Raw genomic sequence first — 144,179 nt, 5'->3', positions numbered from 1 at the left:
CCTAACATAGACCTAACATGAATTATTCTCTAAAATATTGATCGAAACCAGGTTTAATTGACTGTTTCAGTGTGGTCCCACATTACTACGTGATCCAAACCGGAAATAACCCAGGATCCGTTCAACAAGTATGTGAAGAATGCGAAAGTATGAGTCTCATGAGTGAAAATCCCAGGCCTAACCTAGACCCAACATGCGTTATCCTCAAAAATATTGATCGAAACCTGGTTTAATCGACTGTTTCAGTGTGGTACCACATTACTATGTGATCCAAACCTGAAAATAACCCAGGATCTGTTCAACAAGTATGTGAAACACGCGAAAGTATGAGTCTGATGAGGTCAAATCCCAGACCTATCCCAGACTTAACTTGTGTTATCTCTCCACATTACTACGTGATACAATCCAGAAACAGCCCAGGATCTAGCCACGAAGTATGTGAAATATGCGAAAGTATGAGCCTGATGAGGGCAGTCCTAGACCTAACCCAAACCTAACATGCGTTATCCTCTAAAATATTTATCAAGACCAGGTTTAATGGACTGTTTCAGTGTGGTACCACACTACTACGTGATACAAACCAGAAAAAGCCCAGGATCTAGCCATCAAGTATGAGAAATATGCGAAAGAATGAGCCTGATGAGGGCAAATCCTAGACCTAACCCAAACCTAACATGCGTTATCCTCTAAAATATTTATCAAGACCAGTATTAATTGAATGTTTCAGTGTGGTACCACATTACTACGTGAACCAAGCCTGAAAAAACCCGGGATCCGTTCAACAAGTATGTGAAGAATGCGAAAGTATGAGCCTGATGAGGGCAAATCCTAGACCTAACCCAAACCTAACATGCGTTATCCTCTAAAATATTTATCAAGACCAGTATTAATTGAATGTTTCAGTGTGGTACCACATTACTACGTGAACCAAGCCTGAAAAAACCCGGGATCCGTTCAACAAGTATGTGAAGAATGCGAAAGTATGAGTCTGATGAGTGAATATCCCAGGCCTAACCTAGACCTAACATGCGTTATCCTCAAAAATATTGATCGAAACCTGGTTTAATCGTCTGTTTCAGTGTGGTGCCACATCACTATGTGATCCAAACCAGAAAATAACCCAGGATCTGTTCAACGAGTATGTGAAGTGTGCGAAAGTATGAGTCTGATGAGGTCAAATCCCAGACCAATCCCAGACTTAACATGCGTTATCCTCTAAAATATTGATCGAAACCTGGTTTAATCGACTGTTTCAGTGTGGTACCACATTACTACGTGATCCAAACCAGAAAAAACCCAGGATCTAGCCATCAAGAATGAGAAATATGCGAAAGAATGAGCCTGATGAGAGCAAATCCCAGACCTAACCTAGACCTTACATGCGTTATCCTCTAAAATATTGAGCGAAACCAGGTTTAATGGACTGTTTCAGTGTGATACCACACTGTTTCGTGATCCAAACCAGAAAAAACCCAGGATCTGTTCAACAAGTATGTGAAAAACGCTAAACTGTGAGCCTGATGAGGGCAAATCTTAGACCCAACCCAGACCTAAGATGCGTTATCCTCTAAAATATTTATCCAGACCAGGTTTCATTGAATGTTTCAGTGTGGTACCACTTTACTACGTGATCCAATCCAGAAAAAGCCCAGGATCTAGCCATCAAGTATGAGAAATATGCGAAAGTAGGAGCCTGATGAGGGCAAATCCTAGACCTATCCCAGACCTAACTTGCGTTATCCTCTAAAATATTGATCGAAACCAGGTTTAATTGACTGTTTCAGCGTGGTACCACATTACTACGTGATACAATCCAGAAACAGCCCAGGGTCTAGCCTTGAAGTATGAAAAATATGCGAAAGTATGAGCCTGATGAGGGCAAATCCTAGACCTAACCCAGACCTAACATGCGTTATCCTCTAAAATATTTATCAAGACCAGGTTTAATTGATTGTTTCAGTGTGGTCCCACATTACTACGTGATCCAAACCAGAAAAAACCCAGGATCTGTTCAACATGTATGAGAAATATGCGAAAGAATGAGCCTGATGAGAGCAAATCCCAGGCCTAACCTAGACCTAACATGAATTATTCTCGAAAATATTGATCGAAACCAGGTTTAATTGACTGTTTCAGTGTGGTCCCACATTACTACATGATCCAAACCAGAAATAACCCAGGATCCGTTCAACAAGTGTGTGAAGAATGCGAAAGTATGAGTCTGATGAGTGAAAATCCCAGACCTAACCTAGACCTAACATGCGTTATCCTCTAAAATATTGATCGAAACCTGGTTTAATCGACTGTTTCAGTGTGGTACTACATTACTACGTGATGCAATCCAGAAAAAGCCCAGGATCCAGCCATCAAGTATGAGAAATATGCGAAAGAATGAGCCTGATGAGAGCAAATCCCAGACCTAACCTAGACCTAACATGCGTTATCCTCTAAAATATTGAGCGAAACCAGGTTTAATGGACTGTTTCAGTGTGATACCACACTGTTTCGTGATCCAAACCAGAAAAAACCCAGGATCTGTTCAACAAGTATGTGAAAAACGCTAAACTGTGAGCCTGATGAGGGCAAATCTTAGACCTAACCCAGACCTAAGATGCGTTATCCTCTAAAATATTTATCCAGACCAGGTTGCATTGAATGTTTCGGTGTGGTCCCACATTACTACGTGATCCAAACCAGAAAAAACCCAGGATCCGTTCAACAAGTATGTGAAGAATGCGAAAGTATGAGTCTGATGAGTGAAAATCCCAGGCCTAACCTAGACCTAACATGCGTTATCCTCAAAAATATTGATCGAAACCTGGTTTAATCGTCTGTTTCAGTGTGGTGCCACATTACTATGTGATCCAAACCAGAAAATAACCCAGGATCTGTTCAACGAGTATGTGAAGTGTGCGAAAGTATGAGTCTGATGAGGTCAAATCCCAGACCAATCCCAGACTTAACATGCGTTATCCTCTAAAATATTGATCGAAACCAGGTTTAATCGACTGTTTCAGTGTGGTACCACATTACTACGTGATCCAAACCAGAAAAAACCCAGGATCTAGCCATCAAGTATGAGAAATATGCGAAAGAATGAGCCTGATGAGAGCAAATCCCAGACCTAACCTAGACCTTACATGCGTTATCCTCTAAAATATTGAGCGAAACCAGGTTTAATGGACTGTTTCAGTGTGATACCACACTGCTTCGTGATCCAAACCAGAAAAAACCCAGGATCTGTTCAACAAGTATGTGAAAAACGCTAAACTGTGAGCCTGATGAGGGCAAATCTTAGACCTAACCCAGACCTAAGATGCGTTATCCTCTAAAATAATTATCCAGACCAGGTTTCATTGAATGTTTCAGTGTGGTACCACTTTACTACGTGATCCAATCCAGAAAAAGCCCAGGATCTAGCCATCAAGTATGAGAAATATGCGAAAGTAGGAGCCTGATAAGGCCAAATCCTAGACCTATCCCAGACCTAACTTGCGTTATCCTCTAAAATATTGATCGAAACCAGGTTTAATTGACTGTTTCAGCGTGGTACCACATTACTACGTGATCCAATCCTGAAAAAGCCCAGGATCTAGCCATCAAGTATGAGAAATATGCGAAAGTAGGAGCCTGACAAGGCCAAATCCTAGACCTATCCCAGACCTAACTTGCGTTATCCTCTAAAATATTGATCGAAACCAGGTTTAATTGACTGTCTCAGCGTGGTACCACATTACTACGTGATACAATCCAGAAACAGCCCAGGGTCTAGCCTTGAAGTATGAGAAATATGCGAAAGTATGAGCCTGATGAGGGCAAATCCTAGACCTAACCCAGACCTAACATGCGTTATCCTCTAAAATATTTATCAAGACCAGGTTTAATTGATTGTTTCAGTGTGGTCCCACATTACTACGTGATCCAAACCAGAAAAACCCAGGATCTGTTCAACATGTATGAGAAATATGCGAAAGAATGAGCCTGATGTGAGCAAATCCCAGACCTAACCTAGACCTAACATGCGTTATCCTCTAAAATATTGATCGAAACCTGGTTTAATCGACTGTTTCAGTGTGGTACCACATTACTATGTGATCCAAACCAGAAAATAACCCGGGATCTGTTCAAGGAGGTTGTGAAGTGTGCGAAAGTATGAGTCTGATGAGGTCAAATCCCAGACCTATCCCAGACCTAACTTGCGTTATCCTCAAAAATATTGATCGAAACCAGGTTTAATCGACTGTTTCAGTGTGGTACCACATTACTACGTGATCCAAACCAGGAAAAACCCAGGATCCGTTCAACAAGTATGTGAAGAATGCGAAATTATGAGTCTGATGAGTGAAAATCCCAGACCTAACCTAGACCTAACATGCGTTATCCTCTAAAATATTGATCGAAACCTGGTTTAATCGACTGTTTCAGTGTGGTACCACATTACTATGTGATCCAAACCAGAAAATAAACCAGGATCTGTTCAACGAGTATGTGAAGTGTGCGAAAGTATGAGTCTGATGAGGTCAAATCCCAGACCAATCCCAGACTTAACATGCGTTATCCTCTAAAATATTGATCGAAACCAGGTTTAATCGACTGTTTCAGTGTGGTACCACATTACTACGTGATCCAAGCCAGAAAAAACCCAGGATCTAGCCATCAAGTATGAGAAATATGCGAAAGAATGAGCCTGATGAGAGCAAATCCCAGACCTAACCTAGACCTTACTTGCGTTATCCTCTAAAATATTGAGCGAAACCAGGTTTAATGGACTGCTTCAGTGTGGTACCACACTGCTTCGTGATCCAAACCAGAAAAAACCCAGGATCTGTTCAACAAGTATGTGAAGAATGCGAAAGTATGAGTCTGATGAGTGAAAATCCCAGACCCAACCTAGACCTTACATGCGTTATCCTCTAAAATATTGAGCGAAACCAGGTTTAATGGACTGTTTCAGCGTGGTACCACATTACTACGTGATACAATCCAGAAACAGCCCCGGGTCTAGCCTTGAAGTATGAGAAATATGCGAAAGTATGAGCCTGATGAGGGCAAATCCTAGACCTAACCAAGACCTAACATGCGTTATCCTCTAAAATATTTATCAAGACCAGGTTTAATTGATTGTTTCAGTGTGGTCCCACATTACTACGTGATCCAAACCAGAAAAAACCCAGGATCTGTTCAACATGTATGAGAAATATGCGAAAGAATGAGCCTGATGAGAGCAAATCCCAGACCTAACCTAGACCTAACATGAATTATTCTCTAAAATATTGATCGAAACCAGGTTTAATTGACTGTTTCAGTGTGGTCCCACATTACTACATGATCCAAACCAGAAATAACCCAGGATCCGTTCAACAAGTATGTGAAGAATGCGAAAGTATGAGTCTGATGAGGGCAAATCCTAGACCTATCCCAGACCTAACTTGCGTTATCCTCTAAAATATTTATCAAGACCAGGTTTAATTGAATGTTTCAGTGTGGTACCACATTACTGCGTGATCCAAACTAGAAAAAACCCAGGATCCGTTCAACAAGTATGTGAAGAATGCGAAAGTATGAGTCTGTTCAGTGAAAATCTCAGGCCTTACCTAGACCTAACTTGCGTCGTCCTGTAAAACATTGATGGAAACCAGGTTTCATTGACTGTTTCAGTGTGGTACTACATTACTACGTGATGCAATCCAGGAAAAGCCCAGGATCTAGCCATCAAGTATGAGAAATATGCGAAAGAATGAGCCTGATGAGAGCAAATCCCAGACCTAACCTAGACCTAACATGCGTTATCCTCCAAAATATTGATCGAAACCAGGTTTAATTGACTGTTTCAGCGTGGTACCACATTACTACGTGATACAATCCAGAAACAGCCCAGGATCTAGCCATGAAGTATGAGAAACATGCGAAAGTATGAGCCTGATGAGTGAAAATCCCAGGCCTAACCTAGACCTAACATGCGTTATCCTCTAAAATATTGATCGAAACCCGGTTTAATGGACTGTTTCAGTGTGGTACCACACTACTTCGTGAACCAAACCAGAAAAATCCCAGGATCTGTTCAACAAGTATGTGAAAAACGCTAAACTGTGAGCCTGATGAGGGCAAATCTTAGACCTAACCCAGACCTAAGATGCGTTAACCTCTAAAATGTTTATCCAGACCAGGTTTCATTGAATGTTTCAGTGTGGTCCCACATTACTACGTGATCCAAACCAGAAAAAACCCAGGATCCGTTCAACAAGTATGTGAAGAATGCGATAGTATGAGTCTGATGAGTGTAAATCCCAGGCCTAACCTAGACCTAACATGCGTTATCCTCTAAAATATTGATCGAAACCCGGTTTAATCGACTGTTTCAGTGTGTTACCACATTACTATGTGATCCAAACCAGAAAATAACCCAGGATCTGTTCAAGGGGTATGTGAAGTGTGCGAAAGTATGAGTCTGATGAGGTCAAATCCCAGACCAATCCCGGACTTAACTTGCGTTATCCTCTAAAATATTGTTCGAAACCAGGTTTAATCGACTGTTTCAGTGTGGTACCACATTACTACGTGATCCAAACCAGAAAAAGCCCAGGATCTAGCCATCAAGTATGAGAAATATGCGAAAGAATGAGCCTGGTGAGAGCAAATACCAGACCTAACCTAGACCTTACATGCGTTATCCTCTAAAATATTGAGCGAAACCAGGTTTAATGGACTGTTTCAGTGTGGTACCACACTACTTCGTGAACCAAACCAGAAAAATCCCAGGATCTGTTCAACAAGTATGTGAAAAACGCTAAACTGTGAGCCTGATGAGGGCAAATCTTAGACCTAACCCAGACCTAAGATGCGTTAACCTCTAAAATGTTTATCCAGACCAGGTTTCATTGAATGTTTCAGTGTGGTACCACTTTACTACGTGATCCAATCCAGAAATAGCACAGGATCTAGCCATGAAGTATGAGAAATATGCGAAACTGAGAGCCTGATGAGGGCAAATCCTAGACCTATCCCAGACCTAACTTGCGTTATCCTCTAAAATATTGATCGAAACCAGGTTTAATTGACTGTTTCAGCGTGGTACCACATTACTACGTAATACAATCCAGAAACAGCCCAGGATCTAGCCTTGAAGTATGAGAAATATGCGAAAGTATGAGCCTGATGAGGGCAAATCCTAGACCTAACCCAGACCTAACATGCGTTATCCTCTAAAATATTTATCAAGACCAGGTTTAATTGATTGTTTCAGTGTGGTCCCACATTACTACGTGATCCAAACCAGAAAACACCCAGGATCTGTTCAACATGTATGAGAAATATGCGAAAGAATGAGCCTGATGAGAGCAAATCCCAGACCTGACATAGACCTAACATGAATTATTCTCTAAAATATTGATCGAAACCAGGTTTAATTGACTGTTTCAGTGTGGTCCCACATCACTACGTGATCCAAACCAGAAATAACCCAGGATCCCTTCAACAAGTATGTGAAGAATGCGAAAGTATGAGTCTGATGAGTGAAAATCCCAGGCCTAACCTAGACCTAACATGCGTTATCCTCTAAAATATTGATCCAAACCAGGTTTAATGGACTGTTTCAGGGTGGTACCACACTACTACGTGATCCAAACCAGAAAAAACCCAGGATCTGTTCAACAAGTATGTGAAAAACGCGAAAGTATGAGCCTGATGAGGGCAAATCCCAGACATATCCCAGACCTAACTTGCGTTGTCCTGTAAGATATTGATGGAAACCAGGTTTCATTGACTGTCTCAGTGTTGTACTTCAATACTACGTGATGCGATCCAGAAAAAGCCCAGGATCTAGCCATCAAGTATGAGAAATATGCGAAAGAATGAGCCTGATGAGAGCAAATCCCAGACCTAACCTAGACCTAACATGAATTATTCTCTGAAATATTGATCGAAACCAGGTTTAATTGACTGTTTCAGTGTGGTCCCACATTACTACGTGATCCAAACCAGAAAAAAACCAGGATCCGTTCAACAAGTATGTGAAGAATGCGAAAGTATGAGTCCGATGAGTGAAAATCCCAGGCCTAACCTAGACCTAACATGCGCTATCCTCAAAAATATTGATCGAAACCTGGTTTAATCGACTGTTTCGGTGTGGTACCACATTACTATGTGATCCAAACCTGAAAAAACCCAGGATCTGTTCACCAAGTATGTGAAAAACGCGAAAGTATGAGTCTGATCAGTGAAAATCTCAGGCCTTACCTAGACCTAACTTGCGTTGTCCTCTAAAATATTGATGGAAACCAGGTTTCATTGACTGTTTCAGTGTGGTACTACATTACTACGTGATGCAATCCAGAAAAAGCCCAGGATCTAGCCATCAAGTATGAGAAATATGCGAAAGAATGAGCCTGATGAGAGCAAATCCCAGACCTAACCTAGACCTAACATGCGTTAACCTCTAAAATATTGAGCGAAACCAGGTTTAATGGACTGTTTCAGTGAGGTACCACACTACTTCGTGATCCAAACCAGAAAAAGCCCAGGATCTGTTCAACAAGTATGTGAAAAACGCTAAACTGTGAGCCTGATGAGGGCAAATCTTAGACCTAACCCAGACATAAAATGCGTTATCCTCTAAAATATTTATCCAGACCAGGTTTCATTGAATGTTTCAGTGTGGTACCACTTTGCTACGTGATCCAATCCAGAAATAGCCCAGGATCTAGCCATGAAGTATGAGAAATATGCGAAAGTAAGTGCCTGATGAGGTCAAATCCCAGACCTATCCCAGACTTAACTTGTGTTATCCTCTAAAATATTGATCGAAACCAGGTTTAATCGACTGTTTCAGCGTGGTACCACATTTCTACGTGATCCAATCCAGAAACAGCCCAGGATCTAGCCATGAAGTATGAGAAATATGCGAAAGTAAGAGCCTGATGAGGGCAAATCCTAGACCTATCCCAGACGTAACTTGCGTTATCCTCTAAAATATTGATCGAAACCAGGTTTAATCGACTGTTTCAGCGTGGTACCACATTACTACGTGATACAATCCAGAAACAGCCCAGGATATAGCCACGAAGTATATGAAATATGCGAAAGTATGAGCCTGATGAGGGCAAATCCTAGACCTAACCCAAACCTAACAAGCGTTATCCTCTAAAATATTTATCAAGACCAGGTTTAATTGACTGTTTCAGTGTTGTACTTCATTACTACGTGATCCAATCCAGAAACAGCCCAGGATCTAGCCATGCAGTATGAGAAATATGCGAAAGTATGAGCCTGATGAGGGCAAATCCCAGACCTCACCTAGACCTAGCATGTATTATTCTCTAAAATATTGATCGAAACCAGGTTTAATTGACTGTTTCAGTGTTGTACTTCGCTACTACGTGATGCAATCCAGAAAAAGCCCAGGATCTGTTCAACAAGTATGTGAAAAACGCTAAACTGTGAGCCTGATGAGGGCAAATCTTAGACCTAACCAAGACATAAGATGCGTTATCCTCTAAAATATTTATCCAGACCAGGTTTCATTGAATGTTTCAGTGTGGTACCACTTTGCTACGTGATCCAATCCAGAAATAGCCCAGGATCTAGCCATGAAGTATGAGAAATATGCGAAAGTAAGAGCCTGATGAGGGCAAATCCTAGACCTATCCCAGACCTAACTTGCGTTATCCTCTAAAATATTGATCGAAACCAGGTTTAATTGACTGTTTCAGCGTGGTACCACATTACTACGTGATCCAATCCAGAAACAGCCCAGGATCTAGCCATGCAGTATGAGAAATATGCGAAAGTATGAGCCTGATGAGGGCAAATCCCAGACCTAACCTAGACCTAGCATGTATTATTCTCTAAAATATTGATCGAAACCAGGTTTACTTGAATGTTTCAGTGTGGTACCACATTACTACGTGATCCAAACCAGAAAAAACCCAGGATCCGTTCAACAAGTATGTGAAGAATGCGAAAGTATGAGTCTGATGGGTGAAAATCCCAGGCCTACCCTAGACCTAACATGCGTTATCCTCTAAAATATTGATCGAAACCTGGTTTAATCGACTGTTTCAGTGTGGTACCACATTACTATGTGATCCAAACCAGAAAATAACCCAGGATCTGTTCAAGGAGTATGTGAAGTGTGCGAAAGTATGAGTCTGATGAGGTCTAATCCCAGACCTATCCCAGACCTAGCTTGCGTTATCCTCTAAAATATTGATCGAAACCAGGTTTAATCGACTGTTGCAGTGTGGTACCACATTACTACGTGATCCAAACCAGAAAAAGCCCAGGATCTAGCCATCAAGTATGAGAAATATGCGAAAGAATGAGCCTGATGACAGCAAATCCCAAACCTAACATAGACCTAACATGAATTATTCTCTAAAATATTGATCGAAACCAGGTTTAATTGACTGTTTCAGTGTGGTACCACATTACTATGTGATCCAAACCAGAAAATAACCCAGGATCTGTTCAACGAGTATGTGAAGTGTGCGAAAGAATGAGTCTGATGAGGTCAAATCCCAGACCATTCCGAGACTTAACTTGCGTTATCCTCTAAAATATTGATCGAAACCAGGTTTAATCGACTGTTCCACTGTGGTACCACATTACTACGTGATCCAAACCAGAAAAAACCCAGGATCTAGCCATCAAGTATGAGAAATATGCGAAAGAATGAGCCTGATGGGAGCAAATCCCAGACCTAACCTAGACCTTACATGCGTTATCCTCTAATATATTGAGCGAAACCAGGTTTAATGGACTGTTTCAGTGTGGTACCACACTACTTCGTGATCCAAACCAGAAATAACCCAGGATCCGTTCAACAAGTATGTGAAGAATGCGAAAGTATGAGTCTGATGAGTGAAAATCCCAGGCCTAACCTAGACCTAACATGCGTTATCCTCTAAAATATTGATGGAAAGCAGGTTTAATTACTGTCTCAGTGTTGTACTTCATTACTACGTGATGCAATCCAGAAAAAGCCCAGGATCTAGCCATCAAGTATGAGAAATATGTGAAAGAATGAGCCTGATGAGAGCAAATCCTAGACCTGACCTAGACCTAACATGAATTATTCTCTAAAATATTGATCGAAACCAGGTTTAATTGGCTGTTTCAGTGTGGTCCCACATTACTACGTGATCCAAACCAGAAAAAACCCAGGATCCGTTCAACAACTATGTGAAGAATGCGAAAGTATGAGTCTGATGAGTGAAAATCCCAGGCCTAACCTAGACCTAACATGCGTTATCCTCAAAAATATTGATCGAAACCTGGTTTAATCGTCTGTTTCAGTGTGGTACCACATTACTATGTGATCCAAACCTGAAAAAACCCAGGATCTGTTCACCAAGTATGTGAAAAACGCGAAAGTATGAGTCTGATCAGTGAAAATCTCAGGCCTTACCTAGACCTAACTTGCGTTGTCCTCTAAAATATTGATGGAAACCAGGTTTCATTGACTGTTTCAGTGTGGTACTACATTACTACGTGATGCAATCCAGAAAAAGCCCAGGATCTAGCCATCAAGTATGAGAAATATGCGAAAGAATGAGCCTGATGAGAGCAAATCCCAGACCTAACCTAGACCTAACATGCGTTAACCTCTAAAATATTGAGCGAAACCAGGTTTAATGGACTGTTTCAGTGAGGTACCACACTACTTCGTGATCCAAACCAGAAAAAGCCCAGGATCTGTTCAACAAGTATGTGAAAAACGCTAAACTGTGAGCCTGATGAGGGCAAATCTTAGACCTAACCCAGACATAAAATGCGTTATCCTCTAAAATATTTATCCAGACCAGGTTTCATTGAATGTTTCAGTGTGGTACCACTTTGCTACGTGATCCAATCCAGAAATAGCCCAGGATCTAGCCATGAAGTATGAGAAATATGCGAAAGTAAGTGCCTGATGAGGTCAAATCCCAGACCTATCCCAGACTTAACTTGTGTTATCCTCTAAAATATTGATCGAAACCAGGTTTAATCGACTGTTTCAGCGTGGTACCACATTTCTACGTGATCCAATCCAGAAACAGCCCAGGATCTAGCCATGAAGTATGAGAAATATGCGAAAGTAAGAGCCTGATGAGGGCAAATCCTAGACCTATCCCAGACGTAACTTGCGTTATCCTCTAAAATATTGATCGAAACCAGGTTTAATCGACTGTTTCAGCGTGGTACCACATTACTACGTGATACAATCCAGAAACAGCCCAGGATATAGCCACGAAGTATATGAAATATGCGAAAGTATGAGCCTGATGAGGGCAAATCCTAGACCTAACCCAAACCTAACAAGCGTTATCCTCTAAAATATTTATCAAGACCAGGTTTAATTGACTGTTTCAGTGTTGTACTTCATTACTACGTGATCCAATCCAGAAACAGCCCAGGATCTAGCCATGCAGTATGAGAAATATGCGAAAGTATGAGCCTGATGAGGGCAAATCCCAGACCTCACCTAGACCTAGCATGTATTATTCTCTAAAATATTGATCGAAACCAGGTTTAATTGACTGTTTCAGTGTTGTACTTCGCTACTACGTGATGCAATCCAGAAAAAGCCCAGGATCTGTTCAACAAGTATGTGAAAAACGCTAAACTGTGAGCCTGATGAGGGCAAATCTTAGACCTAACCAAGACATAAGATGCGTTATCCTCTAAAATATTTATCCAGACCAGGTTTCATTGAATGTTTCAGTGTGGTACCACTTTGCTACGTGATCCAATCCAGAAATAGCCCAGGATCTAGCCATGAAGTATGAGAAATATGCGAAAGTAAGAGCCTGATGAGGGCAAATCCTAGACCTATCCCAGACCTAACTTGCGTTATCCTCTAAAATATTGATCGAAACCAGGTTTAATTGACTGTTTCAGCGTGGTACCACATTACTACGTGATCCAATCCAGAAACAGCCCAGGATCTAGCCATGCAGTATGAGAAATATGCGAAAGTATGAGCCTGATGAGGGCAAATCCCAGACCTAACCTAGACCTAGCATGTATTATTCTCTAAAATATTGATCGAAACCAGGTTTAATTGACTGTTTCAGTGTTGTACTTCATTACTACGTGATGCAATCCAGGAAAAGCCCAGGATCTAGCCATCAAGTATGAGAAATATGCGAAAGAATGAGCCTGACGAGGGCAAATCCCAGACCTAACCTAGACCTAACATGAATTATTCTCTAAAATATTGATCGAAACCAGGTTTGCTTGACTGTTTCAGTGTGGCCCCACATTACTACGTGATCCAAACCAGAAAAAACCCAGGATCTGTTCAACAAGTATGTGAAAAACGCGAAAGTATGAGTCTGATGAGGTCAAATCCCAGACCTATCCCAGACTTAAATTGCGTTATCCTCTAAAATATTGATCGAAACCAGGTTTAATCGACTGTTTCAGCGTGGTGCCACATTACTACGTGATACAATCCAGAAACAGCCCAGGATCTAGCCATCAAGTATGAGAAATATGCGAAAGTATGAGCCTGATGAGGGCAAATCCTAGACCTAACCCAAACCTAACATGCGTTATCCTCTAAAATATTTATCAAGACCAGTATTAATTGAATGTTTCAGTGTGGTACCACATTACTACGTGAACCAAGCCTGAAAAAACCCGGGATCCGTTCAACAAGTATGTTAAAACTGCGACAGTATGACCCTGATGAGTGCAAATCCCAGACCTATCCTAGACCTAACATGAATTATTCTCTAAAATATTGATCGAAAACAGGTTTACTTGAATGTTTCAGTGTGGTACCACATTACTACGTGATCCAAACCAGAAAAAACCCAGGATCCGTTCAACAAGTATGTGAAGAATGCGAAAGTATGAGTCTGATGGGTGAAAATCCCAGGCCTACCCTAGACCTAACATGCGTTGTCCTCTAAAATATTGATCGAAACCTGGTTTAATCGACTGTTTCAGTGTGGTACCACATTACTATGTGATCCAAACCAGAAAATAACCCAGGATCTGTTCAAGGAGTATGTGAAGTGTGCGAAAGTATGAGTCTGATGAGGTCTAATCCCAGACCTATCCCAGACCTAGCTTGCGTTATCCTCTAAAATATTGATCGAAACCAGGTTTAATCGACTGTTGCAGTGTGGTACCACATTACTACGTGATCCAAACCAGAAAAAGCCCAGGATCTAGCCATCAAGTATGAGAAATATGCGAAAGAATGAGCCTGATGACAGCAAATCCCAAACCTAACATAGACCTAACATGAATTATTCTCTAAAATATTGATCGAAACCAGGTTTAATTGACTGTTTCAGTGTGGTACCACATTACTATGTGATCCAAACCAGAAAATAACCCAGGATCTGTTCAACGAGTATGTGAAGTGTGCGAAAGAATGAGTCTGATGAGGTCAAATCCCAGACCATTCCCAGACTTAACTTGCGTTATCCTCTAAAATATTGATCGAAACCAGGTTTAATCGACTGTTCCACTGTGGTACCACATTACTACGTGATCCAAACCAGAAAAAACCCAGGATCTAGCCATCAAGTATGAGAAATATGCGAAAGAATGAGCCTGATGGGAGCAAATCCCAGACCTAACCTAGACCTTACATGCGTTATCCTCTAATATATTGAGCGAAACCAGGTTTAATGGACTGTTTCAGTGTGGTACCACACTACTTCGTGATCCAAACCAGAAATAACCCAGGATCCGTTCAACAAGTATGTGAAGAATGCGAAAGTATGAGTCTGATGAGTGAAAATCCCAGGCCTAACCTAGACCTAACATGCGTTATCCTCTAAAATATTGATGGAAAGCAGGTTTAATTACTGTCTCAGTGTTGTACTTCATTACTACGTGATGCAATCCAGAAAAAGCCCAGGATCTAGCCATCAAGTATGAGAAATATGTGAAAGAATGAGCCTGATGAGAGCAAATCCTAGACCTGACCTAGACCTAACATGAATTATTCTCTAAAATATTGATCGAAACCAGGTTTAATTGGCTGTTTCAGTGTGGTCCCACATTACTACGTGATCCAAACCAGAAAAAACCCAGGATCCGTTCAACAACTATGTGAAGAATGCGAAAGTATGAGTCTGATGAGTGAAAATCCCAGGCCTAACCTAGACCTAACATGCGTTATCCTCAAAAATATTGATCGAAACCTGGTTTAATCGTCTGTTTCAGTGTGGTACCACATTACTATGTGATCCAAACCAGAAAATAACACAGGATCTGTTCAACGAGTATGTGAAGTGTGCGAAAGTATGAGTCTGATGAGGTCAAATCCCAGACCAATCCCAGACTTAACATGCGTTATCCTCTAAAATATTGATCGAAACCAGGTTGAATCGACTGTTTCAGTGTGGTACCACATTACTACGTGATCCAAACCTGAAAAAACCCAGGATCTAGCCATCAAGTATGAGAAATATGCGAAAGAATGAGCCTGATGAGAGCAAATCCCAGACCTAACCTAGACCTTACATGCGTTATCCTCTAAAATATTGAGCGAAACCAGGTTTAATGGACTGTTTCAGTGTGATACCACACTGCTTCGTGATCCAAACCAGAAAAAACCCAGGATCTGTTCAACAAGAATGTGAAAAACGCTAAACTGTGAGCCTGATGAGGGCAAATCTTAGACCTAACCCAGACCTAAGATGTGTTATCCTCTAAAATATTTATCCAGACCAGGTTTCATTGAATGTTTCAGTGTGGTACCACTTTACTACGTGATCCAATCCAGAAAAAGCCCAGGTTCTAGCCATCAAGTATGAGAAATATGCGAAAGTAGGAGCCTGATGAGGCCAAATCCTAGACCTATCCCAGACCTAACTTGCGTTATCCTCTAAAATATTGATCGAAACCAGGTTTAATTGACTGTTTCAGCGTGGTACCACATTACTACGTGATACAATCCAGAAACAGCCCAGGGTCTAGCCTTGAAGTATGAGAAATATGCGAAAGTATGAGCCTGATGAGGGCAAATCCTAGACCTAACCCAAACCTAACATGCGTTATCCTCTAAAATATTTATCAAGATCAGGTTTAATTGATTGTTTCAGTGTGGTCCCACATTACTACGTGATCCAAACCAGAAAAACCCAGGATCTGTTCAACATGTATGAGAAATATGCGAAAGAATGAGCCTGATGTGAGCAAATCCCAGACCTAACCTAGACCTAACATGAATTATTCTCTAAAATATTGATCGAAACCAGGTTTAATTGACTGTTTCAGTGTGGTCCCACATTACTACATGATCCAAACCAGAAATAACCCAGGATCCGTTCAACAAGTATGTGAAGAATGCGAAAGTATGAGTCTGATGAGGTCAAATCCCAGGCCTAACCCAGACCTAACATGCGTTATCCTCAAAAATATTGATCGAAACCTGGTTTAATCGACTGTTTCCGTGTGGTACCACATTACTATGTGATCCAAACCAGAAAATAACCCAGGATCTGTTCAACGAGTATGTGAAGTGTGCGAAAGAATGAGTCTGATGAGGTCAAATCCCAGACCATTCCCAGACTTAACTTGCGTTATCCTCTAAAATATTGATCGAAACCAGGTTTAATCGACTGTTTCAGTGTGGTACCACATTACTACGTGATCCAAACCAGAAAAAACCCAGGATCTAGCCATCAAGTATGAGAAATATGCGAAAGAATGAGCCTGATGGGAGCAAATCCCAGACCTAACCTAGACCTTACATGCGTTATCCTCTAATATATTGAGCGAAACCAGGTTTAATCGACTGTTTCAGTGTGGTACCACATTACTACGTGATCCAAACCAGAAAAAACCCAGGATCTAGCCATCAAGTATGAGAAATATGCGAAAGAATGAGCCTGATGGGAGCAAATCCCAGACCTAACCTAGACCTAACATGCGTTATCCTCTAAAATATTGATGGAAAGCAGGTTTAATTACTGTTTCAGTGTTGTACTTCATTACTACGTGATGCAATCCAAAAAACGCCCAGGATCTAGCAATCAAGTATGAGAAATATGCGAAAGAGTGAGCCTGATGAGAGCAAATCCCAGACCTGACCTAGACCTAACATGAATTATTCTCTAAAATATTGATCGAAACCAGGTTTAATTCGCTGTTTCAGTGTGGTCCCACATTACTACGTGATCCAAACCAGAAAAAACCCAGGATCCGTTCAACAAGTATGTGAAGAATGCGAAAGTATGAGTCTGATGAGTGAAAATCCCAGGCCTAACCTAGACCTAACATGCGTTATCCTCAAAAATATTGATCGAAACCTGGTTTAATCGTCTGTTTCAGTGTGGTGCCACATTACTATGTGATCCAAACCAGAAAATAACCCAGGATCTGTTCAACGAGTATGTGAAGTGTGCGAAAGTATGAGTCTGATGAGGTCAAATCCCAGACCAATCCCAGACTTAACATGCGTTATCCTCTAAAATATTGATCGAAACCAGGTTGAATCGACTGTTTCAGTGTGGTACCACATTACTACGTGATCCAAACCAGAAAAAACCCAGGATCTAGCCATCAAGTATGAGAAATATGCGAAAGAATGAGCCTGATGAGAGCAAATCCCAGACCTAACCTAGACCTTACATGCGTTATCCTCTAAAATATTGAGCGAAACCAGGTTTAATGGACTGTTTCAGTGTGGTACCACACTGCTTCGTGATCCAAACCAGAAAAAACCCAGGATCTGTTCAACAAGTATGTGAAGAATGCGAAAGTATGAGTCTGATGAGTGAAAATCCCAGGCCTAACCTAGACCTAACATGCGTTATCCTCAAAAATATTGATCGAAACCTGGTTTAATCGTCTGTTTCAGTGTGGTACCACATTACTGCGTGATCCAAACTAGAAAAAACCCAGGATCCGTTCAACAAGTATGTGAAGAATGCGAAAGTATGAGTCTGATCAGTGAAAATCTCAGGCCTTTCCTAGACCTAACATGCGTTATCCTCTAAAATATTGATCAAAACCAGGTTTAATTGACAGTTTCAGCGTGGTACCACATTACTACGTGATACAATCCAGAAACAGCCCAGGGTCTAGCCATGAAGTATGATAAACATGCGAAAGTATGAGCCTGATGAGGGCAAATCCCAGGCCTAACCCAGACCTAAGATGCGTTATCCTCTAAAATATTTATCCAGACCAGGTTTCATTGAATGTTTCAGTGAGGTACCACACTACTTCGTGATGCAAACCAGAAAAAACCCAGGATCTGTTCAACAAGTATGTGAAAAACGCTAAACTGTGAGCCTGATGAGGGCAAATCTTAGACCTAACCCAGACCTAAGATGCGTTATCCTCTAAAATATTTATCCAGACCAGGTTGCATTGAATGTTTCGGTGTGGTCCCACATTACTACGTGATCCAAACCAGGAAAAACCCAGGATCCGTTCAACAAGTATGTGAAGAATGCGAAATTATGAGTCTGATGAGTGAAAATCCCAGACCTAACCTAGACCTAACATGCGTTATCCTCTAAAATATTGATCGAAACCTGGTTTAATCGACTGTTTCAGTGTGGTACCACATTACTATGTGATCCAAACCAGAAAATAACCCAGGATCTGTTCAACGAGTATGTGAAGTGTGCGAAAGTATGAGTCTGATGAGGTCAAATCCCAGACCAATCCCAGACATAACATGCGTTATCCTCTAAAATATTGATCGAAACCAGGTTTAATCGACTGTTTCAGTGTGGTACCACATTACTACGTGATCCAAACCAGAAAAAACCCAGGATCAGTTCAACAAGTATGTGAAGAATGCGAAAGTATGAGTCTGATGAGTGAGAATCCCAGGGCTAACATAGACCTAACATGCGTTATACTCTAAAATATTGATCGAAACCAGGTTTAATCGACTGTTTCAGTGTGGTACCACATTGCTACGTGATCCAAACCAGAAAAAACCCAGGATCAGTTCAACAAGTATGTGAAGAATGCGAAAGTATGAGTCTGATGAGTGAAAATCCCAGACCTAACCTAGACCTTACATGCGTTATCCTCTAAAATATTGAGCGAAACCAGGTTTAATGGTCTGTTTCAGCGTGGTAGCACATTACTACGTGGTACAATCCAGAAACAGCCCAGGGTCTAGCCTTGAAGTATGAGAAATATGCGAAAGTATGAGCCTGATGAGAGCAAATCCCAGACCTAACCTAGACCTAACATGCGTTATCCTCTAAAATATTGATCGAAACCTGGTTTAATCGACTGTTTCAGTGTGGTACCACATTACTACGTGATCCAAACCAGAAAAAACCCAGGATCTGTTCAACAAGTATGTGAAAAACGCTAAACTGTGAGCCTGATGAGGGCAAATCTTAGACCTAACCTAGACCTTACATGCGTTATCCTCTAAAATATTGAGCGAAACCAGGTTTAATGGTCTGTTTCAGCGTGGTAGCACATTACTACGTGGTACAATCCAGAAACAGCCCAGGGTCTAGCCTTGAAGTATGAGAAATATGCGAAAGTATGAGCCTGATGAGAGCAAATCCCAGACCTAACCGAGACCTAACATGCGTTATCCTCTAAAATATTGATCGAAACCTGGTTTAATCGACTGTTTCAGTGTGGTACCACATTACTATGTGATTCAAACCAGAAAATAACCCAGGATCTGTTCAACGAGTATGTGAAGTGTGCGAAAGTATGAGTCTGATGAGGTCAAATCCCAGACCAATCCCAGACATAACATGCGTTATCCTCTAAAATATTGATCGAAACCAGGTTTAATCGACTGTTTCAGTGTGGCACCACATTACTACGTGATCCAAACCAGAAAAAACCCAGGATCTAGCCATCAAGTATGAGAAATATGCGAAAGAATGAGCCTGATGAGAGCAAATCCCAGACCTAACCTAGACCTAACATGCGTTATCCTCTAAAATATTGATCGAAACCTGGTTTAATCGACTGTTTCAGTGTGGTACCACATTACTATGTGATCCAAACCAGAAAATAACCCAGGATCTGTTCAACGAGTATGTGAAGTGTGCGAAAGTATGAGTCTGATGAGGTCAAATCCCAGACCAATCCCAGACATAACATGCGTTATCCTCTAAAATATTGATCGAAACCAGGTTTAATCGACTGTTTCAGTGTGGTACCACATTACTACGTGATCCAAACCAGAAAAAACCCAGGATCTAGCCATCAAGTATGAGAAATATGCGAAAGAATGAGCCTGATGAGAGCAAATCCCAGACCTAACCTAGACCTTACATGCGTTATCCTCTAAAATATTGAGCGAAACCAGGTTTAATGGACTGTTTCAGTGTGGTACCACACTGCTTCGTGATCCAAACCAGAACAAACCCAGGATCTGTTCAACAAGTATGTGAAGAATGCGAAAGTATGAGTCTGATGAGTGAAAATCCCAGACCTAACCTAGACCTTACATGCGTTATCCTCTAAAATATTGAGCGAAACCAGGTTTAATTGACTGTTTCAGTGTGGTCCCACATTACAACATGATCCAAACCAGAAATAACCCAGGATCCGTTCAACAAGTATGTGAAGAATGCGAAAGTATGAGTCTGATGAGGGCAAATCCTAGACCTATCCCAGACCTAACTTGCGTTATCCTCTAAAATATTTATCAAGACCAGGTTTAATTGACTGTTTCAGCGTGGTACCACATTACTACGTGATACAATCCAGAAACAGCCCAGGATCTAGCCATGAAGTATGAGAAACATGCGAAAGTGTGAGCCTGATGAGGGCAAATCCCAGGCCTAACCCAGACCCAATATGCGTTATCCTCTAAAATATTTATCCAGACCAGGTTTCATTGAATGTTTCAGTGTGGTACCACATTACTACGTGACCCAAACCAGAAAAAACCCAGGATCTGTTCAACAAGTATGTGAAAAACGCGAAAGTATGAGCCTGATGATGGCAAATCCCAGACCTATCCCAGACGTAACTTGCGTTATCCTCTAAAATATTGATCGAAACCAGGTTTAATGGACTGTTTCAGTGTGGTACCACATTACTATGTGATCCAAACCAGAAAATAACCCAGGATCTGTTCAAGGAGTATGTGAAGTGTGCGAAAGTATGAGTCTGATGAGGTCAAATCCCAGACCTATCCCAGACCTGACTTGCGTTATCCTCTAAAATATTGATCGAAACCAGGGTTAATCGACTGTTTCAGTGCGGTACCACATTACTACGTGATCCAAACCAGAAAAAACCCAGGATCAGTTCAACAAGTATGTGAAGAATGCGAAAGTATGAGTCTGATGAGTGAGAATCCCAGGGCTAACATAGACCTAACATGCGTTATACTCTAAAATATTGATCGAAACCAGGTTTAATCGACTGTTTCAGTGTGGTACCACATTGCTACGTGATCCAAACCAGAAAAAACCCAGGATCAGTTCAACAAGTATGTGAAGAATGCGAAAGTATGAGTCTGATGAGTGAAATTCCCAGGGCTAACCTAGACCTGACATGCGTTATCCTCTAAAATATTGATGGAAACCAGGTTTAATCGACTGTTTCAGTGTGGTACCACATTACTATGTGATCCAAACCAGAAAATAACCCAGGATCTGTTCAACGAGTATGTGAAGTGTGCGCAAGTATGAGTCTGATGAGGTCAAATCCCAGACCTATCCCAGACCTAACTTGCGTTATCCTCTAAAATATTGATCGAAACCAGGTTTAATTGACCGTTTCAGTGTGGTACCACATTACTACGTGATTCAAACCAGAAAAAACCCAGGATCAGTTCAACAAGTATGTGAAGAATGCGAATGTATGAGCCTGATGAGGGCAAATCCCAGACCTATCCCAGACCTAACTTGCGTTATCCTCTAAAATATTGATCGAAACCAGGTTTAATTGACCGTTTCAGTGTGGTGCCACATTACTACGTGATCCAAACCAGAAAAAACCCAGGATCTGTTCAACGAGTATGTGAAGTGTGCGAAAGAATGAGCCTGATGAGAGCAAATCCCAGACCTAACCTAGACCTTATATGCGTTATCCTCTAAAATATAGATGGAAACCAGGTTTCATTGACTGTTTCAGTGTGGTACCACATTGTTACGTGATCCAAACCGGAAAAAACCCAGGATCTGTTCAACAAGTATGTGAAAAACGCGAAACTGTGAGCCTGATGAGGGCAAATCTTAGACCTAACCCAGACCTAAGATGCGTTATCCTCTAAAATATTTATCCAGACCAGGTTTCATTGAATGTTTCAGTATGGTACCACTTTACTACGTGATCCAAACCAGAAATAGCCCAGGATCTAGCCATGAAGTATGAGAAATATGCGATAGTAAGAGCCTGATGAGGGCAAATCCTAGACCTATACCAGACCTTACTTGCGTTATCCTCTAAAATATTGATCGAAACCAGGTTTAATTGACTGTTTCAGCGTGGTACCACATTACTACGTGATACAATGCAGAAACAGCCCAGGATCTAGCCATGAAGTATGAGAAATATGCGAAAATATGAGCCTGATGAGGGCAAATCCTAGACGTAACCCAGACCTAACATGCGTTATCCCCTAAAATATTTATGAAGACCAGGTTTAATTGAATGTTTCAGTGTGGTGCCACATTACTACGTGATCCAAACCAGAAAAAACCCAGGATCCGTTCAACAAGTATGTGAAAAACGCGAAAGTATGAGCCTGATGAGGGCGAATCCCAGAACTATGCCAGACCTAACTTGCGTTGTCCTCTAAAATATTGATGGAAACCAGGCTTAATTGACTGTTTCAGTGTTGTACTTCATTACTACGTGATACAAACCAGAAAAAACCCAGGATCTGTTCAACAAATATGTGAAAAACGCGAAAGTATGAGCCTGATGAGGGCGAATCCCAGTCCTATGCCAGACCTAACTTGCGTTGTCCTCTAAGATATTGATGGAAACCAGGTTTAATTGACTATTTCAGTGTTGTACTTCATTACTACGTGATGCAGTCCAGAAAAAGCCCAGGATATAGCCATCAAGTATGAGAAATATGCGAAAGAATGAGTCTGATGAGGGCAAATCCCAGACCTATCCCAGACCTAACATGCGTCATCCTCTAAAATATTTATCAAGACCAGGTTTAATTGATTGTTTCAGTGTGGACCCACATTACTACGTGATCCAAACCAGAAAAAACCCAGGATCCGTTCAACAAGTATGTGAAGAATGCGAAAGTATGAGTCTGATGAGTGAAAATCCCAGGCCTAACCTAGACCTAACATGCGTTATCCTCAAAAATATTGATCGAAACCTGGTTAAATCGACTGTTTCAGTGTGGTACCACATTACTGTGTAATCCAAACCAGAAAATAACCCAGGATCTGTTCAACGAGTATGTGAAGTGTGCGAAAGTATGAGTCTGATGAGGGCAAATCCCAGACCTATCCCAGACCTAACTTGCGTTATCCTCTAAAATATTGATCGAAACCAGGTTTAATTGACCGTTTCAGTGTGGTACCACATTACTACGTGATTCAAACCAGAAAAAACCCAGGATCAGTTCAACAAGTATGTGAAGAATGCGAATGTATGAGCCTGATGAGGGCAAATCCCAGACCTATCCCAGACCTAACTTGCGTTATCCTCCAAAATATTGATCGAAACCAGGTTTAATTGACTGTTCTAGTGTGGTACCACATTACTACGTGATCCAAACCAGAAAAAACCCAGGATCTGTTCAACAAGTATGTGAAAAACGCGAAACTGTGAGCCTGATGAGGGCAAATCTTAGACCTAACCCAGACCAAAGATGAGTTATCCTCTAAAATATTTCTCCAGACCAGGTTTCATTGAATGATTCAGTGTGGTACCACTTTACTACGTGATCCAATCCAGAAATAGCCCAGGATCTAGCCATGGGGTATGAGAAATATGCGAAAGTATGAGCCTGATGAGGGCAAATCCTAGACCTAACCCAGACCTAACATGCGTTATCCTCTAAAATATTTATCAAGACCAGGTTTAATTGAATGTTTCAGTGTGGTACCACATTACTACGTGATCCAAACCAGAAAAAACCCAGGATCCGTTCAACAAGTATGTGAAGAATGCGAAAGTATGAGTCTGATGAGTGAAAATCCCAGGCCTGGCCTAGACCTAACATGCGTTATCATCTAAAATATTGAGCGAAACCAGGTTTAATCGACTGTTTCAGTCTGGTACCACATTACTATGTGATCCAATCCAGAAAATGCCCAGGATCTAGCCATCAAGTATGAGAAATACGCGACAGAATGAGCCTGATGAGAGCAAATCCCAGACCTAACCTAGACCTAACATGAATTATTCTCTAAAATATTGGTCGAAACCAGGTTTAATTGACTGTTTCAGTGTGGTCCCACTTTACTACGTGATCCAAACCAGAAAAAACGCAGGATCCGTTCAACAAGTATGTGAAGAATGCGAAAGTATGAGTCTGATGAGTGATAGTCCCAGGCCTAACCTAGACCAAACATGCGTTATCCTCAAAAGTATTGATCGAAACCTGGTTTAATCGACTGTTTCAGTTTGGTACCACATTACTATGTGATCCAAAGCAGAAAATAACCCAGGATCTGTTCAACGAGTATGTGAAGTGTGCGTAAGTATGAGTCTGATGAGGGCAAATCCCAGACCTATCCCATACCTAACTTGCGTTATCCTCTAAAATATTTATCAAGACCAGGTTTAATTGAATGTTTCAGCGTGGTACCACATTACTACGTGATACAATCCAGAAATAGCCCAGGATCTAGCCATGAAGTATGAGAAATATGCGAAAGTATGAGCCTGATGAGGGCAAATCCTAGACCTAACCCAGACCTAACATGCGTTATCCTCTAAAATATTTATCAAGACCAGGTTTAAATGAATGTTTCAGTGTGGTACCACATTACTACGTGATGCAATCCAGAAAAAGCCTAGGATCTAGCCATCAAGTATAAGAAATATGCGAAAGAATGAGCCTGATGAGGGCAAATCCTAGACCTAACCCAGACCTAACATGCGTTATCCTCTAAAATATTGATCGCAACCAGGTTTAATGGACTGTTTCTGTGTGGTACCACACTACTACGTGATCCAAACCAGAAAAAAACCCAGGATCTGATCAACGAGTATGTGAAGTGTGCGAAAGTATGAGTCTGATGAGGGCAAATCACAGACCTATCCCAGACCTCACTTGCGATATCCTGTAAAATATTGATCGACACCAGGTTTAATTGACAGTTTTAGTGTGGTACCACTTTACTACGTGATCCAAAGCAGAAAAACCCTCGATCAGGTCAGCATGCATGTTAAAACTGTGAAAGTAAGAGCCTGATGATGGCAAATCCCACACCTATCCCAGACCTAACATGCGTTATCCTCTAAAATATTTATCAAGACCAGGTTTAATTGAATGTTTCAGTGTGGTACCGCATTACTACGTGATGCAATCCAGAAAAAGCCTAGGATCTAGCCATCAAGTATAAGAAATATGCGAAAGAATGAGCCTGATGAGGGCAAATCCTAGACCTAACCCAGACCTAACTTGCGTTATCCTCTAAAATATTGATCGAAACCAGGTTTAATTGACTGTTTTAGTGTGGTACCACATTACTACGTGATCCAAACCAGAAAAAACCCAGGATCTGTTCAACAAGTATGTGAAAAACGCGAAACTGTGAGCCTGATGAGGGCAAATCTTAGACCTAACCCAGACCTAAGATGCGTTATCCTCTAAAATATTTATCCAGACCAGGTTTCATTGAATGTTTCAGTGTGGTACCACTTTACTACGTGATCCAATCCAGAAATAGCCCTGGATCTAGCCATGACGTATGAGAAATATGCGATAGTAAGAGCCTGATGAGGGCAAATCCTAGACCTATCCCAGACCTAACTTGCGTTATCCTCTAAAATATTGATCGAATCCAGGTTTAATTGACTGTTTCAGCGTGGTACCACATTACTACGTGATCCAATTCAGAAATAGCCCAGGATCTAGCCTTGATGTATGAGAAATATGCGAAAGTATGAGCCTGATGAGGGCAAATCCTAGACGTAACCCAGACCTAACATGCGTCATCCTGTAAAATATTTATCAAGACAAGGTTTAATTGAATGTTTCAGTGTAGTACCACATTACTATGTGATCCAAACCAGAAAATAACGCAGGATCTGTTCAACGAGTATGTGAAGTGTGCGAAAGTATGAGCCTGATGAGGGCAAATCCCAGACCTATCCCAGACCTAACATGCGTTATCCTCTAAAATATTTATCAAGACCTCGTTTAATTGATTGTTTCAGTGTGGACCCACATTACTACGCGATCCAAACCAGAAAAAACCCAGGATCCGTTCAGCAAGTATGTGAAGAATGCGAAAGTATGAGTCTGATGAGTGAAAATCCCAGGCCTGACCTAGACCTAACATGCGTTATCGTCTAAAATATTGAGCGAAACCAGGGTTAATGGACTGTTTCAGTGTGGTACCACACTACTACGTGATCCAAACCAGAAAAAACCCAGGATCCGTTCAACAAGTATGTGAAGTGTGCGAAAGTATGCGCCTGATGAGAGCAAATCCCAGACCTAACCTAGACCTAACATGAATTATTCTCTAAAATATTGGTCGAAACCAGGTTTAGTTGACTGTTTCAGTGTGGTCCCACATTACTACGTGATCCAAACCAGAAAAAACCCAGGATCCGTTCAACAAGTATGTGAAGAATGCGAAAGTATGAGTCCGATGAGTGAAAATCCCAGGCCTGACCTAGACCTAACATGCGTTATCCTCTAAAATATTGAGCCAAACCAGGTTTAATGGACTGTTTCAGTGTGGTACCACACTACTACGGGATCCCAACCAGAAAAAACCCAGGATCTGTTCAACAAGTATGTGAAAAACGCGAAAGTATGAGCCTGATGAGGGCAAATCCCAGACCTATCCCAGACCTAACTTGCGTTGTCCTCTAAAATATTGATGGAAACCAGGTTTAATTGACTGTTTCAGTGTGGTCCCACATTACTACGTGATGCAAACCAGAAAAAACCCAGGATGCGTTCAACAAGTATGTGAAGAATGCGAAAGTATGAGTTTGATGAGTGAAAATCCCAGGCCTAACCTAGACCTAACTTGCGTTATCATCTAAAATATTGAGCGAAACCAGGTTTAATCGACTGTTTCAGTGTGGTACCACATTACTATGTGATCCAATCCAGAAAAAGCCCAGGACCTAGCCATCAAGTATGAGAAATATGCGACAGAATGAGCCTGATGAGAGCAAATCCCAGACCTAACCTAGACCTAACATGAATTATTCTCTAAAATATTGGTCGAAACCAGGTTTAATTGACTGTTTCAGTGTGGTCCCACTTTACTACGTGATCCAAACCAGAAAAAACGCAGGATCCGTTCAACAAGTATGTGAAGAATGCGAAAGTATGAGTCTGATGAGTGATAATCCCAGGCCTAACCTAGACCAAACATGCGTTATCCTCAAAAGTATTGATCGAAACCTGGTTTAATCGACTGTTTCAGTTTGGTACCACATCACTATGTGATCCAAAGCAGAAAATAACCCAAGATCTGTTCAACGAGTATGTGAAGTGTGAGTAAGTATGAGTCTGATGAGGGCAAATCCCAGACCTATCCCAGACCTAACTTGCGTTATCCTCTAAAATATTTATCAAGACCAGGTTTAATTGAATGTTTTAGCGTGGTACCACATTACTACGTGATACAATCCAGAAATAGCCCAGGATCTAGCCATGAAGTATGAGAAATATGCGAAAGTATGAGCCTGATGAGGGCAAATCCTAGACCTAACCCAGACCTAACATGCGTTATCCTCTAAAATATTTATCAAGACCAGGTTTAAATGAATGTTTCAGTGTGGTACCACATTACTACGTGATGCAATCCACAAAAAGCCTAGGATCTAGCCAACAAGTATAAGAAATATGCGAAAGAATGAGCCTGATGAGGGCAAATCCTAGACCTAACCCAGACCTAACATGCGTTATCCTCTAAAATATTGATCGAAACCAGGTTTAATTGACTGTTTTAGTGTGGTACCACATTACTACGTGATCCAAACCAGAAAAAACCCAGGATCTGTTCAACAAGTATGTGAAAAACGCGAAACTGTGAGCCTGATGAGGGCAAATCTTAGACCTAACCCAGACCTAAGATGCGTTATCCTCTAAAATATTTATCCAGACCAGGTTTCATTGAATGTTTCAGTGTGGTACCACTTTACTACGTGATCCAATCCAGAAATAGCCCTGGATCTAGCCATGACGTATGAGAAATATGCGATAGTAAGAGCCTGATGAGGGCAAATCCTAGACCTATCCCAGACCTAACTTGCGTTATCCTCTAAAATATTGATCGAATCCAGGTTTAATTGACTGTTTCAGCGTGGTACCACATTACTACGTGATCCAATTCAGAAATAGCCCAGGATCTAGCCTTGATGTATGAGAAATATGCGAAAGTATGAGCCTGATGAGGGCAAATCCTAGACGTAACCCAGACCTAACATGCGTCATCCTGTAAAATATTTATCAAGACAAGGTTTAATTGAATGTTTCAGTGTAGTACCACATTACTATGTGATCCAAACCAGAAAATAACGCAGGATCTGTTCAACGAGTATGTGAAGTGTGCGAAAGTATGAGCCTGATGAGGGCAAATCCCAGACCTATCCCAGACCTAACATGCGTTATCCTCTAAAATATTTATCAAGACCTCGTTTAATTGATTGTTTCAGTGTGGACCCACATTACTACGCGATCCAAACCAGAAAAAACCCAGGATCCGTTCAGCAAGTATGTGAAGAATGCGAAAGTATGAGTCTGATGAGTGAAAATCCCAGGCCTGACCTAGACCTAACATGCGTTATCGTCTAAAATATTGAGCGAAACCAGGGTTAATGGACTGTTTCAGTGTGGTACCACACTACTACGTGATCCAAACCAGAAAAAACCCAGGATCCGTTCAACAAGTATGTGAAGTGTGCGAAAGTATGCGCCTGATGAGAGCAAATCCCAGACCTAACCTAGACCTAACATGAATTATTCTCTAAAATATTGGTCGAAACCAGGTTTAGTTGACTGTTTCAGTGTGGTCCCACATTACTACGTGATCCAAACCAGAAAAAACCCAGGATCCGTTCAACAAGTATGTGAAGAATGCGAAAGTATGAGTCCGATGAGTGAAAATCCCAGGCCTGACCTAGACCTAACATGCGTTATCCTCTAAAATATTGAGCCAAACCAGGTTTAATGGACTGTTTCAGTGTGGTACCACACTACTACGGGATCCCAACCAGAAAAAACCCAGGATCTGTTCAACAAGTATGTGAAAAACGCGAAAGTATGAGCCTGATGAGGGCAAATCCCAGACCTATCCCAGACCTAACTTGCGTTGTCCTCTAAAATATTGATGGAAACCAGGTTTAATTGACTGTTTCAGTGTGGTCCCACATTACTACGTGATGCAAACCAGAAAAAACCCAGGATGCGTTCAACAAGTATGTGAAGAATGCGAAAGTATGAGTTTGATGAGTGAAAATCCCAGGCCTAACCTAGACCTAACTTGCGTTATCATCTAAAATATTGAGCGAAACCAGGTTTAATCGACTGTTTCAGTGTGGTACCACATTACTATGTGATCCAATCCAGAAAAAGCCCAGGACCTAGCCATCAAGTATGAGAAATATGCGACAGAATGAGCCTGATGAGAGCAAATCCCAGACCTAACCTAGACCTAACATGAATTATTCTCTAAAATATTGGTCGAAACCAGGTTTAATTGACTGTTTCAGTGTGGTCCCACTTTACTACGTGATCCAAACCAGAAAAAACGCAGGATCCGTTCAACAAGTATGTGAAGAATGCGAAAGTATGAGTCTGATGAGTGATAATCCCAGGCCTAACCTAGACCAAACATGCGTTATCCTCAAAAGTATTGATCGAAACCTGGTTTAATCGACTGTTTCAGTTTGGTACCACATCACTATGTGATCCAAAGCAGAAAATAACCCAAGATCTGTTCAACGAGTATGTGAAGTGTGAGTAAGTATGAGTCTGATGAGGGCAAATCCCAGACCTATCCCAGACCTAACTTGCGTTATCCTCTAAAATATTTATCAAGACCAGGTTTAATTGAATGTTTTAGCGTGGTACCACATTACTACGTGATACAATCCAGAAATAGCCCAGGATCTAGCCATGAAGTATGAGAAATATGCGAAAGTATGAGCCTGATGAGGGCAAATCCTAGACCTAACCCAGACCTAACATGCGTTATCCTCTAAAATATTTATCAAGACCAGGTTTAAATGAATGTTTCAGTGTGGTACCACATTACTACGTGATGCAATCCACAAAAAGCCTAGGATCTAGCCATCAAGTATAAGAAATATGCGAAAGAATGAGCCTGATGAGGGCAAATCCTAGACCTAACCCAGACCTAACATGCGTTATCCTCTAAAATATTGATCGCAACCAGGTTTAATGGACTGTTTCTGTGTGGTACCACACTACTACGTGATCCAAACCAGAAAAAAACCCAGGATCTGATCAACGAGTATGTGAAGTGTGCGAAAGTATGAGTCTGATGAGGGCAAATCACAGACCTATCCCAGACCTCACTTGCGATATCCTGTAAAATATTGATCGAAACCAGGTTTAATAGACAGTTTTAGTGTGGTACCACTTTACTACGTGATCCAAAGCAGAAAAAACCCTCGATCAGGTCAGCATGCATGTTAAAACTGTGAAAGTAAGAGCCTGATGATGGCAAATCCCACACCTATCCCAGACCTAACATGCGTTATCCTCTAAAATATTTATCAAGACCAGGTTTAATTGAATGTTTCAGTGTGGTACCACATTACTACGTGATGCAATCCAGAAAAAGCCTAGGATCTAGCCATCAAGTATAAGAAATATGCGAAAGTATGAGCCTGATGAGGGCAAATCCTAGACCTAACCCAGACCTAACATGCGTCATCCTCTAAAATATTTATCAAGACCAGGTTTAATTGAATGTTTCAGCGTGGTACCATATTACTACGTGATACAATCCAGAAATAGCCCAGGATCTAGCCATGAAGTATGAGAAATATGCGAAAGTATGAGCCTGATGAGGGCAAATCCTAGACCTAACCCAGACCTAACATGCGTCATCCTCTAAAATATTTATCAAGACCAGGTTTAATTGAATGTTTCAGTCTGGTACCACATTACTACGTGAACTAAACCAGAAAAAAACCCAGGATCTGATCAACGAGTATGTGAAGTGTGCGAAAGTATGAGTCTGATGAGGGCAAATCACAAACCTATCCCAGACCTAACTTGCGATATCCTCTAAAATATTGATCGAAACTAGGTTTAATTGACAGTTTTAGTGTGGTACCACTTTACTACATGATCCAAAGCAGAAAAAACCCTCGATCAGGTCAGCATGCATGTTAAAACTGCGAAAGTATGAGCCTGATGATGGCAAATCCCACACCTATCCCAGACCTAACATGCGTTATCCTCTAAAATATTTATCAAGACCAGGTTTAATTGAATGTTTCAGTGTGGTACCGCATTACTACGTGATGCAATCCAGAAAAAGCCTAGGATCTAGCCATCAAGTATAAGAAATATGCGAAAGAATGAGCCTGATGAGGGCAAATCCTAGACCTATCCCAGACCTAACATGCGTTATCCTCTAAAATATTGATCGCAACCAGGTTTAATGGACTGTTTCTGTGTGGTACCACACTACTACGTGATCCAAACCAGAAAAAACCCAGGATCTGTTCAACAAGTATGTGAAGAATGCGAAAGTATGAGTTTGATGAGTGAAAATCCCAGGCCTAACCTAGACCTAACATGCGTTATCCTCAAAAATATTGATCGAAACCTGGTTTAATCGACTGTTTCAGTGTGGTACCACATTACTATGTGATCCAAACCAGAAAATAACCCAGGATCTGTTCAACGAGTATGTGAAGAATGCGAAAGTATGGGACTGATGAGTGAAAATGCCAGACCTAACCTAGACCTAACATGCGTTATCCTCTAAAATATTGATGCAAACCAGGTTTAATGGACTGTTTCAGTGTGGAACCATACTACTGCGTGATCCAAACCAGAAAAAACCCAGGATCTGTTCAACAAGGATGTGAAAAACGCGAAAGTATGAGCCTGATGAGGGCAAATCCCTGACCTATCCCAGACCTAACTTGCGTTGTCCTCTAAGATATTGATGGAAACCAGGTTTAATTGACTGTTTCAGTGTTGTACTTCATTACTACGTGATGCAATCCAGAAAAAGCCCAGGATCTAGCCATCAAGTTTGAGAAATATGCGAAAGAATGAGCCTGATGAGAGCAAATCCCAGACCTAAACTAGACCTAACATGAATTATTCTCTTAAATATTGATCGAAACCAGGTGTAATTGATTGTTTCAGTGTGGTCCCACATTACTACGTGATCCAAACCAGAAAAAACCTAGGATCCGTTCAACAAGTATGTGAAGAATGCGAAAGTATGAGTCTGATGAGGGCAAATCCCAGACCTATCCCAGACCTAACTTGCGTTATCCTCTAAAATATTGATCGAAACCAGGTTTAATTGACTGTTTTAGTGTGGTACCACATTACTACGTGATCCAAACCAGAAAAATCCCAGGATCTGTTCAACAAGTATGTGAAAAACGCGAAACTGTGAGCCTGATGAGGGCAAATCTTAGACCTAACCCAGACCTAAGATGCGTTATCCTCTAAAATATTTATCCAGACCAGGTTTCATTGAATGTTTCAGTGTGGTACCACTTTACTACGTGATCCAATCCAGAAATAGCCCTGGATCTAGCCATGACGTATGAGAAATATGCGATAGTAAGAGCCTGATGAGGGCAAATCCTAGACCTATCCCAGACCTAACTTGCGTTATCCTCTAAAATATTGATCGAAACCAGGTTTAATTGACTGTTTCAGCGTGGTACCACATTACTACGTGATCCAATTCAGAAATAGCCCAGGATCTAGCCTTGATGTATGAGAAATATGCGATAGTATGAGCCTGATGAGGGCAAATCCTAGACGTAACCCAGACCTAACATGCGTCATCCTGTAAAATATTTATCAAGACAAGGTTTAATTGAATGTTTCAGTGTGGTACCACATTACTATGTGATCCAAACCAGAAAATAACGCAGGATCTGTTCAACGAGTATGTGAAGTGTGCGAAAGTATGAGCCTGATGAGGGCAAATCCCAGACCTATCCCAGACCTAACATGCGTTATCCTCTAAAATATTTATCAAGACCTCGTTTAATTGATTGTTTCAGTGTGGACCCACATTACTACGCGATCCAAACCAGAAAAAACCCAGGATCCGTTCAGCAAGTATGTGAAGAATGCGAAAGTATGAGTCTGATGAGTGAAAATCCCAGGCCTGACCTAGACCTAACATGCGTTATCGTCTAAAATATTGAGTGAAACCAGGGTTAATGGACTGTTTCAGTGTGGTACCACACTACTACGTGATCCAAACCAGAAAAAACCCAGGATCCGTTCAACAAGTATGTGAAGTGTGCGAAAGTATGCGCCTGATGAGAGCAAATCCCAGACCTAACCTAGACCTAACATGAATTATTCTCTAAAATATTGGTCGAAACCAGGTTTAATTGACTGTTTCAGTGTGGTCCCACATTACTACGTGATCCAAACCAGAAAAAACCCAGGATCCGTTCAACAAGTATGTGAAGAATGCGAAAGTATGAGTCCGATGAGTGAAAATCCCAGGCCTGACCTAGACCTAACATGCGTTATCCTCTAAAATATTGAGCGAAACCAGGTTTAATGGACTGTTTCAGTGTGGTACCACACTACTACGGGATCCCAACCAGAAAAAACCCAGGATCTGTTCAACAAGTATGTGAAAAACGCGAAAGTATGAGCCTGATGAGGGCAAATCCCAGACCTATCCCAGACCTAACTTGCGTTGTCCTCTAAAATATTGATGGAAACCAGGTTTAATTGACTGTTTCAGTGTTGCACTTCATTACTACGTGATGCAATCCAGAAAAAGCCCAGGATCTAGCCATCAAGTATGAGAAATATGCGAAGGAATGAGCCTGATGAGAGCTAATCCCAGACCTAACCTAGACCTAACATGAATTATTCTCTAAAATATTGGTCGAAACCAGGTTTAATTGACTGTTTCAGTTTGGTCCCACATTACTACGTGATCCAAACCAGAAAAAACCCAGGATCCGTTCAACAAGTATGTGAAAAACGCGAAACTGTGAGCCTGATGAGGGCAAATCTTAGACCTAACCCAGACCAAAGATGAGTTATCCTCTAAAATATTTCTCCAGACCAGGTTTCATTGAATGATTCAGTGTGGTACCACTTTACTACGTGATCCAATCCAGAAATAGCCCAGGATCTAGCCATGAGGTATGAGAAATATGCGAAAGTATGAGCCTGATGAGGGCAAATCCTAGACCTAACCCAGACCTAACATGCGTTATCCTCTAAAATATTTATCAAGACCAGGTTTAATTGAATGTTTCAGTGTGGTACCACATTACTACGTGATCCAAACCAGAAAAAACCCAGGATCCGTTCAACAAGTATGTGAAGAATGCGAAAGTATGAGTCTGATGAGTGAAAATCCCAGGCCTGGCCTAGACCTAACATGCGTTATCATCTAAAATATTGAGCGAAACCAGGTTTAATCGACTGTTTCAGTCTGGTACCACATTACTATGTGATCCAATCCAGAAAATGCCCAGGATCTAGCCATCAAGTATGAGAAATACGCGACAGAATGAGCCTGATGAGAGCAAATCCCAGACCTAACCTAGACCTAACATGAATTATTCTCTAAAATATTGGTCGAAACCAGGTTTAATTGACTGTTTCAGTGTGGTCCCACTTTACTACGTGATCCAAACCAGAAAAAACGCAGGATCCGTTCAACAAGTATGTGAAGAATGCGAAAGTATGAGTCTGATGAGTGATAGTCCCAGGCCTAACCTAGACCAAACATGCGTTATCCTCAAAAGTATTGATCGAAACCTGGTTTAATCGACTGTTTCAGTTTGGTACCACATTACTATGTGATCCAAAGCAGAAAGTAACCCAGGATCTGTTCAACGAGTATGTGAAGTGTGCGTAAGTATGAGTCTGATGAGGGCAAATCCCAGACCTATCCCATACCTAACTTGCGTTATCCTCTAAAATATTTATCAAGACCAGGTTTAATTGAATGTTTCAGCGTGGTACCACATTACTACGTGATACAATCCAGAAATAGCTCAGGATCTAGCCATGAAGTATGAGAAATATGCGAAAGTATGAGCCTGATGAGGGCAAATCCTAGACCTAACCCAGACCTAACATGCGTTATCCTCTAAAATATTTATCAAGACCAGGTTTAAATGAATGTTTCAGTGTGGTACCACATTACTACGTGATGCAATCCAGAAAAAGCCTAGGATCTAGCCATCAAGTATAAGAAATATGCGAAAGAATGAGCCTGATGAGGGCATATCCTAGACCTAACCCAGACCTAACATGCGTTATCCTCTAAAATATTGATCGCAACCAGGTTTAATGGACTGTTTCTGTGTGGTACCACACTACTACGTGATCCAAACCAGAAAAAAACCCAGGATCTGATCAACGAGTATGTGAAGTGTGCGAAAGTATGAGTCTGATGAGGGCAAATCACAGACCTATCCCAGACCTCACTTGCGATATCCTGTAAAATATTGATCGACACCAGGTTTAATTGACAGTTTTAGTGTGGTACCACTTTACTACGTGATCCAAAGCAGAAAAAACCCTCGATCAGGTCAGCATGCATGTTAAAACTGCGAAAGTATGAGCCTGATGATGGCAAATCCCACACCTATCCCAGACCTAACATGCGTTATCCTCTAAAATATTTATCAAGACCAGGTTTAATTGAATGTTTCAGTGTGGTACCGCATTACTACGTGATGCAATCCAGAAAAAGCCTAGGATCTAGCCATCAAGTATAAGAAATATGCGAAAGAATGAGCCTGATGAGGGCAAATCCTAGACCTAACCCAGACCTAACATGCGTTATCCTCTAAAATATTGATCGCAACCAGGTTTAATGGACTGTTTCTGTGTGGTACCACACTACTACGTGATCCAAACCAGAAAAAACCCAAGATCTGTTCAACAAGTATGTGAAAAACGCGAAAGTATGAGCCTGATGAGGGCAAATCCCAGACCTATCCCAGACCTAACTTGCGTTATCCTCCAAAATATTGATCGAAACCAGGTTTAATTGACTGTTTCAGTGTGGTCCCACATTACTACGTGATGCAAACCAGAAAAAACCCAGGATGCGTTCAACAAGTATGTGAAGAATACGAAAGTATGAGTTTGATGAGTGAAAATCCCAGGCCTAACCTAGACCTAACATGCGTTATCCTCAAAAATATTGTTCGAAACCTGGTTTAATCGACTGTTTCAGTTTGGTACCACATTACTATGTGATCCAAACCAGAAAATAACCCAGGATCTGTTCAACGAGTATGTGAAGTGTGCGTAAGTATGAGTCTGATAAGGGCAAATCCCAGACCTATCCCAGACCTAACTTGCGTTATCCTCTAAAATATTTATCAAGACCAGGTTTAATTGAATGTTTCAGCGTGGTACCATATTACTACGTGATCCAATCCAGAAATAGCCCAGGATCTAGCCATGAAGTATGAGAAATATGCGAAAGTATGAGCCTGATGATGGCAAATCCTAGACCTAACCCAGACCTAACATGCGTTATCCTCTAAAATATTTATCAAGACCAGGTTTAATTGAATGTTTCAGTGTGGTACCACATTACTACGTGATCCAAACCAGAAAAAACCCAGGATCCGTTCAACAAGTATGTGAAGAATGCGAAAGTATGAGTCTGATGAGTGAACATCCCAGGCCTGGCCTAGACCTAACTTGCGTTATCATCTAAAATATTGAGCGAAACCAGGTTTAATCGACTGTTTCAGTGTGGTACCACATTACTATGTGATCCAATCCAGAAAAAGCCCAGGACCTAGCCATCAAGTATGAGAAATATGCGACAGAATGAGCCTGATGAGAGCAAATCCCAGACCTAACCTAGACCTAACATGAATTATTCTCTAAAATATTGGTCGAAACCAGGTTTAATTGACTGTTTCAGTGTGGTCCCACTTTACTACGTGATCCAAACCAGAAAAAACGCAGGATCCGTTCAACAAGTATGTGAAGAATGCGAAAGTATGAGTCTGATGAGTGATAATCCCAGGCCTAACCTAGACCAAACATGCGTTATCCTCAAAAGTATTGATCGAAACCTGGTTTAATCGACTGTTTCAGTTTGGTACCACATCACTATGTGATCCAAAGCAGAAAATAACCCAAGATCTGTTCAACGAGTATGTGAAGTGTGCGTAAGTATGAGTCTGATGAGGGCAAATCCCAGACCTATCCCAGACCTAACTTGCGTTATCCTCTAAAATATTTATCAAGACCAGGTTTAATTGAATGTTTCAGCGTGGTACCACATTACTACGTGATACAATCCAGAAATAGCCCAGGATCTAGCCATGAAGTATGAGAAATATGCGAAAGTATGAGCCTGATGAGGGCAAATCCTAGACCTAACCCAGACCTAACATGCGTTATCCTCTAAAATATTTATCAAGACCAGGTTTAAATGAATGTTTCAGTGTGGTACCACATTACTACGTGATGCAATCCACAAAAAGCCTAGGATCTAGCCATCAAGTATAAGAAATATGCGAAAGAATGAGCCTGATGAGGGCAAATCCTAGACCTATCCCAGACCTAACATGCGTTATCCTCTAAAATATTGATCGCAACCAGGTTTAATGGACTGTTTCTGTATGGTACCACACTACTACGTGATCCAAACCAGAAAAAAACCCAGGATCTGATCAACGAGTATGTGAAGTGTGCGAAAGTATGAGTCTGATGAGGGCAAATCACAGACCTATCCCAGACCTCACTTGCGATATCCTGTAAAATATTGATCGAAACCAGGTTTAATTGACAGTTTTAGTGTGGTACCACTTTACTACGTGATCCAAAGCAGAAAAAACCCTCCATCAGGTCAGCATGCATGTTAAAACTGTGAAAGTAAGAGCCTGATGATGGCAAATCCCACACCTATCCCAGACCTAACATGCGTTATCCTCTAAAATATTTATCAAGACCAGGTTTAATTGAATGTTTCAGTGTGGTACCACATTACTACGTGAGGCAATCCAGAAAAAGCCTAGGATCTAGCCATCAAGTATAAGAAATATGCGAAAGTATGAGCCTGATGAGGGCAAATCCTAGACCTAACCCAGACCTAACATGCGTCATCCTCTAAAATATTTATCAAGACCAGGTTTAATTGAATGTTTCAGCGTGGTACCATATTACTACGTGATACAATCCAGAAATAGCCCAGGATCTAGCCATGAAGTATGAGAAATATGCGAAAGTATGAGCCTGATGAGGGCAAATCCTAGACCTAACCCAGACCTAACATGCGTCATCCTCTAAAATATTTATCAAGACCAGGTTTAATTGAATGTTTCAGTCTGGTACCACATTACTACGTGAACTAAACCAGAAAAAAACCCAGGATCTGATCAACGAGTATGTGAAGTGTGCGAAAGTATGAGTCTGATGAGGGCAAATCACAGACCTATCCCAGACCTAACATGCGATATCCTCTAAAATATTGATCGAAACTAGGTTTAATTGACAGTTTTAGTGTGGTACCACTTTACTACATGATCCAAAGCAGAAAAAACCCTCGATCAGGTCAGCATGCATGTTAAAACTGCGAAAGTATGAGCCTGATGATGGCAAATCCCACACCTATCCCAGACCTAACATGCGTTATCCTCTAAAATATTTATCAAGACCAGGTTTAATTGAATGTTTCAGTGTGGTACCACATTACTACGTGATGCAATCCAGAAAAAGCCTAGGATCTAGCCATCAAGTATAAGAAATATGCGAAAGAATGAGCCTGATGAGGGCAAATCCTAGACCTAACCCAGACCTAACATGCGTTATCCTCTAAAATATTGATCGCAACCAGGTTTAATGGACTGTTTCTGTGTGGTACCACACTACTACGTGATCCAAACCAGAAAAAACCCAGGATCTGTTCAACAAGTATGTGAAGAATGCGAAAGTATGAGTTTGATGAGTGAAAATCCCAGGCCTAACCTAGACCTAACATGCGTTATCCTCAAAAATATTGATCGAAACCTGGTTTAATCGACTGTTTCAGTGTGGTACCACATTACTATGTGATCCAAACCAGAAAATAACCCAGGATCTGTTCAACGAGTATGTGAAGAATGCGAAAGTATGGGACTGATGAGTGAAAATGCCAGACCTAACCTAGACCTAACATGCGTTATCCTCTAAAATATTGATGCAAACCAGGTTTAATGGACTGTTTCAGTGTGGAACCACACTACTACGTGATCCAAACCAGAAAAAACCCAGGATCTGTTCAACAAGGATGTGAAAAACGCGAAAGTATGAGCCTGATGAGGGCAAATCCCTGACCTATCCCAGACCTAACTTGCGTTGTCCTCTAAGATATTGATGGAAACCAGGTTTAATTGACTGTTTCAGTGTTGTACTTCATTACTACGTGATGCAATCCAGAAAAAGCCCAGGATCTAGCCATCAAGTTTGAGAAATATGCGAAAGAATGAGCCTGATGAGAGCAAATCCCAGACCTAAACTAGACCTAACATGAATTATTCTCTTAAATATTGATCGAAACCAGGGGTAATTGATTGTTTCAGTGTGGTCCCACATTACTACGTGATCCAAACCAGAAAAAACCTAGGATCCGTTCAACAAGTATGTGAAGAATGCGAAAGTATGAGTCTGATGAGGGCAAATCCCAGACCTATCCCAGACCTAACTTGCGTTGTCCTCTAAAATATTGTTCGAAACCAGGTTTAATCGACTGTTTCAGTGTGGTACCACAGTACTACGTGATCCAAACCAGAAGAAACCCAGGATCAGTTCAACAAGTATGTGAAAAACGCGAATGTATGAGCCTGATGAGGGCCAATCCCAGACCTATCCCAGACCTAACTTTTTTTTTTTTTTTTTTTTTTTTTTTGTCGTGGGGAAAATCTTCGAAAGACTCCCTCCCACCTCTTTGGGGAGAGGCGGGAAGGTTGTGTGGGATTCCCAGCGCCCGTAGAATGACGGGCACGGTACCTACCCACTAAAAACCCCACGGTGACCCTTCCGCACGATTTGGGAGGATACCGGGAATCGCTCGAAGCATTCTTCCGGTATCCTCCCCGTGCCCGCGCTTTGCGCCCATCCCCGGGGGGGGGGGGACAAACGGTCCACCCGGTAGACACTCTGTCTCATAGCGGCAGGACGGGGCCACTCCATCCCACCGCGATCCGTCCCGGGGCCGCATTTAGTGGCGGGCTGCGAGCCCCAACTCGCAACCGCCTGCGACCCCGTTTCTACCCCTCGGCGGCCGGGAGCTCATGGCCGCTCCAGGCCACCGAGGGTGCCTCCCCGTGGGCCGAACCTACCCGGTCCGACCCATCGCCGCCTGGCGGGAGGAGGCTCCCCTCAGGACCCCCCTCCCAGCCAGGGTCATCCGCCGCGCAAAGGCCGCCGCCCGCGAAGCCTGGCGCCCGGGCGACGCCCTCGCGCCACCATACGAGCGCGAGCCTCAGCGCGCCGCTGAAGCTCGCGCTCCCTTCCCGCGGCCTCCTTCTGCACCATTACGGTCTCGCAGAAGGAGGGCCACGGCCCTCCACTTCCTCTCGCTGTCGAGCATGGCGCGCACCACACCCGGCAGCGAGACATCCCGCCCTATGACGCCGACCAGGACACGGCGCTCCCCCTCCCACGCTGGGCATACCTGGAGGGTATGATCAGCCGTGTCCTGCTCGGCGTCACAATGGCAGCAACGCGCCGTCGGCTCCTTCCCTATCCGGCACAGGTACCTTCCGAAGCTTCCATGCCCGGAAAATACCTGTGCCATCCGGTAAGTAAGCCCCGACTGTCCGGTGCCCCGCAGTTGGCAGGGCCAACCGCTCCTGCCACGCGAGCACCACGAACTGCCGGGCCTGGCGCTTCAAATCGCCCCAAGCAGGTTCCTGCTCTCCCGGGACCGCCCCCACTCCCACGCGACGGTCGACACGATGACGATACATCATCGCGTGCGACCGCGCGAGGAGATCCATGGGCGGCATCCCCGCAAGGGCCGTCGCCGCCTCATGCGACACGGTCCGGTAGCCGCGGACGACCCTCAGCGCCATCTGCCTCTGCACCCGACGCAGCATCGTCATGCTGCGCCGGGAGGCCGCCAGGTCGTCCGCCCAGACGGGGGCCCCGTATAGGGCCACCGACTGAACCATTGCCACATAGAGGCGGCGAACTCGTCCCGCCGGGCCCCCCAGGTTGGGGAGGATCCGGCCTAAAGCCGAGACCATCCTGTCCAACCGGGGAACTAGGCAGCGGAAATGCTCCTCGAAGCGCCAGTGGCTATCGAGGATCAACCCCAGATAACCTCATCCGGGGCTTCACCTCGATATCAGCCCCACCCACCCGGATCAGAGGGGGTGGCGGATCCTGCCGAGGTGAGTGGAACGCTATCACCTCGGTCTTATGGACCGCCACCGTCATCCCCATCCCCCTGATCCGGTCGACGACGCGTTGAGCCCCCTCCTCGGCGAGGCGCTTGGCCCTCCCCCACTGAGCCCCGACGGCCAGCACCAGTGTGTCATCTGCGTAACACACGGCACTGACGCCGTCGGGGAGGTCGGCCCGCAACACCGCGTCGTACGCGATGTTCCACAGGAGTGGCCCAAGGACCGACCCCTGCGGAACCCCGCAGTAGACCTCCCTTCGCATATCACCATTCCGGCCCGGATACTCGATCCACCTGCCGCGGAGATAATGCCCGACGACTGCCCTGAGATACGGGGGTACCCGATGATATTCGAGCCCCCTCCGTATCTCCCCCCAGGGAAGGGTGTTAAACGCGTTGGCAATATCCAGCGATACCGCCAACGCCACCCCTCCCCGGGAGACGGCCGACTCACGGCGTTGGGGGTCGCGAATCCAACATCCACGATAGACCCCCCATATCGCCGCACACACGTGTGCTCCGACCCCCGGTTTAGTAACCGAAGGTCGAGTCCGGCCGCCTAGTCGCCCAGGATCCCGCCGCGAACGGAAGTTCTGGGGGACCACCACGCCACCGACTTGGCGTTGAAGTCTCCCAGGACCAGCACCGGCCGGGCCGCGCAGCGCTGCACGCATGCCGCGACCTCGGCTAGGTACTGCCCGAAAGCGACGTGACCGCTGCGAGGCGATATGTAGCACCCTACCACGGCGACTCCCCCCCAGACCACGGCGACGAATCCTCGACCGCGTTCCAGCATGGAGAACGGCGGGGACCCGTCGCCACCTCCCCATACCGTCGCCACCAAGCCGTCCGCGTCGCCCACCCAATGAGGGTGATCAGGGACGCGGTACGGCTCGGCGGCGACAGCCAGGCCAAGGCCAGGCGGGGCGCCATTAATTACCGACCGCCCCAGCCTCCTCCCGGCTGTCCGTCCCCGTGGCACCGTCCACCTCTATGGTGGACGATGCCACCGCCCGCGGCGCCGGAGTCAGAACGGCCCGCCTCTTCCTCTCCTTCCGGGAGGGGGGAGAGCACTTCCTGCTCCCCACTCTGTGGTCGGCTGGCATCCCCCTGTCCGCACATAGCGGGCAGTGGAGGGCCGCCGAGCACTGGCTCGCGCGGTGGTCCTTTGCCCCGCAACGGTAACATTGACCGCTGCGGTCCACCGACGAGGTGCACCACTGCCTCACACGCCCCAATTCGAGGCAGCGGTGACACTGGAGCGGGCGCGGCGCGAGGATTTCCACTCGCGCCGAAACCCACCCCACCAAAACCCTCCCGGATTCCGCCAATTTATGGGCGACGGAGAGGGGGCAGCGGGCCCACACGGACCCCAGGCCGGAAGGAGATCTGCGGATCTCCCCGACCCGCAAATCCCCCTCAGGGCAATCCCCCGCCCTTGCTAGGGCACGCGCCACGTCCTCCGCGGTGGCCGAGCCGGCCAGCCCACACACGCGCATCTCCGTGCGCTTCGTGGGCCGGGCGACCCGGACACCCCGCTCGCCCAGCTGCTCCCGGAGCCTCTGGGCGAGTCGATCGGCCTTCACGCCGCCGTCTGGACCGGGGATCCCCAGCAGGAGACCCCCAGTCACGGCCCGCTTCGCCCTGACGGAAGCGATGCCAAGCACTTCAGGGACACATAGTCCCTGGCAAGCAGCATCGCCTCCGCGAGGGTCAGGTCGCCCCCCTGCGCAGCGGTCAGCGCTACCGTTGCTGTTTTAGGGGGGCGGCCTAGTCGCGCCTTCGCGGCCTTTCCTTTGGCCGCGGGTGGCGGGGGCGGAGGCAGCGCCTGCGAGGCCTTCCTCGACGCCCTCCTCGCCCTTCGCCCCACCACCTCGCTCCACGACACCCCCCCTTGGGGCGGTGCCGCGGAGGATGCGGGAACCGGGACCACGGGTACGCTTCCCCCCTTGGGGGTCACGATCCGAGGCCCCGCAGTCGCCACGGTGGACGGAGCCATCGCTCCCCCCACCTTCGCCTTCCCCGGCCGTGCTGGCACTGGTCGGGGTGGCACCACCCTCCCACCGACCGCTCTTCCGGGGAGGAGCTCCTCCCGGAAGGCGGCCAGCTTCTTCTCAATCATGTCCCCTATCTTCCTCAGGAGATCGTCCTCTGAGGAGGACGGGGATCTCTGCGCGGGCGGAGTGCGTGTGGAAGGGCCCGTGGAGGCCCGCACCACCTCCGCCGCACTCCGCTTTCTAACGGCCGCAGGAGGGCGCGGCGTAGGAGGAGGGAGGACAGGAGGGAGGGCCGCGCTGTTCCAGCGCGCCTCTGCCCTCATCCTCCCACGTCGCTCCTCCTCCAACAGGAGCTGCAGACGGGCGTTCCGCCCGCTTAGCTCCCGCGCCGCGTCCCTCATCATTTGGGCAGCCTCCCTCAGAGTCTCTGCCCCGCCGCACTTCTGCCCCTTAAAAGAACAGGCAGCGGCCACTTTCTCCACTCGTCTCAGGGACGAGGATATCCTCTCCGATATCTACTCGGTCACCTCGTCCCTGAGGCAGCTCATCCGGACAACCGGGCTAATCGCCCTGCCCACTTCAATGACGGCCTGCCCCGTCATCTTTCTCTTGGAGCCTATAAGGCTCCTGGTGGAGGAGAAGGACGAGACTGACGCAGTCTCGTCGTCTTCCACCACCCTCCACGAAGCCGTGCCAGGCGCTGGAGGCGGCGCGAGCGCCGTCACTCCAGTCCCAACACCGCTTTCCTCCTCCCCCTCTGACTTACCCCGTCCCATCCCCGTTTTAATTTTATACTCCATATTATTATCCCAGACCTAACTTGCGTTATCCTCTAAAATACTGATCGAAACCAGGTTTAATTGACTGTTTCAGTGTTGTACTTCATTACTACGTAATCCAATACAGAAATAGCCCAGGATCTAGCCATGAAGTATGAGAAATATGCGAAAGTATGAGCCTGATGAGGGCAAATCCTAGACCTAACCCAGACCTAACATGCGTTATCCTCTAAAATATTGAGCGAAACCAGGTTTAATGGACTGTTTCAGTGTGGTACCACATTACTACGTGATCCAAACCAGAAACAACCCAGGATCTGTTCAACAAGTATGTGAAGAATGCGAAAGTATGAGCCTGATGGGGGCAAATCCCAGACCTATCCCAGACCTAACTTGCGTTATCCTCTAAAATATTGATCGAAACCTGGTTTAATCGACTGTTTCAGTGTGGTACCACATTACTACGTGACCCAAACCAGAAAAAACCCAGGATCCGTTCAACAAGTATGTGAAGAATGCGAAAGTATGAGTCTGATGAGTGAAAATCCCAGGGCTAACCTAGACCTAACATGCGTTATCCTCTAAAATATCGATCCAAACCAGGTTTAATGGACTGTTTCAGGGTGGCACCACTTTACTACGTGATCCAAAGCAGAAAAAACCCTTGATCAGGTCAACATGAATGTTAAAACTGCGAAAGTATGACCCTGATGAGGGCAAATCCCAGGCCTAACCTAGACCTAACATGCGTTGTCCTCCAAAATATTGATGGAAACCAGGTTTAATTGACTGTTTCAGTGTTGTACTTCATTACTACGTTATGCAATCCAGAAAAAGCCCAGGATCTAGCCATCAAGTATGAGAAATATGCGAAAGAATGAGCCTGATAAGAGCAAATCCCAGACCTAACCTAGACCTAACATGAATTGTTCTCTAAAATATTGATCGAAACCAGGTTTAATTGACTGTTTCAGTATGGTCCCACATTACTACGTGATCCAAACCAGAAAAAACCCAGGATCCGTTCAACAAGTATGTGAAGAATGCGAAAGTATGAGTCTGATGAGTGAAAATCCCAGTCCTAACCTAGACCTAACATGCGTTATCCTCTAAAATATTGATCCAAACCAGGTTTAATGGACTGTTTCAGTGTGGTACCACACTAGTACGTGATCCAAACCAGGAAAAACCCAGGATCTGTTCAACAAGTATGTGAAAAACGCGAAACTGTGAGCCTGATGAGAGCAAATCCCAGACCTAACCTAGACGTAACATGAATTATTCTCTACAATATTGATCGAAACCAGGTTTAATTGACTGTTTCAGTGTGGTCCCACATTGCTACGTGATCCAAACCAGAAAAAACCCAGGATCCGTTCAACAAGTATGTGAAGAATGCGAAAGTATGAGTCTGATGAGTGAAAATCCCAGGCCTAACCTAGACCTAACATGCGTCATCCTCAAAAATATTGATCGAAACCTGGTTTAATCGACTGTTTCTCTGTGGTCCCACATTACTACGTGATGCAATCTAGAAAAAGCCCAGGATCTAGCCATCAAGTATGAGAAATATGCGAAAGAATGAGCCTGATGACAGCAAATCCCAGACCTAACCTAGACCTAACATGCGTTATCCTCTAAAATATTGAGCGAAACCAGGTTTAATGGACTGTTTCAGTGTGGTACCACATTACTACGTGATCCAAACCAGAAACAACCCAGGATCTGTTCAACAAGTATGTGAAAAACGCGAAACTGTGAGCCTGATGAGAGCAAATCCCAGACCTAACTTAGACGTAACATGAATTATTCTCTACAATATTGATCGAAACCAGGTTTAATTGACTGTTTCAGTGTGGTCCCACATTACTACGTGATCCAAACCAGAAAAAACCCAGGATCCGTTAAACAAGTATGTGAAGAATGCGAAAGTATGAGTCTGATGAGTGAAAATCCCAGGCCTAACCTAGACCTAACATGAATTATTCTCTAAAATATTGATCGAAACCAGGTTTAATCGACTGTTTCAGTGTGGTACCACATTACTACGTGATCCAAACCAGAAAAAAACCCAGGATCTGATCAACGAGTATGTCAAGTGTGCGACAGTATGACCCTGATGAGGGCTAACCCCAGACCTATCCCAGACCTAACATGCGTTATCCTCTAAAATATTGATCGAAACCAGGTTTAATTGACTGTTTCAGTGTGGTCCCACATTACTACGTGATCCAAACCAGAAAAAACCCAGGATCCGTTAAACAAGTATGTGAAGAATGCGAAAGTATGAGTCTGATGAGTGAAAATCCCAGGCCTAAACTAGACCTAACATGCGTTATCCTCAATAATATTCATCGAAACCAGGTTTAATTGACTGTTTCAGTGTGGTCCCACATTACTACGTGATCCAAACCAGAAAAAACCCAGGATCCGTTAAACAAGTATGTGAAGAATGCGAAAGTATGAGTCTGATGAGTGAAAATCCCAGGCCTAAACTAGACCTAACATGCGTTATCCTCAATAATATTGATCGAAACCAGGTTTAATCGACTGTTTCAGTTTGGTACCACATTACTACGTGATCCAAACCAGAAAAAAACCCAGGATCTGATCAACGAGTATGTCAAGTGTGCGACAGTATGACCCTGATGAGGGCTAACCCCAGACCTATCCCAGACCTAACATGCGTTATCCTCTAAAATATTGATCGAAACCAGGTTTAATTGACTGTTTCAGTGTGGTCCCACATTACTACGTGATCCAAACCAGAAAAAACCCAGGATCCGTTCAACAAGTATGTGAAGAATGCGAAAGTATGAGTCTGATGAGTGAAAATCCCAGGCCTAACCTAGACCTAACATGAATTATTCTGTAAAATATTGATCAAAACCAGATTTAATTGACTGTTTCAGTGTGGTCCCACATTACTACGTGATCCAAACCAGAAAAAACCCAGGGTCCGTTCAACAAGTATGTGAAGAATGCGAAAGTATGAGTCTGATGAGTGAAAATCCCAGGCCTAAACTAGACCTAACATGCGTTATCCTCAAAAATATTGATCGAAACCTGGTTTAATCGACTGGTTCACTGTGGTCCCACATTACTACGTGATGCAATCTAGAAAAAGCCCAGGATCTAGCCATCAAGTATGAGAAATATGCGAAAGAATGAGCCTGATGACAGCAAATCCCAGACCTAACCTAGACCTAACATGCGTTATCCTCTAAAATATTGAGCGAAACCAGGTTTAATGGACTGTTTCAGTGTGGTACCACATTACTACGTGATCCAAACCAGAAACAACCCAGGATCTGTTCAACAAGTATGTGAAGAATGCGAAAGTATGAGTCTGATGAGTGAAAATCCCAGGCCTAACCTAGACCTAACATGCGTTATCCTCAAAAATATTGATCGAAACCTGGTTTAATCGTCTGTTTCAGCGTGGTACCACATTACTACGTGATACAATCCAGAAACAGCCCAGGGTCTAGTCTTGAAGTATGGGAAATATGCGAAAGTATGAGCCTGATGAGGGCAAATCCTAGACCTAACCCAGACCTAACATGCGTTATCCTCTAAAATATTTATCAAGACCAGGTTTAATTGATTGTTTCAGTGTGGTCCCACATTACTACGTGATCCAAACCAGAAAAAACCCAGGATCTGTTCAACATGTATGAGAAATATGCGAAAGAATGAGCCTGATGAGAGCAAATCCCAGACCTAACCTAGACCTAACATGAATTATTCTCTAAAATATTGATCGAAACCAGGTTTAATTGACTGTTTCAGTGTGGCCCCACATTACTACATGATCCAAACCAGAAATAACCCAGGATCCGTTCAACAAGTATGTGAAGAATGCGAAAGTATGAGTCTGATGAGGGCAAATCCTAGACCTATCCCAGACCTAACTTGCGTTATCCTCTAAAATATTTATCAAGACCAGGTTTAATTGAATGTTTCAGTGTGGTACCACATTACTGCGTGATCCAAACTAGAAAAAACCCAGGATCCGTTCAACAAGTATGTGAAGAATGCGAAAGTATGAGTCTGATCAGTGAAAATCTCAGGCCTTACCTAGACCTAACTTGCGTCGTCCTCTAAAACATTGATGGAAACCAGGTTTCATTGACTGTTTCAGTGTGGCCCCACATTACTACATGATCCAAACCAGAAATAACCCAGGATCCGTTCAACAAGTATGTGAAGAATGCGAAAGTAAGGGCCTGATGAGGGCAAATCCTAGACCTATCCCAGACGTAACTTGCGTTATCCTCTAAAATATTGATCGAAACCAGGTTTAATTGACTGTTTCAGCGTGGTACCACATTACTACGTGATACAATCCAGAAACAGCCCAGGGTCTAGCCTTGAAGTATGAGAAATATGCGAAAGTATGAGCCTGATGAGGGCAAATCCCAGGCCTAACCCAGACCTAAGATGCGTTATCCTCTAAAATATTTATCCAGTCCAGGTTTAATTGACTGTTTCAGCGTGGTACTACATTACTACGTGATGCAATCCAGAAAAAGCCCAGGATCTAGCCATCAAGTATGAGAAATATGCGAAAGAATGAGCCTGATGAGAGCAAATCCCAGACCTAACCTAGACCTAACATGCGTTATCCTCTAAAATATTGAGCGAAACCAGGTTTAATGGACTGTTTCAGTGTGGTACCACACTACTTCGTGATGCAAACCAGAAAAAACCCAGGATCTGTTCAACAAGTATGTGAAAAACGCTAAACTGTGAGCCTGATGAGGGCAAATCTTAGACCTAACCCAGACCTAAGATGCATTATCCTCTAAAATATTTATCCAGACCAGGTTGCATTGAATGTTTCGGTGTGGTCCCACATTACTACGTGATCCAAACCAGAAAAAACCCAGGATCCGTTCAACAAGTATGTGAAGAATGCGAAAGTATGAGTCTGATGAGTGAAAATCCCAGGCCTAACCTAGACCTAACATGCGTTATCCTCTAAAATATTGATCGAAACCTGGTTTAATCGACTGTTTCAGTGTGGTACCACATTACTATGTGATCCAAACCACAAAATAACCCAGGATCTGTTCAACGAGTATGTGAAGTGTGCGAAAGTATGAGTCTGATGAGGTCAAATCCCAGACCAATCCCAGACTTAACATGCGTTATCCTCTAAAATATTGATCGAAACCAGGTTTAATCGACTGTTTCAGTGTGGTACCACATTACTACGTGATCCAAACCAGAAAAAACCCAGGATCTAGCCATCAAGTATGAGAAATATGCGAAAGAATGAGCCTGATGAGAGCAAATCCCAGACCTAACCTAGACCTTACATGCGTTATCCTCTAAAATATTGAGCGAAACCAGGTTTAATGGACTGTTTCAGTGTGGTACCACACTGCTTCGTGATCCAAACCAGAAAAAACCCAGGATCTGTTCAACAAGTATGTGAAAAACGCTAAACTGTGAGCCTGATGAGGGCAAATCTTAGACCTAACCCAGACCTAAGATGCATTATCCTCTAAAATATTTATCCAGACCAGGTTGCATTGAATGTTTCGGTGTGGTCCCACATTACTACGTGATCCAAACCAGAAAAAACCCAGGATCCGTTCAACAAGTATGTGAAGAATGCGAAAGTATGAGTCTGATGAGTGAAAGTCCCAGGCCTAACCTAGACCTAACATGCGTTATCCTCAAAAATATTGATCGAAACCTGGTTTAATCGTCTGTTTCAGCGTGGTACCACATTACTACGTGATCCAAACCAGAAATAACCCAGGATCCGTTCAACAAGTATGTGAAGAATGCGAAAGTATGAGTCTGATGAGGGCAAATCCTAGACCTATCCCAGACCTAACTTGCGTTATCCTCTAAAATATTTATCAAGACCAGGTTTAATTGAATGTTTCAGTGTGGTACCACATTACTGCGTGATCCAAACTAGAAAAAACCCAGGATCCGTTCAACAAGTATGTGAAGAATGCGAAAGCATGAGTCTGATGAGTGAAAATCCCAGGCCTAACCTAGACCTAACATGCGTTATCCTCAAAAATATTGATCGAAACCTGGTTTAATCGTCTGTTTCAGCGTGGTACCACATTACTACGTGATCCAAACCAGAAATAACCCAGGATCCGTTCAACAAGTATGTGAAGAATGCGAAAGCATGAGTCTGATGAGTGAAAATCCCAGACCTAACCTAGACCTAACATGCGTTATCCTCTAAAATATTGATCGAAACCTGGTTTAATCGACTGTTTCAGTGTGGTACTACATTACTACGTGATGCAATCCAGAAAAAGCCCAGGATCTAGCCATCAAGTATGAGAAATATGCGAAAGAATGAGCCTGATGAGAGCAAATCCCAGACCTAACCTAGACCTAACATGTGTTATCCTCTAAAATATTGAGCGAAACCAGGTTTAATGGACTGTTTCAGTGTGGTACCACACTACTTCGTGATGCAAACCAGAAAAAACCCAGGATCTGTTCAACAAGTATGTGAAAAACGCTAAACTGTGAGCCTGATGAGGGCAAATCTTAGACCTAACCCAGACCTAAGATGAGTTATCCTCTAAAATATTTATCCAGACCAGGTTGCATTGAATGTTTCGGTGTGGTCCCACATTACTACGTGATCCAAACCAGAAAAAACCCAGGATCCGTTCAACAAGTATGTGAAGAATGCGACAGTATGAGTCTGATGAGTGAAAATCCCAGGCCTAACCTAGACCTAACATGCGTTATCCTCTAAAATATTGATCGAAACCTGGTTTAATCGACTGTTTCAGTGTGGTACCACATTACTATGTGATCCAAACCAGAAAATAACCCAGGATCTGTTCAAGGAGGTTGTGAAGTGTGCGAAAGTATGAGTCTGATGAGGTCAAATCCCAGACCTATCCCAGACCTAACTTGCGTTATCCTCAAAAATATTGATCGAAACCAGGTTTAATCGACTGTTTCAGTGTGGTACCACATTACTACGTGATCCAAACCAGGAAAAACCCAGGATCCGTTCAACAAGTATGTGAAGAATGCGAAATTATGAGTCTGATGAGGTCATATCCCAGACCTATCCCAGACCTAACTTGCGTTATCCTCAAAAATATTGATCGAAACCAGGTTTAATCGACTGTTTCAGTGTGGTACCACATTACTACGTGATCCAAACCAGGAAAAACCCAGGATCCGTTCAACAAGTATGTGAAGAATGCGAAATTATGAGTCTGATGAGTGAAAATCCCAGACCTAACCTAGACGTAACATGCGTTATCCTCTAAAATATTGATCGAAACCTGGTTTAATCGACTGTTTCAGTGTGGTACCACATTACTATGTGATCCAAACCACAAAATAACCCACGATCTGTTCAACGAGTATGTGAAGTGTGCGAAAGTATGAGTCTGATGAGGTCAAATCCCAGACCAATCCCAGACTTAACATGCGTTATCCTCTAAAATATTGATCGAAACCAGGTTTAATCGACTGTTTTAGTGTGGTACCACATTACTACGTGATCCAAACCAGAAAAAACCCAGGATCTAGCCATCAAGTATGAGAAATATGCGAAAGAATGAGCCTGATGAGAGCAAATCCCAGACCTAACCTAGACCTTACATGCGTTATCCTCTAAAATATTGAGCGAAACCAGGTTTAATGGACTGTTTCAGTGTGGTACCACACTGCTTCGTGATCCAAACCAGAAAAAACCCAGGATCTGTTCAACAAGTATGTGAAGAATGCGAAAGTATGAGTCTGATGAGTGAAAATCCCAGGCCTAACCTAGACCTAACATGCGTTATCCTCAAATATATTGATCGAAACCTGGTTTAATCGTCTGTTTCAGCGTGGTACCACATTACTACGTGATCCAAACCAGGAAAAACCCAGGATCCGTTCAACAAGTATGTGAAGAATGCGAAATTATGAGTCTGATGAGGTCATATCCCAGACCTATCCCAGACCTAACTTGCGTTATCCTCAAAAATATTGATCGAAACCTGGTTTAATCGACTGTTTCAGTGTGGTACCACACTACTTCGTGATGCAAACCAGAAAAAACCCAGGATCTGTTCAACAAGTATGTGAAAAACGCTAAACTGTGAGCCTGATGAGGGCAAACCTTAGACCTAACCCAGACCTAAGATGAGTTATCCTCTAAAATATTTATCCAGACCAGGTTGCATTGAATGTTTCGGTGTGGTCCCACATTACTACGTGATCCAAACCAGAAAAAACCCAGGATCCGTTCAACAAGTATGTGAAGAATGCGACAGTATGAGTCTGATGAGTGAAAATCCCAGGCCTAACCTAGACCTAACATGCGTTATCCTCTAAAATATTGATCGAAACCTGGTTTAATCGACTGTTTCAGTGTGGTACCACATTACTATGTGATCCAAACCAGAAAATAACCCAGGATCTGTTCAAGGAGGTTGTGAAGTGTGCGAAAGTATGAGTCTGATGAGGTCAAATCCCAGACCTATCCCAGACCTAACTTGCGTTATCCTCAAAAATATTGATCGAAACCAGGTTTAATCGACTGTTTCAGTGTGGTACCACATTACTAGGTGATCCAAACCAGGAAAAACCCAGGATCCGTTCAACAAGTATGTGAAGAATGCGAAATTATGAGTCTGATGAGGTCATATCCCAGACCTATCCCAGACCTAACTTGCGTTATCCTCAAAAATATTGATCGAAACCAGGTTTAATCGACTGTTTCAGTGTGGTACCACATTACTACGTGATCCAAACCAGGAAAAACCCAGGATCTAGCCATCAAGTATGAGAAATATGCGAAAGAATGAGCCTGATGAGAGCAAATCCCAGACCTAACCTAGACCTTACATGCGTTATCCTCTAAAATATTGATCGAAACCTGGTTTAATCGACTGTTTCAGTGTGGTACCACATTACTACGTGATCCAAACCAGGAAAAACCCAGGATCCGTTCAACAAGTATGTGAAGAATGCGAAATTATGAGTCTGATGAGTGAAAATCCCAGACCTAACCTAGACGTAACATGCGTTATCCTCTAAAATATTGATCGAAACCTGGTTTAATCGACTGTTTCAGTGTGGTACCACATTACTACGTGATCCAAACCAGAAAAAACCCAGGATCTAGCCATCAAGTATGAGAAATATGCGAAAGAATGAGCCTGATGAGAGCAAATCCCAGACCTAACCTAGACCTTACATGCGTTATCCTCTAAAATATTGAGCGAAACCAGGTTTAATGGACTGTTTCAGTGTGGTACCACACTGCTTCGTGATCCAAACCAGAAAAAACCCAGGATCTGTTCAACAAGTATGTGAAGAATGCGAAAGTATGAGTCTGATGAGTGAAAATCCCAGGCCTAACCTAGACCTAACATGCGTTATCCTCAAAAATATTGATCGAAACCTGGTTTAATCGTCTGTTTCAGCGTGGTACCACATTACTATGTGATCCAAACCACAAAATAACCCAGGATCTGCTCAACGAGTATGTGAAGTGTGCGAAAGTATGAGTCTGATGAGGTCAAATCCCAGACCAATCCCAGACTTAACATGCGTTATCCTCTAAAATATTGATCGAAACCAGGTTTAATCGACTGTTTCAGTGTGGTACCACATTACTACGTGATCCAAACCAGAAAAAACCCAGGATCTAGCCATCAAGTATGGGAAATATGCGAAAGAATGAGCCTGATGAGAGCAAATCCCAGACCTAACCTAGACCTTACATGCGTTATCCTCTAAAATATTGATCGAAACCTGGTTTAATCGACTGTTTCAGTGTGGTACCACATTACTATGTGATCCAAACCTGAAAATAACCCAGGATCTGTTCAAGGAGGTTGTGAAGTGTGCGAAAGTATGAGTCTGATGAGGTCAAATCCCAGACCTATCCCAGACCTAACTTGCGTTATCCTCAAAAATATTGATCGAAACCAGGTTTAATCGACTGTTTCAGTGTGGTACCACATTACTACGTGATCCAAACCAGGAAAAACCCAGGATCCGTTCAACAAGTATGTGAAGAATGCGAAATTATGAGTCTGATGAGTGAAAATCCCAGACCTAACCTAGACGTAACATGCGTTATCCTCTAAAATATTGATCGAAACCTGGTTTAATCGACTGTTTCAGTGTGGTACCACATTACTACGTGATCCAAACCAGAAAAAACCCAGGCTCTAGCCATCAAGTATGAGAAATATGCGAAAGAATGAGCCTGATGAGAGCAAATCCCAGACCTAACCTAGACCTTACATGCGTTATCCTCTAAAATATTGAGCGAAACCAGGTTTAATGGACTGTTTCAGTGTGGTACCACACTGCTTCGTGATCCAAAGCAGAAAAAACCCAGGATCTGTTCAACATGTATGAGAAATATGCGAAAGAATGAGCCTGATGAGAGCAAATCCCAGACCTAACCTAGACCTAACATGAATTATTCTCTAAAATATTGATCGAAACCAGGTTTAATTGACTGTTTCAGTGTGGTCCCACATTACTACATGATCCAAACCTGAAATAACCCAGGATCCGTTCAACAAGTATGTGAAGAATGCGAAAGTATGAGTCTGATGAGGGCAAATCCTAGACCTATCCCAGACCTAACTTGCGTTATCCTCTAAAATATTTATCAAGACCAGGTTTAATTGAATGTTTCAGTGTGGTACCACATTACTGCGTGATCCAAACTAGAAAAAACCCAGGATCCGTTCAACAAGTATGTGAAGAATGCGAAAGTATGAGTCTGATGAGGTCAAATCCCAGACCTATCCCAGACCTAACTTGCGTTATACTCAAAAATATTGATCGAAACCAGGTTTAATCGACTGTTTCAGTGTGGTACCACATTACTACGTGATCCAAACCAGGAAAAACCCAGGATCCGTTCAACAAGTATGTGAAGAATGCGAAATTATGAGTCTGATGAGTGAAAATCCCAGACCTAACCTAGACGTAACATGCGTTATCCTCTAAAATATTGATCGAAACCTGGTTTAATCGACTGTTTCAGTGTGGTACCACATTACTACGTGATCCAAACCAGAAAAAACCCAGGATCTAGCCATCAAGTATGAGAAATATGCGAAAGAATGAGCCTGATGAGAGCAAATCCCAGACCTAGCCTAGACCTTAGTTGCGTTATCCTCTAAAATATTGAGCGAAACCAGGTTTAATGGACTGTTTCAGTGTGGTACCACACTGCTTCGTGATCCAAACCAGAAAAAACCCAGGATCTGTTCAACAAGTATGTGAAGAATGCGAAAGTATGAGTCTGATGAGTGAAAACCCCAGGCCTAACCTAGACCTAACATGCGTTATCCTCAAAAATATTGATCGAAACCTGGTTTAATCGTCTGTTTCAGCGTGGTACCACATTACTACGTGATACAATCTAGAAACAGCCCAGGGTCTAGCCTTGAAGTATGAGAAATATGCGAAAGTATGAGCCTGATGAGAGCAAATCCCAGACCTAACCTAGACCTTAGTTGCGTTATCCTCTCAAATATTGAGCGAAACCAGGTTTAATGGACTGTTTCAGTGTGGTACCACACTGCTTCGTGATCCAAACCAGAAAAAACCCAGGATCCGTTCAACAAGTATGTGAAGAATGCGAAAGTATGAGTCTGATGAGGTCAAATCCCAGACCTATCCCAGACCTAACTTGCGTTATCCTCAAAAATATTGATCGAAACCAGGTTTAATCGACTGTTTCAGTGTGGTCCCACATTACTACATGATCCAAACCTGAAATAACCCAGGATCCGTTCAACAAGTATGTGAAGAATGCGAAAGTATGAGTCTGATGAGGGCAAATCCTAGACCTATCCCAGACCTAACTTGCGTTATCCTCTAAAATATTTATCAAGACCAGGTTTAATTGAATGTTTCAGTGTGGTACCACATTACTGCGTGATCCAAACTAGAAAAAACCCAGGATCTAGCCATCAAGTATGAGAAATATGCGAAAGAATGAGCCTGATGAGAGCAAATCCCAGACCTAACCTAGACCTTAGTTGCGTTATCCTCTCAAATATTGAGCGAAACCAGGTTTAATGGACTGTTTCAGTGTGGTACCACACTGCTTCGTGATCCAAACCAGAAAAAACCCAGGATCTGTTCAACAAGTATGTGAACAATGCGAAAGTATGAGTCTGATGAGTGAAAATCCCAGGCCTAACCTAGACCTAACATGCGTTATCCTCTAAAATATTGATCGAAACCTGGTTTAATCGACTGTTTCAGTGTGGTACCACATTACTATGTGATCCAAACCAGAAATAACCCAGGATCCGTTCAACAAGTATGTGAAGAATGCGAAAGTATGAGTCTGATGAGTGAAAATCCCAGACCTAACCTAGACCTAACATGCGTTATCCTCTAAAATATTGATCGAAACCTGGTTTAATCGACTGTTTCAGTGTGGTACTACATTACTACGTGATGCAATCCAGAAAAAGCCCAGGATCTAGCCATCAAGTATGAGAAATATGCGAAAGAATGAGCCTGATGAGAGCAAATCCCAGACCTAACCTAGACCTAACATGCGTTATCCTCTAAAATATTGAGCGAAACCAGGTTTAATGGACTGTTTCAGTGTGGTACCACACTACTTCGTGATGCAAACCAGAAAAAACCCAGGATCTGTTCTACAAGTATGTGAAAAACGCTAAACTGTGAGCCTGATGAGGGCAAATCTAAGACCTAACCCAGACCTAAGATGAGTTATCCTTTAAAATATTTATCCAGACCAGGTTGCATTGAATGTTTCGGTGTGGTCCCACATTACTACGTGATCCAAACCAGAAAAAACCCAGGATCCGTTCAACAAGTATGTGAAGAATGCGAAAGTATGAGTCTGATGAGTGAAAATCCCAGGCCTAACCTAGACCTAACATGCGTTATCCTCTAAAATATTGATCGAAACCTGGTTTAATCGACTGTTTCAGTGTGGTACCACATTACTATGTGATCCAAACCAGAAAATAACCCAGGATCTGTTCAAGGAGGTTGTGAAGTGTGCGAAAGTATGAGTCTGATGAGGTCAAATCCCAGACCTATCCCAGACCTAACTTGCGTTATCCTCAAAAATATTGATCGAAACCAGGTTTAATCGACTGTTTCAGTGTGGTACCACATTACTACGTGATCCAAACCAGGAAAAACCCAGGGTCCGTTCAACAAGTATGTGAAGAATGCGAAATTATGAGTCTGATGAGTGAAAATCCCAGACCTAACCTAGACGTAACATGCGTTATCCTCTAAAATATTGATCGAAACCTGGTTTAATCGACTGTTTCAGTGTCGTACCACATTACTACGTGATCCAAACCAGAAAAAACCCAGGATCTAGCCATCAAGTATGAGAAATATGCGAAAGAATGAGCCTGATGAGAGCAAATCACAGACCTAACCTAGACCTTACATGCGTTATCCTCTAAAATATTGAGCGAAACCAGGTTTAATGGACTGTTTCAGTGTGGTACCACACTGCTTCGTGATCCAAACCAGAAAAAACCCAGGATCTGTTCAACAAGTATGTGAAGAATGCGAAAGTATGAGTCTGATGAGTGAAAATCCCAGGCCTAACCTAGACCTAACATGCGTTATCCTCAAAAATATTGATCGAAACCTGGTTTAATCGTCTGTTTCAGCGTGGTACCACATTACTACGTGATACAATCCAGAAACAGCCTAGGGTCTAGCCTTGAAGTATGAGAAATATGCGAAAGTATGAGCCTGATGAGGGCAAATCCTAGACCTAACCCAGGCCTAACATGCGTTATCCTCTAAAATATTTATCAAGACCAGGTTTAATTGATTGTTTCAGTGTGGTCCCACATTACTACGTGATCCAAACCAGAAAAAACCCAGGATCTGTTCAACATGTATGAGAAATATGCGAAAGAATGAGCCTGATGAGAGCAAATCCCAGACCTAACCTAGACCTAACATGAATTATTCTCTAAAATATTGATCGAAACCAGGTTTAATTGACTGTTTCAGTGTGGTCCTACATTACTACATGATCCAAACCTGAAATAACCCAGGATCCGTTCAACAAGTATGTGAAGAATGCGAAAGTATGAGTCTGATGAGGGCAAATCCTAGACCTATCCCAGACCTAACTTGCGTTATCTTCTAAAATATTTATCAAGACCAGGTTTAATTGAATGTTTCAGTGTGGTATCACATTACTGCGTGATCCAAACTAGAAAAAACCCAGGATCCGTTCAACAAGTATGTGAAGAATGCGAAAGTATGAGTCTGATGAGGTCAAATCCCAGACCTATCCCAGACCTAACTTGCGTTATCCTCAAAAATATTGATCGAAACCAGGTTTAATCGACTGTTTCAGTGTGGTACCACATTACTACGTGATCCAAACCAGGAAAAACCCAGGATCCGTTCAACAAGTATGTGAAGAATGCGAAATTATGAGTCTGATGAGTGAAAATCCCAGACCTAACCTAGACGTAACATGCGTTATCCTCTAAAATATTGATCGAAACCTGGTTTAATCGACTGTTTCAGTGTGGTACCACATTACTACGTGATCCAAACCAGAAAAAACCCAGGATCTAGCCATCAAGTATGAGAAATATGCGAAAGAATGAGCCTGATGAGAGCAAATCCCAGACCTAACCTAGACCTTAGTTGCGTTATCCTCTAAAATATTGAGCGAAACCAGGTTTAATGGACTGTTTCAGTGTGGTACCACACTGCTTCGTGATCCAAACCAGAAAAAACCCAGGATCTGTTCAACAAGTATGTGAAGAATGCGAAAGTATGAGTCTGATGAGAGAAAATCCCAGGCCTAACCTAGACCTAACATGCGTTATCCTCAAAAATATTGATCGAAACCTGGTTTAATCGTCTGTTTCAGCGTGGTACCACATTACTACGTGATACAATCTAGAAACAGCCCAGGGTCTAGCCTTGAAGTATGAGAAATATGCGAAAGTATGAGCCTGATTTGGGCAAATCCTAGACCTAACCCAGGCCTAACATGCGTTATCCTCTAAAATATTTATCAAGACCAGGTTTAATTGATTGTTTCAGTGTGGTCCCACATTACTACGTGATCCAAACCAGAAAAAACCCAGGATCTGTTCAACATGTATGAGAAATATGCGAAAGAATGAGCCTGATGAGAGCAAATCCCAGACCTAAGCTAGACCTAACATGAATTATTCTCTAAAATATTGATCGAAACCAGGTTTAATTGACTGTTTCAGTGTGGTCCCACATTACTACATGATCCAAACCTGAAATAACCCAGGATCCGTTCAACAAGTATGTGAAGAATGCGAAAGTATGAGTCTGATGAGGGCAAATCCCAGACCTATCCCAGACCTAACTTGCGTTATCCTCTAAAATATTGATCGAAACCAGGTTTAATCGACTGTTTCAGTGCGGTACCACATTACTACGTGATCCAAACCAGAAAAAACCCAGGATCTAGCCATCAAGTATGAGAAATATGCGAAAGAATGAGCCTGATCAGAGCAAATCCCAGACCTAACCTAGACCTTAGTTGCGTTATCCTCTAAAATATTGAGCGAAACCAGGTTTAATGGACTGTTTCAGTGTGGTACCACACTGCTTCGTGATCCAAACCAGGAAAAACCCAGGATCCGTTCAACAAGTATGTGAAGAATGCGAAATTATGAGTCTGATGAGTGAAAATCCCAGACCTAACCTAGACGTAACATGCGTTATCCTCTAAAATATTGATCGAAACCTGGTTTAATCGACTGTTTCAGTGTGGTACCACATTACTACGTGATCCAAACCAGAAAAAACCCAGGATCTAGCCATCAAGTATGAGAAATATGCGAAAGAATGAGCCTGATGAGAGCAAATCCCAGACCTAACCTAGACCTTAGTTGCGTTATCCTCTAAAATATTGATCGAAACCTGGTTTAATCGACTGTTTCAGTGTGGTACCACATTACTACGTGATCCAAACCAGAAAAAACCCAGGATCTAGCCATCAAGTATGAGAAATATGCGAAAGAATGAGCCTGATGAGAGCAAATCCCAGACCTAACCTAGACCTTAGTTGCGTTATCCTCTAAAATATTGAGCGAAACCAGGTTTAATGGACTGTTTCAGTGTGGTACCACACTGCTTCGTGATCCAAACCAGGAAAAACCCAGGATCCGTTCAACAAGTATGTGAAGAATGCGAAATTATGAGTCTGCTGAGTGAAAATCCCAGGCCTAACCTAGACCTAACATGCGTTATCCTCTAAAATATTGATCGAAACCTGGTTTAATCGACTGTTTCAGTGTGGTACCACATTACTATGTGATCCAAACCAGAAAATAACCCAGGATCTGTTCAAGGAGTATGTGAAGTGTGCGAAAGTATGAGTCTGATGAGGTCAAATCCCAGACCTATCCCAGACCTAACTTGCGTTATCCTCTAAAATATTGATCGAAACCAGGTTTAATCGACTGTTTCAGTGCGGTACCACATTACTACGTGATCCAAACCAGAAAAAACCCAGGATCAGTTCAACAAGTATGTGAAGAATGCGAAAGTATGAGTCTGATGAGTGAGAATCCCAGGGCTAACATAGACCTAACATGCGTTATACTTTAAAATATTGATCGAAACCAGGTTTAATTGACTGTTTCAGTGTGGTACCACATTGCTACGTGATCCAAACCCGAAAAAAACCAGGATCTAGCCATCAAGTATGAGTAATATGCGAAAGAATGAGCCTGATGAGAGTAAATCCCGGACCTAAACTAGACCTAACATGAATTATTCTCTAAAATATTGATCGAAACCAGGTTTAATTGACTGTTTCAGTGTGGTCCCACATTACTACGTGATCCAAACCAGAAAAAACCCAGGATCCGTTCAACAAGTATGTGAAGAATGCGAAAGTATGAGTCTGATGAGGTCAAATCCCAGACCTATCCCAGACCTAACTTGCGTTATCCTCTAAAATATTGATCGACACCAGGTTTAATCGACTGTTTCAGTGCGGTACCTCATCACTACGTGATCCAAACCAGAAAACACCCAGGATCAGTTCAACAAGTATGTGAAGAATGCGAAAGTATGAGTCTGATGAGTGAGAATCCCAGGGCTAACATAGACCTAACATGCGTTATCCTCTAAAATATTGATCGAAACCAGGTTTAATCGACTGTTTCAGTGTGGTACCACATTACTACGTGATCCAAACCAGAAAAAACCCAGGATCAGTTCAACAAGTATGTGAAGAGTGCGAAAGTATGAGTCTGATGAGTGAAATTCCCAGGGCTAACCTAGACCTAACATGCGTTATCCTCTAAAATATTGATCGAAACCTGGTTTAATCGACTGTTTCAGTGTGGTACCACACTGCTTCGTGATCCAAACCAGAAAAAACCCAGGATCTGTTCAACAAGTATGTGAAGAATGCGAAAGTATGAGTCTGATGAGTGAAAATCCCAGGCCTAACCTAGACCTAACATGCGTTATCCTCTAAAATATTGATCGAAACCTGGTTTAATCGACTGTTTCAGTGTGGTACCACATTACTATGTGATCCAAACCAGAAATAACCCAGGATCCGTTCAACAAGTATGTGAAGAATGCGAAAGTATGAGTCTGATGAGTGAAAATCCCAGACCTAACCTAGACCTAACATGCGTTATCCTCTAAAATATTGATCGAAACCTGGTTTAATCGACTGTTTCAGTGTGGTACTACATTACTACGTGATGCAATCCAGAAAAAGCCCAGGATCTAGCCATCAAGTATGAGAAATATGCGAAAGAATGAGCCTGATGAGAGCAAATCCCAGACCTAACCTAGACCTAACATGCGTTATCCTCTAAAATATTGAGCGAAACCAGGTTTAATGGACTGTTTCAGTGTGGTACCACACTACTTCGTGATGCAAACCAGAAAAAACCCAGGATCTGTTCTACAAGTATGTGAAAAACGCTAAACTGTGAGCCTGATGAGGGCAAATCTTAGACCTAACCCAGACCTAAGATGAGTTATCCTTTAAAATATTTATCCAGACCAGGTTGCATTGAATGTTTCGGTGTGGTCCCACATTACTACGTGATCCAAACCAGAAAAAACCCAGGATCCGTTCAACAAGTATGTGAAGAATGCGAAAGTATGAGTCTGATGAGTGAAAATCCCAGGCCTAACCTAGACCTAACATGCGTTATCCTCTAAAATATTGTTCGAAACCTGGTTTAATCGACTGTTTCAGTGTGGTACCACATTACTATGTGATCCAAACCAGAAAATAACCCAGGATCTGTTCAAGGAGGTTGTGAAGTGTGCGAAAGTATGAGTCTGATGAGGTCAAATCCCAGACCTATCCCAGACCTAACTTGCGTTATCCTCAAAAATATTGATCGAAACCAGGTTTAATCGACTGTTTCAGTGTGGTACCACATTACTACGTGATCCAAACCAGGAAAGACCCAGGATCCGTTCAACAAGTATGTGAAGAATGCGAAATTATGAGTCTGATGAGTGAAAATCCCAGACCTAACCTAGACGTAACATGCGTTATCCTCTAAAATATTGATCGAAACCTGGTTTAATCGACTGTTTCAGTGTGGTACCACATTACTACGTGATCCAAACCAGAAAAAACCCAGGATCTAGCCATCAAGTATGAGAAATATGCGAAAGAATGAGCCTGATGAGAGCAAATCACAGACCTAACCTAGACCTTACATGCGTTATCCTCTAAAATATTGAGCGAAACCAGGTTTAATGGACTGTTTCAGTGTGGTACCACACTGCTTCGTGATCCAAACCAGAAAAAACCCAGGATCTGTTCAACAAGTATGTGAAGAATGCGAAAGTATGAGTCTGATGAGTGAAAATCCCAGGCCTAACCTAGACCTAACATGCGTTATCCTCAAAAATATTGATCGAAACCTGGTTTAATCGTCTGTTTCAGCGTGGTACCACATTACTACGTGATACAATCCAGAAACAGCCTAGGGTCTAGCCTTGAAGTATGAGAAATATGCGAAAGTATGAACCTGATGAGGGCAAATCCTAGACCTAACCCAGGCCTAACATGCGTTATCCTCTAAAATATTTATCAAGACCAGGTTTAATTGATTGTTTCAGTGTGGTCCCACATTACTACGTGATCCAAACCAGAAAAAACCCAGGATCTGTTCAACATGTATGAGAAATATGCGAAAGAATGAGCCTGATGAGAGCAAATCCCAGACCTAACCTAGACCTAACATGAATTATTCTCTAAAATATTGATCGAAACCAGGTTTAATTGACTGTTTCAGTGTGGTCCCACATTACTACATGATCCAAACCTGAAATAACCCAGGATCCGTTCAACAAGTATGTGAAGAATGCGAAAGTATGAGTCTGATGAGGGCAAATCCTAGACCTATCCCAGACCTAACTTGCGTTATCTTCTAAAATATTTATCAAGACCAGGTTTAATTGAATGTTTCAGTGTGGTATCACATTACTGCGTGATCCAAACTAGAAAAAACCCAGGATCCGTTCAACAAGTATGTGAAGAATGCGAAAGTATGAGTCTGATGAGGTCAAATCCCAGACCTATCCCAGACCTAACTTGCGTTATCCTCAAAAATATTGATCGAAACCAGGTTTAATCGACTGTTTCAGTGTGGTACCACATTACTACGTGATCCAAACCAGGAAAAACCCAGGATCCGTTCAACAAGTATGTGAGGAATGCGAAATTATGAGTCTGATGAGTGAAAATCCCAGACCTAACCTAGACGTAACATGCGTTATCCTCTAAAATATTAAGCGAAACCAGGTTTAATGGACTGTTTCAGTGTGGTACCACACTGCTTCGTGATCCAAACCAGAAAAAACCCAGGATCTGTTCAACAAGTATGTGAAGAATGCGAAAGTATGAGTCTGATGAGAGAAAATCCCAGGCCTAACCTAGACCTAACATGCGTTATCCTCAAAAATATTGATCGAAACCTGGTTTAATCGTCTGTTTCAGCGTGGTACCACATTACTACGTGATACAATCTAGAAACAGCCCAGGGTCTAGCCTTGAAGTATGAGAAATATGCGAAAGTATGAGCCTGATGTGGGCAAATCCTAGACCTAACCCAGGCCTAACATGCGTTATCCTCTAAAATATTTATCAAGACCAGGTTTAATTGATTGTTTCAGTGTGGTCCCACATTACTACGTGATCCAAACCAGAAAAAACCCAGGATCTGTTCAACATGTATGAGAAATATGCGAAAGAATGAGCCTGATGAGAGCAAATCCCAGACCTAACCTAGACCTAACATGAATTATTCTCTAAAATATTGATCGAAACCAGGTTTAATTGACTGTTTCAGTGTGGTCCCACATTACTACATGATCCAAACCTGAAATAACCCAGGATCCGTTCAACAAGTATGTGAAGAATGCGAAAGTATGAGTCTGATGAGGGCAAATCCTAGACCTATCCCAGACCTAACTTGCGTTATCCTCTAAAATATTTATCAAGACCAGGTTTAATTGAATGTTTCAGTGTGGTACCACATTACTGCGTGATCCAAACTAGAAAAAACCCAGGATCTAGCCATCAAGTATGAGAAATATGCGAAAGAATGAGCCTGATGAGAGCAAATCCCAGACCTAATCTAGACCTTAGTTGCGTTATCCTCTAAAATATTGAGCGAAACCAGGTTTAATGGACTGTTTCAGTGTGGTACCACACTGCTTCGTGATCCAAACCAGAAAAAACCCAGGATCTGTTCAACAAGTATGTGAAGAATGCGAAAGTATGAGTCTGATGAGTGAAAATCCCAGGCCTAACCTAGACCTAACATGCGTTATCCTCTAAAATATTGATCGAAACCTGGTTTAATCGACTGTTTCAGTGTGGTACCACATTACTATGTGATCCAAACCAGAAAATAACCCAGGATCTGTTCAAGGAGTATGTGAAGTGTGCGAAAGTATGAGTCTGATGAGGTCAAATCCCAGACCTATCCCAGACCTAACTTGCGTTATCCTCTAAAATATTGATCGAAACCAGGTTTAATCGACTGTTTCAGTGCGGTACCACATTACTACGTGATCCAAACCAGAAAAAACCCAGGATCAGTTCAACAAGTATGTGAAGAATGCGAAAGTATGAGTCTGATGAGTGAGAATCCCAGGGCTAACATAGACCTAACATGCGTTATACTCTAAAATATTGATCGAAACCAGGTTTAATCGACTGTTTCAGTGTGGTACCACATTGCTACGTGATCCAAACCCGAAAAAACCCAGGATCTAGCCATCAAGTATGAGTAATATGCGAAAGAATGAGCCTGATGAGAGTAAATCCCGGACCTAAACTAGACCTAACATGAATTATTCTCTAAAATATTGATCGAAACCAGGTTTAATTGACTGTTTCAGTGTGGTCCCACATTACTACGTGATCCAAACCAGAAAAAACCCAGGATCCGTTCAACAAGTATGTGAAGAATGCGAAAGTATGAGTCTGATGAGGTCAAATCCCAGACCTATCCCAGACCTAACTTGCGTTATCCTCTAAGATATTGAACGAAACCAGGTTTAATCGACCGTTTCAGTGTGGTACCACATTACTACGTGATCCAAACCAGCAAAAACCCAGGATCCGTTGAACAAGTATGTGAAGAATGCGAAAGTATGAGTCTGATGAGTGAAAATCCCAGTCCTAACCTAGACCTAACATGCGCTATCCTCTAAAATATTGATAGAAACCTGGTTTAATCGACTGTTTCAGTGTGGTACCACATTACTACGTGATGCAAACCAGAAAATAACCCAGGATCTGTTCAAGGAGTATGTGAAGTGTGCGAAAGTATGAGTCTGATTAGGTCAAATCCCAGACCTATCCCAGACCTAACTTGCGTTATCCTCTAAAATATTGAACGAAACCAGGTTTAATCGACCGTTTCAGTGTGGTACCACATTACTATGTGATCCAAACCACAAAATAACCCAGGATCTGTTCAACGAGTATGTGAAGTGTGCGAAAGTATGAGTCTGATGAGGTCAAATCCCAGACCAATCCCAGACTTAACATGCGTTATCCTCTAAAATATTGATCGAAACCAGGTTTAATCGACTGTTTCAGTGTGGTACCACATTACTACGTGATGCAAACCAGAAAATAACCCAGGATCTGTTCAAGGAGTATGTGAAGTGTGCGAAAGTATGAGTCTGATGAGGTCAAATCCCAGACCTATCCCAGACCTAACTTGCGTTATCCTCTAAAATATTGATCGAAACCAGGTTTAATCGACTGTTTCAGTGCGGTACCTCATCACTACGTGATCCAAACCAGAAAACACCCAGGATCAGTTCAACAAGTATGTGAAGAATGCGAAAGTATGAGTCTGATGAGTGAGAATCCCAGGGCTAACATAGACCTAACATGCGTTATCCTCTAAAATATTGATCGAAACCAGGTTTAATCGACTGTTTCAGTGTGGTACCACATTACTACGTGATCCAAACCAGAAAAAACCCAGGATCAGTTCAACAAGTATGTGAAGAGTGCGAAAGTATGAGTCTGATGAGTGAAATTCCCAGGGCTAACCTAGACCTAACATGCGTTATCCTCTAAAATATTGATCGAAACCAGGTTTAATCGACTGTTTCAGTGTGGTACCACATTACTATGTGATCCAAACCAGAAAATAACCCAGGATCTGTTCAACGAGTATGTGAAGTGTGCGAAAGTATGAGTCTGATGAGGTCAAATCCCAGACCTATCCCAGACCTAACTTGCGTTATCCTCTAAAATATTGATCGAAACCAGGTTAAATTGACCGTTTCAGTGTGGTCCCACATTACTACGTGATCCAAACCAGAAAAAACCCAGGATCCGTTCAACAAGTATGTGAAGAATGCGAAAGTATGAGTCTGATGAGGTCAAATCCCAGACCTATCCCAGACCTAACTTGCGTTATCCTCTAAAATATTGATCGAAACCTGGTTTAATCGACTGTTTCAGTGTGGTACCACATTACTATGTGATCCAAACCAGAAAATAACCCAGGATCTGTTCAAGGAGTATGTGAAGTGTGCGAAAGTATGAGTCCGATGAGGTCAAATCCGAGACCTATCCCAGACCTAACTTGCGTTATCCTCTAAAATATTGAACGAAACCAGGTTTAATCGACCGTTTCAGTGTGGTACCACATTACTACGTGATCCAAACCAGAAAAAACCCAGGATCTGTTCAACGAGTATGTGAAGTGTGCGAAAGTATGAGTCTGATGAGGTCAAATCCCAGACCAATCCCAGACTTAACATGCGATATCCTCTAAAATATTGATCGAAACCAGGTTTAATCGACTGTTTCAGTGTGGTACCACATTACTACGTGATGCAAACCAGAAAATAACCCAGGATCTGTTCAAGGAGTATGTGAAGTGTGCGAAAGTATGAGTCTGATGAGGTCAAATCCCAGACCTATCCCAGACCTAACTTGCGTTATCCTCTAAAATATTGATCGAAACCAGGTTTAATCGACTGTTTCAGTGCGGTACCTCATCACTACGTGATCCAAACCAGAAAACACCCACGATCAGTTCAACAAGTATGTGAAGAATGCGAAAGTATGAGTCTGATGAGTGAGAATCCCAGGGCTAACATAGACCTAACATGCGTTATCCTCTAAAATATTGATCGAAACCAGGTTTCATCGACTGTTTCAGTGTGGTACCACATTACTACGTGATCCAAACCAGAAAAAACCCAGGATCAGTTCAACAAGTATGTGAAGAGTGCGAAAGTATGAGTCTGATGAGTGAAAATCCCAGGGCTAACCTAGACCTAACATGCGTTATCCTCTAAAATATTGATCGAAACCAGGTTTAATCGACTGTTTCAGTGTGGTACCACATTACTATGTGATCCAAACCAGAAAATAACCCAGGATCTGTTCAACGAGTATGTGAAGTGTGCGAAAGTATGAGTCTGATGAGGTCAAATCCCAGACCTATCCCAGACCTAACTTGCGTTATCCTCTAAAATATTGATCGAAACCAGGTTAAATTGACCGTTTCAGTGTGGTCCCACATTACTACGTGATCCAAACCAGAAAAAACCCAGGATCCGTTCAACAAGTATGTGAAGAATGCGAAAGTATGAGTCTGATGAGGTCAAATCCCAGACCTATCCCAGACCTAACTTGCGTTATCCTCTAAAATATTGATCGAAACCTGGTTTAATCGACTGTTTCAGTGTGGTACCACATTACTATGTGATCCAAACCAGAAAATAACCCAGGATCTGTTCAAGGAGTATGTGAAGTGTGCGAAAGTATGAGTCTGATGAGGTCAAATCCCAGACCTATCCCAGACCTAACTTGCGTTATCCTCTAAAATATTGAACGAAACCAGGTTTAATCGACCGTTTCAGTGTGGTACCACATTACTACGTGATCCAAACCAGAAAAAACCCAGGATCCGTTCAACAAGTATGTGAAGAATGCGACAGTATGAGTCTGATGAGTGAAAATCCCAGTCCTAACCTAGACCTAACATGCGCTATCCTCTAAAATATTGATCGAAACCTGGTTTAATCGACTGTTTCAGTGTGGTACCACATTACTACGTGATGCAAACCAGAAAATAACCCAGGATCTGTTCAAGGAGTATGTGAAGTGTGCGAAAGTATGAGTCTGATGAGGTCAAATCCCAGACCTATCCCAGACCTAACTTGCGTTATCCTCTAAAATATTGATCGAAACCAGGTTTAATGGACTGTTTCAGTGTGGTACCACACTGCTTCGTGATCCAAACCAGAAAAAACCCAGGATCTGTTCAACAAGTATGTGAAGAATGCGAAAGTATGAGTCTGATGAGTGAAAATCCCAGGCCTAACCTAGACCTAACATGCGTTATCCTCAAAAATATTGATCGAAACCTGGTTTAATCGTCTGTTTCAGCGTGGTACCACATTACTACGTGATACAATCTAGAAACAGCCCAGGGTCTAGCCTTGAAGTATGAGAAATATGCGAAAGTATGAGCCTGATGAGGGCAAATCCTAGACCTAACCCAGGCCTAACATGCGTTATCCTCTAAAATATTTATCAAGACCAGGTTTAATTGATTGTTTCAGTGTGGTCCCACATTACTACGTGATCCAAACCAGAAAAAACCCAGGATCTGTTCAACATGTATGAGAAATATGCGAAAGAATGAGCCTGATGAGAGCAAATCCCAGACCTAACCTAGACCTAACATGAATTATTCTCTAAAATATTGATCGAAACCAGGTTTAATTGACTGTTTCAGTGTGGTCCCACATTACTACATGATCCAAACCTGAAATAACCCAGGATCCGTTCAACAAGTATGTGAAGAATGCGAAAGTATGAGTCTGATGAGGGCAAATCCTAGACCTATCCCAGACCTAACTTGCGTTATCCTCTAAAATATTTATCAAGACCAGGTTTAATTGAATGTTTCAGTGTGGTACCACATTACTGCGTGATCCAAACTAGAAAAAACCCAGGATCTAGCCATCAAGTATGAGAAATATGCGACAGAATGAGCCTGATGAGAGCAAATCCCAGACCTAACCTAGACCTTAGTTGCGTTATCCTCTAAAATATTGAGCGAAACCAGGTTTAATGGACTGTTCAGTGTGGTACCACACTGCTTCGTGATCCAAACCAGAAAAAACCCAGGATCTGTTCAACAAGTATGTGAAGAATGCGAAAGTATGAGTCTGATGAGTGAAAATCCCAGGCCTAACCTAGACCTAACATGCGTTATCCTCTAAAATATTGATCGAAACCTGGTTTAATCGACTGTTTCAGTGTGGTACCACATTACTATGTGATCCAAACCAGAAAATAACCCAGGATCTGTTCAAGGAGTATGTGAAGTGTGCGAAAGTATGAGTCTGATGAGGTCAAATCCCAGACCTATCCCAGACCTAACTTGCGTTATCCTCTAAAATATTGATCGAAACCAGGTTTAATCGACTGTTTCAGTGCGGTACCACATTACTACGTGATCCAAACCAGAAAAAACCCAGGATCAGTTCAACAAGTATGTGAAGAATGCGAAAGTATGAGTCTGATGAGTGAGAATCCCAGGGCTAACATAGACCTAACATGCGTTATACTCTAAAATATTGATCGAAACCAGGTTTAATTGACTGTTTCAGTGTGGTCCCACATTACTACGTGATCCAAACCAGAAAAAACCCAGGATCCGTTCAACAAGTATGTGAAGAATGCGAAAGTATGAGTCTGATGAGGTCAAATCCCAGACCTATCCCAGACCTAACTTGCGTTATCCTCTAAAATATTGAACGAAACCAGGTTTAATCGACCGTTTCAGTGTGGTACCACATTACTACGTGATCTAAACCAGAAAAAACCCAGGATCCGTTCAACAAGTATGTGAAGAATGCGAAAGTATGAGTCTGATGAGTGAAAATCCCAGTCCTATCCTAGACCTAACATGCGCTATCCTCTAAAATATTGATAGAAACCTGGTTTAATCGACTGTTTCAGTGTGGTACCACATTACTACGTGATGCAAACCAGAAAATAACCCAGGATCTGTTCAAGGAGTATGTGAAGTGTGCGAAAGTATGAGTCTGATTAGGTCAAATCCCAGACCTATCCCAGACCTAACTTGCGTTATCCTCTAAAATATTGAACGAAACCAGGTTTAATCGACCGTTTCAGTGTGGTACCACATTACTATGTGATCCAAACCACAAAATAACCCAGGATCTGTTCAACGAGTATGTGAAGTGTGCGAAAGTATGAGTCTGATGAGGTCAAATCCCAGACCAATCCCAGACTTAACATGCGTTATCCTCTAAAATATTGATCGAAACCAGGTTTAATCGACTGTTTCAGTGTGGTACCACATTACTACGTGATCCAAACCAGAAAAAACCCAGGATCCGTTCAACAAGTATGTGAAGAATGCGAAAGTATGAGTCTGATGAGGTCAAATCCCAGACCTATCCCAGACCTAACTTGCGTTATCCTCTAAAATATTGATCGAAACCTGGTTTAATCGACTGTTTCAGTGTGGTACCACATTACTATGTGATCCAAACCAGAAAATAACCCAGGATCTGTTCAAGGAGTATGTGAAGTGTGCGAAAGTATGAGTCTGATGAGGTCAAATCCCAGACCTATCCCAGACCTAACTTGCGTTATCCTCTAAAATATTGAACGAAACCAGGTTTAATCGACCGTTTCAGTGTGGTACCACATTACTACGTGATCCAAACCAGAAAAAACCCAGGATCCGTTCAACAAGTATGTGAAGAATGCGACAGTATGAGTCTGATGAGTGAAAATCCCAGTCCTAACCTAGACCTAACATGCGCTATCCTCTAAAATATTGATCGAAACCTGGTTTAATCGACTGTTTCAGTGTGGTACCACATTACTACGTGATGCAAACCAGAAAATAACCCAGGATCTGTTCAAGGAGTATGTGAAGTGTGCGAAAGTATGAGTCTGATGAGGTCAAATCCCAGACCTATCCCAGACCTAACTTGCGTTATCCTCTAAAATATTGATCGAGACCAGGTTTAATCGACTGTTTCAGTGCGGTACCTCATTACTACGTGATCGAAAGCAAAGAAAACCCTCGATCATGTCAACATGCATGTTAAAACCGCGAAAGTATGACCCTGATGAGTGAAAATCCCAGACGTAACCTAGACCTAACATGCGTTATCCTCTAAAATATTGATCCAAACCAGGTTTAATGGACTGTTTCAGTGTGGTACCACACTACTACGTGATCCAAACCAGAAAAAACCCAGGATCTGTTCAACAAGTATGTGAGAAACGCGAAAGTATGAGCCTGATGAGGGCAAATCCCAGACATATCCCAGACCTAACTTGTGTTGTCCTCTAAGATATTGATGGAAACCAGGTTTAATTGACTGTTTCAGTGCTGTACTTCATTACTACGTGATGCAATCCAGAAAAAGCCCAGGATCTAGCCATCAAGTATGAGAAATATGCGAAAGAATGAGCCTGATGAGAGTAAATCCCAGACCTAACCTAGACCTAACATGAATTATTCTCTAAAATATTGATCGAAACCAGGTTTAATTGACTGTTTCAGTGTGGTCCCACATTACTTCGTGATCCAAACCAGGATAAACCCAGGATCCGTTCAACAAGTATGTGAAGAATGCGAAAGTATGAGTCTGATAGAGCTCAGAGGGCGGAACGCCCGTCTGCAGCTCCTGTTGGAGGAGGAGCGACAGGGGAGGAGGAGGGCAGAGGCGCTGTGGAACAGCGCGGCCCTCCCTCCCATCCTCCCTCCTCCTCCACCGCCGCGTCCCTCGGCGGAGGTAAATAAGCGGAGTGCGGCGGCAGTGGTGCGGGGCACCGCGGGCCCCTCCACCCGCACTCCGCCCGTGAAGAAGTCCCCGTCCTCCTCAGAAGACGATCTTCTGAGGAGGATTGGGGACATGATTGATGGCAAGCTGGCCGCCTTCCGGGAGGAGCTCCTCGCCGGAAGAGCGGTCAGCAGGAAGGCGGTGCCTCCCCGACCTGTTCCGGTACAGTCGGGGAAGGCAAAGAAGGGCGGAGTGAAGGCTCCGCCCAGTGTTGCGGCACCAGGGCCCCGGGTCGCGACCCCCAAGGGGGGTGGTGTACCCGTGGTCGCGGTGGTCGCGTCCTCCACAGCACCCTCCCAAGGGGGGGTGGCGTGGAGTGAGGTTGTGGGGCGGAAGGCGAAGCGGGCGGCGAGGAAGGCCTCGCAACCGCAGCCTCCGCCTCCGCCGCCGGCGGCCAAGGTAAAGGCCGCGAAGGTCGGAAAGGCACGACCAGGTCGTCCCCCAAAAACGGCAGCGGTGACGCTGACCGTTGCGCAGGGGGGCGACCTGACCCTCGCGGAGGCGATGCGGCTCGCCAGGGAGAATATCTCCCTGGAAGAGCTGGGCATCGCCTCCGTGAGGGCGAAGAGGGCCGTGACCGGGGGTCTCTTGCTGGAGATCCCCGGTGCAGAAGGCGGCGCGAAGGCGGATCGTCTCGCCCAGAGGCTCCGGGAGCAGCTGGGCGAGCGAGGTGTCCGGGTCGCCCGGCCCACGAAGCGCACGGAGATGCGCGTTTGTGGGCTGGACGACTCGGTCAGCGCACAGGATGTGTCCCGTGCCCTTGCGAGGGCGGGGGACTGTCCTGTGGAGGACCTGCGAATCGGAGAGATCCGCAGGTCGCCCTCCGGCCTTGGGTCGGTGTGGGCCCGGTGCCCGCTCTCCGCTGCCCGTAAGGTGGCGGAATCCGGGAGGGTGTTGGTGGGGTGGGTTTCGGCGCGAGTGGAAATCCTCGCGCCGCGCCCGCTCCAGTGTCACCGCTGCCTCGAATTGGGGCACGTGAGGCAGTGGTGCACCTCGCCGGTGGACCGCAGCGGTCAGTGTTACCGCTGTGGTGCCAAAGAGCACCGTGCGAGCCAGTGCTCGGCGGCCCCCCACTGCCCGCTGTGTGCGGACATGGGGAGGCCAGCCGATCACAGGGTGGGGAGCAAGAAGTGCTCCCCCCCCTCCCGGAAGGAGAGGAAGAGGCGGGCTGCACCGGCTCCGGTGCCGAGGGCGGTGGCATCGTCCTCCATGGAGGTGGACGGTGCTACGGGGACGGACGGCCGGGAGGAGGCTGGCGCGGCCATTAATTAATGCCGCCCCGCCTCCTCCTCCAGGCCAACCTCAACCACTGCCGCGCGGCACAGGACTTGATGTCCCAAGTCCTCGCGGAGTGGGGGGTTGGCCTGGCGGTCGCCGCCGAGCCGTACCGCGTCCCTGATCATCCTCATTGGGTGGGCGACGCGGACGGCTTGGTGGCGACGGTATGGAGAGGGGGCGACGGGTCCCCACCGTTCTCCTTGTTGGAGCGCGGTCGGGGATTCGTCGCCGTGGACTGGGGGGAGTCGCTGTGGTGGGGTGCTACATTTCGCCCCGTAGCGGTCACGCTGCGTTCGAGCTGTACTCGGCCGAGGTCGCGGCATGCGTGCAGCGCTACGCGGCCCGGCCGGTGCTGGTCCTGGGGGATTTTAATGCCAAGTCGGTGGCTTGGGGATCCCCCAGGACCTCCGTTCGCGGCGGGATCCTGGGCGATTGGGCGGCGGGGCTCGACCTCCGGGTATTGAACCGGGGGTCGGAGCACACATGCGTGCGGCGATATGGGGGGTCCATCGTGGATGTTGGATTCGCGACCCCCAACGCCGTGCGCATGGTGTCGGGTTGGCACGTGGTCGCGGGGGCAGAGACACTCTCCGATCACCGGTACATCCGGATGGAGGTCTCTGCCGCCGCGAGTGCATCCCGACACGGCCGCCTGCGTGGCACCCCACCACGCCGCTGGGCGCTTCGGCGCCTGGACAAGGACGCCCTGATGGCAGCTGCCCTCGCTGCAACTTGGCCGCAGGGAGCGGCCGAGATGCCGAGCATAGAGGAGGAGGTCGCCCGGCTCCGGGCATTGGTCGCGGGTATTTGCGACGCGGCGATGCCTCGGGTCGGGCGGGCTTCTCCTCGCCGGGCGGTGTACTGGTGGTCGGACGCGATCGCGGAGTTGCGAGTCGCGACTGTCCGCGCCCGACGCCAGTGCGCCCGCGCGCTCCGTCGTCAACGTACAGGCGACGGCGTGGCGCGAGCGAGGGCAGCTGATGACCTGTACGGAGCATACCGCGTGGCGCGGGTTGCTCTGCAGGTCGCCATCAAACGGGCCAAGACTCAGGCATGGAAGGAGCTCCTCCAGACCCTTGATGACGATCCATGGGGGCGCCCATATAAGGTGGTGCTGAATAAGCTCCGCCCGTGGGCGCCCCCCGTCACCGAGGGTCTTGACCCCCGGCTGCTGGAGGACGTGGTCAATACACTCTTCCCAATTGGGGAGAGGGGACCGCGTCCTCCGGCGGCGGCGGCTGTCCCAGTGGAGTGGACGGCCGAGCTGGGGGTCACGCAGGAGGAGCTGGCAGCGGCCATCAGACGGCTCGGGGTTCGTAACACGGCCCCGGGTCCGGATGGTGTGCCCGGCCGGGTTTGGGTCTTGACCCAGGGCGTCCTTGGGGCTGACCTCAGGCGGTTGTTCGACCGCTGCCTGAGGGACGGGCGATTCCCCCCGAGTTGGAAGGTGGCGAGGATGGTCCTCCTCCGGAAGGAGGGTCGGCCCGCGGAGTCTCCCTCCGCATACCGGCCCATTTGTCTCCTCGACGAGGTGGGCAAGCTCTTCGAGCGTGTGATTGCTGCCCGCCTCGTCGAGCACCTGTCGCGGGGTGATCCCGGTCTGGCCGACTGCCAGTTCGGTTTCCGGGGGGGCCGATCGACTATCGACGCGATAGGTCGTGTGAGGGCCCTCTCGGAGGCGGCCGTCTCCCGGGGAGGGGTGGCATTGGCAATATCCTTGGATATTGCCAATGCCTTTAACACCCTCCCCTGGGAAGGGATAAGGAGGGGGCTCGAATATCATCGAGTCCCCCCTTGTCTCAGGGCGGTCGTCGGGGATTATCTCCGCGGCAGGTGGATCGAGTATCCGGGCCGGGATGGTGATATGCGGAGGGAGGTGTACTGCGGTGTTCCGCAGGGGTCGGTCCTCGGGCCACTCCTGTGGAACATCGCGTACGACTCGGTGTTGCGGGCCGGCCTCCCCGACGGCGTCAGCACGGTGTGTTATGCGGATGACACACTGGTGCTGGCCGTCGGGGCGCACTGGGGGAGGGCCATGCGTCGCGCGGAGGAGGGGTCGCAACGCGTCGTCGACCGGATCAGGGGGATGGGGATGACGGTGGCGGTCCATAAGACCGAGGTGATTGCGTTTCATTCACCTCGGCAGGATCCGCCACCCCCTCTGATTCGGGTGGGTGGGGCTGACATCGAGGTGAAGCCCCAGATCAGGTATCTGGGGCTGATCCTCGATAGCCACTGGCGTTTCGAGAAGCATTTCCGCTGCCTGGTCCCCCGGTTGGAAAGGATGGTTGCGGCTCTGGGCCGGATCCTGCCCAACCTGGGGGGCCCGGCGGGCCGAGTTCGTCGCCTCTATGTGGCAATGGTCCAGTCGGTGGCCCTATACGGGGCCCCCGTCTGGGCGGACGACCTGGCTGCCTCCCGGCGCAGCATGACTATGCTGCGTCGGGTGCAGAGGCGCGTGGCGCTCAGGGTCGTCCGCGGGTATCGGACCATGTCACATGAGGCGGCGACGGTTCTAGCGGGGATGCCGCCCATGGACCTGCTCGCGCGGTCGCACGCGGTGATGTACCGGCACCGCGTCGACCGTCGCGCGGGGGTGGGGGCGGTCCCGGGCGGGCAGGAACCTGCTTGGGGCGATTTGAAGCGCCAGGCCCGGCAGTCCGTGTTGCTCGCGTGGCAGGAGCGGCTGGCTCTGCCAACCGCGGGGCACCGGACTGTCGGGGCTGTTCGGCCACTCCTGAAGGAGTGGCTGGACAGAGGCCATGGCAGCCTCACCTACCGGCTGGCACAGGTATTTTCCGGGCATGGCAGCTTCGGAAGATACCTGTGCCGGATAGGGAAGGAGCCGACGGCGCGTTGCTGCCACTGCGACGCTGAGCAGGACACGGCAGATCATACCCTGGAGGTATGCCCCGCGTGGGAGGGGGAGCGCCGTGTCCTGGTCGGCGTCGTCGGGCGGGATGTCTCGCTGCCGGGCGTGGTGCGCGCCATGCTCGGCAGCGAGGAGAAGTGGAGGGCCGTGGCCTCCTTCTGCGAGAACGTAATGTTGCAGAAGGAGGCCGCGGGGAGGGAGCGCGAGCTTCAGCGGCGCACTGAAGCTCGCGCTCGTGCGCTGGCCGGAGGTCGTCGCCCGGTCGCGAGGCGTCGCGGGCGGCCGCCTCGGCGTGGCGGATGACCTAGGCTGGGAGGGGGGTCCTGAGGGGACCCTCCTCCCGCCAGGCAGCGCCGGGTCGGACCGGTTGGGGGTAGGAGTGCCTCCCCCCACCGGTCCGACGCAAGGGGAGGCACCCTCGGCGGTCTGGTGCGGCCATGAACGCCCGGCCGCCGAGGGGTGGAAACGGGGTCGCGGGCGGTTGCGAGTTGGGGCTCGCAGCCGCCACTAAACGCGGCCCCGGGACGGATAGCGGCGGGATGGAGTGGCCCCGTCCCGCCGCTATGAGGCAGAGTGTCTACTGGGGGGACCGATTGTCCCCCCGGGGGATGGGCGCGAACGCGCGGGCACGGGGAGGATACCGGAAGAATGCTTCGAGCGATTCCCGGTATCCTCCCAAAGCGTGCCGAAGGGTCACCGTGGGGTTTTTAGTGGGTAGGTCCCGCGCCTGTCGTTGTACGGGCGCGGGGAATCCCACACACCCCTCCCACCTCTCCCCAAGGAGGTGGGAGGGAGTCTTTCGAAGATTTTCCCCACGACAAAAAAAAAAAAAAAAAAAAAAAAAAAAAGTATGAGTCTGATGAGGGCTAATCCCAGACCTATCCCAGACCTAACTTGCGTTATCCACTAAAATAATGATCGAAACCAGGTTCAATTGACTGTTTTAGTTGTGGTACCACTTTACTACGTGATCCAAAGCAGAAAAAACCCAGGATCCAGCCATGAAGTATGAGAAATATGCGAAAGTATGAGCCTGATGAGGGCAAATCCTAGACCTAACCCAGACCTAACATGCGTTATCCTCTAAAATATTAATCAAGACCAGGTTTAATTGAATGTTTCAGTGTGGTACCACACTACTACGTGATCCAAACCAGTAAAAACCCAGGATCCGTTCAACAAGTATGTGAAGAATGCGAAAGTATGAGTCTGATCAGTGAAAATCTCAGGCCTTACCTAGACCTAACTTGCGTTGTCCTCTAAAATAGTGATGGAAACCAGGTTTCATTGACTGTTTCAGTGTGGTACTACATTACTCCGTGATGCAATCCAGAAACTGCCCAGGATCTAGCCATCAAGTATGAGAAATATGCGAAAGAATGAGCCTGATGAGAGCAAATCCCAGACCTAACCTAGACCTAACATGCGTTATCCTATAAAATATTGAGCGAAATCAGGTTTAATGGACTGTTTCAGTGTGGTACCACACTATCTCGTGATCCAAACCAGACAAAACCCAGGATCTGTTCAACAAGAATGTGAAAAACGCGAAACTGTGAGCCTGATGAGTGAAAATCCCAGACCTAACCTAGACCTAACATGCGTTATCCTCTAAAATATTGATCGATACCAGGTTTAATTGACTGTTTTAGTGTCGTACTTCATTACTACGTGATGCAATCCAGAAAAAGCCCCGGATCTAGCCATCAAGTATGAGAAATATGCGAAAGAATGAGCCTGATGAGAGCAAATCCCAGGCCTAACCTAGACCTAACATGCGTTATCCTCAAAAATATTAATCGAAACCTGGTTTAATCGACTGTTTCAGTGTGGTACCACATTACTATGTGATCCAAACCAGAAAATAGCCCAGGATCTATCCATGGAGTATGAGAAATATGCGAAAGTATGAGCCTGATGAGGGCAAACCTAGACCTAACCCAGACCTAACGTGCGTTATCACCTAAAATATTTATCAAGACCTGGTTTAATTGATTGTTTCACTGTGGTACCACACCACTTCGTGATCCAAACCAGACAAAACCCAGGATCTGTTCATCAAGAATGTGAAAAACGCGAAACTGTGAGCCTGATGAGGGCAAATCTTACACCTAACCCTGACCTAAGATGCGTTATCCTCTAAAATATTTATCCAGACCAGGTTTCATTGAATGTTTCAGTGTGGTACCACTTTACTACGTGATCCAATCCAGAAATTGCCCAGGATCTAGCCATGAAGTATGAGAAATATGCGAAAGTAAGAGCCTGATGAGGGCAAATCCTAGACCTATCCCAGACCTAACTAGCGTTATCCCCTAAAATATTGATCGAAACCAGGTTTAATTGACTGTTTCAGCGTGGTACCACATTACTACGTGATTCAATCCAGAAACAGCCCAGGATCTAGCCATGAAGTATGAGAAATATGCGAAAGTATGAGCCTGATGAGGGCAAATCCTAGACCTAACCCAGACCTAACATGCGTTATCCGCTAAAATATTTATCAAGACCAGGTTTAATTGAATGTTTCAGTGTGGTACCACATTACTACGTGATGCAATCCAGAAAAAGCCCAGGATCTAGCCATCAAGTTTGAGAAATATGCGAAAGAATGAGCCTGATGAGGGCAAATCCTAGACCTAACCCAGACCTAACATGCGTTATCCTCTAAAATATTGATCGCAAGCAGGTTTAATGGACTGTTTCAGTGTTGTACCACACTACTACGTGATCCAAACCAGAAAAAACCCAGGATCTGTTCAACAAGTATGTGAAAAACGCGAAAGTATGAGTCTGATGAGGTCAAATCCCAGACCTATCCCAGACTTATCTTGCGTTATCCTCGAAAATACTGATCGAAACCAGGTTTAATCGACTGTTTCAGTGTGGTACCACATTACTACGTGATCCAAACCAGAAAAAACCCAGGATCCGTTCAACAAGTATGTGAAGAATGCGAAAGTATCAGTCTGATGAGGGCAAATCCCAGACCTATCCCAGACATAACTTGCGTTATCATCTAAAATATTGATCGAAACCAGGTTTAATCGACTGTTTCAGTGTGGTACCACATTCCTACGTGATCCAAACCAGAAAAAACCCAGGATCAGTTCAACAAGTATGTGAAGAATGCGAAAGTATGAGTCTGATAAATGAAAATCCCAGGCCTAACCCAGACCTAACATGCGTTATCCTCTAAAATATTGATCCAAACCAGGTTTAATGTAATGTTTCAGTGAGGTACCACACTACTACGTGATCCAAACCAGAAAAAACCCAGGATCCAGCCATGAAGTATGAGAAATATGCGAAAGTATGAGCCTGATGAGGGCAAATCCTAGACCTAACCCAGACCTAACATGCGTTATCCTCTAAAATATTAATCAAGACCAGGTTTAATTGAATGTTTCAGTGTGGTACCACACTACTACGTGATCCAAACCAGTAAAAACCCAGGATCCGTTCAACAAGTATGTGAGGAATGCGAAAGTATGAGTCTGATGAGTGAAAATCCCCGGCCTCACCTAGACCTAATATGCGTTATCCTCAAAAATATTGATCGAAACCAGGTTTAATCGACTGTTTCAGTGTGGTACCACACTACTACGTGACCCAATCCAGAAAAAACCCGGGATCTGTTCAACAAGTATGTGAAAAACGCGAAAGTATGAGCCTGATGAGGGCAAATCCCAGACCTATCCCAGACCTAACTTGCGTTGTCGTCTAAGATATTGATGGAAACCAGGTTTAATTGACTGTTTCAGTGTTGTACTTCATTACTACGTGATGCACTCCAGAAAAAGCCCAGAATCTAGCCATCAAGTATGAGAAATATGCGAAAGAATGTGCCTGATGAGAGCAAATCCCAGACCTAACCAAGACCTAACTTGAATTATTCTCTAATATATTGATCGAAACCTGGTTTAATCGACTGTTTCAGTCTGGTACCACATTACTATGCGATCCAAACAAGAAAATAACCCAGGATCTGTCAAACGAGTATGTGAAGTGTGCGAAAGTATGAGTCTGATGAGAGCAAATCCCAGACTTAACCTAGACCTAACATGCGTTATCCTCAAAAATATTGATCGAAACCACGTTTAATCGACTGTTTCAGTGTAGTACCACACTACTACGTGACCCAAACCAGAAAAAACCCAGGATCCGTTCAACAAGTATGTGAAGAATGCGAAAGTATCAGTCTGATGAGTGAAAATCCCCGACCTAACCTAGACCTAACATGCGTCATCCTCTAAAATATTGATCCAAACCAGGTTTAATGTAATGTTTCAGTGAGGTACCACACTACTACGTGATCCAAACCAGAAAAAACCCAGGATCCAGCCATGAAGTATGAGAAATATGCGAAAGTATGAGCCTGATGAGGGCAAATCCTAGACCTAACCCAGACCTAACATGCGTTATCCTCTAAAATATTAATCAAGACCAGGTTTAATTGAATGTTTCAGTGTGGTACCACACTACTACGTGATCCAAACCAGTAAAAACCCAGGATCCGTTCAACAAGTATGTGAGGAATGCGAAAGTATGAGTCTGATGAGTGAAAATCCCCGGCCTCACCTAGACCTAATATGCGTTATCCTCAAAAATATTGATCGAAACCAGGTTTAATCGACTGTTTCAGTGTGGTACCACACTACTACGTGACCCAATCCAGAAAAAACCCGGGATCTGTTCAACAAGTATGTGAAAAACGCGAAAGTATGAGCCTGATGAGGGCAAATCCCAGACCTATCCCAGACCTAACTTGCGTTGTCGTCTAAGATATTGATGGAAACCAGGTTTAATTGACTGTTTCAGTGTTGTACTTCATTACTACGTGATGCACTCCAGAAAAAGCCCAGAATCTAGCCATCAAGTATGAGAAATATGCGAAAGAATGTGCCTGATGAGAGCAAATCCCAGACCTAACCAAGACCTAACTTGAATTATTCTCTAATATATTGATCGAAACCTGGTTTAATCGACTGTTTCAGTCTGGTACCACATTACTATGCGATCCAAACAAGAAAATAACCCAGGATCTGTCAAACGAGTATGTGAAGTGTGCGAAAGTATGAGTCTGATGAGAGCAAATCCCAGACTTAACCTAGACCTAACATGCGTTATCCTCAAAAATATTGATCGAAACCACGTTTAATCGACTGTTTCAGTGTAGTACCACACTACTACGTGACCCAAACCAGAAAAAACCCAGGATCTGTTCAACAAGTATGTGAAAAACGCGAAAGTATGAGCCTGATGAGGGCAAATCCCAGACCTATCCCAGACCTAACTTGCGTTATCCACTAAAATATTGATCGAAACCAGGTTTAATTGACTGTTTCTGTGTGGTACCACATTACTACGTGATACAATCCAGAAATAGCCCAGGATCTAGCCATGAAGTATGAGAAATATCTGAAGTATGAACCCGACGAGGGCAAATCCTAGACCTAACCCAGACCTAACATGCGTTGTCCTCTAAAATATTTATCAAGACCAGGTTTAATTGATTGCTCCTGTGTGGTCCCACATTACAACGTGATCCAAACCAGAAAAAACCCAGGATCCGTTCAACAAGTATGAGAAGAATGCGAAAGTATGAGTATGATGAGTGAAAATCCCAGGCCTAACCTAGACCTAACATGCGTTATCCTCAAAAATATTGATCGAAACCTGGTTTAATCGACTGTTTCAGTGTGGTACCACATTACTATGTGATCCAAACCAGAAAATAACCCAGGATCTGTTCAACAAGTATGTGAAGTGTGCGAAAGTATGAGTCTGATGAGGGCAAATCCCAGACCTATCCCAGACCTAACATGCGTTATCCTCTAAAATATTTATCGAGACCAGGTTTAATTGATTGTTTCAGTGTGGTCCCACATTACTACGTTATCCAAACCAGAAAAAACCCAGGATCCGTTCAACAAGTATGGGAAAAACGCGAAAGTATGAGTCTGATGAGGTCAAATCCTAGACCTAACCCAAACCTAACATGCGTTATCCTCTAAAATATTTATCAAGGCCAGGTTTAATTGAATGTTTCAGTGTGGAACCACATTACTACGTGAACCAAACCAGAAGAAACCCAGGATCCGTTCAACAAGTAAGTTAAAACTGCGACAGTATGACCCTGATGAGAGCAAATCCCAGACCTAACCTAGACCTGACATGCGTTGTCCTCTAAAATATTGATGGAAACCAGGTTTAATTGACAGTTTTAGTGTTGAACTTCATTACTACGTGATGCAATCCAAAAAAAGCCCAGGATCTAGCCATCAAGTATGAGAAATATGCGAAAGAATGAGCCTGATGAGAGCAAATCCCTGACCTAACCTAGACCTAACATGAATTATTCTCTAAAATATTGATGGAAACCAGGTTTAATTGACTGCTTCAGTGTTGTACATCATTCCTACGTGATGCAATCCAAAAAAAGCCCAGGATCTAGCCATCAAGTATGAGAAATATGCGAAAGAATGAGCCTGATGAGAGCAAATCCCTGACCTTACCCAGACCTAACATGCGTTATCCTCTAAAATATTTATCGAGATCAGGTTTAATTGATTGTTTCAGTGTGGTACCACATTACTACGTGATCCACACCAGAAAAAACCCAAGATCCGTTCAACAAGTATGTGAAGAATGCGAAAGTATGAGTCTGATGAGTGAAAATCCCAGGCCTAACCTGGACCTAACATGCGTTGTCCTCAATAATATTGATCGAAACCAGGTTTAATTGAGTGTTTCAGTGTTGTACTTCATTACTACGTGATGCAATCCAGAAAAAGCCCAGGATCTAGCCATCTAGTATGAGTAATATGCGAAAGAATGAGCCTGATGAGAGCAAATCCCAGGCCTAACCTAGACCTAACATGAATTATTCTCTAAAATATTCATCAAAACCAGGTTTAATTGACTGTTTCAGTGTGGTACCACATTACTACGTGATCCAATCCAGAAATAGCCCAGGATCCAGCCATGAAGTATGAGAAATATGCGAAAGTATGAGCCTGATGAGGGCAAATCCTAGACCTAACCCAGACCTAACATGCGTTATCCTCAAAAATATTGATCGAAACCACGTTTAATCGACTGTTTCAGTGTGGTACCACACTGCTACGTGACCCAAACCAGAAAAAACCCAGGATCTGCTCAACAAGTATGTGAAAAACGCGAAAGTATGAACCTGACGAGGGCAAATCCTAGACCTAACCCAGACCTAACATGCGTTATCCTCTAAAATATTTATCAAGACCAGGATTAATTGATTGCTCCTGTGTGGTCCCACATTACTACGTGATCCAAACCAGAAAAATCCGTCCAACAAGTATGTGAAGAATGCGAAAGTATGAGCCTGATGAGAGCAAATCCCTGACCTTACCTAGACCTAACATGAATTATTCTCTAAAATATTTATCAAGACCAGGTTTAATTGAATGTTTCAGTGTGGTACCACATTACTACGTGATCCAAACCAGTAAAAACCCAGGATCCGTCCAACAAATATGTGAAGAATGCGAAAGTATGAGCCTGATGAGAGCAAATCCCTGACCTTACCGAGACCTAACATGAATTATTCTCTAAAATATTTATCAAGACCAGGTTTACTGGACTGTTTCAGTGTTGTACTTCATTACTACGTGATGCAATCCAGAAAAAGCCCAGGATCTAGCCGTCAAGTATGAGAAATATGCGAAAGAATGAGCCTGATGAGAGCAAATCCCAGACCTAACCCAGACCTAACATGCGTTATCCTTTAAAATATTGATCGCAACCAGGTTTAATTGACTGTTTCAGTGTTGTACTTCATTACTACGTGTTGCAATCCAGAAAAAGCCCAGGATCTAGCCGTCAAGTATGAGAAATATGCGAAAGAATGAGCCTGATGAGAGCAAATCCCAGACCTAACCCAGACCTAACATGAATTATTCTCTAAAATATTCATCAAAACCAGGTTTAATTGATTGTTTCAGTGTGGTCCCACATTACTTCGTGATCCAAACCAGAGAAAACCCAGGATCCGTTCAACAAGTATGTGAAGAATGCGAAAGTATGAGTCTGATGAGTGAAAATCCCAGACCTAACCGAGACCTAACATGCGTTATCCTCAAAAATATTTATCAAGTCCAGGTTTAATTGATTGTTTCAGTGTGGTCCCACATTACTACGGTATCCAAACCAGAAAAAGCCCAGGATCCGTTCAACAAGTATGTGAAGAATGCGAAAGTATGAGTCTGATGAGTGAAAATCCCAGACCTAACCTAGGCCTAACATGCGTTATCCTCTAAAATATTGATCCAAACCAGGTTTAATGGACTGTTTCAGTGTGGTACCACACTACTACGTGATACAAACCAGAAAAAGCCCAGGATCTAGCCATCAAGTATGAGAAATATGCGAAGGAATGAGCCTGATGAGAGCAAATCCCAGACCTAACCTAGACCAAACATGAATTATTCTCTAAAATATTGATCAAAACCAGGTTTAATTGACTGTTTCAGTGTGGCACCACATTACTGCGTGATCCAATCCAGAAATAGCCCAGGATCCAGCCATGAAGTATGAGAAATATGCGTAAGTATGAGCGTGATGAGGGCAAATCATAGACCTAACCCAGACCTAACATGCGTTATCCTCTAAAATATTTATCAAGGCCAGGTTTAATTGAATGTTTCAGTGTGGTACCACATTACTACGTGAACCAAACCAGAAAAAACCCAGGATCCGTTCAACAAGTAAGTTAAAACTGCGACAGTATGACCCTGATGAGAGCAAATCCCAGACCTAACCTAGACCTGACATGCGTTGTCCTCTAAAATATTGATGGAAACCAGGTTTAATTGACAGTTTCACTGTTGAACTTCATTACTACGTGATGCAATCCAAAAAAAGCCCAGGATCTAGCCATCAAGTATGAGAAATATGCGAAAGAATGAGCCTGATGAGGGCAAATCATAGACCTAACCCAGACCTAACATGCGTTATCCTCTAAAATATTTATCGAGATCAGGTTTAATTGATTGTTTCAGTGTGGTACCACATTACTTCGTGATCCACACCAGAAAAAACCCAAGATCCGTTCAACAAGTATGTGAGGAATGCGAAAGTATGAGTCTGATAAGTGAAAATCCCAGGCCTAACCTGGACCTAACATGCGTTATCCTCAATAATATTGATCGAAACCACGTTTAAATGAGTGTTTCAGTGTTGTACTTCATTACTACGTGATGCAATCCAGAAAAAGCCCAGGGCCTAGCCATTTAGTATGAGAAATATGCGAAAGAATGAGCCTGATGAGAGCAAATCCCAGGCCTAACCTAGACCTAACATGAATTATTCTCTAAAATATTCATCAAAACCAGGTTTAATTGACTGTTTCAGTGTGGTACCACATTACTACGTGATCCAATCCAGAAATAGCCCAGGATCCAGCCATGAAGTATGAGAAATATGCGAAAGGATGAGCCTGATGAGGGCAAATCCTAGACCTAACCCAGACCTAACATGCGTTATCCTCTAAAATTTTTATCAAGACCAGGTTTAATTGAATGTTTCAGTGTGGTACCACATTCCTACGTGATCCAAACCAGCAAAAACCCAGGATCCGTTCAACAAGTATGTGAAGACTGCGAAAGTATGAGTCTGATGAGTGAAAATCCCCGGCCTAACCTAGACCTAACATGCGTTATCCTCAAAAATATTGATCGAAACCACGTTTAATCGACTGTTTCAGTGTGGTACCACACTGCTACGTGACCCAAACCAGAAAAAACCCAGGATCTGTTCAACAAGTATGTGAAAAACGCGAAAGTATGAGCCTGATGAGGGCAAATCCTAGACCTAACCCAGACCTAACATGCGTTATCCTGTAAAATATTGATCGCAACCAGGTTTAATGGACTGTTTCAGTGTGGTACCACATTACTACGTGATACAATCCAGAAATAGCCCAGGATCTAGCCATGAAGTATGAGAAATATCTGAAGTATGAACCTGACGAGGGCAAATCCTAGACCTAACCCAGACCTAACATGCGTTATCCTCTAAAATATTTATCAAGACCAGGATTAATTGATTACTCCTGTGTGGTCCCACATTACTACGTGATCCAAACCAGAAAAAACCCAGGATCCGTCCAACAAGTATGTGAAGAATGCGAAAGTATGAGCCTGATGAGAGCAAATCCCTGACCTTACCTAGACCTAACATGAATTATTCTCTAAAATATTTATCAAGACCAGGCTTAATTGAATGTTTCAGTGTGGTACCACATTACTACGTGATCCAAACCAGTAAAAACCCAGGATCCGTTCAACAAGTATGTGAAGAATGCGAAAGTATGAGCCTGATGAGAGCAAATCCCTGACCTTACCTAGACCTAACATGAATTATTCTCTAAAATATTTATCAAGACCAGGTTTACTGGACTGTTTCAGTGTTGTACTTCATTACTACGTGATGCAATCCAGAAAAAGCCCAGGATCTAGCCGTCAAGTATGAGAAATATGCGAAAGAATGAGCCTGATGAGAGCAAATCCCAGACCTAACCCAGACCTAACATGCGTTATCCTTTAAAATATTGATCGCAACCAGGTTTAATTGACTGTATCAGTGTTGTACTTCATTACTACGTGATGCAATCCAGAAAAAGCCCAGGATCTAGCCGTCAAGTATGAGAAATATGCGAAAGAATGAGCCTGATGAGAGCAAATCCCAGACCTAACCCAGACCTAACATGAATTATTCTCTAAAATATTCATCAAAACCAGGTTTAATTGATTGTTTCAGTGTGGTCCCACAGTACTTCGTGATCCAAACCAGAGAAAACCCAGGATCCGTTCAACAAGTATGTGAAGAATGCGAAAGTATGAGTCTGATGAGTGAAAATCCCAGACCTAACCTAGACCTAACATGCGTTATCCTCAAAAATATTGATCCAAACCAGGTTTACTGGACTGTTTCAGTGTTGTACTTCATTACTACGTGATGCAATCCAGAAAAAGCCCAGGATCTAGCCGTCAAGTATGAGAAATATGCGAAAGAATGAGCCTGATGAGAGCAAATCCCAGACCTAACCCAGACCTAGCATGCGTTATCCTCTAAAATATTTATCAAGATCAGGTTTAATTGATTGTTTCAGTGTGGTACCACATTACTACGTGATCCACACCAGAAAAAACGCAAGATCCGTTCAGCAAGTATGTGAAGAATGCGAAAGTATGAGTCTGATGAGTGAAAATCCCAGGCCTAACCTAGACCTAACATGCGTTATCCTCAATAATATTGATGGAAACCAGGTTTAAGTGAGTGTTTCAGTGTTGTACTTCATTACTACGTGATGCAATCCAGAAAAAGCCCAGGATCTATCCATCAAGTATGAGAAATATGCGAAAGAATGAGCCTGATGAGAGCAAATCCCAGACCTAACCTAGACCTAACATGAATTATTCTCTAAAATATTGATCGAAACCAGGTTTAATTGACTGGTTCAGTGTTGTACTTCATTACTACGTGATGCAATCCAGAAAAAGCCCAGGATCTAGCCGTCAAGTATGAGAAATATGCGAAAGAATGAGCCTGATGAGAGCAAATCCCAGACCTAACCTAGACCTAACATGAATTATTCTCTAAAATATTTATCAAGACCAGGTTTAATGGACTGTTTCAGTGTGGTACCACATTACTACGTGCTCCAATCCAGAAATAGCCCAGGATCCAGCCATGAAGTATGAGAAATATGCGAAAGTATGCGCCTGATGAGGGCAAATCCTAGACCTAACCCAGACCTAACATGTGTTATCCTGTAAAATATTTATCAAGACCAGGTTTAATTGATTGCTCCTGTGTGGTCCCACATTACTACGTGATCCAAACCAGAAAAAACCCAGGATCCGTTCAACAAGTATGAGAAGAATGCGATAGTATGAGTATGATGAGTGAAAATCCCAGGCCTAACCTAGACCTAACATGCGTTATCCTCTAAAATATTTATCAAGACCAGGTTTAATTGATTGTTTCAGTGTGGTCCCACATTACTACGTTATCCAAACCAGAAAAAACCTAGGATCCGTTCAACAAGTATGTGAAGAATGCGAAAGTATGAGTCTGATGAGTGAAAATCCCAGACCTAACCTAGGCCTAACATGCGTTATCCTCTAAAATATTGATCCAAACCAGGTTTAATGGACTGTTTCAGTGTGGTACCACACTACTACGTGATACAAACCAGAAAAAGCCCAGGATCTAGCCATCAAGTATGAGAAATATGCGAAAGAATGAGCCTGATGAGAGCAAATCCCAGACCTAACCTAGACCAAACATGAATTATTCTCTAAAATATTTATCAAGGCCAGGTTTAATTGAATGTTTCAGTGTGGTACCACATTACTACGTGAACCAAACCAGAAAAAACCCAGGATCCGTTCAACAAGTAAGTTACAACTGCGACAGTATGACCCTGATGAGAGCAAATCCCAGACCTAACCTAGACCTGACATGCGTTGTCCTCTAAAATATTGATGGAAACCAGGTTTAATTGACAGTTTCAGTGTTGAACTTCATTACTACGTGATGCAATCCAAAAAAAGCCCAGGATCTAGCCATCAAGTATGAGAAATATGCGAAAGAGTGAGCCTGATGAGAGCAAATCCCTGACCTAACCTAGACCTAACATGAATTATTCTCTAAAATATTGATGGAAACCAGGTTTAATTGACTGCTTCAGTGTTGTACATCATTACTACGTGATGCAATCCAAAAAAAGCCCAGGATCTAGCCATCAAGTATGAGAAATATGCGAAAGAATGAGCCTGATGAGAGCAAATCCCTGACCTTACCTAGACCTAACATGAATTATTCTCTAAAATATTTATCAAGACCAGGTTTAATTGAATGTTTCAGTGTGGTACCACATTACTACGTGATCCAAACCAGTAAAAACCCAGGATCCGTTCAACAAGTATGTGAAGAATGCGAAAGTATGAGTCTGATGAGCGAAAATCCCAGACCTAACCTAGACCTAACCTGCGTTATCCTCTAAAATGTCGATCCAAACCAGGTTTAATGGACTGGTTCAGTGTGGTACCACACTACTACGTGATCCAAACCAGAAAAAACCCAGGGTCTGTTCAACAAGTATGTGAAAAACGCGAAAGTATGAGCCTGATGTGGGCAAATCCCATACCTATCCCAGACCTAACTTGCGTTGTCCTCTAAGATATTGATGGAAACCAGGTTTAATTGACTGTTTCAGTGTGGTCCCACATTACTACCTGATGCAATCCAGAAAAAGCCCAGGATCTAGCCATCAAGTTTGAGAAATATGCGAAAGAATGAGCCTGATGAGGGCAAATCCTAGACCTAACCCAGACCTAACATGCGTTATCCTCAAAAATATTGATCGAAACCAGGTTTAATCGACTGTTTCAGTGTGGTACCACACTACTACGTGACCCAATCCAGAAAAAACCCGGGATCTGTTCAACAAGTATGTGAAAAACGCGAAAGTATGAGCCTGATGAGGGCAAATCCTAGACCTAACCCAGACCTAACATGCGTTATCCTCTAAAATATTGATCGAAACCTGGTTTAATCGACTGTTTCAGTGTGGTACCACATTACTATGCGATCCAAAGCAGAAAAAACCCTCGATCAGGTCAACATGTATGTTAAAACTGCGAAAGTATGACCCTGATGAGAGCAAATCCCAGACCTAACCTAGACCTAACATGAATTATTCTCTAATATATTGATCGAAACCAGGTTTAATTGACTGTTTCAGTGTTGTACTTCAGTACTACGTGATGCAATCCAGAAAAAGCCCAGGATCTAGCCATCAAGTATGAGAAATATGCGAAAGAATGAGCCTGATGAGAGCAAATCCCTGACCTAACCTAGACCTAACATGAATTATTCTCTAAAATATTGATGGAAACCAGGTTTAATTGACTGCTTCAGTGTTGTACATCATTACTACGTGATGCAATCCAAAAAAAGCCCAGGATCTAGCCATCAAGTATGAGAAATATGCGAAAGAATGAGCCTGATGAGAGCAAATCCCTGACCTTACCTAGACCTAACATGAATTATTCTCAAAAATATTTATCAAGACCAGGTTTAATTGAATGTTTCAGTGTGGTACCACATTACTACGTGATCCAAACCAGTAAAAACCCAGGATCCGTTCAAGAAGTATGTGAAGAATGCGAAAGTATGAGTCTGATGAGTGAAAATCCCCGGCCTAACCTAGACCTAACATGCGTTATCCTCAAAAATATTGATCCAAACCAGGTTTAATGGACTGTTTCAGTGTGGTACCACATTACTACGTGCTCCAATCCAGAAATAGCCCAGGATCCAGCCATGAAGTATGAGAAATATGCGAAAGTATGCGCCTGATGAGCGCAAATCCTAGACCTAACCTAGACCTAACATGCGTTATCCTCTAAAATATTTATCGAGATCAGGTTTAATTGGTTGTTTCAGTGTGGTACCACATTACTACGTGATCCAATCCAGAAATAGCCCAGGATCCAGCCATGAAGTATGAGAAATATGCGAAAGTATGAGCCTGATGAGGGCAAATCCTAGACCTAACCCAGACCTAACATGCGTTATCCTCTAAAATATTTATCAAGACCAGGTTTAATTGAATGTTTCAGTGTGGTACCACATTACTACGTGATCCAAACCAGCAAAATCCCAGGATCCGTTCAACAAGTATGTGAAGAATGCGAAAGTATGAGTCTGATGAGGGCAAATCCCAGACGTATCCCAGACCTAACATGCGTTATCCTCTAAAATATTTATCACGACCAGGTTTAATTGATTGTTTCAGTGTGGTACCACATTACTATGTGATCCAAACCAGAAAATAACCCAGGATCTGTTCAACGAGTATGTGAAGTGTGCGAAAGTTTGAGTCTGATGAGGGCAAATCCCAGACCTATCCCAGACCTAACATGCGTTATCCTCAAAAATATTGATCGAAACCACGTTTAATCGACTGTTTCAGTGTGGTACCACACTGCTACGTGACCCAAACCAGAAAAAACCCAGGATCTGTTCAACAAGTATGTGAAAAACGCGAAAGTATGAGCCTGATGAGGGCAAATCCTAGACCTAACCCAGACCTAACATGCGTTATCTTGTAAAATATTGATCGCAACCAGGTTTAATGGACTGTTTCAGTGTGGTACCACATTACTACGTGATACAATCCAGAAATAGCCCAGGATCTAGCCATGAAGTATGAGAAATATCTGAAGTATGAACCTGACGAGGGCAAATCCCCGGCCTAACCTAGACCTAACATGCGTTATCTTCAAAAATATTCATCCAAACCAGGTTTAATGGACTGTTTCAGTGTGGTACCACATTACTACGTGCTGCAATCCAGAAATAGCCCGGGATCCAGCCATGAAGTATGAGGAATATGCGAAAGTATGCGCCTGATGAGGGCAAATCCTAGACCTAACCCAGACCTAACATACGTTATCCTCAAAAATATTTATCGAGATCAGGTTTAATTGATTGTTTCAGTGTGGTACCACATTACTACGTGATCCACACCAGAAAAAACCCAAGATCCGTTCAACAAGTATGTGAAGAATGCGAAAGTATGAGTCTGATGAGTGAAAATCCCAGGCCTAACCTGGACCTAACATGCGTTGTCCTCAATAATATTGATCGAAACCAGGTTTAATTGAGTGTTTCAGTGTTGTACTTCATTACTACGTGATGCAATCCAGAAAAAGCCCAGGATCTAGCCATCTAGTATGAGAAATATGCGAAAGAATGAGCCTGATGAGAGCAAATCCCAGGCCTAACCTAGACCTAACATGAATTATTCTCTAAAATATTCATCAAAACCAGGTTTAATTGACTGTTTCAGTGTGGTACCACATTACTACGTGATCCAATCCAGAAATAGCCCAGGATCCAGCCATGAAGTATGAGAAATATGCGAAAGGATGAGCCTGATGAGGGCAAATCCTAGACCTAACCCAGACCTAACATGCGTTATCCTCTAAAATTTTTATCAAGACCAGGTTTAATTGAATGTTTCAGTGTGGTACCACATTCCTACGTGATCCAAACCAGCAAAAACCCAGGATCCGTTCAACAAGTATGTGAAGAATGCGAAAGTATGAGTCTGATGAGTGAAAATCCCCGGCCTAACCTAGACCTAACATGCGTTATCCTCAAAAATATTGATCGAAACCACGTTTAATCGACTGTTTCAGTGTGGTACCACACTGCTACGTGACCCAAACCAGAAAAAACCCAGGATCTGTTCAACAAGTATGTGAAAAACGCGAAAGTATGAGCCTGATGAGGGCAAATCCTAGACCTAACCCAGACCTAACATGCGTTATCTTGTAAAATATTGATCGCAACCAGGTTTAATGGACTGTTTCAGTGTGGTACCACATTACTACGTGATACAATCCAGAAATAGCCCAGGATCTAGCCATGAAGTATGAGAAATATCTGAAGTATGAACCTGACGAGGGCAAATCCTAGACCTAACCCAGACCTAACATGCGTTATCCTCTAAAATATTTATCAAGACCAGGATTAATTGATTGCTCCTGTGTGGTCCCACATTACTACGTGATCCAAACCAGAAAAAATCCAGGATCCGTCCAACAAGTATGTGAAGAATGCGAAAGTATGAGCCTGATGAGAGCAAATCCCTGACCTTACCTAGACCTAACATGAATTATTCTCTAAAATATTTATCAAGACCAGGTTTAATTGAATGTTTCAGTGTGGTACCACATTACTACGTGATCCAAACCAGTAAAAACCCAGGATCCGTTCAACAAGTATGTGAAGAATGCGAAAGTATGAGCCTGATGAGAGCAAATCCCTGACCTTACCTAGACCTAACATGAATTATTCTCTAAAATATTTATCAAGACCAGGTTTACTGGACTGTTTCAGTGTTGTACTTCATTACTACGTGATGCAATCCAGAAAAAGCCCAGGATCTAGCCGTCAAGTATGAGAAATATGCGAAAGAATGAGCCTGATGAGAGCAAATCCCAGACCTAACCCAGACCTAACATGCGTTATCCTTTAAAATATTGATCGCAACCAGGTTTAATTGACTGTATCAGTGTTGTACTTCATTACTACGTGATGCAATCCAGAAAAAGCCCAGGATCTAGCCGTCAAGTATGAGAAATATGCGAAAGAATGAGCCTGATGAGAGCAAATCCCAGACCTAACCCAGACCTAACATGAATTATTCTCTAAAATATTCATCAAAACCAGGTTTAATTGATTGTTTCAGTGTGGTCCCACAGTACTTCGTGATCCAAACCAGAGAAAACCCAGGATCCGTTCAACAAGTATGTGAAGAATGCGAAAGTATGAGTCTGATGAGTGAAAATCCCAGACCTAACCTAGACCTAACATGCGTTATCCTCAAAAATATTGATCCAAACCAGGTTTACTGGACTGTTTCAGTGTTGTACTTCATTACTACGTGATGCAATCCAGAAAAAGCCCAGGATCTAGCCGTCAAGTATGAGAAATATGCGAAAGAATGAGCCTGATGAGAGCAAATCCCAGACCTAACCCAGACCTAACATGCGTTATCCTCTAAAATATTTATCAAGATCAGGTTTAATTGATTGTTTCAGTGTGGTACCACATTACTACGTGATCCACACCAGAAAAAACCCAAGATCCGTTCAGCAAGTATGTGAAGAATGCGAAAGTATGAGTCTGATGAGTGAAAATCCCAGGCCTAACCTAGACCTAACATGCGTTATCCTCAATAATATTGATGGAAACCAGGTTTAAGTGAGTGTTTCAGTGTTGTACTTCATTACTACGTGATGCAATCCAGAAAAAGCCCAGGATCTATCCATCAAGTATGAGAAATATGCGAAAGAATGAGCCTGATGAGAGCAAATCCCAGACCTAACCTAGACCTAACATGAATTATTCTCTAAAATATTGATCGAAACCAGGTTTAATTGACTGGTTCAGTGTTGTACTTCATTACTACGTGATGCAATCCAGAAAAAGCCCAGGATCTAGCCGTCAAGTATGAGAAATATGCGAAAGAATGAGCCTGATGAGAGCAAATCCCAGACCTAACCTAGACCTAACATGAATTATTCTCTAAAATATTTATCAAGACCAGGTTTAATGGACTGTTTCAGTGTGGTACCACATTACTACGTGCTCCAATCCAGAAATAGCCCAGGATCCAGCCATGAAGTATGAGAAATATGCGAAAGTATGCGCCTGATGAGGGCAAATCCTAGACCTAACCCAGACCTAACATGTGTTATCCTCTAAAATATTTATCAAGACCAGGTTTAATTGATTGCTCCTGTGTGGTCCCACATTACTACGTGATCCAAACCAGAAAAAACCCAGGATCCGTTCAACAAGTATGAGCAGAATGCGAAAGTATGAGTATGATGAGTGAAAATCCCAGGCCTAACCTAGACCTAACATGCGTTATCCTCTAAAATATTTATCAAGACCAGGTTTAATTGATTGTTTCAGTGTGGTCCCACATTACTACGTTATCCAAACCAGAAAAAACTTAGGATCCGTTCAACAAGTATGTGAAGAATGCGAAAGTATGAGTCTGATGAGTGAAAATCCAGACCTAACCTAGGCCTAACATGCGTTATCCTCTAAAATATTTATCAAGACCAGGTTTAATTTATTGTTTCAGTGTGGTCCCACAGTACTTCGTGATCCAAACCAGAGAAAACCCAGGATCCGTTCAACAAGTATGTGAAGAATGCGAAAGTATGAGTCTGATGAGTGAAAATCCCAGACCTAACCTAGGCCTAACATGCGTTATCCTCTAAAATATTGATCCAAACCAGGTTTAATGGACTGTTTCAGTGTGGTACCACACTACTACGTGATACAAACCAGAAAAAGCCCAGGATCTAGCCATCAAGTATGAGAAATATGCGAAAGAATGAGCCTGATGAGAGCAAATCCCAGACCTAACCTAGACCAAACATGAATTATTCTCTAAAATATTGATCAAAACCAGGTTTAATTGACTGTTTCAGTGTGGTACCACATTACTGCGTGATCCAATCCAGAAATAGCCCAGGATCCAGCCATGAAGTATGAGAAATATGCGTAAGTATGAGCCTGATGAGGGCAAATCCTAGAACTAACTCAGACCTAACATGCGTTATCCTGTAAAATATTGATCGCAACCAGGTTTAGTGGACTGTTTCAGTGTGGTACCACAATACTACGTGATCCAAACCAGAAAAAACCCAGGATCTGTTCAACAAGTATGTGATAAACGCGAAAGTATGAGTCTGATGAGGTCAAATCCTAGACCTAACCCAAACCTAACATGCGTTATCCTCTAAAATATTTATCAAGGCCAGGTTTAATTGAATGTTTCAGTGTGGTACCACATTACTACGTGAACCAAACCAGAAAAAACCCAGGATCCGTTCAACAAGTAAGTTAAAACTGCGACAGTATGACCCTGATGAGAGCAAATCCCAGACCTAAGCTAGACCTGACATGCGTTGTCCTCTAAAATATTGATGGAAACCAGGTTTAATTGACAGTTTCAGTGTTGAACTTCATTACTACGTGATGCAATCCAAAAAAAGCGCAGGATCTAGCCATCAAGTATGAGAAATATGCGAAAGAGTGAGCCTGATGAGAGCAAATCCCTGACCTAACCTAGACCTATCATGAATTATTCTCTAAAATATTGATGGAAACCAGGTTTAATTGACTGCTTCAGTGTTGTACATCATTACTACGTGATGCAATCCAAAAAAAGCCCAGGATCTAGCCATCAAGTATGAGAAATAAGCGAAAGAATGAGCCTGATGAGAGTAAATCCCTGACCTTACCTAGACCTAACATGAATTATTCTCTAAAATATTTATCAAGACCAGGTTTAATTGAATGTTTCAGTGTGGTACCACATTACTACGTGATCCAAACCAGTAAAAACCCAGGATCCGTTCAACAAGTATGTGAAGAATGCGAAAGTATGAGTCTGATGAGCGAAAATCCCAGACCTAACCTAGACCTAACATGCGTTATCCTCTAAAATGTCGGTCCAAACCAGGTTTAATGGACTGGTTCAGTGTGGTACCACACTACTACGTGATCCAAACCAGAAAAAACCCAGGATCTGTTCAACAAGTATGTGAAAAACGCGAAAGTATGAGCCTGATGTGGGCAAATCCCATACCTATCCCAGACCTAACTTGCGTTGTCCTCTAAGATATTGATGGAAACCAGGTTTAATTGACTGTTTCAGTGTGGTCCCACATTACTACGTGATGCAATCCAGAAAAAGCCCAGGATCTAGCCATCAAGTTTGAGAAATATGCGAAAGAATGAGCCTGATGAGGGCAAATCCTAGACCTAGCCCAGACCTAACATGCGTTATCCTCAAAAATATTGATCGAAACCAGGTTTAATCGACTGTTTGAGTGTGGTACCACACTACTACGTGACCCAATCCAGAAAAAACCCGGGATCTGTTCAACAAGTATGTGAAAAACGCGAAAGTATGAGCCTGATGAGGGCAAATCCTAGACCTAACCCAGACCTAACATGCGTTATCCTCTAAAATATTGATCGAAACCTGGTTTAATCGACTGTTTCAGTGTGGTACCACATTACTATGCGATCCAAAGCAGAAAAAACCCTCGATCAGGTCAACATGTATGTTAAAACTGCGAAAGTATGACCCTGATGAGAGCAAATCCCATACCTAACCTAGACCTAACATGAATTATTCTCTAATATATTGATCGAAACCAGGTTTAATTGACTGTTTCGGTGTTGTACTTCATTACTACGTGATGCAATCCAGAAAAAGCCCAGGATCTAGCCATCAAGTATGAGAAATATGCGAAAGAATGAGCCTGATGAGAGCAAATCCCTGACCTAACCTAGACCTAACATGAATTATTCTCTAAAATATTGATGGAAACCAGGTTTAATTGACTGCTTCAGTGTTGTACATCATTACTACGTGATGCAATCCAAAAAAAGCCCAGGATCTAGCCATCAAGTATGAGAAATATGCGAAAGAATGAGCCTGATGAGAGCAAATCCCTGACCTTACCTAGACCTAACATGAATTATTCTCAAAAATATTTATCAAGACCAGGTTTAATTGAACGTTTCAGTGTGGTACCACATTACTACGTGATCCAAACCAGTAAAAACCCAGGATCCGTTCAACAAGTATGTGAAGAATGCGAAAGTATGAGTCTGATGAGTGAAAATCCCCGGCCTAACCTAGACCTAACATGCGTTATCCTCAAAAATATTGATCCAAACCAGGTTTAATGGACTGTTTCAGTGTGGTACCACATTACTACGTGCTCCAATCCAGAAATAGCCCAGGATCCAGCCATGAAGTATGAGAAATATGCGAAAGTATGCGCCTGATGAGCGCAAATCCTAGACCTAACCTAGACCTAACATGCGTTATCCTCTAAAATATTTATCGAGATCAGGTTTAATTGGTTGTTTCAGTGTGGTACCACATTACTACGTGATCCAATCCAGAAATAGCCCAGGATCCAGCCATGAAGTATGAGAAATATGCGAAAGTATGAGCCTGATGAGGGCAAATCCTAGACCTAACCCAGACCTAACATGCGTTGTCCTCTAAAATATTTATCAAGACCAGGTTTAATTGAATGTTTCAGTGTGGTACCACATTACTACGTGATCCAAACCAGCAAAAACCCAGGATCCGTTCAACAAGTATGTGAAGAATGCGAAAGTATGAGTCTGATGAGGGCAAATCCCAGACGTATCCCAGACCTAACATGCGTTATCCTCTAAAATATTTATCAAGACCAGGTTTAATTGATTGTTTCAGTGTGGTACCACATTACTATGTGATCCAAACCAGAAAATAACCCAGGATCTGTTCAACGAGTATGTGAAGTGTGCGAAAGTTTGAGTCTGATGAGGGCAAATCCCAGACCTATCCCAGACCTAACTTGCGTTATCCTCTAAAATATTGATCGAAACCAGGTCTAATTGACTGTTTCAGCGTGGTACCACATTACTACGTGACACAATCCAGAAATAGCCCAGGATCTAGCCATGAAGTATGAGAAATATGCGAAAGTATGAGCCTGATGAGGGCAAATCCTAGACCTAACCCAGACCTAACATGCGTTATCCTCTAAAATATTTATCAAGACCAGGTTTAATTGAATGTTTCAGTGTGATACCACATTACTACGTGATCCAAACCAGCAAAAACCCAGGATCCGTTCAACAAGTATGTGAAGAATGCGAAAGTATGAGTCTGATGAGGGCAAATCCCAGACGTATCCCAGACCTAACATGCGTTATCCTCTAAAATATTTATCAAGACCAGGTTTAATTGATTGTTTCAGTGTGGTACCACATTACTATGTGATCCAAACCAGAAAATAACCCAGGATCTGTTCAACGAGTATGTGAAGTGTGCGAAAGTTTGAGTCTGATGAGGGCAAATCCCAGACCTATCCCAGACCTAACTTGCGTTATCCTCTAAAATATTGATCGAAACCAGGTCTAATTGACTATTTCAGCGTGGTACCACATTACTACGTGACACAATCCAGAAATAGCCCAGGATCTAGCCATGAAGTATGAGAAATATGCGAAAGTATGAGCCTGATGAGGGCAAATCCTAGACGTAACCCGGACCTAACATACGTTATCCTCTAAAATATTTATCAAGACCAGGTTTAATTGAATGTTTCAGTGTGGTACCACATTACTACGTGCACCAAACCGGAAAAAACCCAGGATCCGTTCAACAAGTATGTGAAGAATGCGAAAGTATGAGTCTGATGAGTGAAAATCCCAGGCCTAACCTAGACCTAACATGCGTTATCCTCTAAAATATTGATCGATACCAGGTTTAATTGACTGTTTCAGTGTCGTACTTCATTACTACGTGATGCAATCCAGAAAAAGCCCCGGATCTAGCCATCAAGTATGAGAAATATGCGAAAGAATGAGCCTGATGAGAGCAAATCCCAGGCCTAACCTAGACCTAACATGCGTTATCCTCAAAAATATTGATCGAAACCTGGTTTAATCGACTGTTTCAGTGTGGTACCACATTACTGCGCGATCCAATCCAGAAAAAACCCAGGATCTGTTCAACAAGTATGTGAAAAATGCGAAAGTATGACCCTGATGTGGGCAAATCCCAGACCTATCCCAGACCTACCTTGCATTGTCCTCTAAAATATTGATCGAAACCAGGTTTAATTGACTGTTTCAGTGTGGTACCACATTACTACGTGATCCAATCCAGAAATAGCCCAGGATCTAGCCATGAAGTATGAGAAATATGCGAAAGTATGAGCCTGATGAGGGCAAACCTACACCTAACCCAGACCTAACATGTGTTATCACCTAAAATATTTATCAAGACCTGGTTTAATTGATTGTTTCAGTGTGGTACCACATTACTACGTGAACCATACCAGAAAAAACCCAGGATCTGTTCAACAAGTATGTGAAAAACGCGAAAGTATGAGCCTGATGAGAGCAAATCCCAGACCTATCCCAGACCTAACTTGCGTTATCCACTAAAATATTGATCGAAACCAGGTTTAATTGACTGTTTCTGTGTGGTACCACATTACTACGTGATACAATCCAGAAATAGCCCAGGATCTAGCCATGAAGTATGAGAAATATCTGAAGTATGAACCTGACGAGGGCAAATCCTAGACCTAACCCAGACCTAACATGCGTTATCCTCTAAAATATTTATCAAGACCAGGTTTAATTGATTGCTCCTGTGTGGTCCCACATTACTACGTGATCCAAACCAGAAAAAACCCAGGATCCGTTCAACAAGTATGAGAAGAATGCGAAAGTATGAGTATGATGAGTGAAAATCCCAGGCCTAACCTAGACCTAACATGCGTTATCCACAAAAATATTGATCGAAACCTGGTTTAATCGACTGTTTCAGTGTGGTACCACATTACTATGTGATCCAAAACAGAAAATAACCCAGGATCTGTTCAACAAGTATGTGAAGTGTGCGAAAGTATGAGTCTGATGAGGGCAAATCCCAGACCTATCCCAGACCTAACATGCGTTATCCTCTAAAACATTTATCAAGACCAGGTTTAATTGATTGTTTCAGTGTGGTCCCACATTACTACGTTATCCAAACCAGAAAAAACCCAGGATCCGTTCAACAAGTATGTGAAGAATGCGAAAGTATGAGTCTGATGAGTGAAAATCCCAGACCTAACCTAGGCCTAACATGCGTTATCCTCTAAAATATTGATCCAAACCAGGTTTAATGGACTGTTTCAGTGTGGTACCACACTACTACGTGATACAAACCAGAAAAAACCCAGGATCTGTTCAACAAGTATGTGAAAAACGCGAAAGTATGAGCCTGATGTGGGCAAATCCCAGACCTACCCCAGACCTAACTTGCGCTGTCCTCTAAGATATTGATGGAAACCAGGTTTAATTGACTGTTTCAGTGTTGTACTTCATTACTACGTGATGCAATCCAGAAAAAGCACAGGATCTAGCCATCAAGTATGAGAAATATGCGAAAGAATGAGCCTGATGAGAGCAAATCCTAGACCTAACCCAGACCTAACATGCGTCATCCTGTAAAATATTGATCGCAACCAGGTTTAATGGACTGTTTCAGTGTGGTACCACACTACTACGTGATCCAAACCAGAAAAAACCCAGGATCTGTTCAACAAGTATGTGAAAAACGCGAAAATATGAGTCTGATGTGGTCAAATCCTAGACCTAACCCAAACCTAACATGCGTTATCCTCTAAAATATTTATCAAGGCCAGGTTTAATTGAATGTTTCAGTGTGGTACCACATTACTACGTGAAACAAACCAGAAAAAACCCAGGATCCCTTCAACAAGTAAGTTAAAACTGCGACAGTATGACCCTGATGAGAGCAAATCCCAGACCTAACCTATACCTGACATGCGTTGTCCTCTAAAATATTGATGGAAACCAGGTTTAATCGACAGTTTCAGTGTTGAACTTCGTTACTACGTGATGCAATCCAAAAAAAGCCCAGGATCTAGCCATCAAGTATGAGAAATATGCGAAAGAATGAGCCTGATGAGAGCAAATCCCTGACCTTACCTAGACCTAACATGAATTATTCTCTAAAATATTTATCAAGACCAGGCTTAATTGAATGTTTAAGTGTGGTGCCACATTACTACGTGATCCAAACCAGTAAAAACCCGGGATCCGTTCAACAAGTATGTGAAGAATGCGAAAGTATGAGTCTGATGAGTGAAAATCCCCGGCCTAACCTAGACCTAACATGCGTTATCCTCAAAAATATTGATCCAAACCAGGTTTAATGGACTGTTTCAGTGTGGTACCACATTACTACGTGCTCCAATCCAGAAATAGCCCAGGATCCAGCCATGAAGTATGAGAAATATGCGAAAGTATGCGCCTGATGAGGGCAAATCCTAGACCTAACCCAGACCTAACATGCGTTATCCTCTAAAATATTTATCGAGATCAGGTTTAATTGATTGTTTCAGTGTGGTACCACATTACTACGTGATCGACACCAGAAAAAACCCAAGATCCGTTCAACAAGTATGTGAAGAATGCGAAAGTATGAGTCTGATGGGTCAAAATTCCAGGCCTAACCTGGACCTAGCATGCGTTATCCTCAATAATATTGATCGAAACCAGGTTTAGTTGAGTGTTTCAGTGTTGTACTTCATTACTACGTGATGCAATCCAGAAAATGCCCAGGATCTAGCCATCTAGTATGAGAAATATGCGATAGAATGAGCCTGATGAGGGCAAATCCTAGACCTAACCCAGACCTAACATGCGTTATCCTCTAAAATATTTATCAAGACCAGGTTTAATTGAATGTTTCACTGTGGTGCCACATTACTACGTGATCCAAACCAGCAAAAACCCAGGATCCGTTCAACAAGTATGTGAAGAATGCGAAAGTATGAGTCTGATGAGTGAAAATGCCCGGCCTAACCTAGACCTAACATGCGTTATCCTCAAAAATATTGATCGAAACCACGTTTAATCGATTGTTTCAGTGTGGTACCACACTAGTACGTGACCCAAACCAGAAAAAACCCAGGATCTGTTCAACAAGTATGTGAAAAACGCGAAAGTATGAGCCTGATGAGGGCAAATCCCAGACCTATCCCAGACCTAACTTGCGTTATCCACTAAAATATTGATCGAAACCAGGTTTAATTGACTGTTTCTGTGTGGTACCACATTACTACGTGATACAATCCAGAAATAGCCCAGGATCTATCCATGAAGTATAAGAAATATGCGAAAGTATGAGCCTGATGAGGGCAAATCCTAGACCTATCCCAGACCTAACTTGCGTTATCCTCTAAAATATTGATCGAAACCAGGTTTAATTGACTGTTTCAGTGTCGTACTTCATTACTACGTGATGCAATCCAGAAAAAGCCCCGGATCTAGCCATCAAGTATGAGAAATATGCGAAAGAATGAGCCTGATGAGAGCAAATCCCAGGCCTAACCTAGACCTAACATGCGTTATCCTCAAAAATATTGATCGAAACCTGGTTTAATCGACTGTTTCAGTGTGGTACCACATTACTATGTGATCCAAACCAGAAAATAACCCAGGATCTGTTCAACAAGTATGTGAAGTGTGCGAAAGTATGAGTCTGATGAGGGCAAATCCCAGACCTATCCCAGACCTAACATGCGTTATCCTCTAAAATATTTATCAAGACCAGGTTTAATTGATTGTTTCAGTGTGGCCCCACATTACTACGTTATCCAAACCAGAAAAAACCCAGGATCCGTTCAACAAGTATGTGAACAATGCGAAAGTATGAGTCTGATGAGTGAAAATCCCTGACCTAACCTAGGCCTAACATGCGTTATCCTCTAAAATATTGATCCAAACCAGGTTTAATGGACTGTTTCAGTGTGGTACCACACTACTGCGTGATACAAACCAGAAAAAACCCAGGATCTGTTCAACAAGTATGTGAAAAACGCGAAAGTATGAGCCTGATGTGGGCAGATCCCAGACCTAACCTAGACCTAACATGAATTGTTCTCTAAAATATTGATCAAAACCAGGTTTAATTGAATGTTTCAGTGTGGTACCACATTACTACGTGTACCAAACCGGAAAAAACCCAGGATCCGTTCAACAAGTATGTGAAGAATGCGAAAGTATGAGTCTGATGAGTGAAAATCCCAGGCCTAACCTAGACCTAACATGCGTTATCCTCTAAAATATTGATCGATACCAGGTTTAATCGACTGTTTCAGTGTGGTACCACATTACTATGTGATCCAAACCAGAAAATAGCCCAGGATCTATCCATGAAGTATAAGAAATATGCGAAAGTATGACCCTGATGAGGGCAAATCCCAGGCCTAACCTATACCTAACATGCGTTATCCTCAAAAATATTGATCGAAACCTGGTTTGATCGACTGTTTCAGTGTGGTACCACATTACTATGTGATCCAAACCAGAAAATAACCCAGGATCTGTTCAACGAGTATGTGAAGTGTGCGAAAGTTTGAGTCTGATGAGGGCAAATCCTAGACCTATCCCAGACCTAACTTGCGTTATCCTCTAAAATATTGATCGAAACCAGGTTTAATTGACTGTTTCAGCGTGGTACCACATTACTACGTGACACAATCCAAAAATAGCCCAGGATCTAGCCATGAAGCATGAGAAATATGCGAAAGTATGAGCCTGATGAGGGCAAATCCTAGACGTAACCCGGACCTAACATACGTTATCCTCTAAAATATTTATCAAGACCAGGTTTAATTGAATGTTTCAGTGTGGTACCACATTACTACGTGTACCAAACCGGAAAAAACCCAGGATCCGTTCAACAAGTATGTGAAGAATGCGAAAGTATGAGTCTGATGAGTGAAAATCCCAGGCCTAACCTAGACCTAACATGCGTTATCCTCTAAAATATTGATCGATACCAGGTTTAATTGACTGTTTCAGTGTCGTACTTCATTACTACGTGATGCAATCCAGAAAAAGCCCCGGATCTAGCCATCAAGTATGAGAAAGATGCGAAAGAATGAGCCTGATGAGAGCAAATCCCAGGCCTAACCTAGACCTAACATGCGTTATCCTCAAAAATATTGATCGAAACCTGGTTGAATCGACTGTTTCAGTGTGGTACCACATTACTATGTGATCCAAACCAGAAAATAGCCCAGGATCTATCCATGAAGTATAAGAAATATGCGAAAATATGAGCCTGATGAGGGCAAATCCTAGACCTAGCCCAGACCTAACATGCGTTATCCTCAAATATATTTATCAAGACCAGGTTTAACTGAATGTTTCAGTGTGGTACCACATTACTACGTGATCCATACCAGAAAAAACCCAGGATCTGTTCAACAAGTATGTGAAAAATGCGAAAGCATGAGTCTGATGAGGGCAAATCCCAGGCCAAACCTAGACATAACTTTCGTTATCCTCTAAAATATTGATCGAAACCAGGTTTAGTGGGCTGTTTCAGTGTGGTACCACATTACTGCGCGATCCAATCCAGAAAAAACCCAGGATCTGTTCAACAAGTATGTGAAAAATGCGAAAGTATGACCCTGTTGTGGGCAAATCCCAGACCTATCCCAGACCTAACTTGCATTGTCCTCTAAAATATTGATCGAAACCAGGTTTAATTGACTGTTTCAGTGTGTTACCACATTACTACGTGATCCAATCCAGAAATAGCCCAGGATCTAGCCATGAAGTATGAGAAATATGCGAAAGTATGAGCCTGATGAGGGCAAACCTAGACCTAACCCAGACCTAACATGCGTTATCACCTAAAATATTTATCAAGACCTGGTTTAATTGATTGTTTCAGTGTGGTACCACATTACTACGTGAACCATACCAGAAAAAACCCAGGATCCGTTCAACATGTATCTGAAGAATGCGAAAGTATGAGTCTGATGAGTGAAAATCTCAGGGCTAACCTAGACCTAACATGCACTATCCTCTAAAATATTGATCCAAACCAGGTTTAGTGGACTGTTTCAGTGTGGTACCACTTTACTACGTGATCCAAAGCAGAAAAAACCCTCGATCAGGTCAACATGTATGTTAGAACTGCGAAAGTATGCCCCTGATGAGGGCAAATCCCAGGCCTAACCTAGACCTAACATGAATTATTCTCTAAAATATTGATCGAAACCAGGTTTAATTGACAGTTTCAGTGTGGTACCTCAATACTACGTGATGCAAACCAGAGAAAACCCAGGATCTGTTAAACGAGTATGTGAAGTGTGCGAAAGTATGAGCCTGATGAGGGCAAATCCCAGACCTATCCCAGATCTAACTTGCGTTATCCTCTAAAATATTGATCGAAACCAGGTTTAATTGACTGTTTCTGTGTGGTACCACATTACTACGTGATACAATCCAGAAATAGCCCAGGATCTAGCCATGAAGTATGAGAAATATGCGAAAGTATGAGCCTGACGAGGGCAAATCCTAGACCTAACCCAGACCTAACATGCGTTATCCTCTAAAATATTTATCAAGACCAGGTTTAATTGATTGCTCCTGTGTGGTCCCACATTACTACGTGATCCAAACCAGAAAAAACCCAGGATCCGGTCAACAAGTATGAGAAGAATGCGAAAGTATGAGCCTGATGAGGGCAAATCCTAGACCTAACCCAAACCTAACATGCGTTATCCTCTAAAATATTTATCAAGACCAGGTTTAATTGAATGTTCCAGTGTGTTCCCACATTACTACGTGATCCAAACCAGAAAAAACCCAGGATCCGTTCAACAAGTATGTGAAGAATGCGAAGGTATGTGTCTGATGAGTGAAAATCCCAGGCCTAACCTAGACCTAACATGCGTTATCCTCAAAAATATTGATCGAAACCTGGTTTAATCGACTGTTTCAGTGTGGTACCACATTACTATGTGATCCAAACCAGAAAATAACCCAGGATCTGTTCAACGAGTATGTGAAGTGTGCGAAAGTATGAGCCTGATGAGGTCAAATCCCAGACCTATCCCAGACCTAACTTGCGTTGTCCTCTAAGATATTGATGGAAACCAGGTTTAATTGACTTTTTCAGTGTTGTACTTCATTACTACGTGATGCAATCCAGATGAAGCCCAGGATCTAGCCATCAAGTATGTGAAATATGCGAAAGAATGAGCCTGATGAGAGCAAATCCTAGACCTAACCCAGACCTAACATGCGTTATCCTCTAAAATATTGATCGAAACCAGGTTTAATTGACTGTTTCAGCGTGGTACCACATTACTACGTGACACAATCCAGAAATAGCCCAGGATCTAGCCATGAAGTATGAGAAATATGCGAAAGTATGAGCCTGATGAGGGCAAATCCTAGACGTAACCCGGACCTAACATGCGTTATCCTCTCAAATATTTATCATGACCAGGTTTAATGGACTGCTTCAGTGTGGTACCACTTTACTACGTGGTCCAAAGCAGAAAAAACCCTCGATCAGGCCAACATGTATGTTAAAACTGCGAAAGTATGATCCTGATGAGGGCAAATCCCTGGCCTAACCTAGACCTAACATGCGTTGTCCTCTAAAATATTGATGGAAACCAGGTTTAATTGACTGTTTCAGTGTGGTACCACATTACTACGTGATCCAATCCAGGAATAGCCCAGGATCTAGCCATGAAGTGTGAGAAATATGCGAAAGAATGAGCCTGATGAGAGCAAATCCCAGACCAAACCTAGACCTAACATGAATTATTCTCTAAAATATTGATCGAAACCAGGTTTAATTGACTGTTTCAGTGTGGTCCCACATTACTACGTGATCCAAACCAGAAAAAACCCCGGATCCGTTCAACAAGTATGTGAAGAATGCGAAAGTATGTGTCTGATGAGTGAAGATCCCAGGCCTAACCTAGACCTAACATGCGTTATCCTCTCAAATATTTATCATGACCAGGTTTAATGGACTGCTTCAGTGTGGTACCACTTTACTACGTGGTCCAAAGCAGAAAAAACCCTCGATCAGGCCAACATGTATGTTAAAACTGCGAAAGTATGATCCTGATGAGGGCAAATCCCAGGCCTATCCCAGACCTAACATGCGTTGTGCTCTAAAATATTGACGGAAACCAGGTTTAATTGAATGTTCCAGTGTGTTCCCACATTACTACGTGATCCAAACCAGAAAAAGCCCAGGATCCGTTCAACAAGTATGTGAAGAATGCGAAGGTATGTGTCTGATGAGTGAAAATCCCAGGCCTAACCTAGACCTAACATGCGTTGTCCTCTAAGATATTGATGGAAACCAGGTTTAATTGACTTTTTCAGTGTTGTACTTCATTACTACGTGATGCAATCCAGATGAAGCCCAGGATCTAGCCATCAAGTATGAGAAATATGCGAAAGAATGAGCCTTCTGAGAGCAAATCCCAGACCTAACCTAGACCTAACATGAGTTATTCTCTAAAATATTGATCGAAACCAGGTTTAATTGACTGTTTCAGTGTGGTCCTACATTACTACGTGATCCAATCCAGAAATAGCCAAGGATCTAGTCATGAAGTATGAGAAATATGCGAAAGTATGAGCCTGACGAGGGCAAATCCTAGACCTAACCCAGACCTAACATGCGTTATCCTCTCAAATATTTATCATGACCAGGTTTAATGGACTGCTTCAGTGTGGTACCACTTTACTACGTGGTCCAAAGCAGAAAAAACCCTCGATCAGGCCAACATGTATGTTAAAACTGCGAAAGTATGATCCTGATGAGGGCAAATCCCTGGCCTAACCTAGACCTAACATACGTTGTCCTCTAAAATATTGATGGAAACTAGGTTTAATTGACTGTTTCAGTGTGGTACCACATTACTACGTGATCCAATCCAGGAATAGCCCAGGATCTAGCTATGAAGTGTGAGAAATATGCGAAAGAATGAGCCTGATGAGAGCAAATCCCAGACCAAACCTAGACCTAACATGAATTATTCTCTAAAATATTGATCGAAACCAGGTTTAATTGACTGTTTCAGTGTGGTCCCACATTACTACGTGATCCAAACCAGAAAAAACCCCGGATCCGTTCAACAAGTATGTGAAGAATGCGAAAGTATGTGTCTGATGAGTGAAGATCCCAGGCCTAACCTAGACCTAACATGCGTTATCCTCTAAAATATTGATCCAAACCAGGTTTAATGGACTGCTTCAGTGTGGTCCCACATTACTACGAGATCCAAACCAGAAAAAACCCAGGATCCGTCCAACAAGTATGTGAAGAATGCGAAAGTATGAGTCTGATGAGTGAAAATCCCAGGCCTAACCTAGACCTAACATGCGTTATCCTCTAAAATATTGATCGAAACCAGGTTTAATCGACTGTTTCAGTGTGGTACCACATTGCAACGTGATCCAAACCAGAAAAAACCTAGGATCAGTTCAACGAGTATGTGAAAAACGCGAATGTATGAGCCTGATGAGGACGAATCCCAGACCTATCCCAGACCTAACTTGCGTTATCCTCTAAAATATTGATCGAAACCAGGTTTAATTGACTGTTTCAGCGTGGTACCGCATTACTACGTGATACAATCCAGAAACAGCCCAGGATCTAGCCATGAAGTATGAGAAATATGCGAAAGTATGAGCCTGATGAGGGCAAATCCTTGACCTAACCCAAACCTAACATGCGTTATCCTCTAAAATATTGATCCAAACCAGGTTTAATGGACTGCTTCAGTGTGGTACCACTTTACTACGTGATCCAAAGCAGAAAAAACCCTCGATCAGGTCAACATGTATGTTAAAACTGCGAAAGTATGACCCTGATGAGGGCATATCCCAGGCCTATCCTAGACCTAACATGCGTTATCCTCAAAAATATTGATCGAAACCAGGTTTAATCGACTGTTTCAGTGTGGTACCATATTAATACGTGATCCAAACCAGAAAAAACCCAGGATCTTGTCAACGAGTATGTGAAGTGTGCGAAAGTATGAGTCTGATGAGGGCTAATCCCCAACCTATCCCAGACCTAACTTGCGTTATCCTCTAAAATAATGATCGAAACCAGGTTTAATTGACTGTTTTCGTTGTGGTACCACTTTACTACGTGATCCAAAGCTGGAAAAACCCTCGTTCAGGTCAACATGCATGTTAAAACTGCGAAAGTATGACCCTGATGAGCGCAAATCCCAGGCCTAACCCAAACCTAACATACGTTATCCTCTAAAATATTGATCCAAACCAGGTTTAATGGACTGTTTCAGTGTGGTACCACACTACTACGTGATCCAAACAAGAAAAAACCCAGGATCAGTTCAACCAGTATGTGAAAAACGCGAAAGTGTGAGCCTGATGAGGGCAAATCCCAGACCTATCCCAGACCTAACTTGCGTTGTCCTCTCAGATATTGATGGAAACCAGGTTAAATTGACTGTTTCAGTGTTGTACTTCATTACTACGTGATGCAATCCAGAAAAAGCCCAGGATCTGTTCAACAAGTATGTGAAGTATGCGAAAGTATGAGTCTGATGAGCGCAAATCCCAGGCCTAACCCAAACCTAACATACGTTATCCTCTAAAATATTGATCCAAACCAGGTTTAATGGACTGTTTCAGTGTGGTACCACATTACTACGTGATCCAAACCAGAAAAAAACCCAGGATCTGTTCAACAAGTATGTGAAGTATGCGAAAGTATGAGTCTGATGAGGGCAAATCCCAGACCTAAACTAGACATAACTTTCGTTATCCTCTAAAATATTGATGGAAACCAGGTTTAATTGACTGTTTTAGTGTGGTACCACTTTACTACGTGATCCAAAGCAGAAAAAACCCTCAATCAGGTCAACATGCATGTCATAACTGCGCAAGAATGAGCCTGATGAGGGCAAATCCCAGACCTATCCCAGACCTAACATGCGTTATCCTCAAAAATATTAATCGAAACCAGGTTTAATCGACTGTTTCAGTGTGGCACCACATTAATACGTGAACCAAACCAGAAAAAACCCAGGATCTTGTCAACGAGTATGTGAAGTGTGCGAAAGTATGAGTCTGATGAGGGCTAATCCCAAACCTATCCCAGACCTAACGTGCGTTATCCTCTAAAATAATGATCGAAACCAGGTTTAATTGACTGTTTTCGTTGTGGTACCACATTACTACGTGATCCAAAGCAGGAAAAACCATCGATCAGGTCAACATGCATGTTAAAACTGCGAAAGTATGACCCTGATGAGGGCAAATCCCAGGCCTAACCTAGACCTGACATGCTTTGTCCTTTGAAATATTGATAGAAACCAGGTTTAATTGACTGTTTCAGTGTTGTACTTCATTACTACGTGATGCAATCCAGAAAAAGCCCAGGATCTAGCCATCAAGTATGAGAAATATGCGAAAGAATGAGCCTGATGAGAGCAAATCCCAGACCTAACCTAGACCTAACATGAATTATTCTCTAAAATATTGATGGAAACCAGGTTTAATTGACTGTTTCAGCGTGGTACCGCATTACTACGTGATACAATCCAGAAACAGCCCAGGATCTAGCCATGAAGTATGAGAAATATGCGAAAGTATGAGCCTGATGAGCGCAAAACCCAAGCCTAACCCAAACCTAACATACGTTATCCTCTAAAATATTGATCCAAACCAGGTTTAATGGACTGTTTCAGTGTGGTACCACACTACTACGTGATCCAAACCAGAAAAAAACCCAGGATCAGTTCAACAAGTATGTGAGAAACGCGAAAGTATGAGCCTGATGAGGGCAAATCCCAGACCTATCCCAGACCTAACTTGCGTTATCCTCTAAAATATTGATCGAAACCAGGTTTAATTGACTGTTTCAGTGTTGTACTTCATTACTACGTGATGCAATCCAGAAAAAGCCCAGGATCTAGCCATCAAGTATGAGAAATATGCGAAAGAATGAGCCTGATGCGAGCAAATCCCAGACCTAACCTAGACCTAACATGAATTATTCTCTAAAATATTGATCGAAACCAGGTTTAATTGACTGTTTCAGTGTGGTACCACATTACTACGTGATCCAAACCAGAAAAAGCCCAGGATCCGTTCAACAAGTATGTGAAGAATGCGAAAGTATGAGTCTGATGAGTGAAAATCCCAGGCCTAACCTAGACCTAACATGCGTTATCCTCAAAAATATAAATCGAAACCTGGTTTAATCGACTGTTTCAGTGTGGTACCACATTACTACGTGACCCAAACCAGAACAAACCCAGGATCTGTACAACAAGTATGTGAAGTGTGCGAAAGTATGAGCCTGATGAGGGCAAATCCCAGACCTATCCCAGACCTAACTTGCGTTATCCTCTAAAACATTGATCGAAACCAGGTTTAATCGACTGTTTCAGTGTGGTACCACATTGCTACGTGATCCAAACCAGAAAAAACCCAGGATCAGTACAACAAGTATGTGAAAAACGCGAAAGTATGAGCCTGATGAGGGCGAATCCCAGACCTATCCCAGACCTAACTTGCGTTATCCTCTAAAATATTGATCGAAACCAGGTTTAATTTACTGTTTCAGCGTGGTACCACATTACTACGCGAGACAATCCAGAAACAGCCCAGGATCTAGCCATGAAGTATGAGAAATATGCGAAAGTATGAGCCTGATGAGGGCATATCCTAGATCTAACCCAAACCTAACATGCGTTATCCTCTAAAATATTCATCCAAACCAAGTTTAATGGACTGCTTCAGTGTGGTACCACTTTGCTACGTGATTCAAAGCCGGAAAAACCCTCGATCAGGTCAACATGTATGTTAAAACTGCGAAAGTATGACCCTGATGAGGGCAAATCCCAGGCCTAACCTAGACCTGACATGCTTTGTCCTTTGAAATATTGATAGAAACCAGGTTTAATTGACTGTTTCAGTGTTGTACTTCATTACTACGTGATGCAATCCAGAAAAAGCCCAGGATCTAGCCATCAAGTATGAGAAATATGCGAAAGAATGAGCCTGATGAGAGCAAATCCCAGACCTAACCTAGACCTAACATGAATTATTCTCTAAAATATTGATCGAAACCAGGTTTAATTGACTGTTTCAGTGTGGTACCACATTACTACGTGATCCAATCCAGAAATACCCCGGGATCCAGCCATGAAGTATGAGAAATATGCGAAAGTATGAGCCTGATGAGGGCAAATCCTAGACCTAACCCAGACCAAATCTACGTTATCCTATAATATATTTATCAAGACCAGGTTTAATTGATTGTTTCAGTGTGGTAACACATTACTACGTGATACACACCAGAAAAAACCCAAGACCCGTTCAACAAGTATGTGAAAAACGCGAAAGTATGAGCCTGATAAGGGCGAATCCCAGACCTATCCCAGACCTAACATGCGTTGTCCTCTAAAACATTGATGGAAACCAGGTTTAATTGACTGTTTCAGTGTTGTACTTCATTACTACGTGATGCACTCCAGAAAAAGCCCAGGATCTATCCATCAAGTATGAGAAATATGGGAAAGAATGAGCCTGATGAGAGCAAATCCCAGACCTAACCTAGACCTTACAAGAATTATTCTCTAAAATATTGATCAAAACCAGGTTTAATTGACTGTTTCAGTGTGGTACCACATTACTAGGTGATCCAATCCAGAAATAGCCCAGGATCCAGCCATGAAGTATGAGAAATATGCGAAAGTATGAGCCTGATGGGGGCAAATCCTAGACCTAACCCAGACCTAACATGCGTTATCCTCTAAAATATTTATCAAGACCAGGTTTAATTGACTGTTTCAGTGTTGTACTTCATTACTACGTGATGCAATCCAGAAAAAGCCCAGGATCTAGCCATGAAGTGTGAGAAATATGCGGAAGTATGAGCCTGATGAGGGCAAATCCCAGGCCTATCCCAGACCTAACATGCGTTGTGCTCTAAAATATTGACGGAAACCAGGTTTAATTGAATGTTTCAGTGTTGTACTTCATTACTACGTGATGCAATCCAGAAAAAGCCCAGGATCTAGCCATGAAGTATGAGAAATATGCGAATGTATGAGCCTGATGAGGGCAAATCCTAGACCTAACCCAAACCTAACATGCGTTACCCTCTAAAATATTTATCAAGACCAGGTTTAATTGAATGTTCCTGTGTGTTCCCACATTACTACGTGAACCAAACCAGAAAAAACACAGGAGCCGTTCAACAAGTATGTGAAGAATGCGAAAGTATGAGTCTGATGAGTGAAAATCCACGGCCTAACCTAGTCCTAACATGCGTTATCCCCAAAAATATTGATCGAAACCAGGTTTAATCGACTGTATCAGTGTGGTACCACACTACTACGTGTCACAAACCGGAAAAAACCCAGGATCTGTTCAACAGGTATGTGAAAAACGCGAAAGTATGAGCATGATGAGGGCAAATCCCAGACCTATCACAGACCTAACTTGCGTTATCCTCAAAAATATTGATCGAAACCTGGTTTAATCGACTGTTTCAGTGTTGTACTTCATTACTACGTGATGCAATCCAGAAAAAGCCCAGGATCTAGCCATGAAGTATGAGAAATATGCGAATGTATGAGCCTGATGAGGGCAAATCCTAGACCTAACCCAAACCTAACATGCGTTACCCTCTAAAATATTTATCAAGACCAGGTTTAATTGAATGTTCCTGTGTGTTCCCACATTACTACGTGATCCAAACCAGAAAAAACCCAGGATCCGTTCAACAAGTATGTGAAGAATGCGAAGGTATGTGTCTGATGAGTGAAAATCCCAGGCCTAACCTAGACCTAACATGCGTTATCATCAAAAATATTGATCGAAACCAGGTTTAATCGACTGTTTCAGTGTGGTACCACATTACTACGTGATCCAAACCAGAAAAAAACCCAGGATCTGTTCAACAAGTATGTGAAGTATGCGAAAGTATGAGTCTGATGAGGGCAAATCCCAGACCTAAACTAGACATAACGTTCGTTATCCTCTAAAATATTGATCGAAACCAGGTTTGATTGACTGTTTTAGTGTGGTACCACTTTACTACGTGATCCAAAGCAGAAAAAACCCTCGATCAGGTCAACATGCATGTTATAACTGCGAAAGAATGAGCCTGATGAGGGCAAATCCCAGACCTATCCCAGACCTAACATGCGTTATCCTCAAAAATATTAATCGAAACCAGGTTTAATCGACTGTTTCAGTGTGGTACCACATTAATACGTGATCCAAACCAGAAAAAACCCAGGATCTTGTCAACGAGTATGTGAAGTGTGCGAAAGTATGAGTCTGATGAGGGCTAATCACAAACCTATCCCAGACCTAACTTGCGTTATCCTCTAAAATAATGATCGAAACCAGGTTTAATTGACTGTTTTCGTTGTGGTACCATTTTACTACGTGATCCAAAGCAGGAAAAACCCTCGATCAGGTCAACATGCATGTTAAAACTGCGAAAGTATGACCCTGATGAGCGCAAATCCCAGGCCTAACCCAAACCTAACTTGCGTTAACCTCTAAAATATTGATCGAAACCAGGTTTAATTGACTGTTTCAGTGTTGTACTTCATTACTACGTGATGCAATCCAGAAAAAGCCCAGGATCTAGCCATCAAGTATGAGAAATATGCGAAATGATGAGCCTGATGAGAGCAAATCCCAGACCTAACCTAGACCTAACGTGAATTATTCTCTAAAATATTGATCGAAACCAGGTTTAATTGACTGTTTCAGTGTGGTACCACATTACTACGTGATCCAAACCAGAAAAAGGCCAGGATCCGTTCAACAAGTATGTGAAGAATGCGAAAGTATGAGACTGATGAGTGAAAATCCCAGGCCTAACCTAGACCTAACATGCGTTATCCTCAAAAATATTGATCGAAACCTGGTTTAATCGACTGTTTCAGTGTGGTACCACATTACTACGTGACCCAAACTAGAACAAACCCAGGATCTGTACAACAAGTATGTGAAAAACGCGAAAGTATGAGCCTGATGAGGGCAAATCCCAGACCTATCCCAGACCTAACTTGCGTTATCCTCTAAAATACTGATCGAAACCAGGTTTAATCGACTGTTTCAGTGTGGTACCACATTGCTACGTGATCCAAACCAGAAAAAACCCTGGATCAGTTCAACAAGTATGTGAAAAACGCGAAAGTATGAGCCTGATGAGGGCGAATCCCAGACCTATCCCAGACCTAACTTGCGTTATCCTCTAAAATATTGATCGAAACGAGGTTTAATCGACTGTTTCAGTGTGGTACCACATTACTACGTGATCCAAACCAGAAGAAAACCCAGGATCTGTTCAACAAGTATGTGAAGTATGCGAAAGTATGAGTCTGATGAGGGCAAATCCCAGACCTAAACTAGACATAACTCTCGTTATCCTCTAAAATATTGATCGAAACCAGGTTTAATTGACTGTTTTAGTGTGGTACCACATTACTACGTGATCCAATCCAGAAATAGCCCAGGATCTAGCCATGAAGTATGAGAAATATGCGAAAGTATGAGCCTGACGAGGGCAAATCCTAGACCTAACCCTGACCTAACATGCGTTATCCTCTAAAATATTTATCATGACCAGGTTTAATTGATTGTTTCAGTGTGGTCCCACATTACTACGTGATCCAAACCAGAAAAAACCCAGGATCCGTCCAACAAGTATGTGAAGAATGCGAAAGTATGAGTCTGATGAGTGAAAATCCCCGGCCTAACCTAGACCTAACATGCGTTATCCGCAAAATTATTGATCGAAACCTGGTTCAATCGACTGTTTCAGTGTGGTACCACATTACTACGTGACCCAAACCAGGAAAAACCCAGGATCTGTTCAACAAGTATGTGAAAAACGCGAAAGTATGAGCCTGATGAGGGCAAATCCCAGACCTATCCCAGACGTAACTTGCGTTATCCTCTAAAATATTGATCGAAACCAGGTTTAATTGACTGTTTCAGCGTGGTACCGCATTACTACGTGATACAATCCAGAAACAGCCCAGGATCTAGCCATGAAGTATGAGAAATATGCGAAAGTATGAGCCTGATGAGGGCAAATCCTAGACCTAACCCAAACCTAACATGCGTTATCCTCTAAAATATTGATCGAAACCTGGTTTAATCGACTGTTTCAGTGTGGTACCACATTACTATGTGATCCAAACCAGAAAATAACCCAGGATCTGTTCAACGAGTATGTGAAGTGTGCGAAAGTATGAGCCTGATGAGGGCATATCCCAGGCCTAACCTAGACCTAACGTGCGTTGTCCTCTAAAATACTGATGGAAACCAGATTTAATTGACTGTTTCAGTGTTGTACCACATTACTACGTGATGCAATCCAGAAAAAGCCCAGGATCTAGCCATCAAGTATGAGAAATATGCGAAAGAATGAGCCTGATGAGAGCAAATCCCAGACCTAACCTAGACCTAACATGAATTATTCTCTAAACTATTGATCGAAACCTGGTTCAATCGACTGTTTCAGTGTGGTACCACATTACTACGTGACCCAAACCAGGAAAAACCCAGGATCTGTTCAACAAGTATGTGAAAAACGCGAAAGTATGAGCCTGATGAGGGCAAATCCCAGACCTATCCCAGACGTAACTTGCGTTATCCTCAAAAATATTGATCGAAACCAGGTTTAATCGACTGTTTCAGTGTGGTACCACATTACTACGTGATCCAAACCAGAAAAAAACCCAGGATCTGTTCAACAAGTATGTGAAGTATGCGAAAGTATGAGTCTGATGAGGGCAAATCCCAGACCTAAACTAGACATAACTTTCGTTATCCTCTAAAATATTGATGGAAACCAGGTTTAATTGACTGTTTTAGTGTGGTACCACTTTACTACGTGATCCAAAGCAGAAAAAACCCTCGATCAGGTCAACATGCATGTCATAACTGCGAAAGAATGAGCCTGATGAGGGCAAATCCCAGACCTATCCCAGACCTAACATGCGTTATCCTCAAAAATATTAATCGAAACCAGGTTTAATCGACTGTTTCAGTGTGGTACCACATTAATACGTGATCCAAACCAGAAAAAACCCAGGATCTTGTCAACGAGTATGTGAAGTGTGCGAAAGTATGAGTCTGATGAGGGCTAATCCCAAACCTATCCCAGACCTAACGTGCGTTATCCTCTAAAATAATGATCGAAACCAGGTTTAATTGACTGTTTTCGTTGTGGTACCACTTTACTACGTGATCCAAAGCAGGAAAAACCCTCGATCAGGTCAACATGCATGTTAAAACTGCGAAAGTATGACCCTGATGAGCGCAAATCCCAAGCCTAACCCAAACCTAACATACGTTATCCTCTAAAATATTGATCCAAACCAGGTTTAATGGACTGTTTCAGTGTGGTACCACACTACTACGTGATCCAAACCAGAAAAAAACCCAGGATCAGTTCAACAAGTATGTGAAAAACGCGAAAGTATGAGCCTGATGAGGGCAAATCCCAGACCTATCCCAGACCTAACTTGCGTTATCCTCTAAAATATTTATCAAGACCAGGTTTAATTGACTGTTTCAGTGTTGTACTTCATTACTACGTGATGCAATCCAGAAAAAGCCCAGGATCTAGCCATGAAGTGTGAGAAATATGCGGAAGTATGAGCCTGATGAGGGCAAATCCCAGGCCTATCCCAGACCTAACATGCGTTGTGCTCTAAAATATTGACGGAAACCAGGTTTAATTGAATGTTTCAGTGTTGTACTTCATTACTACGTGATGCAATCCAGAAAAAGCCCAGGATCTAGCCACGAAGTATGAGAAATATGCGAATGTATGAGCCTGATGAGGGCAAATCCTAGACCTAACCCAAACCTAACATGCGTTACCCTCTAAAATATTTATCAAGACCAGGTTTAATTGAATGTTCCTGTGTGTTCCCACATTACTACGTGAACCAAACCAGAAAAAACACAGGAGCCGTTCAACAAGTATGTGAAGAATGCGAAAGTATGAGTCTGATGAGTGAAAATCCACGGCCTAACCTAGTCCTAACATGCGTTATCCCCAAAAATATTGATCGAAACCAGGTTTAATCGACTGTATCAGTGTGGTACCACACTACTACGTGTCACAAACCGGAAAAAACCCAGGATCTGTTCAACAGGTATGTGAAAAACGCGAAAGTATGAGCATGATGAGGGCAAATCCCAGACCTATCACAGACCTAACTTGCGTTATCCTCAAAAATATTGATCGAAACCTGGTTTAATCGACTGTTTCAGTGTTGTACTTCATTACTACGTGATGCAATCCAGAAAAAGCCCAGGATCTAGCCATGAAGTATGAGAAATATGCGAATGTATGAGCCTGATGAGGGCAAATCCTAGACCTAACCCAAACCTAACATGCGTTACCCTCTAAAATATTTATCAAGACCAGGTATAATTGAATGTTCCTGTGTGTTCCCACATTACTACGTGATCCAAACCAGAAAAAACCCAGGATCCGTTCAACAAGTATGTGAAGAATGCGAAGGTATGTGTCTGATGAGTGAAAATCCCAGGCCTAACCTAGACCTAACATGCGTTATCCTCAAAAATATTGATCGAAACCAGGTTTAATCGACTGTTTCAGTGTGGTACCACATTACTACGTGATCCAAACCAGAAAAAAACCCAGGATCTGTTCAACAAGTATGTGAAGTATGCGAAAGTATGAGTCTGATGAGGGCAAATCCCAGACCTAAACTAGACATAACGTCCGTTATCCTCTAAAATATTGATCGAAACCAGGTTTGATTGACTGTTTTAGTGTGGTACCACTTTACTACGTGATCCAAAGCAGAAAAAACCCTCGATCAGGTCAACATGCATGTTATAACTGCGAAAGAATGAGCCTGATGAGGGCAAATCCCAGACCTATCCCAGACCTAACATGCGTTATCCTCAAAAATATTAATCGAAACCAGGTTTAATCGACTGTTTCAGTGTGGTACCACATTAATACGTGATCCAAACCAGAAAAAACCCAGGATCTTGTCAACGAGTATGTGAAGTGTGCGAAAGTATGAGTCTGATGAGGGCTAATCGCAAACCTATCCCAGACCTAACTTGCGTTATCCTCTAAAATAATGATCGAAACCAGGTTTAATTGACTGTTTTCGTTGTGGTACCATTTTACTACGTGATCCAAAGCAGGAAAAACCCTCGATCAGGTCAACATGCATGTTAAAACTGCGAAAGTATGACCCTGATGAGCGCAAATCCCAGGCCTAACCCAAACCTAACTTGCGTTAACCTCTAAAATATTGATCGAAACCAGGTTTAATTGACTGTTTCAGTGTTGTACTTCATTACTACGTGATGCAATCCAGAAAAAGCCCAGGATCTAGCCATCAAGTATGAGAAATATGCGAAATGATGAGCCTGATGAGAGCAAATCCCAGACCTAACCTAGACCTAACGTGAATAATTCTCTAAAATATTGATCGAAACCAGGTTTAATTGACTGTTTCAGTGTGGTACCACATTACTACGTGATCCAAACCAGAAAAAGGCCAGGATCCGTTCAACAAGTATGTGAAGAATGCGAAAGTATGAGACTGATGAGTGAAAATCCCAGGCCTAACCTAGACCTAACATGCGTTATCCTCAAAAATATTGATCGAAACCTGGTTTAATCGACTGTTTCAGTGTGGTACCACATTACTACGTGACCCAAACTAGAACAAACCCAGGATCTGTACAACAAGTATGTGAAAAACGCGAAAGTATGAGCCTGATGAGGGCAAATCCCAGACCTATCCCAGACCTAACTTGCGTTATCCTCTAAAATACTGATCGAAACCAGGTTTAATCGACTGTTTCAGTGTGGTACCACATTGCTACGTGATCCAAACCAGAAAAAACCCTGGATCAGTTCAACAAGTATGTGAAAAACGCGAAAGTATGAGCCTGATGAGGGCGAATCCCAGACCTATCCCAGACCTAACTTGCGTTATCCTCTAAAATATTGATCGAAACGAGGTTTAATCGACTGTTTCAGTGTGGTACCACATTACTACGTGATCCAAACCAGAAGAAAACCCAGGATCTGTTCAACAAGTATGAGAAGTATGCGAAAGTATGAGTCTGATGAGGGCAAATCCCAGACCTAAACTAGACATAACTCTCGTTATCCTCTAAAATATTGATCGAAACCAGGTTTAATTGACTGTTTTAGTGTGGTACCACATTACTACGTGATCCAATCCAGAAATAGCCCAGGATCTAGCCATGAAGTATGAGAAATATGCGAAAGTATGAGCCTGACGAGGGCAAATCCTAGACCTAACCCTGACCTAACATGCGTTATCCTCTAAAATATTTATCATGACCAGGTTTAATTGATTGTTTCAGTGTGGTCCCACATTACTACGTGATCCAAACCAGAAAAAACCCAGGATCCGTCCAACAAGTATGTGAAGAATGCGAAAGTATGAGTCTGATGAGTGAAAATCCCCGGCCTAACCTAGACCTAACATGCGTTATCCGCAAAATTATTGATCGAAACCTGGTTCAATCGACTGTTTCAGTGTGGTACCACATTACTACGTGACCCAAACCAGGAAAAACCCAGGATCTGTTCAACAAGTATGTGAAAAACGCGAAAGTATGAGCCTGATGAGGGCAAATCCCAGACCTATCCCAGACCTAACTTGCGTTATCCTCTAAAATATTGATCGAAACCAGGTTTAATTGACTGTTTCAGCGTGGTACCGCATTACTACGTGATACAATCCAGAAACAGCCCAGGATCTAGCCATGAAGTATGAGAAATATGCGAAAGTATGAGCCTGATGAGGGCAAATCCTAGACCTAACCCAAACCTAACATGCGTTATCCTCTAAAATATTGATCGAAACCTGGTTTAATCGACTGTTTCAGTGTGGTACCACATTACTATGTGATCCAAACCAGAAAATAACCCAGGATCTGTTCAACGAGTATGTGAAGTGTGCGAAAGTATGAGCCTGATGAGGGCATATCCCAGGCCTAACCTAGACCTAACATGTGTTGTCCTCTAAAATACTGATGGAAACCAGATTTAATTGACTGTTTCAGTGTTGTACCACATTACTACGTGATGCAATCCAGAAAAAGCCCAGGATCTAGCCATCAAGTATGAGAAATATGCGAAAGAATGAGCCTGATGAGAGCAAATCCCAGACCTAACCTAGACCTAACATGAATTATTCTCTAAACTATTGATCGAAACCAGGTTTAATTGACTGTTTCAGTGTGGTACCACATTACTACGTGATCCAAACCAGTAAAAACCCAGGATCCGTTCAACAAGTATGTGAAGAATGCGAAAGTATGAGTCTGATGAGTGAAAATCCTTGGCCTAACCTAGACCTAACATGCGTTATCCTCAAAAATATTGATCGAAACCAGGTTTAATCGACTGTTTCAGTGTGGTACCACATTACTACGTGATCCAAACCAGAAAAAAACCCAGGATCTGTTCAACAAGTATGTGAAGTATGCGAAAGTATGAGTCTGATGAGGGCAAATCCCAGACCTAAACTAGACATAACTTTCGTTATCCTCTAAAATATTGATGGAAACCAGGTTTAATTGACTGTTTTAGTGTGGTACCACTTTACTACGTGATCCAAAGCAGAAAAAACCCTCGATCAGGTCAACATGCATGTCATAACTGCGAAAGAATGAGCCTGATGAGGGCAAATCCCAGACCTATCCCAGACCTAACATGCGTTATCCTCAAAAATATTAATCGAAACCAGGTTTAATCGACTGTTTCAGTGTGGTACCACATTAATACGTGATCCAAACCAGAAAAAACCCAGGATCTTGTCAACGAGTATGTGAAGTGTGCGAAAGCATGAGTCTGATGAGGGCTAATCCCAAACCTATCCCAGACCTAACGTGCGTTATCCTCTAAAATAATGATCGAAACCAGGTTTAATTGACTGTTTTCGTTGTGGTACCACTTTACTACGTGATCCAAAGCAGGAAAAACCCTCGATCAGGTCAACATGCATGTTAAAACTGCGAAAGTATGACCCTGATGAGCGCAAATCCCAAGCCTAACCCAAACCTAACATACGTTATCCTCTAAAATATTGATCCAAACCAGGTTTAATGGACTGTTTCAGTGTGGTACCACACTACTACGTGATCCAAACCAGAACAAAACCCAGGATCAGTTCAACAAGTATGAGAAAAACGCGAAAGTATGAGCCTGATGAGGGCAAATCCCAGACCTATCCCAGACCTAACTTGCGTTATCCTCTAAAATATTGATCGAAACCAGGTTTAATTGACTGCTTCAGTGTTGTACTTCATTACTACGTGATGCAATCCAGAAAAAGCCCAGGATCTAGCCATCAAGTATGAGAAATATGCGAAAGAATGAGCCTGATGAGAGCAAATCCCAGACCTAACCTAGACCTAACATGAATTATTCTCTAAAATATTGATCGAAACCAGGTTTAATTGACTGTTTCAGTGTGGTACCACATTACTACGTGATCCAAACCAGAAAAAGCCCAGGATCTAGCCATGAAGTAGACCTAACCCAGACCTAACATGCGTTGTCCTCTAAAATATTTATCAAAACCAGGTTTAATTGATTGTTTCAGTGTCGTCCCACATTACTACGTGATGCAATCCAGAAAAAGCCCAGGATCTAGCCATCAAGTATGAGAAATATGCGAAAGAATGAGCCTGATGAGAGCAAATCCCAGACCAAACCTAGACCAAACATGAATTATTCTCTAAAATATTGATCGAAACCAGGTTTAATTGACTGTTTCAGTGTGGTCCCACATTACTACGTGATCCAAACCAGAAAAAACCCAGGATCCGTTCAACAAGTATGTGAAGAATGCGAAAGTATGTGTCTGATGAGTGAAGATCCCAGGCCTAACCTAGTCCTAACATGCGTTATCCTCAAAAATATTGATCGAAACCTGGCTTAATCGACTGTTTCAGTGTGGTACCACATTACTACGTGACCCAAACCAGAAAAAACCCAGGATCTGTTCAACAAGTATGTGAAAATCGCGAAAGTACGAGCCTGATGAGGGCAAATCCCAGACCTATCCCACACTTAACTTTCGTTGTCCTCTAAGATATTGATGGAAACCAGGTTTAATTGACTTTTTCAGTGTTGTACTTCATTACTACGTGATGCAATCCAGAAAAAGCCCAGGATCTAGCCATCAAGTATGAGAAATATGCGAAAGAATGAGCCTGATGAGAGCAAATCCCAGACCTAACCTAGACCTAACATGAATTATTCTCTAAACTATTGATCGAAACCAGGTTTAATTGACTGTTTCAGTGTGGTACCACATTACTACGTGATCCAAACCAGTAAAAACCCAGGATCCGTTCAACAAGTATGTGAAGAATGCGAAAGTATGAGTCTGATGAGTGAAAATCCTTGGCCTAACCTAGACCTAACATGCGTTATCCTCAAAAATATTGATCGAAACCTGGTTTAATCGACTGTTTCAGTGTGGTACCACATTACTACGTGACCCAAACCAGAAAAAACCGAGGATCTGTTCAACAAGTATGTGAAAAACGCGAAAGTATGAGCCTGACGAGGGCAAATCCCAGACCTATCCCAGACCTAACTTGCGTTATCCTCTAAAATATTGATCGAAACCAGGTTTATTTGACTGTTTCAGTGTGGTACCACATTACTACGTGATCCAAACCAGTAAAAACCCAGGATCCGTTCAACAAGTATGTGAAGAATGCGAAAGTATGAGTCTGATGAGTGAAAATCCTCGGCCTAACCTAGACCTAACATGCGTTATCCTCAAAAATATTGATCGAAACGAGGTTTAATCGACTGTTTCAGTGTGGTACCACATTACTACGTGATCCAAACCAGAAAAAAACCCAGGATCTGTTCAACAAGTATGTGAAGTAAGCGAAAGTATGAGTCTGATGAGGGCAAATCCCAGACCTAAACTAGACATAACTCTCGTTATCCTCTAAAATATTGATCGAAACCAGGTTTAATTGACTGTTTTAGTGTGGTACCACATTACTACGTGATCCAATCCAGAAATAGCCCAGGATCTAGCCATGAAGTATGAGAAATATGCGAAAGTATGAGCCTGACGAGGGCAAATCCTAGACCTAACCCTGACCTAACATGCGTTATCCTCTAAAATATTTATCATGACCAGGTTTAATTGATTGTTTCAGTGTGGTCCCACATTACTACGTGATCCAAACCAGAAAAAACCCAGGATCCGTCCAACAAGTATGTGAAGAATGCGAAAGTATGAGTCTGATGAGTGAAAATCCCCGGCCTAACCTAGACCTAACATGCGTTATCCGCAAAATTATTGATCGAAACCTGGTTCAATCGACTGTTTCAGTGTGGTACCACATTACTACGTGATCCAAACCAGAAAAAAACCCAGGATCTGTTCAACAAGTATGTGAAGTATGCGAAAGTATGAGTCTGATGAGGGCAAATCCCAGACCTAAACTAGACATAACTTTCGTTATCCTCTAAAATATTGATGGAAACCAGGTTTAATTGACTGTTTTAGTGTGGTACCACTTTACTACGTGATCCAAAGCAGAAAAAACCCTCGATCAGGTCAACATGCATGTCATAACTGCGAAAGAATGAGCCTGATGAGGGCGAATCCCAGACCTATCCCAGACCTAACATGCGTTATCCTCAAAAATATTAATCGAAACCAGGTTTAATCGACTGTTTCAGTGTGGTACCACATTAATACGTGAACCAAACCAGAAAAAACCCAGGATCTTGTCAACGAGTATGTGAAGTGTGCGAAAGTATGAGTCTGATGAGGGCTAATCCCAAACCTATCCCAGACCTAACGTGCGTTATCCTCTAAAATAATGATCGAAACCAGGTTTAATTGACTGTTTTCGTTGTGGTACCACTTTACTACGTGATCCAAAGCAGGAAAAACCATCGATCAGGTCAACATGCATGTTAAAACTGCGAAAGTATGACTCTGATGAGGGCAAATCCCAGGCCTAACCTAGACCTGACATGCTTTGTCCTTTGAAATATTGATAGAAACCAGGTTTAATTGACTATTTCAGTGTTGTACTTCATTACTACGTGATGCAATCCAGAAAAAGCTCAGGATCTAGCCATCAAGTATGAGAAATATGCGAAAGAATGAGCCTGATGAGAGCAAATCCCAGACCTAACCTAGACCTAACATGAATTATTCTCTAAAATATTGATGGAAACCAGGTTTAATTGACTGTTTCAGCGTGGTACCGCATTACTACGTGATACAATCCAGAAACAGCCCAGGATCTAGCCATGAAGTATGAGAAATATGCGAAAGTATGAGCCTGATGAGCGCAAATCCCAAGGCTAACCCAAACCTAACATACGTTATCCTCCAAAATATTGATCCAAACCAGGTTTAATGGACTGTTTCAGTGTGGTACCACACTACTACGTGATCCAAACCAGAAAAAAACCCAGGATCAGTTCAACAAGTATGTGAAAAACGCGAAAGTATGAGCCTGATGAGGGCAAATCCCAGACCTATCCCAGACCTAACTTGCGTTGTCCTCTAAGATATTGATGGAAACCAGGTTTAATTGACTGTTTCAGTGTGGTACCACATTGCTACGTGATCCAAACCAGAAAAAGCCCAGGATCTAGCCATCAAGTATGAGAAATATGCGAAAGAATGAGCCTGATGCGAGCAAATCCCAGACCTAACCTAGACCTAACATGAATTATTCTCTAAAATATTGATCGAAACCAGGTTTAATTGACTGTTTCAGTGTGGTACCACATTACTACGTGATCCAAACCAGAAAAAGCCCAGGATCCGTTCAACAAGTATGTGAAGAATGCGAAAGTATGAGTCTGATGAGTGAAAATCCCAGGCCTAACCTAGACCTAACATGCGTTATCCTCAAAAATATTGATCGAAACCTGGTTTAATCGACTGTTTCAGTGTGGTACCACATTACTACGTGACCCAAACCAGAACAAACCCAGGATGTGTACAACAAGTATGTGAAGTGTGCGAAAGTATGAGCCTGATGAGGGCAAATCCCAGACCTATCCCAGACCTAACTTGCGTTATCCTCTAAAACATTGATCGAAACCAGGTTTAATCGACTGTTTCAGTGTGGTACCACATTGCTACGTGATCCAAACCAGAAAAAACCCAGGACCAGTACAACAAGTATGTGAAAAACGCGAAAGTATGAGCCTGATGAGGGCGAATCCCAGACCTATCCCAGACCTAACTTGCGTTATCCTCTAAAATATTGATCGAAACCAGGTTTAATTTACTGTTTCAGCGTGGTACCACATTACTACGCGAGACAATCCAGAAACAGCCCAGGATCTAGCCATGAAGTATGAGAAATATGCGAAAGTATGAGCCTGATGAGGGCATATCCTAGATCTAACCCAAACCTAACATGCGTTATCCTCTAAAATATTCATCCAAACCAAGTTTAATGGACTGCTTCAGTGTGGTACCACTTTGCTACGTGATTCAAAGCAGAAAAAACCCTCGATCAGGTCAACATGTATGTTAAAATTGCGAAAGTATGACCCTGATGAGGGCAAATCCCAGGCCTAACCTAGACCTGACATGCTTTGTCCTTTGAAATATTGATAGAAACCAGGTTTAATTGACTGTTTCAGTGTTGTACTTCATTACTACGTGATGCAATCCAGAAAAAGCCCAGGATCTAGCCATCAAGTATGAGAAATATGCGAAAGAATGAGCCTGATGAGAGCAAATCCCAGACCTAACCTAGACCTAACATGAATTATTCTCTAAAATATTGATCGAAACCAGGTTTAATTGACTGTTTCAGTGTGGTACCACATTACTACGTGATCCAATCCAGAAATACCCCGGGATCCAGCCATGAAGTATGAGAAATATGCGAAAGTATGAGCCTGATGAGGGCAAATCCTAGACCTAACCCAGACCAAATCTACGTTATCCTATAAAATATTTATCAAGACCAGGTTTAATTGATTGTTTCAGTGTGGTAACACATTGCTACGTGATACACACCAGAAAAAACCCAAGACCCGTTCAACAAGTATGTGAAAAACGCGAAAGTATGAGCCTGATAAGGGCGAATCCCAGACCTATCCCAGACCTAACATGCGTTGTCCTCTAAAACATTGATGGAAACCAGGTTTAATTGACTGTTTCAGTGTTGTACTTCATTACTACGTGATGCAATCCAGAAAAAGCCCAGGATCTATCCATCAAGTATGAGAAATATGGGAAAGAATGAGCCTGATGAGAGCAAATCCCAGACCTAACCTAGACCTTACAAGAATTATTCTCTAAAATATTTATCAAGACCAGGTTTAATTGACTGTTTCAGTGTTGTACTTCATTACTACGTGATGCAATCCAGAAAAAGCCCAGGATCTAGCCATGAAGTGTGAGAAATATGCGGAAGTATGAGCCTGATGAGGGCAAATCCCAGGCCTATCCCAGACCTAACATGCGTTGTGCTCTAAAATATTGACGGAAACCAGGTTTAATTGAATGATTCAGTGTTGTACTTCATTACTACGTGATGCAATCCAGAAAAAGCCCAGGATCTAGCCATGAAGTATGAGAAATATGCGAATGTATGAGCCTGATGAGGGCAAATCCTAGACCTAACCCAAACCTAACATGCGTTACCCTCTAAAATATTTATCAAGACCAGGTTTAATTGAATGTTCCTGTGTGTTCCCACATTACTACGTGATCCAAACCAGAAAAAACCCAGGATCCGTTCAACAAGTATGTGAAGAATGCGAAGGTATGTGTCTGATGAGTGAAAATCCCAGGCCCAACCTAGACCTAACATGCGTTATCCTCAAAAATATTGATCGAAACCAGGTTTAATCGACTGTTTCAGTGTGGTACCACATTACTACGTGATCCAAACCAGAAAAAAACCCAAGATCTGTTCAACAAGTATGTGAAGTATGCGAAAGTATGAGTCTGATGAGGGCAAATCCCAGACCTAAACTAGACATAACGTTCGTTATCCTCTAAAATATTGATCGAAACCAGGTTTGATTGACTGTTTTAGTGTGGTACCACTTTACTACGTGATCCAAAGCAGAAAAAACCCTCGGTCAGGTCAACATGCATGTTATAACTGCGAAAGAATGAGCCTGATGAGGGCAAATCCCAGACCTATCCCAGACCTAACATGCGTTATCCTCAAAAATATTAATCGAAACCAGGTTTAATCGACTGTTTCAGTGTGGTACCACATTAATACGTGATCCAAACCAGAAAAAACCCAGGATCTTGTCAACGAGTATGTGAAGTGTGCGAAAGTATGAGTCTGATGAGGGCTAATCCCAAACCTATCCCAGACCTAACGTGCGTTATCCTCTAAAATAATGATCGAAACCAGGTTTAATTGACTGTTTTCGTTGTGGTACCACTTTACTACGTGATCCAAAGCAGGAAAAACCCTCGATCAGGTCAACATGCATGTTAAAACTGCGAAAGTATGACCCTGATGAGCGCAAATCCCAAGCCTAACCCAAACCTAACATACGTTATCCTCTAAAATATTGATCCAAACCAGGTTTAATGGACTGTTTCAGTGTGGTACCACACTACTACGTGATCCAAACCAGAAAATAACCCAGGATCAGTTCAACAAGTATGTGAAAAACGCGAAAGTATGAGCCTGATGAGGGCAAATCCCAGACCTATCCCAGACCTAACTTGCGTTATCCTCTAAAATATTGATCGAAACCAGGTTTAATTGACTGTTTCAGTGTTGTACTTCATTACTACGTGATGCAATCCAGAAAAAGCCCAGGATCTAGCCATCAAGTATGAGAAATATGCGAAAGAATGAGCCTGATGAGAGCAAATCCCAGACCTAACCTAGACCTAACATGAATTATTCTCTAAAATATTGATCGAAACCAGGTTTAATTGACTGTTTCAGTGTGGTACCACATTGCTACGTGATCCAAACCAGAAAAAACCCAGGATCAGTTCAACAAGTATGTGAAAAACGCGAAAGTATGAGCCTGATGAGGGCGAATCCCAGACCTATCCCAGACCTAACTTGCGTTATCCTCTAAAATATTGATCGAAACCAGGTTTAATTTACTGTTTCAGCGTGGTACCACATTACTACGCGAGACAATCCAGAAACAGCCCAGGATCTAGCCATGAAGTATGAGAAATATGCGAAAGTATGAGCCTGATGAGGGCATATCCTAGATCTAACCCAAACCTAACATGCGTTATCCTCTAAAATATTCATCCAAACCAAGTTTAATGGACTGCTTCACTGTGGTACCACTTTGCTACGTGATTCAAAGCAGAAAAAACCCTCGATCAGGTCAACATGTATGTTAAAACTACGAAAGTATGACCCTGATGAGGGCAAATCCCAGGCCTAACCTAGACCTGACATGCTTTGTCCTTTGAAATATTGATAGAAACCAGGTTTAATTGACTGTTTCAGTGTTGTACTTCATTACTACGTGATGCAATCCAGAAAAAGCCCAGGATCTAGCCATCAAGTATGAGAAATATGCGAAAGAATGAGCCTGATGAGAGCAAATCCCAGACCTAACCTAGACCTAACATGAATTATTCTCTAAAATATTGATCGAAACCAGGTTTAATTGACTGTTTCAGTGTGGTACCACACTACTACGTGATCCAATCCAGAAATAGCCCAGGATCCAGCCATGAAGTATGAGAAATATGCGAAAGTATGAGCCTGATGAGGGCAAATCCTAGACCTAACCCAGACCAAATCTACGTTATCCTATAAAATATTTATCAAGACCAGGTTTATTTGACTGCTTCAGTGTGGTACCACATTACTACGTGATCCAATCCAGAAATAGCCCAGGATCTAGCCATGAAGTATGAGAAATATGCGAAAGTATGAGCCTGACGAGGGCAAATCCTAGACCTAACCCAGACCTAACCTGCGTTATCCTCTAAAATATTTATCATGACCAGGTTTAATTGATTGTTTCAGTGTAGTCCCACATTACTACGAGATCCAAACCAGAAAAAACCCAGGATCCGTCCAACGAGTATGTGAAGAATGCGAAAGTATGAGTCTGATGAGTGAAAATCCCAGGCCTAACCTAGACCTAACATGCGTTATCCTCTAAAATATTGATCGAAACCAGGTTTAATCGACTGTTTCAGTGTGGTACCACATTGCAACGTGATCCAAACCAGAAAAAACCCAGGATCAGTTCAACGAGTATGTGAAAAACGCGAATGTATGAGCCTGATGAGGACGAATCCCAGACCTATCCCAGACCTAACTTGCGTTATCCTCTAAAATATTGATCGAAACCAGGTTTAATTGACTGTTTCAGCGTGGTACCGCATTACTACGTGATACAATCCAGAAACAGCCCAGGATCTAGCCATGAAGTATGAGAAATATGCGAAAGTATGAGCCTGATGAGGGCAAATCCTTGACCTAACCCAAACCTAACATGCGTTATACTCTAAAATATTGATACAAACCGGGTTTAATGGACTGCTTCAGTGTGGTACCACTTTACTACGTGATCCAAAGCAGAAAAAACCCTCGATCAGGTCAACATGTATGTTAAAACTGCGAAAGTATGACCCTGATGAGGGCATATCCCAGGACTAACCAAGACCTAACTTGCGTTGTCCTCTAAAATATTGATGGAAACCAGGTTTAATTGACTGTTTCAGTGTTGTACTTCATTACTACGTGATGCAATCCAGAAAAAGCCCAGGATCTAGCCATCAACTATGAGAAATATGCGAAAGAATGAGCCTGATGAGAGCAAATCCCAGACCTAACCTAGACCTAACATGAATTATTCTCTAAACTATTGATCGAAACCAGGTTTAATTGACTGTTTCAGTGTGGTACCACATTACTACGTGATCCAAACCAGTAAAAACCCAGGATCCGTTCAACAAGTATGTGAAGAATGCGAAAGTATGAGTCTGATGAGTGAAAATCCTCGACCTAACCTAGACCTAACATGCGTTATCCTCAAAAATATTGATCGAAACCAGGTTTAATCGACTCTTTCAGTGTGGTACCACATTACCTCGTGATCCAAACCAGAAAAAAACCCAGGATCTGTTCAACAAGTATGTGAAGTATGCGAAAGTATGAGTCTGATGAGGGCAAATCCCAGACCTAAACTAGACATAACTTTCGTTATCCTCTAAAATATTGATCGAAACCAGGTTTAATTGACTGTTTTACTGTGGTACCACTTTACTACGTGATCCAAAGCAGAAAAAACCCTCGATCAGGTCAACATGCATGTTATAACTGCGATAGAATGAGCCTGATGAGGGCTAATCACAAACCTATCCCAGACCTAACTTGCGTTATCCTCTAAAATAATGATCGAAACCAGGTTTAATTGACTGTTTTCGTTGTGGTACCATTTTACTACGTGATCCAAAGCAGGAAAAACCCTCGATCAGGTCAACATGCATGTTAAAACTGCGAAAGTATGACCCTGATGAGCGCAAATCCCAGGCCTAACCCAAACCTAACTTGCGTTAACCTCTAAAATATTGATCGAAACCAGGTTTAATTGACTGTTTCAGTGTTGTACTTCATTACTACGTGATGCAATCCAGAAAAAGCCCAGGATCTAGCCATCAAGTATGAGAAATATGCAAAATGATGAGCCTGATGAGAGCAAATCCCAGACCTAACCTAGACCTAACGTGAATTATTCTCTAAAATATTGATCGAAACCAGGTTTAATTGACTGGTTCAGTGTGGTACCACATTACTACGTGATCCAAACCAGAAAAAGGCCAGGATCCGTTCAACAAGTATGTGAAGAATGCGAAAGTATGAGACTGATGAGTGAAAATCCCAGGCCTAACCTAGACCTAACATGCGTTATCCTCAAAAATATTGATCGAAACCTGGTTTAATCGACTGTTTCAGTGTGGTACCACATTACTACGTGACCCAAACTAGGACAAACCCAGGATCTGTACAACAAGTATGTGAAAAACGCGAAAGTATGAGCCTGATGAGGGCAAATCCCAGACCTATCCCAGACCTAACTTGCGTTATCCTCTAAAATACTGATCGAAACCAGGTTTAATCGACTGTTTCAGTGTGGTACCACATTGCTACGTGATCCAAACCAGAAAAAACCCTGGATCAGTTCAACAAGTATGTGAAAAACGCGAAAGTATGAGCCTGATGAGGGCGAATCCCAGACCTATCCCAGACCTAACTTGCGTTATCCTCTAAAATATTGATCGAAACGAGGTTTAATCGACTGTTTCAGTGTGGTACCACATTACTACGTGATCCAAACCAGAAGAAAACCCAGGATCTGTTCAACAAGTATGTGAAGTATGCGAAAGTATGAGTCTGATGAGGGCAAATCCCAGACCTAAACTAGACATAACTCTCGTTATCCTCTAAAATATTGATCGAAACCAGGTTTAATTGACTGTTTTAGTGTGGTACCACATTACTACGTGATCCAATCCAGAAATAGCCCAGGATCTAGCCATGAAGTATGAGAAATATGCGAAAGTATGAGCCTGACGAGGGCAAATCCTAGACCTAACCCTGACCTAACATGCGTTATCCTCTAAAATATTTATCATGACCAGGTTTAATTGATTGTTTCAGTGTGGTCCCACATTACTACGTGATCCAAACCAGAAAAAACCCAGGATCCGTCCAACAAGTATGTGAAGAATGCGAAAGTATGAGTCTGATGAGTGAAAATCCCCGGCCTAACCTAGACCTAACATGCGTTATCCGCAAAATTATTGATCGAAACCTGGCTCAATCGACTGTTTCAGTGTGGTACCACATTACTACGTGACCGAATCCAGGAAAAACCCAGGATCTGTTCAACAAGTATGTGAAAAACGCGAAAGTATGAGCCTGATGAGGGCAAATCCCAGACCTATCCCAGACCTATCTTGCGTTATCCTCTAAAATATTGATCGAAACCAGGTTTAATTGACTGTTTCAGCGTGGTACCGCATTACTACGTGATACAATCCAGAAACAGCCCAGGATCTAGCCATGAAGTATGAGAAATATGCGAAAGTATGAGCCTGATGAGGGCAAATCCTAGACCTAACCCAAACCTAACATGCGTTATCCTCTAAAATATTGATCGAAACCTGGTTTAATCGACTGTTTCAGTGTGGTACCACATTACTATGTGATCCAAACCAGAAAATAACCCAGGATCTGTTCAACGAGTATGTGAAGTGTGCGAAAGTATGAGCCTGATGAGGGCATATCCCAGGCCTAACCTAGACCTAACATGCGTTGTCCTCTAAAATACTGATGGAAACCAGATTTAATTGACTGTTTCAGTGTTGTACCACATTACTACGTGATGCAATCCAGAAAAAGCCCAGGATCTAGCCATCAAGTATGAGAAATATGCGAAAGAATGAGCCTGATGAGAGCAAATCCCAGACCTAACCTAGACCTAACATGAATTATTCTCTAAACTATTGATCGAAACCAGGTTTAATTGACTGTTTCAGTGTGATACCACATTACTACGTGATCCAAACCAGTAAAAACCCAGGATCCGTTCAACAAGTATGTGAAGAATGCGAAAGTATGAGTCTGATGAGTGAAAATCCTTGGCCTAACCTAGACCTAACATGCGTTATCCTCAAAAATATTGATCGAAACCAGGTTTAATTGACTGTTTCAGTGTGGTACCACATTACTACGTGATCCAAACCAGAAAAAAACCCAGGATCTGTTCAACAAGTATGTGAAGTATGCGAAAGTATGAGTCTGATGAGGGCAAATCCCAGACCTAAACTAGACATAACTTTCGTTATCCTCTAAAATATTGATCGAAACCAGGTTTAATTGACTGTTTTAGTGTGGTACCACTTTACTACGTGATCCAAAGCAGAAAAAACCCTCGATCAGGTCAACATGCATGTTATAACTGCGAAAGAATGAGCCTGATGAGGGCAAATCCCAGACCTATCCCAGACCTAACATGCGTTATCCTCAAAAATATTAATCGAAACCAGGTTTAATCGACTGTTTCAGTGTGGTACCATATTAATACGTGATCCAAACAAGAAAAAACGCAGGATCTTGTCAACGAGTATGTGAAGTGTGCGAAAGTATGAGTCTGATGAGGGCTAATCCCAAACCTATCCCAGACCTAACTTTTTTTTTTTTTTTTTTTTTTTTTTTTTTTGTCGTGGGGAAAATCTTCGAAAGACTCCCTCCCACCTCCTTGGGGAGAGGTGGGAGGGGTGTGTGGGATTCCCCGCGCCCGTACAACGACAGGCGCGGGACCTACCCACTAAAAACCCCACGGTGACCCTTCGGCACGCTTTGGGAGGATACCGGGAATCGCTCGAAGCATTCTTCCGGTATCCTCCCCGTGCCCGCGCTTTCGCGCCCATCCCCCGGGGGGACAATCGGTCCCCCCAGTAGACACACTGCCTCATAGCGGCGGGACGGGGCCACTCCATCCCGCCGCTATCCGTCCCGGGGCCGCGCTTAGTGGCGGCTGCGAGCCCCAACTCGCAACCGCCCGCGACCCCGTTTCCACCCCTCGGCGGCCGGGCGTTCATGGCCGCACCAGACCGCCGAGGGTGCCTCCCCTTGCGTCGGACCGGTAGGGGGAGGCACTCCTACCCCCAACCGGTCCGACCCGGCGCCGCCTGGCGGGAGGAGGGTCCCCTCAGGACCCCCCTCCCAGCCTAGGTCATCCGCCACGCCGAGGCGGCCGCCCGCGACGCCTCGCGACCGGGCGACGACCTCGGGCCACCGCACGAGCGCGAGCTTCAGCGCGCCGCTGAAGCTCGCGCTCCCTCCCCGCGGCCTCCTTCTGCAACATTACGTTCTCGCAGAAGGAGGCCACGGCCCTCCACTTCTCCTCGCTGCCGAGCATGGCGCGCACCACGCCCGGCAGCGAGACATCCCGCCCGACGACGCCGACCAGGACACGGCGCTCCCCCTCCCACGCGGGGCATACCTCCAGGGTATGATCCGCCGTGTCCTGCTCAGCGTCGCAGTGGCAGCAACGCGCCGTCGGCTCCTTCCCTATCCGGCACAGGTATCTTCCGAAGCTGCCATGCCCGGAAAATACCTGTGCCATCCGGTAGGTGAGGCTGCCATGGCCTCTGTCCAGCCACTCCTTCAGGAGTGGCCGAACAGCCCCGACAGTCCGGTGCCCCGCGGTTGGCAGAGCCAGCCGCTCCTGCCACGCGAGCAACACGGACTGCCGGGCCTGGCGCTTCAAATCACCCCAAGCAGGTTCCTGCCCGCCCGGGACCGCCCCCACCCCCGCGCGACGGTCGACGCGGTGCCGGTACATCACCGCGTGCGACCGCGCGAGCAGGTCCATGGGCGGCATCCCCGCTAGAACCGTCGCCGCCTCATGTGACATGGTCCGATACCCGCGGACGACCCTGAGCGCCATGCGCCTCTGCACCCGACGCAGCATAGTCATGCTGCGCCGGGAGGCAGCCAGGTCGTCCGCCCAGACGGGGGCCCCGTATAGGGCCACCGACTGGACCACTGCCACATAGAGGCGACGAACTCGGCCCGCCGGGCCCCCCAGGTTGGGCAGGATCCGGCCCAGAGCCGCAACCATCCTTTCCAACCGGGGGACCAGGCAGCGGAAATGCTTCTCGAAACGCCAGTGGCTATCGAGGATCAGCCCTAGATACCTGATCTGGGGCTTCACCTCGATGTCAGCCCCACCCACCCGAATCAGAGGGGGTGGCGGATCCTGCCGAGGTGAATGAAACGCAATCACCTCGGTCTTATGGACCGCCACCGTCATCCCCATCCCCCTGATCCGGTCGACGACGCGTTGCGACCCCTCCTCCGCGCGACGCATGGCCCTCCCCCAGTGCGCCCCGACGGCCAGCACCAGTGTGTCATCCGCATAACACACCGTGCTGACGCCGTCGGGGAGGCCGGCCCGCAACACCGAGTCGTACGCGATGTTCCACAGGAGTGGCCCGAGGACCGACCCCTGCGGAACACCGCAGTACACCTCCCTCCGCATATCACCATCCCGGCCCGGATACTCGATCCACCTGCCGCGGAGATAATCCCCGACGACCGCCCTGAGACAAGGGGGGACTCGATGATATTCGAGTCCCCTCCTTATCTCTTCCCAGGGGAGGGTGTTAAAGGCATTGGCAATATCCAAGGATATTGCCAATGCCACCCCTCCCCGGGAGACTGCCGCCTCCGAGAGGGCCCTCACACGACCTATCGCGTCGATAGTCGATCGGCCCCCCCGGAAACCGAACTGGCAGTCGGCCAGACCGGGATCACCCCGCGACAGGTGCTCGACGAGGCGGGCAGCAATCACACGCTCGAAGAGCTTGCCCACCTCGTCGAGGAGACAAATGGGCCGGTATGCGGAGGGAGACTCCGCGGGCCGACCCTCCTTCCGGAGGAGGACCATCCTCGCCACCTTCCAACTGGGGGGGAATCGCCCGTCCCTCAGGCAGCGGTCGAACAACCGCCTGAGGTCGGCCCCAAGGACGCCCTGGGTCAAGACCCAAACCCGGCCGGGCACACCATCCGGACCCGGGGCCGTGTTACGAACCCCGAGCCGTCTGATGGCCGCTGCCAGCTCCTCCTGCGTGACCCCCAGCTCGGCCGTCCACTCCACTGGGACAGCCGCCGCCGCCGGAGGACGCGGTCCCCTCTCCCCAATTGGGAAGAGTGTATTGACCACGTCCTCCAGCAGCCGGGGGGCAAGACCCTCGGTGACGGGGGGCGCCCACGGGCGGAGCTTATTTAGCACCACCTTATATGGGCGCCCCCATGGATCGTCATCAAGGGTCTGGAGGAGCTCCTTCCATGCCTGGGTCTTGGCCCGTTTGATGGCGACCTGCAGAGCAACCCGCGCCACGCGGTATGCTCCATACAGGTCATCAGCTGCCCTCGCTCGCGCCACGCCGTCGCCTGTACGTTGACGACGGCGCGCGCGGGTGTACTGGCGTCGGGCGCGGACAGTCGAGACTCGCAACTCCGCGATCGCGTCCGACCACCAGTACACCGCCCGGCGAGGAGAAGCCCGCCCGACCCGAGGCATCGCCGCGTCGCAAATACCCGCGACCAATGCTCCGAGCCGGGCGACCTCCTCCTCTATGCTCGGCAACTCGGCCGCTCCCTGCGGCCAAGTTGCAGCGAGGGCAGCTGCCATCAGGGCGTCCTTGTCCAGGCGCCGAAGCGCCCAGCGGCGTGGTGGGGCGCCACGCAGGCGGCCGTGTCGGGATGCACTCGCGGCGGCAGAGACCTCCATCCGGATGTACCGGTGATCGGAGAGTGTCTCTGCCCCCGCGACCACGTGCCAACCCGACACCATGCGCACGGCGTTAGGGGTCGCGAATCCAACATCCACGATGGACCCCCCATATCGCCGCACGCATGTGTGCTCCGACCCCCGGTTCAATACCCGGAGGTCGAGCCCCGCCGCCCAATCGCCCAGGATCCCGCCGCGAACGGAGGTCCTGGGGGATCCCCAAGCCACCGACTTGGCATTAAAATCCCCCAGGACCAGCACCGGCCGGGCCGCGTAGCGCTGCACGCATGCCGCGACCTCGGCCAAGTACAGCTCGAACGCAGCGTGACCGCTACGGGGCGAAATGTAGCACCCCACCACAGCGACTCCCCCCCAGTCCACGGCGACGAATCCCCGACCGCGCTCCAACAAGGAGAACGGTGGGGACCCGTCGCCCCCTCCCCATACCGTCGCCACCAAGCCGTCCGCGTCGCCCACCCAATGAGGGTGATCAGGGACGCGGTACGGCTCGGCGGCGACCGCCAGGCCAACCCCCCACTCCGCGAGGACTTGGGACATCAAGTCCTGTGCCGCGCGGCAGTGGTTGAGGTTGGCCTGGAGGAGGAGGCGGGGCGGCATTAATTAATGGCCGCGCCAGCCTCCTCCCGGCCGTCCGTCCCCGTAGCACCGTCCACCTCCATGGAGGACGATGCCACCGCCCTCGGCACCGGAGCCGGTGCAGCCCGCCTCTTCCTCTCCTTCCGGGAGGGGGGGGAGCACTTCTTGCTCCCCACCCTGTGATCGGCTGGCCTCCCCATGTCCGCACACAGCGGGCAGTGGGGGGCCGCCGAGCACTGGCTCGCACGGTGCTCTTTGGCACCACAGCGGTAACACTGACCGCTGCGGTCCACCGGCGAGGTGCACCACTGCCTCACGTGCCCCAATTCGAGGCAGCGGTGACACTGGAGCGGGCGCGGCGCGAGGATTTCCACTCGCGCCGAAACCCACCCCACCAACACCCTCCCGGATTCCGCCACCTTACGGGCGGCGGAGAGGGGGCACCGGGCCCACACCGACCCGAGGCCGGAGGGCGACCTGCGGATCTCTCCGATCCGCAGGTCCTCCACAGGACAGTCCCCCGCCCTCGCAAGGGCACGGGACACATCCTGTGCGCTGACCGAGTCGTCCAGCCCACAAACGCGCATCTCCGTGCGCTTCGTGGGCCGGGCGACCCGGACACCTCGCTCGCCCAGCTGCTCCCGGAGCCTCTGGGCGAGACGGTCCGCCTTCGCGCCGCCTTCTGCACCGGGGATCTCCAGCAAGAGACCCCCGGTCACGGCCCTCTTCGCCCTCACGGAGGCGATGCCCAGCTCTTCCAGGGAGATATTCTCCCTGGCGAGCCGCATCGCCTCCGCGAGGGTCAGGTCGCCCCCCTGCGCAACGGTCAGCGTCACCGCTGCCGTTTTTGGGGGACGACCTGGTCGTGCCTTCCCGACCTTCGCGGCCTTTACCTTGGCCGCCGCCGGCGGAGGCGGAGGCTGCGGTTGCGAGGCCTTCCTCGCCGCCCGCTTCGCCTTCCGCCCCACCACCTTACTCCACGCCACCCCCCCTTGGGAGGGTGCTGTGGAGGGCGCGACCACCGCGACCACGGGTACACCACCCCCCTTGGGGGTCGCGACCCGGGGCCCTGGTGCCGCAACGCTGGGCGGAGCCTTCACTCCGCCCTTCTTTGCCTTCCCCGACTGTACCGGAACAGGTCGGGGAGGCACCGCCTTCCTGCTGACCGCTCTTCCGGCGAGGAGCTCCTCCCGGAAGGCGGCCAGCTTGCCATCAATCATGTCCCCAATCCTCCTCAGAAGATCGTCTTCTGAGGAGGACGGGGACTTCTTCACGGGCGGAGTGCGGGTGGAGGGGCCCGCGGTGCCCCGCACCACTGCCGCCGCACTCCGCTTATTTACCTCCGCCGAGGGACGCGGCGGTGGAGGAGGAGGGAGGATGGGAGGGAGGGCCGCACTGTTCCACAGCGCCTCTGCCCTCCTCCTCCCCTGTCGCTCCTCCTCCAACAGGAGCTGCAGACGGGCGTTCCGCCCTCTGAGCTCCCGCGCCGCCTCCCTCATTTCCTCCGCCGCGGCCTTCAGGGCCTCCGCGCCACCGCTTTTCTGCCCCTTAAAGGCGCAGGCAGCGGCGACTTTCTCCACCCGCCTCAGGGACGAGGAGATCCTCTCCGATATCTCCTCGGTCACCTCGTCCCTGAGGCAACTCAGCCTCACCGACGGGCTCATCGACCCGCCCACCTCGACGACGGCCTGCCCCGCCCTCTTCCTCTTAGAGCCTATGAGGCTCCTGGTGGAGGAGAAGGACGAGACTGACGCAGTCTCGTCGTCCTCCTCCACCTTCCACGAAGCCGGGCCAGGTGCTGGAGGCGGCGCGAGCGCCGTCACTCCAGTCCCAACACCGCCTTCGTCCTCCCCCTCTGACTTACCCCGTCCCATCCCCGTTTTAATATTGAACTCCATAATATTCCCACGAGCAGGTCGGAAGAAAAGGTCCGCCCGGGCAGAGCCGCCTTACCCGGGTAAGCCTATATACTCCGGGGGTTCGGCAGGTTCCCCGGAGGTGGTCGCTTGGGATTGGGCCTTCTCCCCCAACCATGCATCCCATCGCCGCGCACCATAGCTTAGGATTGGAGGGCGATTTTATAGAGTCGCCATACTCATGGCCCAGGCGGTTAAGCCAAGACCCCCGTTCCTCCTGCCGTCACGTACCATTCACAAAACCAATAGGGAATTGTGAATGGGTCGTTGTGACGACCAACAGGAGGCTTACGGTGTGTGTATGACTCGGGTACCCCGGGTTCGTTAAGCCCGTACTGCAGCTGAAAGGCTGGCAGCCCCTGAGGGAATCCCAGACCTAACTTGCGTTATCCTCTAAAATAATGATCGAAACCAGGTTTAATTGACTGTTTTCGTTGTGGTACCACTTTACTACGTGATCCAAAGCAGGAAAAACCCTCGATCAGGTCAACATGCGTGTTAAAACTGCGAAAGTATGACCCTGATGAGCGCAAATCCCAGGCCTAACCCAAACCTAACATACGTTATCCTCTAAAATATTGATCCAAACCAGGTTTAATGGACTGTTTCAGTGTGGTACCACACTACTACGTGATCCAAACCAGAAAAAACCCAGGATCAGTTCAACAAGTATGTGAAAAACGCGAAAGTATGAGCCTGATGAGGGCAAATCCCAGACCTGTCCCAGACCTAACTTGCGTTATCCTCTAAAATATTGATCGAAACCAGGTTTAATTGACTGTTTCAGTGTGGTACCACATTACTACGTGATCCAAACCAGAAAAAGCCCAGGATCCGTTCAACATGTATGTGAAGAATGCGAAAGTATGAGTCTGATGAGTGAAAATCCCAGGCCTAACCTAGACCTCACATGCGTTATCCTCTAAAATATTGTTCGAAACCAGGTTTAATCGACTGTTTCAGCGTGGTACCACATTGCTACGTGATCCAAACCACAAAAAACCCAGGATCAGTTCAACAAGTATGTGAAAAACGCGAAAGTATGAGCCTGATGAGGGCGAATCCCAGACCTGTCCCAGACCTAACTTGCGTTATCCTCTAAAATATTGATCGAAACCAGGTTTAATTTACTGTTTCAGCGTGGTACCACATTACTACGCGATACAATCCAGAAACAGCCCAGGATCTAGCCATGAAGTATGAGAAATATGCGAAAGTATGAGCCTGATGAGGGCATATCCTAGACCTAAACCAAACCTAACATGCGTTATCCTCTAAAATATTGTTCCAAACCAGGTTTAATGGACCGCTTCAGTGTGGTACCACATTACTACGTGATCCTATCCAGAAATAGCCCAGGACATAGCCATGAAGTATGAGAAATATGCGAAAGTATGACCCTGATGAGGGCAAATCCCAGACCTATTCCAGACCTAACTTGCGTTGTCCTCTAAAATATTGTTCGAAACCAGGTTTAATGGACTGTTTCAGTGTGGTACCACACGACTACGTGATCCGAACCAGAAAAAACGCAGGATCCGTTCAACAAGTATGTGAAGAATGCGAAAGTATGAGTCTGATGGGTGAAAATCCCAGGTCTAACCTAGACCTAACATGCGTTATCCTCAAAAATATTGATCGAAACCTGGAGTAACCGACTGTTTCAGTGTGGTACCACATTACTACGTGATCCACACCAGAAAAAACCCAAGATCCGTTCAACAAGTATGTGAAGAATGCGAAAGTATGAGTCTGATGAGTGAAAATCCCAGGCCTAACCTAGACCTAACATGCGTTATCCTCAATAATATTGATCGAAACCAGGTTTAATTGACTGTTTCAGTGTGTTACCACTTTACTACGTGATCCAAAGTAGAAAAAACCCTCGATCAGGTCAACATGTATGTTAAAGCTGCGAAAGTATGACCCTGATTAGGGCAAATCCCAGGCCTAACCTAGACCTAACATGCGATATCCTCTAAAATATTTATCCAGACCAGGTTTAATTGAATGTTTCAGCGCGGTACCACATTACTACGTGATACAATCCAGAAATAGCCCAGGATCTAGCCATGAAGTATGAGAAATATGCGAAAGTATGCGCCTGATGAGGGCTAATCCTAGACATAACCCAGACCTAACATACGTTATCCTCTAAAATATTTATCAAGACCAGGTTTAATTGAATGTTTCAGTGTGGTACCACTTTACTACGTGAACCAAACCGGAAAAAACCCAGGATCCGTTCAACAAGTATGTGAAGAATGCGAAAGTATGAGCCTGATGAGGGCAAATCCTAGACCTAACCCAGACCTAACATGCGTTATCCTCTAAAATATTGATCGAAACCAGGTTTAATTGACTGTTTCACTGTGTTACCACTTTACTACGTGATCCAAAGCAGAAAAAACCCAGGATCTGTTCAACAAGTATGTGAAAAAAGCGAAAGTATGAGCCTGATGAGGGCAAATCCTAGACCTAACCCAGACCTAACATGCGTTATCCTCTAAAATATTGATCGAAACCAGGTTTAATTGACTGTTTCAGTGTGTTACCACTTTACTACGTGATCCAAAGTAGAAAAAACCCTCGATCATGTCAACATGTATGTTAAAACTGCGAAAGTATGACCCTGATTAGGGCAAATCCCAGGCCTAACCCAGACCTAACATGCGTTATCCTCTAAAACATTGATCGAAACCAGGTTTAATTGACTGTTTCAGCGTGGTACCACATTACTACGTGATACAATCCAGAAATAGCCCAGGATCTAGCCATGAAGTATGAGAAATATGCGAACGAATGAGCCTGATGAGGGCAAATCCTAGACCTAACCCAGACCTAACATGCGTTGTCCTCTAAAATATTGATGGAAACCAGGTTTAATTGACTGTTTCAGTGTCGTACTTCATTACTACGTGATGCAATCCAGAAAAAGCCCTGGATCTAGCCATCATGTATGAGAAATATGCGAAAGAATGAGCCTGATGAGAGCAAATCCCAGACCTATACCAGACATAACTTGCATTATCCTCTAAAATATTGATCGAAACCAGGTTTAATTGACTGTTTCCGTGTGGTACCACATTACTACGTGATCCAATCCAGAAAAAGCCCAGGACCTGTTCAACAAGTATGTGAAAAATGCGAAAGTATGATCCTGATGAGGGCAAATCCCAGACCTATCCCAGACCTAACTTGCGTTGTCCTCTAAAATCTTGATCGAAACCAGGTTTAATGGACTGTTTCAGTGTGGTACCACATTACTACGTGATGCAATCCAGAAAAAGACCAGGGTCTAGCCATCAAATATGAGAAATATGCGAAAGAATGAGCC

This window comes from Colletes latitarsis, unplaced genomic scaffold (assembly GCF_051014445.1).
Source record: "Colletes latitarsis isolate SP2378_abdomen unplaced genomic scaffold, iyColLati1 scaffold0007, whole genome shotgun sequence".
NCBI classification, from domain to species: domain Eukaryota; kingdom Metazoa; phylum Arthropoda; class Insecta; order Hymenoptera; family Colletidae; genus Colletes; species Colletes latitarsis.
The sequence above is the reverse complement of the archived record's forward strand: the minus strand, read 5'-3'. Positions refer to the sequence as shown.